This window comes from Salmo salar, chromosome ssa11 (assembly GCF_905237065.1).
Source record: "Salmo salar chromosome ssa11, Ssal_v3.1, whole genome shotgun sequence".
NCBI classification, from domain to species: Eukaryota; Metazoa; Chordata; class Actinopteri; order Salmoniformes; family Salmonidae; genus Salmo; species Salmo salar.
This window is the reverse complement of record NC_059452.1, coordinates 76,228,899-76,358,362: the sequence shown is the minus strand read 5'-3', so window position 1 is coordinate 76,358,362 and position 129,464 is coordinate 76,228,899. Positions and strand designations below refer to the sequence as shown.

The following is a 129,464-nucleotide window of genomic DNA, read 5'->3' as shown; positions in this document are numbered from 1 at the left end:
GGTGGTTCCTTGTACAGACTAAAATAGGGGTGCGGCTATGACTAGTGTGGGCAGAAAATAGGTAATGGGTGTGTGTATGTATACACACTACCATTCAAAAGTTTGGGGTCACTTAGAAATGTCCTTGTTTTTGAAAGAAAATCTAATTTTTGGTCCATTAAAATAACATCAAATTGATCAGAAATACAGTGTAGACATTGTTAATTTTGTAAATGACAATTGTAGCTGGAAACGGCTGATTTTTAATGGAATATCTACATAGGCATACAGAGGCCCATTATCAGCAACCATCACTCCTGTGTTCCAATGGCACGTTGTGTTAGCTAATCCAAGTTTATCATTTTAAAAGGCTAATTGATCATTAGAAAACCCTTTTGCAATTATGTTAGCACCGCTGAAAACTGTCGTTCTGATTAAAGAAGCAATAAAACTGGCCTTCTTTAGACTAGTTGAGTATCTGGAGCATCAGCATTTGTGGGTTTGATTACAGGCTCAAAATGGCCAGAAACAAATAACTTTCTTCTGAAACTCGTCAGCCTATTCTTGTTCTGAGAAATGAAAGCTATTCCATGTGAGAAATTGCCAAGAAACTGAAGATCTCATACAACGCTGTGTACTACTCCCTTCATAGAACAGTGCAAACTGTCTCTAACCAGAATAGAAAGAGGAGTGGGAGGCCCCGGTGCACAACCGAGCAAGAGGACAAGTATATTAGAGTGTCTAGTTCGAGAAACAGACGCCTCACAAGTCCCCAACTGGCAGGTTCATTAAATAGTACCCACAAACACCAGTCTCAACATCAACAGTGAAGAGCTAACATCGGGATGCTGGCCTTCTAGGCAGAGTTCCTCTGTCCAATGTCTGTGTTCTTTTGCCCATCTTAATCTTTTCTTTTTATTGGCCAGTCAGAGATATGGCTTTTTCTTTGCAACTCTGCCTAGAAGGCCAGCATCACGGAGGCGTCTGTTTTCTCATAAAAAATCAGCTGTTTCTAGCTACAATAGTCATTTCCAACATTAACAATGTCTACACTGTATTTCTGATCAATTTGATGTTATTTTAATTGACCAAAAATTTGATTTTCTTTCAAAAACAAGGACATTTCTAAGTGACCCCAAACTTTTGAACGGTAGTGTGTGTGTGTGTGTGTGTGTGTGTGTGTGTGTGTGTGTGTGTGTGTGTGTGTGTGTGTGTGTGTGTGTGTGTGTGTGTGTGTGTGTGTGTGTGTGTGTGTGTGTGTGTGTGTGAAGAAAGAGATGAGAGAAATGTAAAAGAGGAGTCAGAGAGTTACTGTATTGACCTCCACCCACACCTTTCACTAAAAGCATCAATTCATGTGTCTGCCAGAGATATATGTGTCTCCACTAACCCCAAAACCACTCATGTTTGACTGATGAAATAGCTGATCAATATTTGAGTCTGAGTCGGGTAGTTATACCAGCCTATAGTGCATGGCTGAAGTGTCGCTCTTGTTTGGCTCTGCCCCATTGAGTACTATGAAAGGACATCATCCTTCCTCCTTCCTCATTCCACAAGTTGATCTCAGATCTAACATGATCAGCAATTATGGGGAAAATATTCCTCTCAACCATCCATTTTAGTTAGATTTGGGATAGCTGAGATGATCTCACTTCCAGTAAGAAAAACGATGTCACTCTCCGTGGTCCTGAAAAGAAAGGCCCTCGAGTAAAAGCACTGCTTTACTTGATCAGATTATATGAGACTGGAAGGAGAAAGTAAGACAATGCTCCAACAAAATCCAGATGTAACCTACATGGCGAAAAATGTGTGTTGCTCTCCATGGTCCTGAAACATCAGGTCAGCTGTACTACTGGGAGACAATGTGTGTTGCTCTCCATGGTCCTGAAACATCAGGTCAGCTGTACTACTGGGAGACAATGTGTGTTGCTCTCCATGGTCCTGAAACATCAGGTCAGCTGTACTACTGGGAGACAATGTACAGTATTTCATTTTCCACGGTCCTGAAACAATACACACAGGTCTGATAGCTACTCTACTGTCAGTGCATGTTTGCAACACGGTGCTCAGACAGACAGTTGCCTGAGAGTCCCACAGGACCTTGATCTCCTGACAGGTTTAATCGGTTAGGTGCACCGAAGCTCCACCATTCTATTTCACCCAGAGGAGCTGCTCATACACATCAAGGTAACTGTCCCTTGGTTGCCCCCCCCCCAAAAAACGAGCCTTTGAAGAGTACGGTGTCCATGTGAGGACGTTCTCAGCAGGAGTTGTAGAAGAGGGGTATTTTTTAAATGGACGTAATAAAGAGGGTGATACAATTAGAAAAGACTAAGAACTGGGAAGAACAGACTGTGTTAAGAAAGAATATGCCAGAGAGTGTGTCATCAATTCTGAACGTACCAGCGTAAGTTATAGTTCAAATCTCTGAGGTCCTGTGGGAGTGTTGGAGGGAAACAGGATGTCTAGCTTCTTGATGGCGTCTCTGGTTTTGTTTATTATTCAATTCCTTTGTCCTGCTGTTTGTTTCTAATAAGACACTTGATCACAAAGAATGAAATAAAGGATGCAAATGAAGATATTTGCCACATCGTACATGAGGTACAATGTAGGCAGATGTCTGCAGTTAAATGGTTCTCTACCTAGGTAAAGAGAACTATGGCAGTATTTCTCTTAGAAGGCACAGATCAGCTGACAGGAGAAAGCAAGAGGGGGAGGGCTGTCGGAGATAGATGGCAGCAGTAAAATGACAGAAATGGAGGGATAAGATAGAAATTAAGTGTGTCCAAGGAGGGAGAATTTCTCAGACAGATGATGGATAGTGCAATCAGCGGGCAAGGGGTGAGAAAGTGTGCGCGTGTGTGTGTGTGTGTGTGTGTGTGTGTGTGTGTGTGTGTGTGTGTGTGTGTGTGTGTGTGTGTGTGTGTGTGTGTGTGTGTGTGTGTGTGTGTGTGTGTGTGTGTGTGTGTGTGTATGGATCCAGAATGCTGTGCTTCCACTCTGCCTCTTACCTGGAGAAGTATGTTTGATCTACTACCCTGATCAACAGACGAAAGGGAATGGCATGCAGAAACACGCACATTTTCCGTCTCCGTCTGTGTTCTGTAATATGAGAAGGCGTTTGGTGAATGTAGAGGAGGAAGGGCTGGTTGCCTGCTCTCATCTCCCTAGCTATGCCTCTGCTCTCCTCTCCATCTTGCCAGAGCTGCTAGAGAAAACAAACAGCTAAACAAGTTCAGCCAACCACCATTCATCCACTTCCCCCGAACACATGGTCTAGCCACAGCATCAATCTCACTGTAATAAGGCTGCTATGAATGTAATAACAGTGCCCAGGCATGTAGATAATCAATGGCTATGAGCACATACAGAAGCACTGATGAGGCTGTATGCAGCATAAGACATGTCCCTCGGTGTTTTGTCCTTGTCTTGTCTGGACCAGATTTCAACCTCGTGACATTTACTCTACCAACTGAGGCAGACCAGCTGCCAATAACACCAATGAGCAGTTTGATTTGCATAAGGAAATCATCAAGAATGATAATGTTGTCCAAACAAGCTTTTGATTTAATTGAACGTGTCAGTCAGTGGTTTTCTATTTCAATTTCATCACTGGGTTTGGAATGGGATAGCGATGTGTTCTGAAAGGTGGAAAACATTTCACTGTGATGTACTTTACGATGAATACTAATGCTGGGATGACCTACTCATCAAATATAGATAGGACAGCAATAGACATAGGCTGCATCCCAAATGCCATTTTAGGACAGGCATAGCCTCAGATGACCTGACCATGTGGAACTTTGACAGAGCACAGGTGGCTGATCATTTTAATGAGTTTTTCACCACCATTGCCAGCAACCTTGTTGACCAACTCCCAGAATGCACTGTCACCTCTGGTAACCATCATATTCACACCTATTATTAATCCAGGGGCATCTCCGGAGGACAGTTTGCATTTTCCCAAGTTTCAACTTCAGACGTTACAAAGATGCTTGAATATCTCGACAACCAGACACCACAGGACCGCATAACATACCAGCTGTCGGACCTCGTGTAACACACATTATCAACCATTCCAGTCAACATGGAAAGGTATCACAAGAGTTGAAACATGCAAGAGTTGTTCCTTTTTATAATAAAGGAGGCAAAGTTGAACAAGGGAACTACAGACCAGTATTAATCTTCAGTGTGTTGTCAAAGGCTTTAAAAAGAGCACTCCATGAACAGATCCGAAAGTATGATGACCATAACATTTTATATGACCTTCAGTCCAGTTTTAGACAATCCTATTTGGGCTCCCGAGTGGCGCAGCGGTCTAAGGCACTGCATCTCAGTGCAAGAGGGGTCACTACAGTCCCTGGTTTGAATCCAGGCTGAATCCCATCGGGCCGTGATTGGGAGTCCCATAGGGAGGCCACAATTGGCCCAGCGTCGTCCGAGGTAGGACGTCATTGTAAATAAGAACTTGTTCTTAACTGACTTGCCCAGTTAAATAAAGGTTAAATAAAGGTTATATATTCTACCAACACTTGTTTCCTATACTTGACAGATTTTATCAAGCAGGAAATTGACAGGGAGCAACTTCTGTGGTACGGTCATGCTTGACCTGCAAAAAAGCATTTGATTCGGTGAAGCATAATATTTTGTTGCACATACTGAAAACAATTGGTTTTGTCACCAACTCCTTATTATCAAAATCAAATCAAATGTCATTTGTCACATGCGTTGAATTCAACAGGTGTTGACCTTACAGTGAAATGCTTACTTACTAAACCAACATTGCAGTATTAAGAAACGTAATTGTTAAGAAAGTATTTACTATATAAACTGAAGTAAACAATAAATGAAAAAAAGAAAATATAAGAATAACAAATAATTAAAAAGCAACAATAAAATGTACAGTAACGAGGCTATATACAGGTGGTACCGGTACAGAGTCAATGTGCGGGGCACCAGGTTAGTCGAAGTAATTGAAGTAATATTTACAAGTAGGTAGAGTTAAAGTGACTATGCATAGATAATAAACTGAGAGTAGCAGCAGCGTAAAAATGGGGGGCGGGGGGGGGGGGCATTTCATTAGCTGTTCAGGAGTCTTATGACTTGGGGTAGAAGCTGTTAAGAAGCCTTTTGGACCTAGACTTGACGTTCTGGTACCGCTTGCCGTGCGGTAGCAGAGAGAACAGTCTATGACTGGGGTGGCTGGGGTCTTTGACAATTTTTAGGGCCTTCCTCTGACACCGCCTGGTGTAGAGGTCCTGGATGGCAGGCAGCTTAGCCCCAGTGATGTACTGGGCCATACGCACTACCTTCTGTAGTGCCTTGCAGTCAGAGGCCGAGCAATTGCCATACCAGGCAGTGATGCAACCCATCAGGATGCTCTCGATGTTGCAGCTGTAGAACCTTTTGAGGATCTCAGGACCCATGCCAAATCTTTTTAGTTTCCTGAGGGGGAATAGGCTTTGTTGTGCCCTCTTCACGACTGTCTTGGTGTGTTTGGACCGTTCTAGTTTGTTGTTGATGTAGACACCAAGGAACTTGAAGCTCTCAACCTGCTCCACTATAGTCCCGTTGATGAGAATGGGGGCGTGCTCAGTCCTCAATTTCCTGTAGTCCACAATCATCTGCTTAGTCTTGGTTACGTTGAGGGATAGGTTGTTATTCTGGCACCACCCGGCCAGGTCTCTGACCTCCTCCCTATAGGCTGTCTCTTCGTTGTCGGTGATCAGGCCTACCACTGTTGTGTCGTCTGCAAACTTAATGATGGTGTTGGAGTCGTGCCTGGCCATGCAGTCGTGGGTGAAACTGAAGTACAGGAGGGGACTGAGCACACACCCCTGTGGAGCTCCAGTGTTGAGGATCAGCGTGGCAGATGCGTTGCTACCTACCCTCACCACCTGGGGGCGGCCCGTCAGGAAGTCCAGGATCCAGTTGCAGAGGAAGGTGTTTAGTCCCAGGATCCTTAGCTTAGTGATGAGCTTTGAGGGTACTATGGTGTTGAACGCTGAGCTGTAGTCAATGAATAGTATTCTCACATAAGGGTTCCTTTTGTCCAGGTGGGAAAGAGCAGTGTGGAATGCAATAGAGATTGCATCATCTGTGGATCTGTTTGGACGGTATGCAAATTGGAGTGTGTCTAGGGTTTCTGGGATAATGGTATTGATGTGAGCCATTACCAACCTTTCAAAGCACTTCATGGCTACGGATGTGAGTGCTACGGGTCTGTAGTCATTTAGGCAGGTTACCTTTGTGTTCTTGGGCACAGGGACTATAGTGGTCTGCTTGAAACATGTTGGTATTACAGACTCAATCAGGGACATGTTGAAAATGTCAGTGAAGACACCTGCCAGTTGGTCAGCACATGCCCGGAGCACACGTCCTGGTAATCCGTCTGGCCCCACAGCCTTGTGTATGTTGACCTGTTTAAAGGTCTTACTCACGTCAGCTACGGAGAGCGTGATCACACAGTCGTCCGGAACAGCTGATGCTCTCATGCATGCCTCAGTGTTGCTTGTGTCGAAGCGAGCATAGAAGTGATTTAAGTCGTCTGGTAGGCTCGTGTCACTGGGCAGCTCGCGGCTGTGCTTCCCTTTGTAGTGTGTAATAGTTTGCAAGCCCTGCCACATAAGACGAGTGTCGGAGCTGGTGTAGTATGATTCAATCTTATCCCTGTATTGACGCTTTGCCTGTTTGATGGTTCGTCGCAGGGCATAGCAGGATTTCTTGTAAGCTTCCGGGTTAGAGTTCCGCACCTTGAAAGCGGCAGCTCTACCCTTTAGCTCAGTGCGAGTGTTGCCTGAAGTCCATGGCTTATGGTTGGGATATGTACGTACAGTCACTGTGGGGATGACGTCCTCGGTGCACTTATTGATAAAGCCAGTGACTGATGTGGTGTACTCCTCAATGCCATCGGAAGAATCAGGGAACATGTTACAGTCTGTGATAGCAAAACAGTCCTGTAGTTTAGCATCTGCTTCATCTGACCACTTTTTTATAGACCGAGTCACTGGTGCTTCCTGCTTTAATTTTTGCTTGTAAGCAGGAATCAGGAGGATAGAGTTGTGGTCAGATTTACCAAATGGAGGGCGGGGGAGAGCTTTGTACACGTCTCTGTGTGTGGAGTACAGGAGATCTAGAATTTTTTCCCTCTGGTTGCACATTTAACAATTTGGTAGCACTGATTTAAGTTTCCCTGCATTAAAGTCTCCAGCCACTAGGAGCGCCGGCTCTGGGTGAGTGGTTTCCTGTTTGCTTATTTCCTTATACAGCTGACTGAGTGCGGTCTTAGTGCCAGCATCTGTCTGTGGTGGTAAATAAACAGCCATGAAAAGTATAGCTGAAAGCTCTCTAGGCATGTAGTGTGGCCTGCAATTTATCACAATATACTCTACTTCAGGCGAGCAAAATCTAGAGACTTTCTTAGATTTTGTGCACCAGCTGTTGTTTACAAATATGCACAGACTGCCCCCCTTCGTCTTACCGGAGTGTGCTGTTCTATTACGGTTTCCTCCCTATTGATGAGATGGATTTATTTGAGATGTATTTTCTTTTCATATTATATGAAATGTGTATATTTCATATGTATGTTTTCACGAGGACCACAATGGAAATACACGTGTGATTGTATTGTGTTTAAAATGATCAACTTAATTGAAATAAAAAGTTGTTGTCACGTCCTGACCATAGTAAGATATTATTTTCTATGGTAGAGTAGGTCAGGGTGTGACGGCGTGTTTTGTGTTTTTCTATGTTTTCTATTTCTATGTTTAAGTTCTAGGTTTCTATTTCTATGTTTTTTGGGGGGGGATGATCTCCAATTAGAGGCAGCTGGTCCTCGTTGTCTCTAATTGGAGATCATATTTAAGTAGTTTTTTTTTTCCACCTGTGTTTGTGGGCAGTTGTTTTCTGTTTAGTCTCTGTACCTGACAGAACTGTGCGCTGTCGTTTTTTGTCTTTGTTATTTTGATTCAGTATTTTGAGTTATAATAAATTATCATCATGAGCACTCAACACGCTGCGCTTTGGTCCCCTCTCTATAACAGTTGTTACAGAACTGCCCACCACAACTGGATCAAGCAGCGTTCTCGGGAGGAGATGGATACCTGGTCTCTGGAGGAAAGGCTAGAGGGTAAACTGGACTTGGGGCCAAGTACTGGACAGATATAGAAGCCTGCCGGGGATGCACAAGAGGCTACAGAAACCGAAAAATAAATAAATTGGGGGGGCACATGGAGCAGTCGGCGGAGCCGAGGAGTAAACCAGAGCCAATCCGGGAGAAGAGGGAAAATTTGGAGAAGGGAGAAATGGGAGAGTTATTGAGTTGATGGAGGACGCACAAGTTTTTCCCAAAGGAACGTGTCGTCAGTTTGATGCCACCCCTGAGTCAGCTCCCCGTACTCGTCCTGAGAAGTGTGTGGAAGTTCCGGAACAAGTGATACCGGCTATACACACCAGGTCTCCAGTACGTCTCAACAGCCCGGTACATCCTGTGCCTCCTCTCCGCACTCGCCCTGAGGTGCGTGTCATCAGCCCGGTACCACCTGTACCGGTCCCACGCATCAGACCTCCGGTTCACCTCCACAGCCCAGTACGTCCTGTGCCTCCTCCCCGCACTTGACCTGAGGTGCGTGTTACCAGTCTGGCACCACCTATGCCAGTCCCACGCATCAGACCTCCAGTGCGCATCCCCAGTCCGGAGCCTCCAGCGACGCTCCCCAGTCTGGAGCCTCCAGCGACGCTCCCCAGTCCGGAGCATCCAGTGACGCTCCCCAGTACAGAACCTCCTGAGACAGCCTGCAGCCCAGAACCTCCTGAGACGGCCTGCAGCCCAGAACCTCCTGAGACGGCCTGCAGCCCAGAGCCTCCAGCGGCGATCTACAGTCCAGTTCCTTCGACAACGATCCACGGTCCGGTGGTACTAAAGCAGAGGGATCAACGGGTGGAGCGGGGGTTACGCCCCCGAACCGGAGCCGCCTCCTCTGCTGGAGGAAAAGGTTATGTGGACTGCACTAGAGCCACCATAGATAGGAGTTACCCACCCTACCCTCCCTTTTTTTGTGGTGTATGTTTAGTGGCATTCGGAGTCTGCACCTTTGGGGGGGGGGAAATGTCACGTCCTGACCATAGTAAGATATTATTTTCTATGGTTGAGTAGGTCAGGGCGTGACAGGGGGTGTTTTTGTTTTTCTATGTTTTCTATTTCTATGTTTAAGTTCTAGGTTTCTATTTCTATGTTGTTGTTTTTTGGGATGATCTCCAATTAGAGGCAGCTGGTCCTCGTTGTCTCTAATTGGAGATCATATTTAAGTAGTTTTTTTTTTTTCCACCTGTGTTTGTGGGCAGTTGTTTTCTGTTTAATCTCTGTACCTGACAGAACTGTGCGCTGTCGTTTTTTTTCTCTTTGTTATTTTGCTTCAGTATTTTGAGTTATAATAAATTATCATAAACACGCTGCGCTTTGGTCCCCTCTCTACGACAGTCGTTACAGTTGTGGATCAGGCTGGCTCTTAGAGAGGATAGCAGAGTACAAACCTACTGAGCCACAATTAGTACAAGATAGTAGAACTCAAGAGATGGAAAAAAGACATAATGAAAGAAATAGATCAAAAGAGAGGAAAAGTGGAAGTTAAAGAGGGAGAGAGGGAACGACTGAAATAGAGGGAGAGAGGGACCGACTGAAATAGAGGGAGAGAGGGACCGACTGAAATAGAGGAAGAGGGAACAGGTAGGAAGAGAGGAGACAATAACATTGGAAAAGAGGAATAGAGAAATGATTAAAAAAGGGGTAAAAGGTATTTTATAGATAAAGCAGTGTGTGGTGTGTGCCTGCTATGCCCACATGTCCCAGTCAGCCGTATCGTGATGTGGTGCCAGCATGCAGCCACCACAGCAGGACAGACAGACAGGTTGGTTTATTTATGACTCCTGGACAGCCACCTCATTAGCGGGCTAAGCACCTCCACCTACCAGGCCAATCCTACCTCAGCACCATGCCCTTCTCCTGGGTGAGTCATCCCATACGCCCCCTCCACCCAGACATCCACTCCCCCTCTCCATAAACACACGCCATTACGCGGAATGCCAAGGTGGTGGGCAGATAATTGTAATTCCGGTGGGTTACCGGGAATCTCCCTCCCGCCCCCCATCTCCCCACCACTGCCCCCTCTGTGACATTCTCCGGTGTGACAGTGGTGGATGGATGGGCTGGAGGTCCTGGAGATGATGCGGGTTGTGGAGAACACTCGGTCTTTGTCTGTGTCCCAAATGGAACCCTATCCCCTGTATAGTGGACTACTTTCAACCACGGCCCATTCGTAGGGCTCTGGTCAAAAGTAAGGGCAATATAGAGGGAATTGGATGCCATTTGGGATATGACCTATCTTTTTATCACATTGAATGAAGAAGCCTTTAAACAGGGATTTGCTTGCAGGATGGAAATCGAGCATCCCACACCAGCTGTCATTAGCAAGAAGGAAACTCAATGATTCCCTTTCAATCATGTGCATTCTTATGGCTTCCATGCATTTAAGTATGATTCATCATTCCATAGTGGCATATCATCTACAGATCTACAGTGCCTTTAGAAAGTGTTCATACCCCTTGACTCATTCCACCTTTTGTTGTGTTAGTCTGAATTCAAAATGGATTACATTTTTTCTCACCTATCTACACACAATACCCCATAATGACAAAGTAAAACATATTTTCAGAATTTTTTGCAAATGTATTGAAAATGAAATGCAGAAAAAATATCTAATTTACTTAAGTATTCACACCCCTTTGTCAATACATGTTAGAATCCCCTTTGGCAGAGATTACAGCTGTGAGTCTTTCTGGCTAAGTCTTTAAGAACTTTGCATACCTGGATTGTACAATATTTGCACATTGTTATTGAAAATGTTCAAGCTCTGCGAAGTTGGTAGTTGATTATTGCTAAACAGCCATTTTCAAGTCTTGCCATAGATTTTTAAGCTGATTTAAGTGAAAACTGTAACTAAGGCACTCAGGAACATTCAACGTCGTCTTGGTAAGCAGTGTATATTTGGCCTTGTGTTTTAGGTTATTGTCCTGCTGAATTTGTCTCCCAGCGTCTGTTGGAAAATAGACTGAACCAGGTTTGTCTATGTTTAGCTCTATTCCGTTTCTTTTTATCCTAAAAAAAACTCCCTAGTCCTTGCCAATGACAAGCATACCCATAACATGATGTAGCCACCACCATGCTTGAAAATATGAAGAGTTGGTACTCAGTGATTTGTATTTACCCCAAACATAACACTTTGTATTCAGGACATAAAGTTAATTTCTTTGCCATATCTTTTGCAGTTCTACCTTAGTGCCTTATTGCAAACATGATGCATGTTTTATTCCGTATAGGCTTCGTCTTTACAATCTGTCATTTAGGTTAGTATTGTGGAGTAACTACAATCCTCAGTTTTCTCCTATCACAGCCATTAAACACTGTCTGTTTTAAACTCACCATTGGTGCAACTTAAATTACTTAAGCACATTTTTACTCCTGAAGCTTTTTAGGCTTGTCATAAAGGGGTTGAATACTTATTGACTCAAGACATTTCAGCTTTTAATTTGTAAAATGTTCTAAAAATATAATTCCACTTTGACATTATACAGTATTGTGTGTAGGCCAGTGACAGAAGATCTCATTTAATACATTTTAAATTCAGAATGTAACACAAAATGTTGAAAAGGTCAAGGGGTGTAATTACTTTCTGAAGGCACTGTAGGATCTTAATTTGATCACCCTGTTGCAAGAGAATTTCACGAAATCTTAAACTTGTGTATTTGAGGTTTAAAAATACTCTGATGTTTGTACTTAGGGGTTCAGCAGCAAAGCTACTGAAACCCTGTTGTATTTGTTTGCGTTCATTATTATACCAGGTTCTTCCGCCAAGGAAAATAACATGCAAATTCTTGTGAATTGGTAGGCCTAGGATAGCGCAACTTGGTTGAAGATGCAAATTGTGAAAGGTCCCGCCCCTCACCCAATTTGACCTAGATTCCTTTTATTTTGGTACATAGGTTGTCACGGCTGTCGTAGGAATGAGCGGACCAAAGTGCAGCGTGTGTGTCGTTCCACATTTTATTTATACTGTGAAACTATGCAATACATAAATAAACTTGAATGACAAAAATAAAACGCGACGCAGAGGTGAAACAGACACTACTCAAACTATCTCCCACAAACCCAGGTGGAAAAAACCCCTACTTAAATATGATCTCCAATTAGAGACAACGAGGACCAGCTGACTCTAATTGGAGATCATCCCAAACAAAACCAACATAGAAATACAAAACTAGAACATTGAAATACAAAACATAGAAAAAACACCCGTCACACCCTGACCTACTTGACCATAGAAAATAACATCTTACTATGGTCAGGACGTGACAGTACCCCCCCAAAGGTGCGGACTCCGACCGCACTTAAACAAAAACACAACAAACCCCCCCCCACCCCAAAAAAACAAACAAAAGGGAGGGTAGGGTGGGTAACTACTGTCTATGGTGGCTCTGGTGCAGTACACAACCTTCTTATCCCGCGGATCCTCCAACAGAGGAGGCGGCTCTGGTTCGGGGCATAACCCCCGCTCTGCCCGCTGATCCCTCTGCTTCTGTGTCACCGGACCGTGGATCATCGTCAGAGGTTCCGGGCTGCAGGCCGTCTCAGGAGGTTCCGGGCTGGGAACTGTCGCCGGAAGCTCCGGACTGGGAACTGTCGCCGGAAGCTCCGGACTGGGAACGCGCACTGGAGGCCTGATGCGTGGGGCTGGCACAGGTGGCGTCAGACTGGTAACACGCACCTCAGGGCGAGTGCGAGGAGGAGGCACAGGACGTACTGGGCTGTGGAGGCGCACTGGAGGTCTGATGCGTGGGACCGGTACAGGTGGCACCGGGTTGATGACGCGCACCTCAGGGCGAGTGCAGAGAGGTAGCACAGGACGCACCGGACTGATGTCACGCTCCTCAGCACGCCCGCTCCTCAGTGCTCTCCACGCCAGCACCTCTCTTCGGGAATCTTGCGTCGAGCTCCTCACTCTACTCCCTGACTTGCTCTGGTTCACCCCTCGGCTCTCCACGGTAAGCACGGGAAGTTGGCTCAGGTCTCCACCCTGACTCTGCCAATCTCCCCGTGTGCCCCCCCCCCCAAATTTTTTTTTTGGGGCTGCCTCTTGCACTTGCCTCGTGGTTGGTATAGTGCCTCATAATATCGCCGCTCCGCCTTCGCTGCCTCAATCTCCTCCTTAGGACGGCGATAATCCCCAGCCTGACTCCAGGGTCCTTTCCTGTCCAGTATCTCCTCCCAGGTCCATTCCTGTTTCTCCTGGGCACACTGCTTGGTCCATTGGTGGTGGGAGATTCTGTCACGGCTGTCGTAGGAATGAGCGGACCAAAGTGCAGCGTGTGTGTCGTTCCACATTTTATTTATGCTGTGAAACTATGCAATACATAAATAAACTTGAATGACCCAAAAATAATAATAATATAAAAAACAAAACGTGACGCAGAGGTGAACCAGACACTACTCAAAACTAATCTCCCACAAACCCAGGTGGGAAAAAACCCTACTTAAGTATGATCTCCAATTAGAGACAACGAGGACCAGCTGCCTCTAATTGGAGATCATCCCAAACAAAACCAACATAGAAATACAAAACTAGAACATGAACATAGAAATACAAAACATAGAAAAACATCCCCTGTCACGCCCTGACCTACTCTACCATAGAAAATAACATCTTACTATGGTCAGGATGTGACATAGGTCCCTCACAAGGAAAGAATTTGCCTCAAGGACCCATAATGGGTTTTCTTCCATTTTGATATTTGTGAAAAACACTTAAAATGCTACTCCTCAGAACCAAATCACAGTTCTGCACTAAAATGTATATATAGCATCCATGGAACAAGGTCTTGCAATGCGATATTTGGTGCCGATCATTAAAAACAGTCCAAAATACATCAAAAGTATATTGTATGATCAGTTTCATTCTAAGTTCCGATATTTGGCAAGCATGGTAAACATTTCAGAAGCAGTTCATCCTATGGTGATGTGCCCAATTTGTCCGGATGGTGGCACAGTGTGCCCACAGCTGAACCGCAGCATTGCTGCTTGCAGCTATATTTTCCAATATGAAATTGCAGACTTGATTTTCCCTTACAAAAAATATATCAACCCCTACAATGTATTATAATCCACATAATAATTAAAAGTTCCTGTTGCTGCAGGATTACTTTCCTGCTGTAGCAAACTGGTTCAAATTAAGATCCTACACCTGCAGGCTACTAGGAGGATAGTAATCCCTGTTTCAGTGGCATTCTGCATAATATGTCACATCAGCGCTATCTACAAACAGACTTCTGGCCAAACCTTGAAGCAGATTGTTTTATGTATGTGAGCCACAACAAGCCCATAGTGCATCACTGTGGGATGTTGACAGTGATGAGATGGCTCTTTACTCTACAGAGGCAGCACGGCTGACTCTGGCGTCTAGAGCCTGCTCAACAAAGGAGACGGACTATCTCTCAGCAGCACAGCACACCTTGAGGTGAGGTCAAATACTCATATCCCCAATCCGTCGTGTGCGCACCCCAGAATCCAGTGATGCGTACAGCACATTGGTGGAGCACACAAACCTAGACAGGGAAACACACACATACACCCTGAGATTAACAGCCCAACACGTATCAATACCTGTGTGTGTGTGTGTGTGTGTGTGTGTGTGTGGATTAGTGGCTGGGCTTGGAGGGGTTCAATTAAGTGGATGTGACAGGTCCAGAAATGGAGAGGCCCTGCAGGACAATAGCAGCTGTTACTCACTGGGGTTACGTTCCAAATGGCACCTTATTCCCTATATTTCGAGGGTATATCAGAGACTATAGGGCCCTTGCCAAAACTGGTGCACTATTTAGGGAATAGGGTGCAATTTGGGACGTACCCTGAGTATATGGCAAGGCAAGGCAGGGGGGCTGATGAAAGTCTTTACCTGCCGTTGTTACTCATGTTCCATTGACGCACTTGTACCAAAGAAGCCCTTCTGCTACAGCACCAATCAAACGTTTGGACACACCAACTCATTCAAGGGTTTTTCTTTATTTGTACTATTTTCTACATTGTAGAATAACAGTGAAGACATCAAAACTATGAAATAACACACATGGATTCATGTAGTAACCAAAAAAAGTGTTAAACAAATATTTTATATTTGAGATTCTTCAAAGTAACCACCCTTTGCCTTGATGACAGCTTTGCACACTCTTGGCATTCATGAGGTAGTCACCTGGAATGCATTTCCATTAGCAGGTGTGTCTTGTTAAAAGTTAATTTGTGGAATTACTTTCCTTCTCTATGCGTTTGGGCCAATCAGTTGTGTTGTGACATGGAAGGGTTGGTATACAGAAGATAACCCTATTTGGTAAAACACCAAGTCCATATTATTGCAACAACAGCTCAAATAAGCAAAGAGAAACGACAGTCAATTATTACTTTAAGACATGAAGGTGTCATAGAATAAGTCGTACTCATCCTTAAAAATGTCGTACTGGAGAGAAGAGGACCAAAACGCAGCAGGTATGTGCAGGCTCATCTTGACTTTTATTAACTATCAAAAATGAACACCCAAAATAACAAAGAACTCACGAGAATGAACGAACACCCAACAGTCTGGCAAAGCATAGGCTCAACACAGAACAATTCCCCACAACCCCAAAGACAAACACACCTATATAGGACTTCCAATCAAAGGCAACTATACACACCTGCCTTCAATTGGAAGTCCCAATCATCAACCCAACATTTAACAAACACAAACCCCCTGCCACATCCTGACCTAGACTAAGCAATACGCCCTCTGCTGGTCAGGACGTGACAGTACCCCCCCCTCAAGGTGCAGACTCCAGGATGCACCTAAAAAAGAAAAACAAGAAAATCCCCAATACCCCAACAAACAATAACCCCTAAACCATAAGGGAGGGAAGGGAGGGTGGCTGCCGTCACCGACGGCACTGTGCTACACCCTCCCTCCCCAACCCACCTATCCTGGAGGTGGCTCAGGTGCAGGCCGTTCCAGGCAGTCGGGCCACTCTGGCAGCACGGGACAGTCTGGGCAGTCTGGCCACTCCGGCAGTTCAGGGCAGTCTGGCCACGCCGGCAGTTCAGCGCAGTCTGGCCACGCCGGCAGTTCAGCGCAGTCTGGCCACGCCGGCAGTTCAGGGCAGTCTGGCCACGCCGGCAGTTCAGCGCAGTCTGGCCACGCCGGCAGTTCAGCGCAGTCTGGCCACGCCGGCAGTTCAGCGCAGTCTGGCCACTCCGGCAGTTCAGCACTGGCGGGCAGCTCTGACGACGACTGTTGACTGGCGGGCAGCTCTGACGACGACTGTTGACTGGCGGGCAGCTCTGACGACGACTGTTGACTGGCGGGCAGCTCTGACGACGACTGTTGACTGGCGGGCAGCTCTGACGACGACTGTTGACTGGCGGGCAGCTCTGACGACGACTGTTGACTGGCGGGCAGCTCTGACGGCGACTGTTGACTGGCGGGCAGCTCTGACGGCGACTGTTGACTGGCGGGCAGCTCTGATGGCGACTGTTGACTGGCGGGCAGCTCTTGCCCCGTCAAACAGCCCTTGTGCCCCCCCCTAAAAAATTATTGGGGGTGCCTCTCGGTCTCCCTTACCTCGCCAGCCTTCTTCCGCTGCTTGGTCCTTTGTTGGTGGGGAATTCTGTCATAGAATAAGTCATACTCATCCTTAAAAATGTCGTACTGGAGAGAAGAGGTCCAAAACGCAGCAGGTATGTGCAGGCTCATCTTGACTTTTATTAACGATCAAAAATGAACACCCAAAATAACAAAGAACTCACGAGAATGACCGAACACCCAACAGTCTGGCAAAGCATAGGCTCAACACAGAACAATTCCCCACAACCCCAAAGACAAACACACACACCTATATAGGACTTCCAATCAAAGGCAACTATACACACCTGCCTTCAATTGGAAGTCCCAATCATCAACCCAACATTTAACAAACACAAACCCCCTGCCACATCCTGACCTAGACTAAGCAATACGCCCTCTGCTGGTCAGGACGTGACAGAAGGTCAGTCAATCCGGAAAATTTCAAGAACTTTGAAAGTTTCTTCAAGTGCAGTCGCAAAAACCATGAAGTGCTATGATGAAACTGGCTGTCATGAGGACCGCCACAGGAAAGGAAGAGTTACCTCTGCTGCAGAGGATATGTTCATTAAAGTTACCAGCCTCAGAAATTGCAGCCCAAATAAATGCTTCACAGAGTTAAGACACATCTCAACATCAACTGTTTAGAGGAGAATCAGGCCTTCATGGTCAAATTTCTGCAAAGAAACCACTACTAAAGGACACCAATAAGAAGAAGAGACTTGCTTGGGCCAAGAAACACGAGCAATGAACATTAGACCGGTGGAAAGCTGTCCTTTGGTCTGATGAGTTCAAATTTGAGATGTTTAGTTCCAACCGCCGTGTCTTTGAGACAGAGAGTAGGTGAACGGATGAACTCCGCATGTGTGGTTCCCACTGTGAAGCATGGAGGAGGAAATGTGATGATGTGGGGATGCTTTGCTGGTGACACTGTCTGTGATTTATTTAGAATTCAAGGCACACTTAACCAACATGGCTACCACAGCATTCTGCAGCGATACGCCATACGCTCTGGTTTGTGCTTAGTGGGACTATCATTTGTTTTTCAACAGGACAATGACCCAACACACCTCCAAGCTGTGTAAGGGCTATTTGACCAAGAAGGAGAGTCATGGAGTGCTGCATCAGATGACCTGGTCTCCACTATCACCTGACCTCAATGTAATTTAGATGTTTGGGATGAGTTGGACTGCAGAGTGAAGGAAAAGCAGCCAACAAGTGCTCAGAATATGTGGGAACTCCTTCAAGACTGTTGGAAAAGCATTCCAGGTGAAGCTGGTTGAGAGAAAGCCAAGAGTGTGCATAACTGTCATCAAGGCAAAGGGTGGCTACTTTGAAGAATCTAAAATCTAAAATATATTTTGATTTGTTTAACACTTGGTTACTACATGTTTCCATATGTGTTATTTCATAGTTTTGATGTCTTCACTATTATTCTACAATGTAGAAAATAGTTAAAATAAAGAAAAACCCTTGAATGAGTAGGTGTGTCCAAACTTTTGACTGGTGCTGTAGCTACTGTCGATTACAGCACACATCCACATACGCTTAGATTCTGCCTCATATCAAATATGATCTCTCAACAGAACTGATTCCAGTTCAGATAGATGAACCTGTGTTTGTGTTTGTGTCTGTGTGTATTGGTTTTCTAGACATTTGGACACTGTATGTGCATGCACAAGAACAGAGGTCCATAAACACATATAGAGGAACTGTGGATCACATCACTAAGTCACACACCCGTCTACATAGCAAACGTTTTAAATCACCCTTATACCCTGACTACACCGGTTGCGTCGCGTGCGCGAGCATTGCAAAATAAATGTAGGAATCTATGTTATTCAATTATTGCACCCACACTGCTTGCGCGCCAATGAGCGTCTGCGTTGCCAAGGGCTAAAATAGAAGTCAGTTCTATCTGTGACGCAGATCGCGCTGCAAGTCCTGCCTCTCCCATCTCCTCATTGGTTTATAGAAGTAGGTACCCATGTGCCATCTCCTCATTAGTTATACCCACGTGGGTGATTGAAAGACGAACTGTTGCCGGTTGTCGTGGTAATACTATGAAAGTTTAGATGCCTATCACCATATAAGTTAAACGATGAAAAAGCCTGGAAGGAGGAGAGATGACTAGAAACGATTCGGTTGACCGTTTTATGTGTGGATTAATTGTCGGAGTAGAGGACCTTGTGCATTTCAGGTAAAATAACAACTGAATGTTTATATCCCAGAACAAATTAGCTAGCAACAGCAAGCTAGCTAAATAGGACAAATTAGCTAGCAAGTGCAAGCTAAATCGCCAAAAATGTTTAATGCTTTTCGACCTGTCCCCAAATTAATGTGATTGGTTCAGAGTTTGTTTTGATATTTTAACCTGCGTGTCGTGGTCGCGTTTGGTGTGGGGGGACAAAATAAATGTATGCACGATGGCTCACGCACGCAGCCGGTTTGGGTTCCGTGTTAAGCACAACAAGGGATATTCACATGGCTCTAATTCATACATTTCCCTTATGGCCCTGCGTCATTATATTCTGTGACGTGGAATGAGCTATAAGGTATGTGAACGTAGATAAAAATCTCCTCCTCTGAGTGAGCTAAATTTACAGTCTTGTTAGTGACATAACACTATGCCAGTTCACCAATCTCATTACTGCCTCAGTACAGCCGTCGCTTGGAAATAATGACATTCCTGCCGGGGCTTTAGGTTCAGCCTGTGTGTGTGTGTGTGTGTGTGTGTGTGTGTGTGTGTGTGTGTGTGTGTGTGTGTGTGTGTGTGTGTGTGTGTGTGTGTGTGTGTGTGTGTGTGTGTGTGTGTGGGGAGGCCTTCAACGTACGTGATGCCCATGCCTATCCCCACCTTGTCTCACCTTGCCCCTTTTGTTTGTGTGTGAGTAGCTGGCAGCTAAGGCTGAAATGGAGCTCCATGATGTCATCGGATATCGGCTGCCCATTGACTCTGAGAAAGTTTGAGTTTCCCTGTGTTTACACACACGCACAGGCACACACACACACACACACACACACACACACACACACACACACACACACACACACACACACACACACACACACACACACACACACACACACACACACACACACGCACACATCCCTCTTGCCCTGGGCAAGTCAGACTGGGGACTCAGGTCCTGCATGACATGGTCCATTAAGAACAGGATGTTCCTTTGGGGATAATGTTGTTAGGAGCAACAGGCCTACTCTGAGACAGGTCCCAAACCAGAGGAGCACAAAGTAAGTCACGTCTGTGCTGACCCAGATAGGTCCTCCAGGCAAAGGGACAGACAGGGAGGACAGGGAAATGACAAAGGGCACAGTGATCCGATGAAACCTGGCCTCATCTCTGCTCAATGGTAAAGGCCAATTTTTCTCTACCCCCCTCTCTCTTTTTAAGAGTCAAATGGGTTCTAAGCAGAGTAGTAGACAGAAAGAATGGCTCTAAAGGGAGAGGTAGAATGGGAGAGAAAGAGGAGGAGAGAAATGAAAGAGTAAGAAAGAAAGAGGGACATTTTCCAGTCTGCTGAAGAGAGGGATATACAGCATGGAGAGATGAATGATGGAGGGATTGGGATGGCTGGTGACAGCCCATCCAGAGTGGAGATGAATGGAGAAGTGTATTAAATGAGGAATGAGAGAGAGAGGAGAGAGTGATTAATGAGTAGTTGTTGGGCTGCCAGGGGCATACACCATTCACATACATATAGTGTATATTTATACTCTGGATTCTGGTCCGGAAGCTAATTTCCTGGAATTCTATCCATTTTGTCATGTTTTTTTGTACTGTGTATTTAAATACTGTATTCTAGCTCAGTCTAATATTTCTACTACTATACATTGCTTTGTAGTTACACTGTTTATACACACCGCCTGTATTTATATACTGGATTCTTAAATGATAAGAGGCTGTCTGCACTCTTTTAAGGTCCTTACTACTGAATAGCTAATTTAATTGATGTAGTTCTGTCTGTTAAGTTCTAAATAAACAGAGTAAAAAACTCACGGACGCTTAGTAAAGCTCAAACCAAGTTTATTCACTCAAGGGTCGGACAGCTTCACAGACAAAGACATGTTTCCACCACTGGTAGTATATATACCCCGATTTGGGTGGAGTATCCTCCTTCTCTCTAAGCATCACATATTTGATGCTAGGCAGGAAATTAAGTGATGCGGGCAATAAACGGTTCCTTCTCCCTTATTGTGACCTGACCTGACCTCCATTCCTCACTAAACCAAGTCTCTCCACCCTTATCAGTGACTGCAACAAATGTGATGGCCTTTCCTTTACTCAGTACATTCCAAGCTTAATTGCATCCACCATTTACGTTCCTCCTACAGGTAACCATTAACTTCTGGCGTAGAAACCAGACTATGGCACTCATCATTTCCATTGGATACCTGATAATTAACAATATTTCAAGTTTAAGAGCCAGAACCAATCATGTCCTTGAGCTGTTCTTGTCTATTAATGTTCTGTATGTTCTGAGGCTTGAATGCAAAATAAAGATATTAAAACATCATGGTGACCAACAAGGCACATTTAACCAGCATGGCTACCACAGCATTCTGCAGCGATAAGCCATCCCATCTGGTTTGCGCTTTGTGGGACTATTATTTGTTTTTCAACAGGACAATGATCCAATACACCTCCAGGCTGTGTAAGGGCTATTTGACCAAGAAGGAGAGTGATGGAGTGCTGCATCAGATGACCTGGCCTCCACAATCCCCCGAACTCAACCCAATTGAGATGGTTTGGGATGAGCTGGGCCGTAGAGTGAAGGAAAAGCATCTAACAAGTGCTCAGCATATGTGGGAACTCCTTCAAGACTGTTGAAAAAGCATTCCAGGTGAAGCTGGTTGAGAGAATGCCAAGAGTGTGCATAACTGTCATCAAGGCAAAGGGGTGGCTACTTTGAAGAATCTGAAATATAAAATACATTGTGATTTGTTTAACACTTTTTTGGTTACTACATGATTCCATATGTGTTATTTCATAGTTTTGATGTCTTCACTATTATTCTATAATGTAGAAAATAGTTCAAACTTTTGACTGGTACTGTATGTCAGCAAGAAAACACATCAGAAAATGAATGAATCAGTAGACGGCATGATCTAGATTATATACAACATATTCAAAAGCGAACAGAGCAATATCATCAATTATTGCTTTTACATATACCATGTGAACATTTCCTCAGAATAAATAACACAGGACTGTAAGAGTAGGGAGCTTGGAGATACACTATCAAATGCAGGTGGACCACTAGATGGCGGTATGAACACCAATAAGAGGCAATAGAGCCCCACAGTGGACGTGTCACAATACCCATAAAACCTAGAGGTCAAACAGGGAAATGGTTCCAATCATTGTTCCACCAGTTCATTTTTCCCATAGGGGATTTTAAAAACACTTAAAATAAGGGCTGTGTTTTGTGTAGGCTTACCCTGGCGTGATGTTTTGATAACCGTGTAAATCTCTCTCGGACAAGGTGAGGTTTTTAAATAGAACATCCACCTGCATTCTGTCTGGAGGAAAGTAAGTTCAAGATGACCAGCCCTACGTGAACGTTTTATCTGCTGTATAGCCCACGTATTGCTTATTGCATGGAAAATAGATAAGATATATGACGTTAGGAGAGCTGCATGTGAGGAACTGTTTGATAGTGTATTGTTTGCCAGTGGCAGAGCTGCTGAACACGCTCCCCTTTTTACAGGAATCCCTACATGCTGCACAACTACGGCAGCAGGGGTAGAAGCCAGTCAGTCTTCAGTCAGTTCTTTTGGGGGTGACATGAGTGTCAGACTGAACAACGAAGTCCCTGACATTCCTGGCCCTGCAGTATGAAAAGAGAAGAGTCTGAGAAAATCTTTTGCCAAGTAGGATCAGCCATGAGCACATTCCAATGTATCTTAATAGCGGCAAGCTCACTCAAGCACAGATAAAGTATTTTAAATTATTTTGAGTAGTATTTGAACGCAGGTCTATAATACAAAAGGTTATCATATTGACCTGGCATGTCTAACTCATTGGCATATTCATTAACTGTAGTTCATTTGCATTAAACAGCCCATGAAATGTCATTGACATTGCATATTAATACATCCAACTCATTCTTTAATCACTTCAAACTGTTGATATTGTGCTGGGAAGATTGCTTTAGCTATTTACAAGAACCTCCATGAGCTTTGTAAGCAAAAGTCAAATGAGAAAGTAAATATGACTCTGGCTAAGTTTGGCCTTTGCTCACTTGGCTTAAAGTGTGTTGATCTGGGCCTACGCTGTGTTCCTGACAGTGTGCAATGCAACGTGTGTATCCGTCTCTGCGTCCTACATGGCACCCTATTCCCCATATGGCTCTGGTCGAAAGCTGTGCACTATATAGGGAATAGGGTGCCATTTGGGACGCAGTTGGTGTGTGATAGAACGCGATTCTGTATTTAGAAGCTCCTGAACCCCAGTGACGCACATCGACAGGGCTGAGCTTCCACTCACCTTCCACATAGCGCCTCACGCTCCCACTTAGCAACACCAGTGGGTATAAATAACCAACCAGGAACCGCGTTTAGCCTCCCAGCACCACACGCTCTGATTCTGGAACAATCAGAAACTCTGGCTCTCATCACATTAAGTTTTGTTTTTCACTCCCTCCCTCTCACTCGCTTTCTCTCTCCCTTTTCCTCTCTTTCTCTTTCCTCCTTTAATAGGTGATGACACCTTCACTGTCATCACCTATTAAATGGGCGATGAAAGTTGTTCAGCCAGACAAGAAAATGTATAGACCCAACCTACGTCACATAGGGGATCGCTGTGTGATAGCTGGCCCATGGGTCTAACTGCTTAGCAGGACCTCTAGGGCAGAATGTTCGACTGATCTTCATCGAGAGACATCAGACAACTTGTCTTCATCACACCTCCACAGTGGCTCAGGCGTTACATCGCTACACTGATCTGATGAAACCACTTTGACAAGGATGCCTTCAAAATGTCTCTCTTAGAAAATACACTTTTGATAAGACGTAATGATGTGTATACAATCATCCAGAACCCACCGTATTATATTATTTAACCAATCAATGTGTCAATAGAGGCACAGAGAGATGGGGTCACCAATGGTACTGAAACCTTCAAAGGGACATGACATAATGTGTCATCAAGTTTACACTGTTATCTGAAAAAGTATGTTGCTCAAGATATACAGTAGGTCAGTTGAAATATTTGTCGTCCCCATCCAACAAAGAGAATTCTAAACACTAACATGAGGGGACGTAGTGGCATTAAATAGCAGATAACGTGGGATACTGCATGAAGGAGTAAATAAAAAGTAGTAGTACTGTTTCAAAAACAACAGCATAACCCTTCAGAAACTGTGTCTGCATGGACATGAAAAAAAAAACACTCGATCAGGCAGCCATTTGATCAGGCAGCCATTTTGAGCATAGTGCTGAGTCACTTTGTTTATGTGAGGTCAACTCTGCCATTCTCTCCTCTGTTTATTTCTTCCTAGCTTTAAATCTCTCTATCCTTCCTTTTCCCCATTTTATTTTCTCTCTCTTACTCTCTGCCTCTCTCTCTCTCTTACTCTCTGTCTCTCTCTCTCTCTCTCTCTCTCTGTACTGAATTTCTAATCTAATGAATTTCTAATCTACTACCATAAGAGAGAACATTGCATCATTAACTCTCTGAATACTGTTGGTCATTGCCTAGGGTGAAATCAGATGACTGAATTAGAGGATAATTAAATTGAAATGAAATGCGAGTAGTAAATAGTTTTTCCTCACATCAAGCCGTATACCACCTTTTTAAGAGAATTCCTTTCAAGCTAAAGTAAGATATTTCCGGCATCACAGTTGTATACTACTTTGAGGGGGATCACTGTAGAATCCCTGGGTCTACCCTATGATGATGGCTCAGTACCCTGTCACTTCATCTAAAGAGGAGAGAGGAGGGATATATTAGGTGACTGTGCCAGTAATGACCTAGATCAGGGTCCTTCCTTCCTGGGTGCACGTTTTTGTTTTTCCCTAGCACTACAGAGCTGATTCATATAATCGAAGATCGATGATGAGTTGGTCATTTAAATCAGGTGTTTAGTGCTAGGGCAAAAACATTTAGGAAATCCATAACATATTGTATATTAAGCAAATTCATCACATCGTTGTACATTTTGCAAATTGTAACATTTCATATAAATTGTCATTCGTAACATATCATATGAAATGCGTGATGGACATCCACAGATTAATACATACCATACGAAACGTAACATATCACACTAAATGGAGTGTCACGGATTTACGTACAGAATAATACGAAATGCTCTGAGACCAGGTGGCTCTGAATCACTGACTGTTTTAAAGGCTTTGTGATGACAATGGGACTGTGCGCCAGCAGCTACTGCTTACACCGACCTCAGTTGGCCATCCAGAGGGAAAACACTACAGAGGCCTTTTGAGCTGCACGTTGAAGGGATTTTCTGTCTAAGTACTCACACCCCCTTGTGGCTGTGTTTGAGGACACCGACTGGGTGGTCTCAATCGTCTATCTTGCTGTATTCAGCAAACTGAACAATCTGAATCTAACTCTGCAAGGTAAAGGCAAAGTCTGCGGTTTCATGAATACTAGCTTTAAGCACCAGCTGTCAGAGCAGCTCATAGATCACTGCACCTGTACATAGCCCACCTGTAATTAGCCCATCCAACTACCTCATCCCCATACTGTATTTATTTATTTATCTTGCTCCTTTGCACCCCAGTATCTCTACTTGTATACTCATCTTCTGCACATCTACCACTCCAGTGTTTAATTGCTATATTGTAATTATTTCGCCACTATGGCCTATTTATTGCCTTACCTCCGTTATCCTACCTCATTTTCACACACTGTATATATACTTTTTCTACTGTATTATTGACTGTATGCTTGTTTATTCCATGTGTAACTGTGTTGTTTGTGTCGCACTGCTATGCTTTATCTTGGCTAGGTCGCAGTTGTAAATGAGAACTTGTTCTCAACTAGCCTACCTGGTTAAATAAAGGTGAAATAAAAATAAAAAAATGAAGAAGATCAAACTCTGGGAGAGGAAATGTGAAAATGGGGATATAACTGGCTTTCTACAGGTGATGTTGGCAGAGCTCCTCTGAAATAGTAAGCTCACATGTATCCAAACTCAGTGAGTTGAACTCCTCCTTCACATTGAGAAGCAGTCTGCCAAACTTGACTGGGTGTGTAATCATTTCATGCCTGACAGTGCCAACAACAACATTCCCACCAGACCGCAGACAAATCTTCCGTATGTGTTCTCAAACCGTGTCCTGAAGACGAGGTACTCAGAGACAAGACCGTCACAGTTCTGGTGTGATGTGGAGAAGGACTATCCTGATTTGTGGAAACATGCACAGAATGAACTGCTGCCTTTTGGATCTACGTGCTTACGTAAAGTGACGTTTTCATCCGTGGCCCTAATCAAGCTCAAGCACAGGAACAGACTCGACATGGAGAAAAGCCTGATCACTGTTGTTGCCACGCTGCCCCTAAGATTGACAAAGCTTATGAGTGAGGGACAGGGTCAAGTTTCTCATTGTTTGTGTCATACATAAGTCTACTCTGTAAATATGGGTTACATGTATTGGGAGTACGTGTATAAAATGTGATCTTTGTTTTTGTATAATTTGTCTGGACACATGAAGATGTGAAAGAATCCAATAAAAAATATTAAAATGAAGTTAAGAGTACACAAGTATTATTATTAAACTGATGTTAAGAGTACACAAGTATTATTATTAAACTGATGTTAAGAGTACACAAGTATTATTATTAAACTGATGTTAAGAGTACACAAGTATTATTATTAAACTGATGTTAAGAGTACACAAGTATTATTATTAAACTGATGTTAAGAGTACACAAGTATTATTATAGTAACTTATTATCATTATTCGCAGTTATGACAGACATAGACAAATAATATTGATATTAAACCTAATTTAGTCCAATTTAAATGTAATCTAGGAATCATGCCGGTCGGAGGCGCGTGAGGGGGTACTTCAGGCAGGTCAAAGTGTTTTAGTGGTACAGTACCCAAAAAAGGTTGGGAGTATGGGACAATACTTTCTTCTCCTCCAGAAACGCAGCTCATCAGCTCATCCATTTCATAGGGGCTTTTCACTACACCTCTTAAACGATTCCATATGAAGTTATCTAACTATACCGTTTGCCGTATAGGTAATCAGCACTGAAAATACCCCAAACTATTGATACAGGACAATTCTTTGCACATTTGGCCCGCGAGGAAATATAAACCATTTCCAGTGCAGCCCCCAGTACAACATTTGTTTGACACCCCTCCTGTAAAGCCTATTGTATCAATCCAATAATTTATTTCTGTGCTTAATTTTTTTTTAAATCATAAAAAACAACAACACATTCATAACAATGTAACCTACAAAGGTCATCAACCACTGTGTTCTTCTTATCGTTCCAAAAAGTAAAACTATTAAGGTCAAAAACTACGTGGTGGGTAATAAGCCGAGGTGGAATGCAATCCAGAACACAAGCCAGGTACTACATTCACATCTGTTCTCTCCCAGTGTGTCTCCACCCACTGCTGTGCATCTCCCTCTGGGACTCCTCCCCATTGTCTCCTACACTGATGCCTATTGGCCACCTGCCGTGCCAATCACAGTGTGTTGCTCCCATGTCTCGTCCCGGTGCCTACTCTGTCGCCTGAGGGCTGTGCTGTCTGAAGGATGTGTGGCGTCGTCCATATCAGCAGGTGTACCACGGCAACCAGAGTGTAATTACAGCGCCCCGCCGTTGTCAGGGGAGATGGAAGTGAGTGATTACCCACAGAAGAACCACCTCCTGGTCGCCCCAAAAACCAGAGCAGGCCGCCAGGGAACACAGAGAGATAAGGAGAGATGTGTGTGTGTGTGTGTGTGTGTGTGTGTGTGTGTGTGTGTGTGTGTGTGTGTGTGTGTGTGTGTGTGTGAGACAGAGGTAAAGAAGGTTGTTAAATTAAAACCAGGAAGGTATGGGATGCATGTATTTGAGAGAGGAAATGATCGCCTAGCAGTGCACCAGCAACCGGAGGGCTGCCAGTTCAAATCACGGGTCCGGCGGGGAAAATCTGTTGGGAAGTGAGCTGGCAGCCGGATGGTTGCTGGTATCAAATCCTAGATACCATTGCCTGCCGGTGTGCCCTTGAGCAAGGCACTTAAGCCACCACAACAACAGCTCCCTGGGCACCCACCAACAGGACACAGATGTCAATTCAACGTCTATTCCACTTGAAAACAACGTTGATTCAACCAGCGTGTGCCCAGTGGGCAATTTGGCTGCCCCCGCACCTCTCCAAATAAATCTGTGTATGTGTGTCTTTTGGAGGGGTTGGGTTAAAAGCGGAAGTCAAATTTTGGTTGGACCTTGTATGCAATTGACCAATAAAGTGATCTTAAAACTTAATCTTAAAAATACAGAAAACATCCCATTCTTGAACTGTGTATCCTGCCTATTTAAGCCTATAGTAAAAAAATATATATATATTTAAACTAACACATCCGCATTCAGACATGACCCAGATGGAAAACTTTATTCACAAACACAAAGATTAACGTCATTCTGAATTACCTGCAGCACGGTAAAGCACAGAGTAGACAGAGCAGACTGCTGGGCCTCATCATGGACGACAGGAGAGAAAAAAATGGTGGTAACAAATCTTATAGTGATTTGGCCTGTGCAGCAGTGGGCACTGATCATAATGCCAGAAAGAGGTAAGTCAAATACAGGACATGGCCACTGGCCACTAATCTAATCCACATTTTCATCTACTAGAAGTATTGAACACTGCAGACAAATGGGAACCTCAACAACGGCAGAACAAGCTACACCCGTCTACAGAACCAGGCACTATTATGGATGAATGGATTCTGTCTTAAGGCAAACTTACCCATCAATACACCCATTCTCTCAGAACACTGATTCCTCCTGGTGCCTTTCAGGTGAAGGGATATTGGTGTCATGTTATCACTAACACAGACGGACATAGACACTATTAGATATGTCCCAAATAGCACCCTATTCCTTACATCTGGGCCCTGGTCAGAAGTAGTGAACCATATAGGGAATAAGGTGCTATTTGGGATGCAGGTATATACTGGGAGAGAGAGTCTTACTGCACAGAAGTCTGCAGGCTGATTGGCAGATGAACTGTCAGAGCACAATGTTCAGTTCATACAGACGAAATGAAGTGACTCGTCCAGGCCGACCTGAACTATGGGGCTTGGCTCAATTTCACTCGGAGCTCCTTGAGGAGACGAGGCCAGTCTGCATCTGTGGAAATGACACATCTAATCCTCCACTGAGCCAGTATGCCAAAAAAACACGCACGGGCAAGCGCTCACGCATACAGAAAAGTTGAATCAAAACTAATTTTGTTAGGAAATTGATTTTCTTCCATTTAAAGTCCTGTGAATATTTAGTGGGGCAAATAACAGATAAAAACAATTACACAGACAATTGCAGTGATTAAATGAGGAAAGAATGATGTCTCAACTGAAGAGAATGTGGTGCATAGGCGACTATGTGAGTAGAAGGAAGTGTGTGGGAGTTTACCTGCAAGTAAACATAAGGACATACTATATGTACTGTAAGTGAGCGTTTGTGTAATTGAGGAAGTTGAGCGTCCATGTGTTTCTATTTGTATTCATGCGTCAGAATTAGGTATTCAAATACCTGAAGCGTTGAAAGTGACCCACTTACCTGTTTAAGTAATCTGTGTCCCAGATGAACTGGTCAGAGAGAGAGACAGAGAGACAAAGAGGTGTATGACCATGAAGAATGACTTTCCATAAATCAACTTAGTCTCAGTTCAAAAATGACTCCTCAGCCCACATATTCCCATAACAGCCCATCCGTCTGTGTGTTTAAAGTCCTGTCGAAGACATTTAGTACTGGACTTCCTCACATCTGATCACACCCACCTTCCCCCCATCTTCCTCTAGTGTCAAGCCATGAGGTTGAAGGAATTGTCCGTAGAGCTCCGAGACAGGACTGTGTCAAGGCACAGATCTGGTGAAGATCGACACACAGCCATGCACACAGCCATGCAATCAGCCATGCAATCTTCATAGACAAACATTGGCAGTAGAATGGCCTTACTGAAGAGCTCAGTGATTATCAATGTGGCACCGTCATAGGATGCCACCTTTCCAACAAGTCAGTTTGTAAATTTCTGTCCTGCTAGAGCTGCCCTGGTCAACTGTAAGTGCTATTATTGTAAAGTAAAAAAGTCTAGGAGCAACAATGGCTCAGCCGCGAAGTGGTAGGCCACACAAGAACGGGACCGCCGAGTGCTGAAGGGTGTAGTGCATACAAATCGTCTGCAACACTCCCTACCGTGTTACAAACTGCCTCTGGAAGCAACGTCAGCACAATAACTGTTCATCAGGAGCTTCACGAAATGGGTTTCCATGGCCAAGCAGCCGCACACAAGCGTTCTCTGGAGTGATGAATCACACTTCACCATCTGGCAGTCCGATGGATGAATCTGGATTTGGCGGATGCCAGAACACTACCCACACGAATACATAGTGTCAACTGTAAAGTTTGGTGGAGGAGGAATAATGGTCTGGTGCAGTTTGGGCTAGGCCCCCTAGTTCCAGTGAAGGGAAATATTAACGCTACAGCGTACAATGACATTCTAGCAGTTCTGCGCTTCCAACTTGGCAACAGTTTGGGGAAGGCCCTTTCCTCTTTCAGCATGACAATGCCCCCGTGCACAAATCGAGGTCCATACAGAAATGGTTTGTCGAGATCGGTGTGGAAGAACTTGACTGACCTTCACAGAGCCCTGACCTCAACCCCATCAAACCGTTTGGGTGAATTGGAACTCCGACTGCGTGCCAAGCCTAATCGCCCAACAGTGCCCAATCTCACTAATTATCTTATGGTTGAGTGGAAGCAAGTCCCTGCAGAAATGTTCCAACATCTGGTGGAAAGACTTCCCAGAAGAGTGGAGGCTGTTATAGCATCAAAGGGGGGACCAACTCCATATTAATGCCCATGATTTTGGAATGAGATGTTCAATGAGCATGTCCTGTATCTGGGACCAACAGATTCTCAGTCATGTGAAATCCATAGATTAGGGCCTAATGAATGTATTTCAATTGACTGATTTCCTTATGAATTGCAACTTGGTAAAATCTTCGAAATTGTTGCATGTTACGTTTCTATTTTTGTTCAGTGTAGTTCGTGACAAACAAGCAGGTAGAGAATCATTGTACCATCTAAACCGCTATGAAATATCTTTACTATAACCAAAAATATTGTATTTTCAGCTGATTGAAGCTGTTGTACAAAACCTGAAGTAAGACACAAAAACAAAACTTAAGAACGGGAAGGCTAGAAATAGCTCACATAGAACAAATCTACCGCTGTAGATGAGAATCATAGATCTTACACACATTTATATGTGAATTTGTTTGGGTTTCCGAAAAAGTTACATATTGCGGCTTTAAAAGCTAGTTTTCCCCTCCCCACTCAGACCACTCCCAGAGTCCTAGAAAAATGATTGCTTGAAAAATGGATCTTGCTAAAAAGCTCTTTTGTTTCTTTTTGACCATTTGAATTGAAAACAACCGCAGTAAGGCACTTAATTGTTACCCAGAAATGATTTGATAGCGATAAAAAACAGCTGCATTCAGCCTTTAAACAAATCCCCTCCTTATTAGAACAAAGCTGGGGAAATAGACACAAACACCAATGTAAAGAGACTCAGCTAACCAATAGTGTTTATTATTATTAGTGAGTTGTGTTATACAATGGATTATCAAAAACATCAATTATGTGGTACAAATAACATTCACACACAAGCAACGCCTAAATAGTACATAAGTCCTTCATTGTTTTACAGGGTCATTGGCAAACTGTGCTAAACATTCAAGTTTAACTAATCAGCATGTGATTGTCAGTCACCAAAGGCACAATTAAATAGCTTGAAATGTGTTAAAAGGTCAAGTTGGCCAGTATAGTTCAGTAAGGGCTCACAAAAAGCTTTGTTCCAGTCACTGAACATATGCATGCATTTTATAAACAGCTTCCTGTTACTGACATGCTCACACACACACACACACACACACACACACACACACACACACACACAGTGTCTCTTCTGCATTTAGACAGGTTGACTCCCAAGTGGCATCCTATCCCCTATATAACGCATTACCTCTGATCCGAGCCCTATGGGCCCTGGTCTAAAGTAGTACACCGTAGAAGGAATAGGGTGCCATTTAGGACGCAGCCTTACAACCCCAGGGGACTGTACCAAATAGGACTTTCCCCAGATCTACAACACAATGAAAGGCTACTACCGGTGGTTGCAGCGTCAGTATCAGCTGGGTTAAAGGCACTGCACGGATAAACACACGTAAAAAACAAAAATACATCGCATCGATTTGCTTAATGTTGTGTCAGCACATCTATAAAGTTAGCTCAAGAGGTAAGTAAAGGTTAATCATTCATTAGTCAAATCAACTGTGTGTTACAATGGTCTATTGTCCAGCTGTCTTGGATGTGCCTGTACATATATAAATGCTATATAGTATTAACAGTGTAGTTTGCATTTAACCACCCCTTCGTCTAATTGATTGAAGCCAGAAAACAGAGGAGAAGGATAAACTGAGGCTATGTGTCCATTCCCGTCACACTGCCGTCGAACTGCGCCCATACCCGTGACCGGAAAGGTTGTCTCCTTCTTTCTTCTCGTTTTATCGCAATCTAGGACCTCAGACACTGAGGCTGACGTGAGGCGTACAGAAGGTGTGAGCTCCAAACACCAGTAGTGTGTCCCAATAAACTAGAAGGATTTATATTAAGAGGGAAGAACACGGGAGACAAACAGTGAATCAATCTCCACCATCGCCAGGTGACTAGTCAGACAGACAGGAATATGATTATGTTAAAAATAGTTGGTCCTGTATTTGTTGTGGGTCTGTAAGGCACTGTGTTAGCACTAGTGCTGGAGGGACAGACAGCCAGAGAGTCAGTTCCTTGGGCTTCCAGACTGTGGGTTCAGTGACTCTTGGCATGGTCTTCGCTCAGCGGTGGGGTTCCCCTCAGTTTCCTCCAGGGGGTGGGGCTGTAGGCGGGGGGTGGGGGGAGGAGAGGGGGCTCACGTCGCTAGAGCCCGGGGGAGGTGGGCGACGTCTTCTCCCCATGTCCAGCAGCTCTTCATCCTGAGGATGAGGAGGACACAGTGATTAGCTGATATGTCATTAGGCTAATCTCAGGCTTAAAAGTCTCAAAAAGGAGAGAGAAAATGATCAGACGGCCCAAGTCCTAAAATGTCCTCTTAGTTTATACTGTCATGCGATATCGAGTTAAGGAAAAGAATCAACATTCAACAATGTCTAGCTCAGTTGGTAGAGCATGGTGCTAGCAACGCCAGGCTGTGGGTTCGATTCCCACGGGGAACTAGTACAAAAAAAGGACAAAAACGTATGACTGTAAACTATAAGTCACTCTGGATAATAGCGTCTGCTAAATGACTCAAAATGGAAACCCTTCACCGCACCGTGTCCGCAGTCTCCTCCCCCTCAGTGGTGTGTTCGCTGTAGTGATTGGACAGCTCAAAGTCTGAGTAGGCACTCTCCACCGCCTCCTCCTCATAGTCTGTGGGGTAGTCGGACTCTTCTGAGATAGGGAAGGGTAATGGAGAGGGAAGCGTGGCGGGGTGGAGAGAGAGAGAGACGGAAAGGTGGCATAAAGAGAAAGGTAGGGAAGAAAAGAGTGGATAGGGGTGATGAAAGAGGAAGGAGGGGTGTGTACAGGAACTGTCATCGCTGCATATTAATCATCGTTTAACCAAAACAAATGTATCTGCGAAGTGAGTGTGGCTGCATTCACAGAGCCCAAACAATAGTCAACAACAAGCAAGGAGAAAGACAAGATAGGAAATAAGCTTATCTTTCCCAGGACAGCAGGAGGCAGAGTGCCAAACCCATGAAAGAGAGGGGAGGGGGGTGAAAAGCTAGCAGAGCGGCATTAAAAACATAAATATTCAATTACTCCAGCTGTGATGGTAACAGGAAGGTCAACTGCTAGCTAGCTATTGGCTCGCATGCTCTTCCCAGTTTACAATAAAAAAAAGGCCATTTACAGTTAAAATAACACAGTTACAGCTTTTCGCCTCTCTTGTTGCCAAATATCTGGGGTCCCAGAGGTCATGAGTCTTGTTGACCTCCATAGCACTCTGCTGCTCTATGTGCAGATCAGATCATGTGCCAGTCTCACCATCAACCAGAGCTGGTTTGGCCAGCTCGATGCGGGACACGATCTCTGCCAGGTCAGTGAAGGAGGCATTGGGACAGGTCACAGGTCCCTGCAGAACACATAGGACAGACAGCACACAGGTATCATTCACTAGAGGCCTCATACAGAAATCATTCAGAATAATAGCATTAAAATACACAATTGTACATTATCTAGTCATGACCATCCATTCTGGTCTGGATTTTAGCGATTTTAGAACCGTCATGGTTTTGTTTTTTCGACCAACGGTTATTTTATCATCTATTGTCGCCCTGAATGTCTGCCTAGTTGAGGGCCTCTTCGACCTCCTCCTGCTACCTGCTGCACTGCTTCCCGCCTGCCCTGTCTGGTACAGGTGCCCCTGCCACTCTCTCTCTCCCCGGAGCTTTGCTCGTCTATGTCGCAAACTTTTTACTGATCTGCTGTTGGACTATTTGATTTGTGTTTTTTTTTTTTTTTGCAAATGACATTAGTGATCACTGCTATTGCCTGTGTGAGAGATGGTAAAATTCCTAAGCAATCTCCACGTGTTGTTACGAAAAGAAACTGGAAGCAGTTCGATATTCAAGGTTTTTTTACATGATGTATTTAGCATTGAATGGAATAGAATTAATTCCCGATGTTGAATTAGCCTTTTCTTACTTCCACAACACATTCCAGGATGTATGCAATAGGCATGCCCCTTAAAAAAATGCAGGATTAAGGGCAGAGAGAACCCTTGGTTTACTGAAGAACTTACTCAAATCATAAGCGAATGAAATGCTATGTGTGCTAAAGCAAGAGGGTCTGGTTCGGCAGATGATTGGATGGCTTTAAAAGGTCTTTGAAATCTGGCTGTGGCTATGACCCGAAAACTAAAAGCAGACCACTATCTACTTCGGATAATTTAAATAATCCCTCCAAATTTTGGCAAGTAGTGAAAGGTTTGGAGTGCAAAAAAGATACACAGCTTCCCAAACAATTGTTGGTAGACATACAGATTGTAACTGAGAGAACCTCTATTCTGAAAGCCTTAAAATCAGAACTTTCTAGATGCAGGCAGTTTATTTGAAAAGGTTAAAGGTCTACATGAGCCCCCTATGAATTACTGGTCATGCTCTAGATTTGTTTATAAATTACCTATCAAATCGTACACAATGTGTAATGGTGGGTTGTTGTAAATCTGAGTCTACAGAGTTGTGCTCAGGTGTTCCGCAAGGTTCTATTTTGGGCCCACTCTTGTTCATTTTGTATATCAACAACATTGGGGATCATATTGAAACAGCGGGTGTTCATTTTTATGCAGATGATACTGTTTTTTATTCAAGTGGTAGTAGTTTATCTTCAGTTTTTGAAAATGCCCAAAGAGCACTTAACACCAAAGAACAGAATCTGCATGATTTGAAGCTATTTTTATTACCGGCATGAGGCTTGTTTTTCTCTGGAGGCCAGGAAGAAGCTGGTATGATGTACATTACTGGTGGCTTCAGATTTAATTGAACCTTTAGTTAACTAGGAAAGTCAGTTAAGAACAAATTCATATTTACAATGGCGGTCTACCCCGGCCAAATCCTAACCCGGACGACGCTGGGCCAATTGCGCGCCGCCCTCTGGACTCCCAATCATGGCCGTCACAACCTGGAATCGGTCTGTAGTGACGCCTCTAGCACTGAGATGCAGTGCCTTAGACCGCTGCGTCAGTTATAGAGTGCATTCGGGAAGTATTCAGCCCCCTTGACTTTTTCCACATTTTGTTACAGCCTAATTCTAAATGGATTAAATAAATAAAAAATCCTCAATCTTCACACAATACCCCATAATGACAAAGCAAAAATCAGAAATACCTTATTTACATAAGTATTTAGACCCTTTGCTATCAGACTCAAAATGTAGTTCAGGTGCATCCTGTTTCACCTGATCATCCTTGAGATGTTTTTACAACTTGATTGCAGTCCACCTGTGGTAAATTCAATTGATTGGACATGATTTGGAAGGGTACACACCTGTCTATATAAGGTCCCAAGGTTGACAGTGCATGCCAGAGCAAAAACCAAGCCATGAGGTCGAAGGAAATGTCCGTAGAGCGCCGAGACAAGATTATGTCGAGGCACAGATCTGGTGAAGGGCACCAAAACATTTCTGCAGCATTGTAGATCCCCAAGAACACAGTGGCTGCCATCATTCTTAAATGGAAGAACCGCAACCACAACAACTCTTCCTAGAGCTGGAACCGCCCAGCAAAACTGAGCAAGAAGGGGAGAAGGAGTTGGTCAGAGAGGTGACCAAGAACCAGATGGTCACTCTGACAGAGCTCCAGAGTTCCTCTGTGGAGATTGGAGAACCTTCCAAAAGGACAGCCATCTCTGCAGCACTCCACCAGTCAGGCCTTTATTGTAGATTGGCCAGACGGAAGTCACTCCTCTGCTTGGAGTTTGCCAAAAGGCCCCTAAAGACTTTCAGACCATGAGAAACAAGATTGTCTGGTCTGATGAAACCAAGTTTTAACCTTTTGACCTGAATACCAAGCGTCACATCTGGAGAAAACCTGGCACCATCCCTACGGTGAAGCATGGTGGTGGCAGCATCATGCTGTGGTGATGTTTTTCAGCGGTAGGGACTGGGAGACTAGTCAGGATCGAGGGAAAGATGAACGGAGAAAAGTACAGAGAGAGCCTTGATAACCTGCTCCAGAGACGTCAGGACCTAAGACTGGGGCGAAGGTTCACCTTCCAACAGGACAACAACCCAAGACAATGCAGGAGTGGCTTCGGGACAAGTCTCTGAATGTCCTTGAGTGGCCCAGCCAGAGCCCGGACTTGAACCCGATCGAACATCTCTGGAGAGACCTGAAAATAGCTGTGCAGCAACGCTCCCCATCCAACCTGACAGAGCTTGAGAAGATCCGCAGAGAAAAATGGGAGAAACGCCCCAAATACAGGTGTGCCAAGCTTGTAGCTTCATACCCTAGAAGACTCGAGGCTGTAATCGCTGCTAAAGGTGTTTCAACAAGGTACTGAGTAAAGGGTCTGAATACTTGTGATATTTGTTATTTTTTTAATAAATTTGCAAAACATTCTAAAAACCTGTTTTTGCTTTGTCATTATGGGGCATTGTGTGTAGATTGATGATGAAACAAAAACTATTTAATCCATTTTAGAATAAGGCTGTAATGTAACAAAATGTGGAAAAAGTCAATGGGTCTGAAAACTTTCAGAATGCACTGCAGGCCTCAACCACTACCCTGAGAGCACTATCTATCTCTGTTCTTTTTTAAATCAGTTCAGTAAATAAATATCAATTACGGTCCCATTCTCATTTGCTTTTAACAGTACCAATAATTATAACAGGTCATGGTAGAAATCGTTTTAGTTACTCAGCTCCGTGGTCCTGGAATTCTCTCCTGAACATTTAACCATTTGATGATCTAGTCACTCCCTGACCCTCCCTCCCTCCCTGACCCTCCCTCCTTCCCACCCTCCTTGACCCTCACGTTGTTGCTGTGCGTGTTGTGAAACTCTTCCTGGTGGCGGTCCTTCAGCATCTTCTCCACCACTCCACTGCGACTCCACACGTCAAATACCGTCTTGCCGTGCTGGTAGCCCACCTCCTGCAGGACACACAAACACAATATACACATACAAGGCTGTATGTAATGTAGCTAATTGGGGGGGGGGGGGGGGATCTCATGCAATCCTTGAAAACCTTCTCACACTTTTGACTGAAGATGGAGGAGGCAAAAGAGACAAATAGTGAAGTGTGAAGAGGTGAGGTCTAGAGTAAGAGGGGGACATGGGAGAGCGAGAGGAAGCAAGAGAGAGAGAGAGAGAGAATAAGAGAGACTGCCCAGGTCAGAGAGAGAGAGAGAGAGAGAGAGAGAGAGAGAGAGAGAGAGAGAGAGAGAGAGAGAGAGAGACAGACAGACAGACAGACAGACAGACAGACAGACAGACAGACAGACAGACAGACAGACAGACAGACAGACAGAGAGAGACTCACAGCGATCTCGTCGAACTTGCCAAACTCCAGTGTGCGGTAGCGGTCTATGGGAGGCCTGATGTACTCGCAGTAGTCACTGCTCTTCACCGACTCCAGCTGACGCACACAGCACACGTATGCCAGCCGCGTCTGAATCTCTGCCATGTTCAACACCTACAGGGGTCAAGGGTCAAATGCCACAACACTTAGCACAGCAGGGTGACAACTGTGCACATACTTCCAGTGTCTATTGTGTCCAAAATGGCACCCTAATCCTTATATAGTGCACAAGTTTTGACCAGAGCAAAAGTAGAGCACTAAATAAGGAAGAGGGTACCATTTTGGACACACTAAGTAACTCTACACATTTAGAATTCTTGAAAAACGGCAGAAATATTCTCAGTGAACGACAACACATTTTCACTCCGATTTGAACCCAATACCATTTCATAACAATGAATTGCAAAGTAGGACAAAACATGAATGCCATATCATTACACCATATCTTTCGGTTTACACAGTCTCTGAGGCTGTAGTCCTATACAGTGCTGTGAGAGGCTCACCTTGACTTTCTCTGCCAGCGGGTTGAGGCGTTTCCATAGCAGCCACCAGCCGGAAAGCGAGTCGCCGTAGTTGGTGAGGTTGGTCTCGTCCTGGCTGCCCACGTCTATGGCGATCACCACCTTGGCACCCATGGAGCGAGCCACGTCCGCTGGGAAAGGGGCAGAGACGCAGGTTCAGGGCTTAGAGTAACAAGGAACATTGGGGAGTTTCACTTTTTACACACTTGAACATGTACATCGGACACATAGAAGCACCAACCAAATAATTATTATTAGTGGTACAATCTCTGAGCAGGAGAGAAGTACTCTGCGTACTGTGACACCTATGGATATCCCCACCTTGTCTTATCTTGCCACTGCAGTGTGTGTGCGTGCACGCGTGTTGCTGACCTGGTAGGTTGTTGATGTAGCCTCCGTCCATCAGTAGGTGTCCGTCTTTAGGGTCACATAGAGGGGGCAGGTAGCCAGAGAGAGACATGCTGGCACGCACATACCTCCACAGAGAGCCTGAGAGAGGGAACATTAAAAACACGTGGAGGCAGATATAAAAGAGGACCAGGTGCCTTCTTTACAATTCAATCAGTTAAAAGAGAGAAGGAAAGAGGGTTAGAGAGAGAGAGGTAGAGAGACTTGAGGCCTAACCGTCAGTGTGCACTCTCATGGTGGAGGCAGTGATGTCAGTGGTGATGTTGAAATATGGGATCCACAGGTCCTGAACAAACAACACCACCAGTCATTAAATGATTATGGAAATATTGCAATTGTAAAAGAAGGTTCTGGGCGGAGACTTAATTCCCTTCAATTATATTTATTGCTAACGCGTTTCAAAGCAGGCTCCTTGTCTTATTAGTATAATAAGTTAACAAATCTTTCAGACTGTGTACGACAGGCAATTTTTTGATGTATTTAATCTACTCTGTTTACACAGTTGGTCACATTACGATGAAAAATGCCTTTTACAAGAGAGTCGCAAGACCGTCTAACTCCAGCTGCCCTGCGAGAGTTCCTCACCTCTATCTGCTTGCCCTTGAACACCGTGTAAATGCTGGAGTTGAAGGCAGCGCCAGAGAACATAGAAGTGATGGGGTAGGTCAGGTCCAACACCTTCTTGAACACCGACGTCATTCCCTGCAATACACCACCAAGAAGACCGGGAACAAATCCATGAGAACACGTTTATTTCACCTTTATTTGACTAAGTTGTCCCATTGAGGTCAAAATAATGTTTCTTCAAGGTTGACCGGCCTGGACAACATTTAAACACTTGAAGGTTGACCGGCCTGGACAACATTTAAACACCTGAAGGTTGACTGGCCTGGACAACATTTAAACACCTGAAGGTTGACCGGCCTGGACAACATTTAAACACTTGAAGGTTGACCGGCCTGGACAACATTTAAACACTTGAAGGTTGACCGGCCTGGACAACATTTAAACACCTGAAGGTTGACCGGCCTGGACAACATTTAAACACCTGAAGGTTGACCGGCCTGGACAACATTTAAACACCTGAAGGTTGACCGGCCTGGACAACATTTAAACACTTGAAGGTTGACCGGCCTGGACAACATTTAAACACCTGAAGGTTGACCGGCCTGGACAACATTTAAACACCTGAAGGTTGACCGGCCTGGACAACATTTAAACACCTGAAGGTTGACCGGCCTGGACAACATTTAAACACCTGAAGGTTGACCGGCCTGGACAACATTTAAACACTTGAAGGTTGAGTGAACGTCAAGTTAATATTTCTCGATTTTGTCTTTTCTCGATTCCTCGCATCCTCTCTCCTTCTCAAGACATTTTGGACAAAATTATACAATGTCCTTCCCCTTGGACTTGTTCCTCCTAACGCATTTCGAGAAGGCGGTGAGGACAGGTGGGGCGGCAAGTAGCTTAGCGGTTAAGAGCGTTTGGCCAGTGACCAAAAGGTTTCTGGTTCGAATCCCGGAGACTAAACAAAATATCAGTTGATGTGCCCTTTAGCAAAGCACAACCCTAAAAAAGTCGCTCTGGATCAGAGCGTCTACCAAATGACTAAAACGTCAACGTAAAATGACAGAGGATGCGAGGAATCGCGGAAAGATGCATTGCGAAAGAGACTAGCCGTGGTGAATTCCTCTCACCATAGCCCACTCTCGTGCCCTCATCCTCATGCGGCAGTGACTGCGGTCCTCTGCGTACAGCCCCCCCATCAGGGAGCCGATGGAAACACCTCCCACCAGATCCACAGGGATCCCTGCCTCGCTCAGAGCATGCATGATACCCACCTGAGAGCAGCCCCTGAGAGAGGACGGGAGAGAGAGGATGAGAGGAAGAGGAGCGAGAGACATTTGAAACTCCACAGATACAAGCTCCCTCATTAAAACGTATAGGAATGTAGATTGAGGTAATGTCTTGGCTTTCATCATTATGTTTGTGGTTCTGATGACTAACCAGTCTCTGCAGCATTCCCTGTATTTGGCAGGTGTACTAACAGATTGCATTGCAGGCTCTTGGAAATGGTTTCACACACCATACATACATCTCCATGTACTGTTAGTGATTGTAACTGCCAAGTAGCCAACTTGTTTAACACTACCACATACAGTATGTCAACACCAGAACCACAACAATTCACAAGGGGCCCGAAACGTACGCCTTATCCTACGCACGCTTTTCCTACACACTTCTCAGTAGTTGGTATTCAGGCTTACCTTATGCAGGTATGTAAACGGGCTTTGCAGGCGTGGTTCCCTTGCGCGCGCTGAATACATTTAATTCAACCACTGAAAATCCTCCCATTTGCTGGACAACACATTTGCTCGTGGAGTTTGCATTCAATAGGGTTTTCAGTGCATTTAGCTTAAGCCATCCCTTTAAATACGGTGTACTGTACCTTTAATAACGTTTTGTTGACACTCACTAGAAGACATTGAGAGAACGGGTTCAGAATATAGGGATCAATAAAAGACAGCCATCTAAATGTATGTATATTTGTCTCTGTTTCAGCACCAACTGGTAGATTTAAAAATACTCTGATCTTGGAGATTACTTAGGCACATTTTAGGGTTAGGAAAGTATTGATGAATCATAAAAAAACTGAGTTAAGAGGCTTTACGCACAAAATATATTGAGGAATCAAAAATACAGTGGTTTGCTTCAACCTGAAAGTTGCCATATTCAAGGAAGGTAGAACAAATGCTGGAGTTCCTATACATCTACCCTAATCATGGACCTGTATGACAACGGTCCTATACATCTACCCTAATCATGGACCTGTATGACAACGGTCCTATACATCTACCCTAATCATGGACCTGTATGACAACGGTCCTATACATCTACCCTAATCATGGACCTGTATGACAACGGTCCTATACATCTACCCTAATCATGGACCTGTATGACAACGGTCCTATACATCTACCCTAATCATGGACCTGTATGACAACGGTCCTATACATCTACCCTAATCATGGACCTGTATGACAACGGTCCTATACATCTACCCTAATCATGGACCTGTATGACAACGGTCCTATACATCACCCTAATCATGGACCTGTATGACAACGGTCCTATACATCTACCCTAATCATGGACCTGTATGACAACGGTCCTATACATCTACCCTAATCATGGACCTGTATGACAACGGTCCTATACATCTACCCTAATCATGGACCTGTATGACAACGGTCCTATACATCTACCCTAATCATGGACCTGTATGACAACGGTCCTATACATCTACCCTAATCATGGACCTGTATGACAACGGTCCTATACATCTACCCTAATCATGGACCTGTATGACAACGGTCCTATACATCTACCCTAATCATGGACCTGTATGACAACGGTCCTATACATCTACCCTAATCATGGACCTGTATGACAACGGTCCTATACATCTACCCTAATCATGGACCTGTATGACAACGGTCCTATACATCTACCCTAATCATGGACCTGTATGACAACGGTCCTATACATCTACCCTAATCATGGACCTGTATGACAACGGTCCTATAAATCTATCCTAATCATGGACCTGTATGACAACGGTCCTATACATCTACCCTAATCATGGACCTGTATGACAACGGTCCTATACATCTACCCTAATCATGGACCTGTATGACAACGGTCCTATACATCTACCCTAATCATGGACCTGTATGACAACGGTCCTATAAATCTACCCTAATCATGGACCTGTATGACAACGGTCCTATACATCTACCCTAATCATGGACCTGTATGACAACGGTCCTATAAATCTACCCTAATCATGGACCTGTATGACAACGGTCCTATACATCTACCCTAATCATGGACCTGTATGACAACGGTCCTATAAATCTACCCTAATCATGGACCTGTATGACAACGGTCCTATAAATCTACCCTAATCATGGACCTGTATGACAACGGTCCTATACATCTACCCTAATCATGGACCTGTATGACAACGGTCCTATACATCTACCCTAATCATGGACCTGTATGACAACGGTCCTATAAATCTACCCTAATCATGGACCTGTATGACAACGGTCCTATAAATCTACCCTAATCATGGACCTGTATGACAACGGTCCTATACATCTACCCTAATCATGGACCTGTATGACAACGGTCCTATAAATCTACCCTAATCATGGACCTGTATGACAACGGTCCTATACATCTACCCTAATCATGGACCTGTATGACAACGGTCCTATACATCACCCTAATCATGGACCTGTATGACAACGGTCCTATACATCTACCCTAATCATGGACCTGTATGACAACGGTCCTATAAATCTACCCTAATCATGGACCTGTATGACAACGGTCCTATAAATCTACCCTAATCATGGACCTGTATGACAACGGTCCTATACATCACCCTAATCATGGACCTGTATGACAACGGTCCTATACATCTACCCTAATCATGGACCTGTATGACAACGGTCCTATACATCTACCCTAATCATGGACCTGTATGACAACGGTCCTATAAATCTACCCTAATCATGGACCTGTATGACAACGGTCCTATACATCTACCCTAATCATGGACCTGTATGACAACGGTCCTATACATCTACCCTAATCATGGACCTGTATGACAACGGTCCTATACATCTACCCTAATCATGGACCTGTATGACAACGGTCCTATAAATCTACCCTAATCATGGACCTGTATGACAACGGTCCTATACATCTACCCTAATCATGGACCTGTATGACAACGGTCCTATAAATCTACCCTAATCATGGACCTGTATGACAACGGTCCTATAAATCTACCCTAATCATGGACCTGTATGACAACGGTCCTATACATCTACCCTAATCATGGACCTGTATGACAACGGTCCTATACATCTACCCTAATCATGGACCTGTATGACAACGGTCCTATAAATCTACCCTAATCATGGACCTGTATGACAACGGTCCTATACATCTACCCTAATCATGGACCTGTATGACAACGGTCCAGTCATCACGAACAGTGCGCCAGGCTCCAGGTTTAATCTGCTACGTTGGGTCTATAACGATGAGTTCCATAACGATTCAAACAGGCTACATGTCCCAAATTAACCGCACAACGTTAGCCTAACGTGATCCACTAATCCAGGAAAAACTACACTGATGTGACAGGGGAAAGAAAGGTACATTGGAATGGAATGATGCAAGATACAAATTGTAGGAAACACTAAAGTGACAGTTATAAATGTATGTGGGTATTACAAATGGTGGCTTCCGATAGTGGCTAATATTTAACATGCTCGAAATTGTGAAATAAAAACAGATTTTATCCCAGCAAATTATAAGGGCATACAATAAAAATTCAGAATGACGGCACAGCTGTTTATAGCCTATTTCACTGTGGAAAATGGGCCGCAATACATGTCACGTTGATATGATTTTCAGTTTGCTGGTATGGTTTCACCTTCGTCTTCAAGGGAAAATGATCTAAAACAATTGCTACGTGTATTTACAATCTCCAAACAGATTACTAATTTACCTAGCTCTTATAAATGTCTAAATTACAGTGCATTGAGATTCTAAAAATCGGGGAAAAATAAAGCAGATGCTTTTTCCACTTGGAACCGGCAGGGTCGCTGAACCTCATTCATGGTTTCCTCGTGTGAAAAGAGGGTGGGATTATTAGGGGATTAAATCAAGGTCAGAATACAGCTTATCTGTAGACACACCTTCATTTATACTATCTCCCCCCCAAAGGAATAGCAGGTGAATAGCATGCTATTCTCATGCTTAAATTCAAGGTCAGAATACACATAGAGAGAAAGGGGCATGAAAAGGAAATGACCTTCCATTTATGCGTGCTTAACTCAAGTGTGAATTCCCCAAGGGGAAAACGACAAATATTAGTCCAAAGCATTTAACAGGCACGAGTTAAGAGCGAGAGAGAGACAAGAGGAACCAACCTTAAAACATCTCCTGAACACAACACAAAAACAGGACAAACGGAAGGAGAAGAGAGACAGACAGGAGAAGAAGGGAAAATGAAATGAGCAAGATATTACACTTGGCAGAAAAGTGGAAGCAGTCTGCTTTGTGTTTCATGCATTAGGAAAGACAACCCCCCCCCCCATAGAAATGACTATACATGGGGCCTAGTGAAGTCAGTGACCTAGAGGACGGAGGTTAGAGATCAGGGGTCAGTGGGGCGTACCTGGCCCCTCCTCCCCCCAGTATGAGGGCGATGGCGTTCCCGGTCAGGACCCTGGCCAGGCGGGAGAAGTCTGAGTGGCGGTCAGCCGGCTTCTGGAACACACGCTGGTACATCTCAATCTGGAGAGGAGAGCAATACACAGCAGATAATTAAACACTGTTTCCTCAAACGGTGGGACACTGGAAATAACTGTGCGGCTGTGAGGCAATTCCTTCCTTAGTTATGGGTTAGGGTCGTGAACATTTAAAATGTTAAAACAAAATTGGGATGCTTAACGTTAAGAAAAATATTTTTCCGTTGTTTTACGTCGATGCAGAAAGTAAACAGCATTTCCGCAACAACTAAGAGCGTTGAAACGCGATGCTCAACTTCTCCTCTGTTTTGGTGCACGAAGCGAGCCAATACACATGCGCAGATACGGCAACAAATCAGTCTCCAAAAATACTGAATCTTAGGAGTCAATTCTTAGAGGAAACAAATCTTGACACTCAATGGGAGTCGATACCGGGAGTCGACGTGCAAGGAGTCGAGGAATCAATTATTTTGGAGTCGACACTTCACCACTGTGACATCATCGTTAACAGTTGGAAAAATGGCAGAGGAAAGGCAAGCGACGGCAGCGAAGTCCTGTATGGAAATACTGAAATGAGAAGGTTAAATGAGAAGGAAATGGAAACCTCGCCAGGTGGAGTTGAGATACAGTAATGGTAGTACAGGTGCAGTAATGGTAGTACAGGTGCAGTAATGGTAGTACAGGTGCAGTAATGGTAGTACAGGTGCAGTAATGGTAGTACAGGTGCAGTAATGGTAGTACAGGTGCAGTAATGGTAGTACAGGTGCAGTAATGGTAGTACAGGTGCCATAATGGTAGTACAGGTGCAGTAATGGTAGTACAGGTGCAGTAATGGTAGTACAGGTGCAGTAATGGTAGTACAGGTGCAGTAATGGTAGTACAGGTGCAGTAATGGTAGTACAGGTGCAGTAATGGTAGTACAGGTGCAGTAATGGTAGTACAGGTGCAGTAATGGTAGTACAGGTGCAGTAATGGTAGTACAGGTGCAGTAATGGTAGTACAGGTGCAGTAATGGTAGTACAGGTGCAGTAATGGTAGTACAGGTGCAGTAATGGTAGTACAGGTGCCATAATGGTAGTACAGGTGCAGTAATGGTAATACAGGTGCAGTAATGGTAGTACAGGTGCAGTAATGGTAGTACAGGTGCAGTAATGGTAGTACAGGTGCAGTAATGGTAGTACAGGTGCAGTAATGGTAGTACAGGTGCAGTAATGGTAGTACAGGTGCAGTAATGGTAGTACAGGTGCAGTGCTTCACCTTCTGGAAGGGACCCAAACTGTAGCTGGCAGCAGCCTTGTGAATTCACGTGGAATTTTATACATTTCCTTATTGTTTTAACGGAAAACCGATTAAAAATGGCAGTTTAAACATGAAAGAAAAAATGTACCATTTGCCACATCCTTATCATGGGTGGCGTGTGCAGTTGTGGGAAGGTGTGTGTGTGTGTGTGTGTGTGTGTGTGTGTGTGTGTGTGTGTGTGTGTGTGTGTGTGTACCAGTTTGGGAAGATCAGGTGTGTGTGTGTGTGTGTGTGTGTACCAGTTTGGGAAGATCAGGTGTGTGTGTGTGTGTGTGTGTGTGTGTGTGTGTGTGTGTGTGTGTGTGTGTGTGTGTACCAGTTTGGGAAGATCAGGTGTGTGTGTGTGTGTGTGTGTGTGTGTGTGTGTGTGTGTGTGTGTGTGTGTGTGTGTGTGTGTGTGTGTGTGTGTGTGTGTGTGTGTACTGGTTTGGGAAGATCAGGGTGTGTGTGTGTGTGTGTGTGTGTGTGTGTGTGTGTGTGTGTGTGTGTGTGTGTGTGTACCAGTTTGGGAAGATCAGGTGTGTGTGTGTGTGTGTGTGTGTGTGTGTGTGTGTGTGTGTAGTTGGAAGGTGTGTGTGTGTGTGTGTGTGTGTGTGTGTGTGTGTGTGTGTGTACCAGTTTGGGAAGATCAGGTGTGTGTGTGTGTACCAGTTTGGGCAGGCTCCTCTTGGAGAAGACCCTGCGTGGGCAGGAGAGGTGCAGGTGTCTGGAGATCCAGCTCCTCATGTTGAGCCACTCCACAGTGCCCTGGGGCGGGGGGCCGTCCTCCCTGTGTAACAACACCAGCTGCTTCTGGGCCCTCACCGCACTGCCCTCCAGCATCCGCTCCAACTACAGGGTCAAAGGCCAGGGGTCAACTAGAGGTTGGCCAAGGAGAAGTAGGACATAGTTTGTCCAGAATTAAACAGGCATGTACTGCATACTGAGAGGAGAGGAGTGTCTTACACAATAGTATCAAGCCACTTGAGTCTGTGACTGGTTGGTAGTCCTCTCTTTATCTTAGTAAATGGATATGATATCAGGGATAAGAGGTCAGCGAGGTCGACCCTGCCACCAAGCCCCAGACATGACTAAAAAACCCAAGGATCTGCACTGACCCTAATCCCACATCAAACACAGTGGCCTGCTAACACGCTAAGCTAGCTAACCTCTCCCCAAGCACCATGGAATTACGCTAAGCTAGCTAGCCTCTCCCTAAGCATCATGCTAACACGCTAACCTCTCCAAAAGCCTAATGCTAGTTTTGCAACAAAAACGTCAGGTCCCTCGCTGTTTTCTCCGTCCGTCACTCAAAGAGAACGGTGAGCAACCTACCGGAATTTGTCCAATAGAAACGCTTGTTTTGGTTGCAACTGTTTGCCTCAATGTGCACTAAGGATTACACCCCAGGAGAGGGGCCTATTTCCTCTGCTTCTGAAGCTTTTGCTGCCCCTGAAGATATTCAAAGGCTAGGCAGATTTAGTAAGTGTGGTCACGCACACAAACGTATTGCTCCACCCTCTGTGGAAGCACATAAATGATTCTGTAACAGTCCAAATGTGTTACAAGTGACAGACTCATAGGATGGCTCAGTAGAATTCCATTTCCCAAAATCAGTTCCCCTCCCAGACAGAGCCCCCAGTCCCTCCTGGTTCCCCCCGTACCTCCCCCACAGCGGGGTCTTGCTCCCCCAGTCCCACAATGATGATGCAGTCGGCCTGGCGGATACATCGCTGGGTCCAGGGGGTCAGGGTGTAGTCTGTCTGGTAGAGCACAATGCGGTGGATGTCCTCCTGCTGGCCCAGCCAACTGGACAGACGATACTCATGAACACTGACAGACAGACAGACAGATCAGACAGACAGGACACAAGAGGGTGAAGTGAGAGAGAGACAATGATTTACTTCTTTTAAAAAATATAAGGAACCCTTTATAATGCATGTGGGTAGTTCAAGATGCACACAAACCCGTTCAGTCAAGCTCACCTGTCCAGTGCGGCCGCTCCCAGGCGCTGCTTGATGCTGTCGCTGGTCAGTAGAAGTGTGGGGCCTATGAAGAAGGACAATTTAGGTCAGGTCTGTGGAACGGGCATACCTAAATCAAATCACATTGTATTTGTCACGTGCTTGGTAAACAACAGGTGTCGACTAACAGTGAAATGCTTACTTACGGGTCCTTTTCCAACAATGCAGAATTAAAGATAAAGATAATACAAAATACAAAATGAAAAGACAAGGAATAAAGACACAGTCATAGTACAACTGTACTAACTCATATCATTCCCCAGGCCCTAAAGCTTTCTAAGAGATGAACTGGCCAACAGGACACAGAATCAGCTCATTCTACTGAGGAGGGACGACGGCCAATTCAAGGTCCCCATGAATGGAGATCATTAATTCAGCCCCAGCAGAGTATTAAATCATAGGAAAGGGCACCTGGGCATAAACACAATGTCACCCCCCCCCTATCTATATAGATGAGAAATCTATAGAAAGGCAGCGCTGCTGAACTGCACTGTCTAGACAGCCTTGAACTGACGTGATGAAGAGAGAGGTGGAAAGTGTGTGTGGTTACCAATGGCGATGAGTGCGTGCTGCAGCTCCAGGGTGAAGGCTGTGAGAGGAACCTCCTCAGACACAGGCAGCACGGTGACAGTGGACAGGTTGGACGCCGGGTTCCCTGCATCCCACTTACTGCCTGGGGTGTGCAGGGCCAGGCTCCGAGCTGGGAGGAGGACAGACACACAGCCATGGATGGAGAGAGCAACATTATCATAAAGATATATTACACATAGCAGGTAAATGAGGCGTTAGATCCTTCTGGGTACAAAAGATGCCTGTAAACACACGCGCACGCCTACACACCTGTCAGAGGGCCATTGACCTGCTGAAGGATCTTCTGGCCAAGAAGGTGGATCAACCTCGTGACTACCTAAAACACAAGAAAGAGAGAGTTAGCGTGTGTGTGTGTGTGTGTGTGTGTGTGTGTGTGTGTGTGTGTGTGTGTGTGTGTGTGTGTGTGGAGGAGTGTCATGTGTGTGGGTGAGTGAGTGAAAGCCAGTCATAGACCAAGTTAGACTTCTCATCTTTGTAGCTGTCCCATCATGGCATCTGTGAAAGCACGGGCAGCACCATAGAGGCCATCTCTATTTTAAAGTAGTCCATTTCTTCGTCTACTTCTATGAGTTGGTAAACAAACTGAAAGGTGCATACCTGTTATACCCGTTTGAACAAGTATAAAACCCAAGGTTGGTGATTTACTGCCACCTTCAATTATGGAACGTTTGCTCATAAGTAGGTATGTGGCGGTCACCTATTTTCCTCAGCCGGTGATTGTCAAGCAAATAACTGTCGGTCTCGTGGCAACTGACCGTTAATTAACAAACACATTTAGCATCTCCTGCTTCCACATCTAGCCTACAAGCTACTGATGCAGACCTTTGAAACATCTACATTTTAACAGGTTTAATAAATCCATGTAATATAGCCTAAACCTTCACAATAAATCAATGATTTATTTTAGACAGGTCTAAAGAAGCATAATATGAAGAAAATGTAGTCTATTTCAGAAGAACAGAATAGCATACTCTGAGTTGTCCTTATGTTAGGTCCTGATCTGGATATGCCATATGGCTGTGGGCTACACTAGTTCATTAAGCAGACAAGATTTGCTTAGAATTCCGTGGCATTATTTTATAGTATGAAGAATACAATTAAACAAAGCTGAATAAAACAGAAAGCAGAAAACAGAATTTTTTCTCCAAACGATTTGAGGGAGTGTGCACATGCGGCTATTCTGTGTTGAGCGGTTAACAAAGAAACAGGTACTCCAACATGCTTATTTAGAGTTATTAATGTAACTTGTTGTTCTACAAACGTTAGGCTATATGTTTTGATTTTTAATACATTTTAAGTCCGCACAACAATGGTAGGCCTGATCACCGAACGATGAGACGGCCTATAGGGAGGAGGTCAGAGACCTGGCTGTGTGGTGCCAGGACAACAACCTCTCCCTCAATGTGATCAAGACAAAGGAGATGAATGTGGACTACAGGAAAAGGAGGACCGAGCACGTCCCCATTCTCATCGACGGGGCTGTAGTGGAGCAGGTTGAGAGCTTCAAGTTCCTTGGTGTCCACATCACCAACAAACTGTCATAGTCCAAACACACCAAGACAGTCGTGAAGACAAATCTTATTTCCCCACAGGACACTGAAAAGATTTTGCATGGGTCCTCAGATCCTCAAAAGGTTCTACAGCTGCACCATTGAGAGTATCCTGACTGGTTGCATCACTGCCTGGTATGGCAACTGCTCGGCCTCAGACCGCAAGGCACTACAGAGGGTAGTGCGTACGGCCCAGTACATCACGGAGGCCAAGCTTCCTGCCATCCAGGACCTCTATACCAGGCGATGTCAGAGAAAGGCTCTAAAAATTGTCAAAGACTCCAACCACCCTAGCCATAGACTGTTCTCTCTGTTACCGCATGGCAAGCGGTACCGGAGCGCCAAGTCTAAGTCCAAAAGGCTTCTTAACAAAAGGCTACTCCGGTTGTAAAAGATAAACAATGTGCTTAATATTAGGAACGTTGACAAATAAATATAGTAGGCCTAGCCTATAGAAAGCTGATGGGCTCCTCCTCTTTTTAGTAGAGGCCATCACTCTGTTTTCTCATGCAACTGCATAGCCTATAGAAATGTTGAGCAGCATGAGCTCATGAAGTGTTTGATTAGATTTTCAAACTATTTGCATTGATGTCAGAGTGATTAGAGGGACAATAGAGTGCTGAGTACCAGGCAGTTATCAAGTTTGGTAGGCTACTAATGACCATCAGCAGCATCAGAGCATGGAGAAACCTAATTACCATGACTAAACGGTCATGTTGAATTTGAATGCCTTCATGACTCGTGACCGCCGGTGTGGCGGTAATACGGTCACCGCAACAGCCATACTCACAATTCATTGGCTGATCCCTCCGGGTGACAATGGAATATGATCCTTCCCACCCAGTTAACTACACAAATGGTGAAAGTCCTCAATGTCGCTGCCAATGTTAAAACGTGCTTTTGGGTATTAGAGTCGTCTATCTAAGTCTATGAAGCCAGTTGACCTACATACCTGTGGGAACTTCCTCTTAATGTAGCTGAGTGCTCCCTCTGGTAGTTTGGCCAGCTCTGAGTCACGTACTGCATGCACCGTGGTCGCTCTGTTCTGATGGGTCAGGGCCTCCACCTGGGCGGGGACACAACCACAACCAATCATTATACAGGAACTATGCACCAAACTCACCCCTTAACACTCTTGCAATTGATTTAATAATCATTGCACATTCCTTGTTTTCATATGGAGTTGAAGTGATCTTAGCCCTACAAATAGGAACATATTTAGTTAAAAAAAGCACTCACTGGTGCAGAAAATGTGATCAGAGGAACGGATCAAGAAAAGCATGGTGAGCCAGACTTTTTAAGCCCCGGTGATTCTCGTGTCCATTTTCATCAGCGTCAACAAGCCAGCCAGGCAGTGACCTTTCATATCAAAGCGATTGATCTCTCTCTCTGTAATAACACTGTGCTGCTGGTACACACATGGTCTAATTCTGTATCCTAGCATTCCACGCTCTCCTGACTCTGTCCTCATGGACACCGTAACTACGGCTACCGTCTGGAGCCGGTAACCATGGCATCGGACGATTCGCCTCGGGCAGGTATTCTTAGCAGCATAGGCATTGCCACAGCGATGCAAATCCACGTCAGCCAATGGGAGCGTGATGCAGTGAATTAAAGGGAGAGGGGTTACCAAACAGAGCTAAATCCTCTCTGGACAGCAGAGACACACACACACACACACACACTCACAACATCTTCGAGGTGTGTGTATAGCCCCATCATGGTGGGGCTTACTCATGACCCTGCATGAAACCGTGTCGGTGTCTAAATGGGTTTGCGTACATCTACAATCAATAAAACTATGAATTCTTTAAAAGCCTGGGATTGTTTATTCTACGGCCGCTGCGTTTTTAAAATGGTACCACTCATTGTGCCATCAGACATTTGACCCCTTACCACGCCGATGAGGTCACCGCGGCCGTACTCTCCGGTCAGCTCCTTCTTGCCGTCCTCCTTCATGATGACGGAGCGCAGACGGCCACTCAGAACTATGAAGGTGCTGTCTGACTTATCCCCCTGTCTGAGAGAGAGAATTGTTTCAACTGTAGCCAGACAAATTCAAGCTTCCGAATTGGATTGTAGTAATACCATATTTGAGGTTAAAAGGGATATTGCGTGATTTCGGTCTTTTTTCTACTTACCCAGACGAACTCATGGAAACCATTTTTATGTCTCCGGGTGCCATTTGGAGATTATTGAAGTTAGCGCTCAATGGCGCTGCCCGTGCGCTAACAGACGCAATAATGGGACAGATGCGCTGCCATCTCTATAAATCTCTATGCGACAGAGAAGGAAGTGGATAGAATCTTGTTTCTTATTATTATCAGTCAAATTAAAAAGATGATAAAATAACGATTACTCTGTGAGACTATAAATGACCAACCACCCAGCTTTGGAGTAGTTAAGTCTATTTCCCTGCTTTTGAGAGGAGCTGGCTAATGTACCGGGAGACTTCCAGCAATTGCGCTAAAATAAAGATATGCTAACTTTAATCATCTCCTAACCTGCATGCAGATACATAAAAATGGTATCCATGAGTTCGTCTGTCACTGGGGAAGTAGAAAAACGACCTAAAATCTTGAAATCTCACAGTATCCCTTTAAGACTAATCACGCTTGGGGATTCATTGTAGATGTACCATCTCTAGATGAGATGGGATTACTGCAGATCAGTGAAGACAGTAAAAGCTGAACTGAGGGTGATAGACATCGGTGTGGACAGAGGGGTTACCTACCTGTAGACTGCCCGGCCGGCCTCCACAGCCATCCAATCCAGAGCAAAGTCTATCTGCCTGACGAAGGACGACATCCTCCGAACGACCGTGTGAGCTACGTTTAGCACCACTGTGGGTTCTGCACGCATGATCCTGAGGGGGGGGGGACACAGACACACACACGTAAATGTCGGAGTGTGCGTGCATGTATGCGTGTGAAATACATGTGCACGACAGTGTGTAGTCCCTGTGCCTCACTCGTAGAAGTGGGTCTTGGAAATGGAGAGGAAGCTGCAGTCTCGGTGGGCTCGGACAGTGAAGATGAGGGGCTCGCCGGTCAGAACAGCCAGCTGGCCCACCAGCTCCCCGGGGTGGGTCACGAACAGACATGTGTCCTCCTCACGGTCGATCATCCGCTGGTACACATGCAGCAGGCCCAAGATCACAAACTGCACACTCACCTCCTGCAAAACACACTGGGATGAATACTTTCCAGGAAATCGACCAAGTTCCTATCCTGGGAATAATTTATATTTATAACCGAAAAATTGGAAGTGCCAATTTAAAACTAAGAAATGGTCACTATGCCAGGGTTCTTCCCAAAATAAGATTGTCGCTGGGCCACATTGCCAACTTGGCTGCGCCTCGATATCAAGGTTTCACAGCAAGTGAAACTGATATTTGGTCATGAGTGTAACTTTGATCGCCAATGACATTGTCGTGAATTGCGAAACAGGACGTTCATCAATTCGGAGCGTGATGATGTTCCTCAATTAATTCAGCGCATTTTCAGCAGAAGGCCTAGGCTACCTCGACACAGAGCGCGCTCAGAACGCACCACGAGTAGGCTATAGCGTTGTCAAATCATACAAACTTATTAACGCCAGACAAACAAATAACCAAAGTTGCTAAGCTTGTGAGATAACCTCTAACGAATGACAGAATATCTCCGATTTGGCAAAATCGAGTTGAGGGAGATGAAGAGAGGAAATTGAAGAGAGGAAGAGAGGAAATTGTTTAAATATCAAGCTCTTAACGGGGACCAACTCTTAAAAATACATATATCTATATCGACCTTCATACAGTTTGTTGATCACATATTCTCTAAGCTCTCATATGGGCAGCGATATGACACAGTGCAGAGAAGCAGGGGAAATGTCATAGCGGTATTTGGACATGCAACCTATGGATTACAGAATAAAGTTAGGAATTTTCATGCGAGACAGGAGTCAGGATTTAGGGTTTCAGTGGGATTGGGACGTCAGGGAAATAGCCGTGGCTCTATATAAGGCTACTACTTGCGTCAATAATACACTTGATTTAGGCTACGTTATCACATGCTCAATGTTTCTGATCAGTGATAGATGCGCAAACTAATAAATTAGCTACTTCCACTTGTCCAGCCAGAGGTCAATTAACCAAATATACAGACAGATTCAGTGAAACAAAATCACATTGATTATCAGACAAGACAAAGGCTTTTGGTCAGGAATAGGACAAGGCTGAAGAGAAAAAGCTACTTGTATAACATACTAGCAAAATCAGCTAATACAGTTGAAGTCAGAAGTTTACATACACCTTAGCCAAATACATTTAAATTCAGTTTTCACAATTCCTGACATTAATACCAGTAAAAATTCCCTGTCTTAGGTCAGTTAGGATCACCACCTTATTTTAAGAATGTGAAATGTCAGAATAACAGTAGAGAGAAGGATTTATTTCAGCTTTTATTTATTTCATCACATTCGCAGTGGGTCAAAAGTGTACATACACTCAATTAGTATTTGGTAGCATTGCTTTTAAATTGTTTAACTTGGGTCAAACGTTTTGGGTAGCCTTCCACAAGCTTCCCACAATAAGTTGGGTGAATTTTGGCCCATTCCTCCTGACAGAGCTGGTGTAACTGAGTCAGGTTTGTAGGCCTCCTTGCTCGCACACACATTTTCCAGTTCTGCCCACAAATGTTATATGGGATTGAGGTCAGGGCTTCGTGATGGCCACTCCAATACCTTGACTTTGTTGCCCTTAAGCCATTTTGCCACAACTTTGGAAGTATGCTTGGGGTCATTGTCCATTTGGAAGACCCATTTGCGACCAAGCTTTAACTTCCTGACTGATGTCTTGAGATGTTGCTTCAATATATCCACATAATGCCATCTATTTTGTGAAGTGCACCAGTCCCTCCTGCAGCAAAGCACCCCCACAACATGATGCTGCCACCCCCGCGCTTCACGGTTGGGATGGTGTTCTTCGGCTTGCAAGCCTCCCCTTTTTCCTCCAAACATAACGATGGTCATTATGGCAAAATAGTTATATTTTTGTTTCATCAGACCAGAGGACATTTCTCCAAAAAGTACGATCTTTGTCCCCATGTGCAGTTGCAAACTGTAGTCTGGCTTTTTTACTGGCGGTTTTGGAGCTGTGGCTTCTTCCTTGCTGAGCGGCCTTTCAGGTTATGTCGATATAGGACTCCTTTTACTGTGGATATAGATACTTTTGTACCCGTTTCCTCCAGCATCTTCACAAGGTCTTTTACTGTTGTTCTGGGATTGATTTGCACTTTTCGCACCAAAGTACATTCATCTCTAGGAGACAGAACACGTCTCCTTCCTGAGTGGTATGACGGCTGTGTGGTCCCATGGTGTTTATACTTGCGTACTATTGTTTGTACAGATGAACGTGGTACCTTCAGGCATTTGGAAATTGCTCCCAAGGATGAACCAGACTTGTGGAGGTCTACAATTTGTTTTCTGAAGTCTTGGCTGATTTCTTTTGATTTTCCATGATGTCAAGCAAAGAGGCACTGAGTTTGAAGTTAGGCCTTGAAATACTTCCACAGGTACACCTCCAATTGACTCAAATGATGTCAATTGCCTATCAGAAGTTTCTAAAGCCATGACATCATTTTGGGGAATTTTCCAAGCTGTTTAAAAGGCACAGTCAACTTAGTGTATGTAAACTTCTGACCCACTGGAATTGTGATACAGTGAATTATAAGTGAAATAATCTGTCTGTAAACATTTGTTGGAAAAATTACTTGTGTCATGAACAAAGTAGATGTCCTAACCAACTTGCCAAAACTATAGTTTGTTAACAAGTTTGTGGAGTGGTTGAAAAAAACGATGACTTAATGACTCCAACCTAAGTGTATGTAAACTTCCGACTTCAACTGTATATGAGCAAACAAGAGTAAATATGATCATTAGCACTCACCTTAACTTAGCTAACATTTTCCCAGCCCAATTGTTACCAAATATCCAAATGGAGATTCAGTGTTAAAACAAAAATCAATCAATGTCAAATTTATCTAAACGAGTCCCGTGTTTGTCTCAAAGCAGCGCGATCCCAATCAAAACAGTGCTGAAATGATAACCTAGGTGACCACACACAGACGACTATTGCTTTAAATTAGTATGATGGTTGGATATGACTTTGGGAGTTTCAGTAGAAGCCAGAATTTGATAAATTACTAAAAAAGCATTATCCTACTTAATTCCAATATTTTCATCATTCAGTTGATCCTAACTAAAGAGTTTCTGTCTCTGCGCTTTTTCTAGGCACAATGGTTTCCTCGTCTCCTCACTTCGCTGCCGCCTGCATCCGCCGCGTTGGCTCTTTCATTTCTGTGATGTTGGACCAATCCTGGGCTTTAATTTGTGGGTCAGAAGGGGATAGAAGGGTATAGAATTTTCAGTTCTGACGAGAAATCTAAACGGCATTCGGGTTTCGTGTGCTGTCAATTGTCCAATCCAGTGTCAATTACGCGTGTGCTTTGAATTTATGGCGAATGTGTGTGAAGTAAATACATTAGCTTAAAGGCTTTCATGTGACAACCTGTTTGTATAATGTCCCATTTAACTTTTCTCAATCTTCTGCTGCACATGTTGCGTATTTTGTGGAATTGCATCAACGCGTCATTGGGGAGGAAATGTTGTAATTTCCCCAGTGTTCGGATTATTCCATTGGTCCATTAAGCTACCGACGTTCAATCAAGCACAGATAAAGGAATGCTTCCAAGTAGTATATGAACCCAGGTGTGGATAGGTATGACCAAAGAGGAGAACCAGCTCATGGTTGATGAAGTAAAGCAGACAGTATGGTGCTCTGACCTGGTCTCCCTGTCTGGCCACCACAGAACCTGCTTTGACCTGGTGCAGAGTCACCCTGCCCTCCAACAGACCAGGGTCCTGACAGAGAGGGAGAGATTATGGTACAGCAGGATTAAGGCAGGTGTGAGAGACTGCTAGGGATTCAGACCTTGACGGGACACACCCGGTACTGTCTCACAGTAGTGCTCTCCATAGATGTAGAACTGCATATGGCCGCCGAGCCACACACGGACAGAAGAATGACTTGAAAGGTAACGACTGTTCTAGTTATTCTATTTCTATGGAGAGCATTATTGTGAGACATAGAATATATGTGGCCGCCGATCCACCGGTCACACTGGAATGACTTCAATTGGAATGTCTAGTAATTATATTTCAGTGTATTTAACAATATACTATAGCTCTATATGGTACTCCCTGTCCGAAACGTCTCACCTGCAGCTGGATGATGCCCAGCAGGTCTTTCTTGGCAGCCTGGAAGATGGAGCTGACCTTGCTGGGGTGGACGGTGTCAGAGCGCCCCCCGCTGTCCGTGTAGTGGAACACGGCAGAGGGCGTGTGCTGCATGGTCACGCTCTTCTTCAGGATGGACTGGAGGAAGGTGAGGGGAGAGAGGGAGGGGGTTCAGACATGAGTGAGGCAGAGGTCTGTCAGTGATTGCGCCCCATATGGCACCCTATTCCATATTTAGTGCACTACTTTGGACCAGCGCCCATAGGCAGAGGGAGAAAGGAGGCTCACCTTGTAAATGACAGGGCTGGAGGGGCGCTCGTCTATGGTGACTCTGGCTCGCTCGTACGCCATGTTCAGGTCGATCCCTGTCACCCCCGCTGAGCAGAGAGAGGTATTGATGGGCATTGTGTACGTGTGAAGTCACAAGTGAATGTAGTTGCAGCACTGGGCAGGGGACAAGCCTACCTGTGCCGTCAGTGGGCATAGAGATAGAGCGAGTCTTCCTAAAGGTGTTGGAGGGGCTATCTTTCCCGGCGTCTGTGTCCGAGGAGGTTTCTGCGAGTGCAGGTGTGGGGATGGGGGCGAAGACCGGGTCCTCCTGAAAGTGGGGTCTGCGTGGGATCCTGCCCGGACTCCCCTCTATCACCCCAGCAACCGCCACCAAGGGGACCGCCTGGCGCTCCTGTCAATCAAAGAGGCAAAATATTACATGAACTATTCACACCATATCAACCTAATCATGCATTTCACTAATAACACAACAAATGTGTCCTTGGATGTTTGATTGGCTATAAAGAGAATGCAATATGAGGTGGGTGAACAATAGAATACTAGAGAAAATCCAATCTGTATGACAGAATTCCACTGTAGAATAATGTGGATGTTGGAGAAGATTGGGTCAGGGAGGGTCTGAGTGACATAACTTTTAAACCCTCTTGCCGTTGCTCTTCCATCAGTGTTACTGCCCTTTACGTTATTTAAAAGAGGCTTGGGATCCATGTTATTCATTTTTCACTGAGCTTTATGATTCTGCACGGAGGATGTGTGTGTGTGTGTGTGTGTGTGTGTGTGTGTGTGTGTGTGTGTGTGTGTGTGTGTGTGTGTGTTTTATTACCGGGTTGAAGAGCTCTGTGGTTAGGCCCAGGTAGTTATGTAACGCCAGGAAAGTCACTCTCTGGAGTCGCACCATGATTATCTGGAACACACACAAACACCAAGGTGGATCAAACACCAAGGTGGATCAAACACCACAACACAACAATGCCTGTGATACAGCCAACATAAAGACTTCTCTAGAACAATCAGGGTGTGCTTTCAACTCAGGTTAGGCAGAGTATTCACCCTTGGCTGTGTCCCAAACGGGCCAATAGGGAATACGGTGCAGTTTGGGATGCAGCCCTTGCCATTAGGGGGGGGGTCTCATCCAAAGAGTTGTTTGAAGTGTGTTCGGGTTGGGGCCGTACCTGAATGACGCGCACCAGAGTCTCGGGGTACTTCTCAAACACAGACTGGAAGGCTGAGGCGGGCAGACGCAGGATAGTGGAGCGAGACGCAGCCCGCGCTGACACAGTCTTATAGGGGGCGGGGTAACCCTGAGGAACACAGGAACCAACCAATCACACAGGGGGAGAGAGAGAGAGGACAAGAGAGACAGGGGAGGAGGTGAATGGAACACTGAAATCAGAAAAACAGGAAGGAGGAGGGGGAGAGAGAGGGAGGAGTGATGTCTGAAAAGAGAGGGGGAAACATGAACAGATGAATCGAGGTACAGTAGTTAAAAGATAAAAAGGCAGAGAGATGGATGGAGGGAGGACAGGACGAGGAGGAGGGAGAGATGGATGGATGGATGGATGGATGGATGGATGGATGACAGGACGGGGAGGAGGGAGAGATGGATGGATGGAGGACAGGGAGAGGGAGAGATGGATGGATGGAGGACAGGGAGGAGGGAGAGATGGATGGATGGAGGACAGGACGGGGAGGAGGGAGAGATGGATGGATGGAGGACAGGACAGGGAGGAGGGAGAGATGGATGGCAGGACAGGGAGGAGGGAGAGATGGAGGACAGGACGGGGACGTGGGAGAGATGGATGGATGGAGAAGTGGGTGGAGGATAAGCCAGAGGTGAGGAGGACAGAGGTGAGGAGGACAGAGGTGAGGAGGACAGAGGTGGGGAGGACAGAGGTGGGGAGGACAGAGGTGGGGAGGACAGAGGTGGGGAGGACAGAGGTGAGGAGGACAGAGGTGAGGTGTGACACGCATCAGATGGAGGGAAGATATAAGACGCGTCCCAAATGACAGCTAATTCCTTGTATGGTGCACCACTTTTGACCACAGCCCTATGGTCAAAAGTAGTGAACTATAAAAGGGAATAGGGTGCCCTATAAGACCGCAGTAAACTCACGGTGATGATGTCCAGAATACTCAGCAGGCTGTGGACACTGTCCCCCGGGAGCACGTCCTTCACAACCGGCTCTGTGCCATCCTGTACACCACACACACACACACACACACACACACACACACACACACACACACACACACACACACACACACACACACACACACACACACACACACACACACAGATAACTAACCTTGTGGGGACACACAATTCAGTCTCATTCAAAATCCTATTTTCACTGCACCTAACCCTAACCCAAAAACCTAACGTTAACCCTAACACTAAACCCAAGTCTAACCCTAACCTTAATCCTAAACCCTCTATACATAGCATTTGACCTTGTGGGGACTAACAAAATGTCCTCAGTTGGTCAAATGTTTGTCCAGAAAGATAAGTTCCCCTAGGTGGACAGAATAATTGATAAAAATAAGTCTGATATTGACTTAGCTGGCTCTGAGCTCGTCTACAGTCGGTTTCATTGTGTATTCCCAGCAGGTATTCTAGCCCAGTCTTACGTTCTCGTGGATGCAGAGTTCCAGACGTCCATCCTGGACAACGTAGATGCTGTCGTCGTCGTCGCCTGGCCGGAACAGCCCCTCCCCCTCCTGCAGCTCCACAAAGACCATGTGACGACACAGCTCCAGGAACAGAGGCTTTTCAAAGTGGCCCAGCACCCTGAGAGCAGAGGGAGACCGCAAAGAGTGACACAGAACACACACACACACAATGCTACTGGTGTGCGTGTGTGCAACAAGGTTGTGATTACCTGACATTTTTGAGCATGTAGAGGACCTCTGAGGGCAGGTTGGAGTTCTGAACATCAAACTCAGTCAGGTCCGCCTCCAGCAGGGAGGGAGGGGGCTCCTTGGGCTGCAGAGTAGGGGGCTCCTTACGGATACGCAGGATCCTACAACACAAACACATTAAATAGCAGAGACTAGCGCAGCCCTTCCTCGTCGGTCGGTTTTGAGTAGAGATGGTACCTGCGAGCTATACTCAGGACTTTGGGTCTCTTCCGAGGGCGCTGCTTGGACACCGAGGTAGAAGATGGAGGGGAGGAAAGGGTCTGGACCTGTGAGTGACAGAGAGAAAGAGACAACGAAGGAAGGAAGGGGATGAAGGAATGAGTTCCCAAAAAAAGCACAAAATGCTATTTCGGTCTGCCCTCTAGTGGGGAAACATGTAAGTGACATTTCTTATCATCAGAAGACACAGTTGCAGCCAAATATATTGGCACCCCTTGCACTTTGTGGTGCTTATTTGTCCTGGAGCAATTATGGTTAAGAGACTGGACTCTGTAATAAAGAGCAAGGATGCATGATAAACAAATGCCAAGTCACTCACCCACCATTGCACCTTGCACCAAATGGTAGGTTGGACCTCACTTTATATGCACAGAAAGATACAAATGTATGTGTTAATCTAAAAAGACCTTTTGGGTAAACTCCCTCTTTACCTCTGTAGTCTGGTCTCCTTCACTACCAGCAGTTACCATACCTGGTCTGCTAGGTGGTTGCTACTTAATAAATTCCCCAGGACATTCACAGTATTAGGCAACACTGCCTTCTCATCTCGTGCACCAGTAGGCATGGAATAGTCTACAATCCATGCTTCATCTAGATATGTTAGTGCCACTGAATGAATTTAAAATATTGATGGGAGACTGTTACAGAGGAGTGTAAATGCTTTTTTTAAGGCTGGATCATGTAGTTGTATGTTTTAATTCTGTAATGTATTGATTGTTTCTGCCTTCTTGGCCCGGTCTCCCTTGAAAAAGAGACTCTGGTTCTCAATGAGCTTTTCCTGGTTAAATAAAATAAATAAAAAGTGCTTTGCTCAAAAGGCACATCGACTGATTTTTCACCATGTCGACTCGGGATTCGAACCGGTGCCTCTGATGAAGGTTGTGGGTCTTCCAGCAGGACAAGGACCCCAAACACACATCAAAAGCACCCTGGAATGGTTCAAGGAGAAACGCTGGACTGTTCTGGAGTGGCCAGCAAAGAGGCCAGATCTGAATCACATCAATAACCTATGGCGAGAGCTGAAAACAGCAGTTGGTGGTGGGCACACCTCAAACATTAATTAGAGCAGTTTGCTGCTGAAGAATGGGCCAATTTGCCAGTAGAAAGATGCAGCAAGCTCATTGATGGCTACAAGAAGTATTTGTTGACAGTTCTCTTGGCCTAAAGCTGTACAACAAAGTACTAGCTACGGGGTGCCAATCATTTTGCACATGACCTTTGTCTTTATTTTCCTAATTAAAATTGTAAACTTAAGTTTACAAAAATAAATTGGTTCTGCAATAACTGTAACAGTGACCAAAAGTTAAAAAAAAACATTCTCTACCTGATTTTAGAAGAAATGAATAATTATTCAATAAAAGTGTCAATATATACAGTGCATTTGGAAAGTATTCAGACCCCTTGACTTTTTCCACATTCTGTTACGTTACAGCCTATTTAAAAATGTATTAAATGGGTTTTTTTTCTCTGCAGATCCTCTCAAGCTCTGTCAGGTTGGATGGGGAGCATCGCTGCACAGCTATTTTCAGGTCTCTCCAGAGATGTTCGATCGGGTTCAAGTCCGGGTTCTCCCGAAGCCACTCCTGCATTGTCTTGGCTGTGTGCTTAGGGTCATTGTCCTGTTGGAAGGTGAACCCTCGCCCCCAGTCTGAGGTCCTGAGCGCTCTGGAGCAGGTTTTCATCAAGAATCTCTCTGTACTTTGCTCCGTTAATCTTGCCCTCGATCCTGACTAGTCTCCCAGTCCCTGCCGCTAAAAAACATCCCCACAGCATGATGCTGCCACCACCATGCTTCACCGTAATGGTGCCAGGTTTCCTCCAAACGTGACGCTTGGCATTCAGGCCAAAGAGTTCAATCTTGGTTTCATCAGACCAGAGAATCTTGTTTCTCATCGTCTGAGAGCCTTTAGGTGCCTTTTGGCAAACTCCAAGCAGGCTGTCATGTGCCTTTTACTGAGGAGTGACTCCCGTCTGGCCACTTTACCATAAAGGCCTGATTGGTGGAGTGCTGCAGAGATGGTTGTTCTTCTGGAAGGTCCTCCCATCTCCACAGAGGAACTCTGGAGCTCTGTCAGAGTGACCTCCCTGACCAAGGCCCTTCTCCCCTGATTGTTCAATTTGGATTGCTCAGTTTGGCCGGGCGGCCAGCTCTAGGAAGAGTCTTGGTGCTTCCAAACTTCTTCCATTTAAGAATGTGTTCTTGGCAACCTTCAATGCAGCAGACATTTTTTGGTACCCTTCCCAGATCTGTGCCTCGACACAATCCTGTCTCGGAGCTCTACGGACAATTCCTTCGACCTCATTGCTTGGTTTTTGCTCTGACATGAGCTGTGGGACCTTATATAGACAGGTGTGTGCCTTTCCAAATCATGTCACAGGTGGACTCTAATCAAGTTGTAGAAACATCAAGGATGATCGATGTTAACACGAAGCAGCCAAGTGCAATTTAATTTCGAGTCTCATAGCAAAGGGTCTGAATACTTATGGAAATAAGGTATTTCTGCTAGTTATTTTTCATAAATTTGCAAAAATGTCCTGTTTTCGCTTAGTCATTATGGGATGTTGTGTCGATTGAGGATACTTTTTTAAAATCAATTATAGAATAAGGCTGTAAGTAACAAGATTTGGAAAAAGTCAAGGGGTCTGAATGCACTGTATATTGATGCAACTGTATCACAGTATCAATTTCAAGAACCCCATACAAGTGCTAAATGAGTGTGCTAAAGGATTTGAAACTTGATAATCGCAATGAGTACATTAAAATTGATATGTAATATCCTGAAATTTTATTGGATAGTAATGAGTATTGGCTGAGGGCCCTCCAGCATTATATGAGAGTTGAAACTCCTGGGCCTGTATTCATAAAGTGTTTCAGAAAAGTAGTAATTGCTGATTTAGCATCAGTTCCCAGCTGTCCATGCAATTGTAATAATTATAATCTAAAAGGCAAAACTGACACTAGATCAGCACTCCTACTCTTATTCGCTTTATGAATAGGGGCCCTGATATGTAATGCATGGCATAGAGCTGAGTGACTTGGTGAAGAGTCACTTCCATTTTCCCAGGTAAAAGTAGTATTGTCGCGAATTCGGGTGATAGCCCTGGCCGGAATTCCAACCCGAGTCCAGAGACTGTAAACCAAACACCTTAGCCGTTACGCTCAGAGATCCCTATGGTCCCTGGCCAAAAGTAGTGGCACTATAAAGGGACTGGGGTGCCATTTGGAACACAGACAAATAATGACTAACCTTCCTCATAATCTTCCTGCCGTAGAAGAGCACCTTGTCTCTCTTCCTGAAGCGATAGCGGGGAACAGCCTGCTGTCCACCTTCGAATAGACACAACAACATGCTATCAACAAAGATAACAGCACTTACGCAACAGTGGCTACTGAGCATACAACGAATGAACAATGAATGATGTCCCGTAAAACATAGGATTCTCTCTGTTCAGGTCCAATTCATAAGTCCCATTATTAATTCCTATTATTATGCCGATGTGGTTACACTTTGTCATTTGCCACAAAATGTGTTCAGTTACTTTAATGTCAAGTTTAATATCAGTTTCATTGCCCCTCGTGTTTGTCCCATGAAGTGGGGAGGAAGAGGATAGATGACTCACTGGCCAGCTTGTATCTTCTATAGAGGAAGAGCACCACGATGCCAATTAGAGAAACTGCCACCACAGCCCCGATCAGCACGCCAGTCAACTGGACAACAAAACAAAGTTATTACCATAAAGATCCATTCAATTACACTGTTCTATTCTATGGCTAGTTTGGTGTCAGACACAGACACTGGGAACCACAGAACATTCCAACAACAACAAACATGGTCACTGAAGTCTGATCAAGAAGTCATGGAGAGACCAAAGGGGATGTGGGGGGGCTACATCAAAGACCTCCTTCCTCTTTTTGTTTATTCTTGGTGTCTAAGGAGGATTTACTAGACATTGTTGATGTAGGATTTACTTTCAGAAGGCCAGAGACTTTACTTTGGTTATTATGTTAGTTTTTTTGCTTTATTAAAATGTTTTGCACGCATGGAAATAGAAGTTTATCTGGGGTGTATTCATTAGTGCATGCACACCGTAGCAAACAGTACCAAAACGTTTCACAAACTAAAAACGTTTTGCAATGTAAACAAATTTCTATTGGACAAGTTCAGGTATGTCCCTCCCCATTTCGTTCCGTTAGCGTCTTAGTGAATACACCCGGGTGTAGTCACTAGGAAGCATCAGAACCGAACAAAGGTAAACAGAAGCTAACGGAGCGAAACAGGGAGGGACCAACCTGAATTTGTCTAGCAAAATAAATGTATGCTGTTGCGAAAAAGTTTTGCTGCAGTGAAAATGTTTTGCTACGGTGTGCAACAATAAATACACCCTAGCTAAGTACACATTCACTTTCATGAAGCTTAGTGGATCTCTGTACCATGGTAGTCTGCATCCTCTCCTCCACAAACTGCTGGACACGTGCCCTGATATCCTCCCTGCTAGGCACCTTTCCTGCCAAGTACTGTGGAGAAACAGGCAAACAAAGTCATCAAATAAATAATTGATGTAGAGTGCAGACAAATGCAAAGATTTATAGACCCAGTAACCACACACACACACAAATCAATATTGTGATAGGAGTGTTTGAAAATACATGGTGTAATAGAACATGGCATTTTGCAGGACTTAAGATACCGTTTTCAGTCCTGACATGTCATCGTTGAGATTGTTACTCAATGCACTGGTCCAACTGCACTGGTCATCAGGATCCTCTTCACCAGCCATTCCTACACACACACACACCAAAAAAATGGGGTGAAAAAGCAGGGATGGAGAAAGTTGCTAAAGTAGCTCGCACATTCCAGCTACAGATTATCTGTTTTTTAAATGTGATACAGCGCCGCAAACAAGTATTTACCCCTTTCTGAGCCTATATTTTTACATATTTCTGACACTGAATGTCATCAGATCTTCAACCGAAACCTAATATTAGATAAAGGGAACAAACACTGCATTCCACAGAAAGTACTTCATACCAACGGTGGTAGTGTGATGCTTTGGAGATGCTTTGCTGCCTCAGGAGCTGGATGACTTGCCATCATTGAAGGAACCATGAATTCTTCCTTGTATCAGAGAATTCTTATTTTTTAAATAATATTTAAATGTTTAGGGTTAAACTTAGACACACCTACTCATTCCAGGGTTTATCTTTATTTTTACTATTTTCTACATTGTAGAATAATATTGAAGACCTCATATAGTAACGAGAAAAAAATAAAATAAAAAATGTTACCGGGAATGCTTCCCCCCCAAAAGTCTGGAAGGAGTTCCCACATATGCTGAGCACTCGTTGGCTGCCTTTCCTTCACTCTGCGGTCCAACTCATCACAAACCATCTCAATTGAGTTGAGGTTGGGTGATTGTGGAGGCCAGATCATCTGATGCCGCACTCCATCACTCTACTTGGTCAAATAGCTCTTCCACAGGCTGGAGGTGTGGTGGGTCATTGTCCTGTTGAAAAACAAATGATAGTCCCACTAAGCCCAAACCAGATGGGATGGTGTGTCGCTGCAGAATGCTGTGGTAGCCATGCTGGTTAAGGGTGCCTTAAATTCTAAATAAATCACAGACAGGGTCACCAGCAAAGCACCGCCACACCTCCTCCTCCATGCTTCACGGTGGGAACCACACATGTGGAGATCATCCGTTCACCTACTCTGCGTCTCACAAAGACACGGCGGTTGCAACCAAAAATCTCACATTTGGACTCATCAGACCAAAGGACAGATTTCCACTGGTCTAATGTCCATTGCTCATGTTTCTTGGCCCAAACAAGTCTCTTCTTCTTATTGGTGTCCTTTAGTAGTGGTTTCTTTGCAGCAATTCGACCATGAAGGCCTGATTCACGCAGTCTCCTCTGAACAGCTGATGTTGAGATGTGTCCGTTACTTGAACTCTGAAGCATTTATTTGGGCTGCAATCTGAGGTGCAATTAACCCTAATGAATTTATCCTCGGCAGCAGAGGTAACGCTGGGTCTTCCTTTCCTGGGGCGGTCCTCATTAGCCAGTTCTTGGTTTTTACAACTGCAACTGAAGAAACTTTCAAAGTTCTTGAAATGTTCCGGATTGACTGACCTTCATGTCTTAAATTAATGACGGACTATCGTTTCTCTTTGCTTATTTGAGCTGTTTTTGCAATAATATGGACTTGGTATTTAACCAAATAGGGATATCTTCTGTATACCACCCCTACCTTGTCGTCACAACACAACAGATTGGCTCAAACGCATTAAGGAAAGATGGTTGAGGCAATGCCAAGTGTCCAAAGCTGTCATCAAGGCAAAGGGTGGCTACTTTGAAGAATCTCAAATATAAAATATTTTGATTTGTGTTTTTTTGGTTACCACATGGTGTTATTTCATAGCTTTGATGTCTACACTATTATTGTACAATATAGAAAATAGTAAAAATAAAGAAAAACCCTGGAATGAGTAGGTGTCCAAACTTTTGACTGGTACTGTACAAACAACAACTTAGACTCACACAAACGACTACAGTGCCTTCAGAAAGTATTCACACACACCTTGACTTTTCCACATTTTGTTGTGTTACAGCAATTTAAAATGAATTCAATTCTGTTTTTTTTGTCACTGGCCTACATACAATAGCCCATAATGACAAAGTGGAATATTTTTCTTATTACAAATGAATAAAAAATTAAAAGCTGAAATGTCTTGAGTCAATAAGGATTCAACCTCTTTGTTATAGCAAGCCTAAATAAGTTGAGGATTAAAAATGTGCTTAACAAGTCACATAGTAAGTTGCATGGACTCATTCCGTGTGCAATGTGACTTCCTCATCTCTGTACCCCACACACATCTGTAAGGTCTGGCAGTCGAGCACTGAATTTCAAACACAGATTCAACCACAAAGACCATGGATGTTTTCCAATGCATGGCAAAGAAGAGCACCTATTTGTAGATGGGTAGAAAAACAAATACAATTGACACTGAATATCCCTTTGAGCATGGTGAAATTATTCATTACACTTTGGATGGTGTATCAATGCACCCAGTCTCTACAAAAGATACAGGTGTCCTTCCTAACTTAGTTGCCGGAGAGGAAGGAAACTTTCGCAGGGATCTCATCACGAGGCCAATGGTGACTTTAAAACAGTTACAAAGTTTAGTGGCTGTGAAAGGAGAAAACTGTGGATGGATCAACAACATTGTAGTTACTCCACAATACTAATCTAAATGACAGAGTGAAAAGAAGAAAGCCTGTACATAACAAATATATTCCAAAACAGTGCATCCTATTTACAAATGTAATACTGCAAAAAATGGGGCAAAGCAGTTAACTTTTTGTTCTGAATACAAAGTGTTGTGTTGTATTGGATTTTCCCCTAACATATTACTGAGTACCACAACTCCATATTTTCAAGCTTGATGGTGGCTGCATCATGTTATGGGTATGCTTGTAATCGTTAAGGAATGGGGAGTTTTTTTAGGATAAAAAATAAACAGAATGGAGCTAAGCACAGGGAAAATCCTTGAGGAAAACCTGGTTCATTCTGCTTTCCACCAGAAACTGGGAGATGAAATTCACCTTTCAGCAGGACAATAACCTAAAACGAAAGGCCAAACCTTCACTGGAGTTGCTTACCAACAAGACAGAATGTTCCTGAGTGGCCGAGTTACAGTTGACTTAAATCTACTTGAAAATCTATGACCTGACAACAGTTGTCTAGCAATGATCAACAACCAACTAAAGAATTTTGAAAAGAACAAATGGACAAATGTTGCACAATCCAGGTGTGCAAATCTCTTAGAGACGTACCCAGAAAGACTCTGTAAATTACTTCCAAAGGTGTTCTACAAAGTACTGACTCAGGGGTGTGAATACTTATGTCAATTCGATTGTTTTATTTTTAATAAATTAGCCCAAAAAAATTCTAAAAACATATTTTCACCTTATCATTATGGGGTATTGTGTATAGATGGTTGAGATGAAAATATATATTTAATCCATTTTGAATTCAGGCTGTAACAACAAAATGTGGAATAAGCCAAGGGGTATGAATACTTTCTGAAGGCACTGCCCATCTCATCTGCCCTGACCCGCATGCTCACACCCCCATCCTTTGTGATTGCGTTATTGTTTGCCACATGGCCTTAAATTGTTCCAATTTGTTTTTCCTCAGTCGCCCATGCTATTTCAATATTTAAATAATCAATTTGATTTTTCCATTGTGTTAATGATGAGAAGAGAATCATCGAACCCATTGGGTATCTCACCAAACCCCCATATAGTATGTCTTGAAATATGCAGACAAACAGACTCAAAGTAGCTTTACATTGTAATACTTCTGACAGTCAACTTTCTAGGTCCCGTCCATAACTTTTGGACTTTTGGACATTCCAAGAAAGCATGGATTATTGAGACATTATTAGTTTTACACTTAAGACATGACTCTGCCATTGTGCTGTAGAATCTGTGAACTTTGTCTCATAATAAATTCTATACGTTAGTTTATACTGGATTAAGTGTAAATTTTTGTTAACTGTAATTTTGTTAGTTAAGCTCCAACTTTCCCTTAATCTTGTGCCAACATCAGTTCTTTTTAAGTCATGGTTCCAATAGTTTCTATTTTTTTCTAAGTGATTTCAGTTGGAAACGCTCTCTGCAAGGTTTTGTACATATTCCCTGTCATACGAACATACTTTTCTGACTCAAATAAGATTCCCTCAACGTTGCTCTGATCGCCAAAAGATTTCAAATGGGAATTGTGGTATGTAACTTTTAAGTTGAATGTATTTGCATGTGGTCAGTCAAATTACTTTTAAATTGTGTCATGGAAATAGCCATATTTCCTGTTACAAGACATTTACGGTTTCTATTGCTTTAGTTTTCCATGTGGACCAATTTATATGTGTATTCTGACAAGCTATCCAATGATTGTTCCATAAGGTTGTGTTTTTAGGGAGAGATATTACTGTAGAATACGTTACATTTTCTTTCATGTTGTTTTAGTGTTCCTTAACTATGAAGTTGTTAATGTTCTTAGCTTGATCCTTTGAAAATAGACACGTAAAAAGATTCTGCAAATGAGCATCTTCAATATGTACGAATTGTTCCTCTTTAGTGCATTTAACTACATGTCGCAAGTAAAATCCTTTGGTAGCGAGTTGATACAATTCCAAGTCCGGAAGGTTAGGAAGATGCAAAACTTTTTTGTATTTATTTAACTAGGCAAGTCAGTTAAGAACAAATTCTTATTAACAATGATGGCCTATCCCGGCCAAACCCGGACGACGCTGGTCCAATTGTGCACCGCCCTATGGGACTCCCAATCACGGCCGGATGTGATACAGCCTGGAATCGAACCAGGGACTGTAGTGACACCTCTTGCACTGACTTAGACCACCGCGCCACTCGGGAGCCATCTTATTTATCGTATTAATTTTATTTTCCCATATAAAAAGTCTTATGACTGAGTATTCTTTTTTTAAAGAATGACTTTGGTGGGGAAATGTTTGTATTACCAAAATGGTAAAAAAAAAACCTTTGGGATCTATGCCATTCTAATGAGGTTTAAGATTTATGGGAAGATAATTAAATTGAATAACATCTGCTTTCATATTGTTGAGTAATGGAATAAAGATATCCTTATATATTTGTCCTTATATATTTGTTGTCACTTAAGCATCCTAAGTACTAAATATTTATTGTGGTCCACTTAAATGATTGCTGTAGATTGTGAGATATTCTTTTTGCCATTATTTCATTTTTTTCCACGACAATTTTATATCCTGTATCAGAGAATTCTAAAGGAGAATGTCAGGCCATCTGTCCGTGAGCTGAAGCGCAGCTGGATCATGCAGCAAGACAATGATCCAAAACACAAACAAGTGCAGGAATGACTGCAGGAATGTCCACCAGAGCTGTTGTCAGAGAATTGAATGTTAATTTATCTACTATAAGCCACTTCAAACATAGTTTGAGAATTTGGCAGTACTTCCAACCGGCCTCACAACTGCAGACCACGTGTAACCACGCCAGCCGTAGGAGCACTACATCCCACTTCTTCACCTGAAAACTGAGGGTTTGCACAACCAAAGAATTTCTGCACAAACTGTCAGAAATCGTCTCAGGGCAGCTCATCTGCGCGCTAGTCGTTCTCACCAAGGTCTTGACCTGACTGCAGTTCGGCGTCGTAACCGACTTCAGTGGGCAAATGCTCACCTTCAATGGCCACTGGCACACTGGAGAAGTGTCCTCTTCATGGATGAATCCCGGTTTCAACTGTACCGGGCAGGTGGCAGTGTGTATAGAATTGTGTGGGTGAGAGGTTTGTTGATGTCAACGTTTTAAAAACAGAGTGTCCCATGGTAGCGGTGGGGTTAGGGTTAGAGGTCGACCGATTAATCGGAATGGCCGATTAATTAGGGCCGATTTCAAGTTTTCGCAACAATCGGTAATCGTTATTTTTGGCCACCGATTTGCCGATTTCTTTTACATATTGTTTTTATTTTTACATGTAATTTTTTTTATTAGAATATTTTTTAACAAGGCAAGTCAGTTAACACATTCTTATTTTCAATGACGGCCTAGGGACGGTGGGTTAACTGCCTTGTTCAGGGGCAGAACGACAGATTTTTACCTTGTCAGCTTGGGGATTCAATCTTGCAACCTTACGGTTAACTAGTCCAACGCTCTAACCACCTGCTTTACATTGCACTCCACGAGGAGCCTGCCTGTTACGCGAATGCAGTAAGAAGCCAAGTTGCTAGCTAGCATTAAACTTATCTTATAAAAAAACAATCAATCAATCAATCATAATCACTAGTTAACTACACATGGTTGATGATATTACTAGTTTATCTAGCCTGTCCTGCGTTGCATATAATCGATGCGGTGCGCATTCGTGAAAAAGGACTGTCATTGCTCCAACGTGTACCTAACCATAAACATCAATGTCTTTCTTAAAATCAATACACAAGTATATATTTTTAAACCTGCATATTTAGTTAATATTGCCTGCTAACATGAATTTCTTTTAACTAGGGAAAATGTGTCACCTCTGCAACAGAGTCAGGGTATATGCAGCAGTTTGGGCCGCCTGGCTCGTTGCGAACTGTGTGAATATTATTTCTTCCTAACAAAGACAGCCGACTTCGCCAAACAGGGGATGATTTAACAAAAGCGCATTTGCGAAAAAAGCACAATCGTTGCACGACTGTACCTAACCATAAACATCAATGCCTTTCTTAAAATCAATACACAGAAGTATATATTTTTAAACCTGCATATTTAGCTAAAAGAAATCCAGGTTAGCAGGCAATATTAACCAGGTGAAATTGTGTCACTTCTCTTGCGTTCATTGCACGCAGTCAGGGTATATGCAACAATTTGGGCCGCCTGGCTCGTTGCGAACTAATTTGCCAGAATTTTACGTAATTATGACATAACATTGAAGGTTGTGCAATGTAACAGGAATATTTAGACTTATGGATGCCACCCGTTAGATAAAATACGGAACGGTTCCGTATTTCACTGAAAAAATAAGCGTTGTGTTTTCGAGATGATAGTTTCCGGATTCGACCATATTAATGACCTAAGGCTCGTATTTCTGTGTTTATTATATTATAATTAAGTCTATGATTTGATATTTGATAGAGCAGTCTGACTGAGCAGTGGTAGGCACCAGCAGGCTCGTAAGCATTCATTCAAACAGCACTTCCGTGCGTTTGCCAGCAGCCCTTTGCAATTCTTCAAGCATTGCACCGTTTATGACTTCTACTCCCAAGATTAGGCTGGTGTAACCGATGTGAAATGGCTAGCTAGTTAGCCGGGTGCGCGCTAATAGCGTTTCAAACGTCACTCGCTCTGAGACTTGGAGTAGTTGTTCCCCTTGCTCTGGTTGGGTAACGCTGCTTCGAGGGTGGCTGTTGTCGATGTGTTCCTGGTTCGAGCCCAGGTAGGAGCGAGGAGAGGGACGGAAGCTATACTGTTACACTGGCAATACTAAAGTGCCTATAAGAACATCCAATAGTCAAAGGTATATGAAATACAAATCGTATAGAGAGAAATAGTCCTATAATTCCTATAATAACTACAACCTAAAACTTCTTACCTGGGAATATTGAAGACTCATGTTAAAAGGAACCACCAGCTTTCATATGTTCTCATGTTCTGAGCAAGGAACTTAAACGTTAGCTTTTTTACATGGCACATATTGCACTTTTACTTTCTTCTCCAACACTTTGTTTTTGCATTATTTAAACCAAATTGAACGTTTCATTATTTATTTATTTGAGGCTAAATTGATTGTATTTATGTATTATATTAGGTTAAAATAAGTGTTCATTCAGTATTGTTGTAATTGTCATTATTACAAATAAATGTAAAAAAATATATATAATAATAATATTTTTTTATACAAAATATAAAATAAAATAAAAATACAATTAAATAATAATACAAAAATAATAATAATAAAAAAATATATATATATATAAATAAAATAAAAATACAATTTATCGGTACCGGCTTTTTTTGGCCCTCCAATAATCGGTATTGGTATCGGCGTTGAAAAATCATAATCGGTCGACCTCTAGTTAGTGTATGGGCAGGCATAAGCTACGGACAATGAACACTACTGCATTTTATCGATGGCAATTTGAATGCACAGAGATACAGTGACGAGGTCCTGAGGCCCATTGTCATGCCATTCATCCGCCGCCATCACCTCATGTCTCAGCATGATAATGCACGGCCCCATGTCACAAGGATCTACAGAATTCCTGGAAGCTGGAAATATCCCAGTTCTTCCATGGCCTGCATACTCCCAGACGTCACCCATTGAGCTGTTAGGGATGCTCTGGCGTGTACGACAGCATGTTCCAGTTCCGCCAATATCCAGCAACTTCGCACAGCCATTAAAGAGCAGTGGGACAACGATTCCACAATCAACAGCGTGATCAACTCTAAGCGAAGGACATGTGTTGCACTGCATGAGGCAAATGGTGGTCACACCAGATACTGACTGGTTTTCTGATCCACGCCCCTACCTTTTTTTTAAAGTTATCTGTGACCAACATATGCATCTGTATTCCCAGTCATATGAAATCCATAGATTAGGGCCCAATTCATTTTTTGACTGATATCCTTATATGAACTGTAACTCAGTAAAATCTTTGAGATGTTACGTTTATATTTTTGTTCTGTGTATCAACATTTTTATTTGTTCACTCAGGTTCCCTTTATCTAATATTAGGTTTTGGTTGAAGATCTGATAACATTCAGTGTCAGAAAAATGCTAAAATAGAGAAAATCAGAAAGGTGGCAAATACTTTTTCACAGCACCGTATAAGCAAAGATTTTTGGTGTCCATTACTGGGTGTTATAGGAAAGCCCCATACAAACCGGCGCCATCGATTCTTCAACTAACCTGTTACTGGCGACACTTTCTTTGTTCTCGATTCTGTGAAAAAAAAGTATCTTAGAAACGTCCGTTTCCAGTCGCAGGTGGTTCTACAAAAAACAGCCAAAAGTCAAAGATATTAAATCCCTGATTTGTACCACGCGAGGAGGTTCCTCGCAATCTTAACTGCCACACATCTAGCATTTCCCAGCATCTTTGCAGGATCTAGTCGTTTCTATGCAACGCGGCCATGCGTACTAGTAGATGATAGCTCGTCACACAGTACGACAAAAACAAAGATCTACACACATGCAAGAGGCATATCTCACTCGATACAAAATATGGATCTTTCTGAATGTATGTTTTATGTACAGCCACCTGCAACTGGGAAACGGACATTTCCAAGATAAAAGTATCTTCACCGAATCCAGAAAGATTATGCTGTCGCTTCCTGTTGACAAGAGATTTTGATAAATAGCCAAAAATCTACCTGTCCAAATCAGTAACCAATATGCAGAAACAGTTTGTGATATATTGAAAACATAAAATGTACTATTACACAAACATGTGCAACAACAGAAATCATATGACTTGTATTTTTTTTAATCTAGCACTTTATAAAACTGCACACGCAAGAAAAACCCTGTTGTTTTGACAAGTGCCAATAAATCACTCATATGGATGACCAAAAAATGTTTTTATCTGGTTGTATGCACTGTTGAAACTTCCACAACTAAAAAACCATGGAAACGTAGATATTTTTACATCACTGCTTAGAGGACAACCTGCAGAAGACAGTCAGTGACATTTTGGAATGTTGATTTATATATGGTGGTCACCAACAGAAAGAAAAAACGTAATCAGTAATCTCTGGTGTCCCGCTGGACATTGATAATCAATATCTTGGGCTAAAAATTCCAGGAGTAGTTAATGCACGTGGCTTGACCCGTATGGAAAATGGGAAAAAGGAACAAAGTTTATCGGTATTAAATCAAAGTTTATTTGTATCAAATCAAAGTTTATTTGTCACGTGCGCTGAATACAACAGGTGTAGACCTTACAGTGAAATGCTTACTTACAGGTTCTAACCAATAGTGCAAAAAGGTAATAGGTGAACAATGGGTAGGTAAAGAAATAGAAACAGTAAAAAGACAGGCTATATACAGTAGCGCGGCTATAAAAGTAGCGAGGCTACATACAGACACCGGTTAGTCAGGCTGATTGAGGTTGTATGTACATGTAGATATGGTTAAAGTGACTATGCATATATGATGAACAGAGAGTAGCAGTAGCGTAAAAGAGGGGTTGGCAGGTTTGATGAGTATTTACCACCATATTTAAAGTTGGGATATATAAGATACGGCGTAAGAGCATTCGTGCAAAACCCGATGCAATGCAAGAAGTGTAAAAAGTTTGGCCATGTGTCAAGTGTTCGCAGACGGAAGGAATATGTTATTGAAGAGTCTGTGAATGTAAAATGTTACAACTGTGGTGGGGATCATATTTCTGAATTCCCAGAGTGCCCTGTTAGGGTGAAAGAGGTTGAGGTGTCAAGGATCAGGGCTGTACAGCAGACCTCCTATGTGGAGGCGGTGAAGAGCGTTGAAGGGGCAAGAGGCCACAGTTCTGAAGAAGATATGGCGGTGGATGCACCACAACCAGTTGCCAACGTTATGTCAATCAAGTGATCTAGATCCACTTATTGTGAAGGTGGATTTTGTGGCATTTATTAGTTGTACTGCACAAGTGTCCAAGAAGCTGGACATCATTATATCTGCACCCGAGAAGTCTTTGGACCTCTAAGACTTAACGGCAGAAGCACTGCATGGACTACGGTCGCCAGGAAATGTCCCGCTGTCACAATAACCTTCTAAGCCTGTGTAGGGACCTGATTAAAACAGAAAAGCAAGCTGATTTAGTTTAATTAACATTGTTACTGATTTTAAAAAATTACCCCTCATTTCCTTTTTGGATCATTATCGACAGGTGGTGGAATGCACATCATTGTTGCGAACCCCATTATACCAAAGAAGATGTGCACTAGCTAGCGTGCACGCTACAAGTACTTTCAATGGCAGTGAACTCGGTGTGTTGTGTAGTTACTGCAGTCCACAGACGGATATTAATGGAACTTTCTGTGCCATTTGAGCTTAAAATGATAACGGCGACAGACAGGCGCGTATAACAAAATAAACGGCACCAAAACCAAATATATTAAAGCAATCAATTGAATGTATTCGTGACGACTAAACTTTTCTATTAACATCACCAATCTGAAGCAAAAAACTAATGTGTAGCTAATTCCACTAAATGTTTTGGTGAAAATGCAAGCTTGTGTAATGTGACGTTAGTAGCTAACCAGTGCAATGATTAACACGTTTTGTCTGACCATAGGGGAATTAGCATATTATAGCTAACATCATTAAAATATGTCAAAAAATAAATAAATATATATATATATATATCATTAAAATATGTCAAAAAATTAATATATATATATTTATTTATTTGACATATTTTAATGATGTTAGCTATAATACGCTAATATATATATATATATAAAGGTGGCAAATATATATTAGCGTATTATAGCTAACATCATTAAAATATGTCAATAAATAAATATATATTTATTTTATGACATATTTTAATGATGTTAGCTATAATACGCTAATATATATATAAAGGTGGCAAATATATATTAGCGTATTATAGCTAACATAATTAAAATGTCAATAAATAAATAAATATATATATATTTATTTTTTGACATATTTTAATGATGTTAGCTATAATACGCTAATATATATATATATATATATATAAAGGTGGCAAATATATATTAGCGTATTATAGCTAACATCATTAAAATATGTCAATAAATAAATAAATATATATTTATTTTGACATATAATAGCATAAAGGTGGCAAATATATATTAGCGTATTATAGCTAACATCATTAAAATATGTCAAAAAATAAATAAATAAATATTTATTTTTTACATATTTTAATGATGTTAGCTATAATACGCTAATATATATATATATATATATATATATATAAATAATAGTAAAATGTAGCACACACATTTTTACAGGAATGACATCTATTTTTTCCAACTTTAAAAATGGAGAGTTTAAAAATTATCCTAAGCACAATTTAACCAGGTACTCTAGACTAGTGGTAAATTAGACTCCTTCAGTCCATTATTGGGCTAACGTTACCCCTTATAGTCCAAGGACCTTACATGCTCTGTTTAAAGGTGAATTGGCTCTGGAAGCCTAAACTGCCAAATACTCCATCTAAATGTGAATCGATTCTCAATTGCAGTACAGTTCTAGAAACAAATCTCTCTACTTTCATATCAATCAAAATGATTTCACCAATGCAAAATACCGCTTACTGTAACACTGTTTTAACAGTTGCAGCCGACAGTATTTTTCATAGTCAACTTGTTTATGATGTCCGTCTTCCATTTCTTCACAGGTGTTAGTCGCAAATAGTTCATTCAAACAGGTCTTCCGTCTGTTTTCCGTAAACATGTGCTCAGTTGGTAGAGCATGGTGTTTGCAATGCCAGCATGGTGTGTGCAACGCCAGGGTTGTGGGTTCGATTCCCACGGAGGGTTAGTACAACAACAAAAAAAATGCATGAAATTAAATGTATGAAATGTATGCATTCACTACTGTAAGTCGCTCTGGATAAGAGCGTCTGCTAAATGACTGAAATGTAATGTAACATGAAGATATGGCCTTGTGGGAACACTAACCCTAAAAAGGTGTGTATCAATTTAACCTTTTGTTTTCAGGAGGAGAAAAAGATGGCGGAAGCAGAAGCTGTTAAGGATCTTGAATCTAATGGCGGTAGAATTAAAGGAAAATATGACAACAAAAAATGCTAAACTGAGCAAAGTAGCGTACAGTGCTGAGAATGTTCCTTCGTATCTTGTAGGAAGGAATACGGTTTGTTGATGATGAGCAGTTAATTGGATTACCAATCTTGAAGAATTAATTTGAGATATCCAAACTGGTGGAGAGAGTGCTGGGTAAAGTAAAGGCTGTGAGAATCACAAGGCAGGCTTGTTTTATGTACTTCTGAGGATCAGAAGGTACGTGTGTTGCATCTCACCTGATTCGAGAAGTTTGCCGTGTCTCTTCTGAACAGGGCGCACTTCAAGGTGGTAATATCTGGTATCTCGTGGGAAGTCGATGTTGCACAGATTAAACATATTCCTGGAGTGAATGATGCACGTCGGTTGAATCGAGTGGTTAATGGAGCAAAAGTGAAATGTCGGTCTGTTCTTTTTTTAAAGCGGAGCCCCTCCCTACCCAGGTGAAGTTGGGATATGTGAGTTATAATGTATTGTAGAAGTGAGGAGAAAGTGAAGTGTTGCAATTGTAGTGGGAACCATGAAGCGACATCTTTGGAGTGCCCGACGAGGGTGAGGTGGCTAGAGTCAGGATTAATCAGATCATCTCATATGCAGCAGCAGTGAGAAAGGTTTAGGGATTGAGTGGTCCTGAAGAGTCCACAGTGGTCGGTAGGCATTCTCTACGGGCGGGCTCTCACCAGCAGGACCCAGAGATGTTGCATGTGAAGGTGGAATTTGTGTTTTTTTATGGCAATGGTGGTCAATGGCACAGTTAAGGTGGAGAAGAGGTCCAGAAGGATGGATGTTATTGTGGATGTGGCAGTGCGGTTCCTGAGACTAAAGGGTTTTTGGGAAAAGGATTTACATGAGGTACTGGCATGAGCAGAGGTGTAAAGTACTTAAGTAAAAATACCTTAAAGTACTAAAGTGTTTTTGGGGGGGTATCTGTACTTTACTTTTTTTTTTATCTTTGACAACTTTTACTTTACTACATTCCTAAAGAAAATAATGTACTCTTTACTGCATACATTTTCCCTGACACCCAAAAGTACTCGTTACATTTTGAATGCTTAGCAGGACAGGAAAATGGTCCAGTTCACGTACTTAAAGAGAACATCCCTTGTCATCCCTACTGCCTCTGATCTGGCAGACTTATTAAACACAAATGCTTCGTTTTTAAATGTCTGAGTGGGACTGTGCCCCTTGCTAGCCGTACATTTTAAAAACAAGAATGGTTGCGTCTGGTTTGCTTAATATAAGGAATTTGATTTATACTTTTGATACTTGAGTATATTTAAAACAAAATTCTTTTTGACTTTTACTGAAGTAGTATTTTACTGGAAGACTTTTACTCGAGTCATTTTCTATTAAGGTATCTTTACTTTTACACTACAATTGGGTATTACTTTTTCCACCGGTCACGAACAATACCACCCTCTCGGGCCCCGGGGCCTGGGGAGGGAGTTATGGAAATTTGATGGACTGAAAGAGTGGGAGTTATCATGAAACTGAGAGTCATGATCAAGGGCTAGAGCCTCTAGTAACGTTAGAGGTAAGTTAGAACTCCTGGCAGCAGGCTGAACGATAGACGTCCCTGTCACTATCCATGCAACTTCAAGCGAGACTTGCGTTTGACCTAGCTAAGTTAGCTACAATAAACATTACGTGCACGCTGGTTTGTACAAGTAGACATGCATAGACTGTTCATGTACTAGCTTACGTTACCTGGCTAACGTTACTAGTAAGCAGAAAAGCTGGTTAACGTTGGGAACAGTCACAATCAATTGAAACCACAAAGTCTAATCACATATAGATAAAGCCCATGAAATGTAGGAGCTGGAAACTTACTTTAGAACTTTCTTGACTCGCTATTTCTCTCTTTCTTGTCCAACATAGCTAGCCATATGATACAGTTGAATAAAATAAGCTATTCCTCCTGGCTGCCCAACCCCGCCCATTTACATCACTAGTCAATCCCTGCTGTTGCCGTAAGAACTACACACAGTGTCATGCATTCCAATTGGCTATCGTTATATGCACTCATCCTATCAGAGTCGTGCTTATATTCTCAGTTAGCTATGTACTTCCTGTTTACACGAGCACGGTCAGAGAGGCGAAGCGAGAGGTTTTACTCCGCCCAAAATAAGCCTTATTCTTCTTCGATGAGGTTTAACGTCGGTTGGCATCCAATAAATGTTGCATTGCCGCCACCTACTAGACTGGAGTACAATTCCCTTATACTTTGCTTGAAAATACCCTACCATCTAAATCAACACTCACTATTTTTTTTTAAATAACATCTTATAAAAAATAACAACACCCTACTCCACTATTTAAATGTATTTTGTCCTACCTCAGGCCAACAACCTGAAAGGATGGGACACCACCACTTAACACACCCTGTAACTCGTCTGATGTCAAGTCTCGCACACCCAAGTACCTCTCTGCAGCTGCCACCACAACCTCAATTTTCTGCAATGTACGTTCCATCCCTGCAGTTCAGTTGATAACCATTGATATAAATGCTAAAAATCAAATCTTACTGAAACATATATCACTTGTTGGCCTTGACCCATCTTCCTCTACTTTCTTCACTGCCTCAGCATATGTCAGCTTCTGCACTACTCTAACCCTGGAAACCTCAACCTGCCTCTCTCGCATGGGACATTTCTGATCCCCAGCCCCATGGGCACCCCTACAATTAACACATACCACTACTTTCCCCAATGCTACACATTCCTTTCCAAAATAAGCCAACCAAGTGAGGAATTTTTGTATGGATGTCAATGAGAATATGGAGGACCAAACCTGCAGTAATTAGAATTAAATCAATAAATTCACACATAAATCAATAAATGCACATATAAATAAATAAATAAATGTGTAGCGCATATAGATATGTATCAATATGATGGCACTTTTTTGGGGGGGGAAATAGGAGATACAATCTATTATATGCTGCTGTGTTGCAAGCGCAACATAAAAATAACAAATGCAAAATTGTCCTTGCTTGATGTAAAGACAGGTGAACAGTTTTAGGACACTGAGCCATTGACTGCCTGCCTGCACCAGGTGGCTGTGTTACAACTTGGTTGCTTTTGACAATAAGTCACTGGACTACAGCCATATAGTTTTGAACCTAGAAGACAACCAAGAAGGATTCAACCCGGGATGGGCGAGAGGAATGTCCAGTTGGCTGGAAAAGATAACGTTAGTGAGTATCAAGCTAGCTAGCTTGGCTACAACTAATATAGTCAAGGGGGTTAGCTAGCTGCATTTGACAGACAAACTCTCAGTTTTACACTTAGCTAGCTAGCTAGATAAGGAACTAAACTGCAATTATCATAAACCATTATTATCTAGCTAGATACAGTAGCTAAATATCTGTCAGCAGGATCATTTACTAGATCATTTATTAAGCAATATAGTGGATACTTAATTAATAGGGTTGTCATTTAGTTAGCTAGCTAGCTACATTGGCTAATTATTGACCTCATCCATCTTTGAAGCAGTTTGGCTGCAAAATTAGGTCTCAACAATCACAGGTATCTAAGTTAGCAGCTAGCTTAACTACAGTCAAATAAGGAGAAGTATATTGTTATGATGTAATAAGTAATCTATGTGAAGCTAGCCACAATACGTATTAGCCACAATAGTGGAATTTGTTGTTCACCTTAGCAATTGTTAGTGAGATGAAACATGGTGCCATAATATAAATAATATCTTAGCTAGCTATAAATGCACATGTATACCATGTAATTTGTCATAGCCTTTTTCACAGGGGCTGCACCCCTGCCCAGTCATGTGAAATCCATAGATTAAAATAAATGAATTAGGCCCTAATCTAATGATTTCCTTGTGAATTGTAACTCGCTAAAATCTTTGAAATTGTTGCATGTTACGTTTATATTTTTGTTCATAGCTAATTTGCTACATGAGGCTTATTTTATGTAATATATGTTTCGTAATGTTTAGGTTGTTATGAATGCACGGATATCCTGTAGGTGTATGTACCTGGCATTTCGGCAACCTACCAAAACATTATTTTATATCTGGGTTGTGCCTGTTGTTATAGAGGATTGATTTTATTTATTTTATTTTATTATGATCTCTTTTAGTTCTCATTTGGACTAGTCTTCCAATAGTCCTTAAACATTAGAATATAATTTATAATACGATCACATTTTCACACTGTTACAAACAGACATAATACACTGACGTGGGGGAGGGGGGGGGTTCAATGTAAATAGTTTGGGTGGCCATTTGATTAGTTGAGTTGTTCCGCAGTCTTATGGCTTGGGGGTAGAAGCTGTTAAGGAGCCTTTTGGTCCTAGACTTGGCGCTCCGGTTCCGCTTGCCGTGTGGTGGCAGAGAGAACAGTCTATGACTTGGGTGACTGAAGTCTTTGACAATTTTTTGGGGCCTTCCTCTGACACCACCTAGTATATAGGTCCTGGATGTCAGGAAGCTTGGCCCCAGTGACTTTGTGAATGTTGACCTGTTTTAAAGGTCTTTCTCACATCGGCTACGGAGAGCGTGATCACACAGTCATCCAGAACAGCTGGTGCTCTCATGTATGCTACAGTGTTGCTTGCCTCAAAGCGAGCATAAAAGGCATTTAGCTCGTCTGGTAGGCTCGTGTCACTGGGCAGCTCCGGCTGTGTTTCCCTTTGTAGTCCATAATAGTTTTCAAGCCCTGCCACATCTGATGAGCATCAGAGCTTGTGTAGTATGATTCATTCTTAGTCCTGTATTGACACTTTGCCTGTTTGATGGTTCGTCTGAGGGCATAGCGTGATATCTTATAAGCTTCCGGATTAGTGTCCCACTCCTTGAAAGCGGAAGCTCTAGCGGAAGCTCTAGCAACATCCGCACTTTAGCTCGGTGCGGATGTTGCCTGTAATCCATGGCTTCTGGTTAGGAAATGTATGAACGGTCGCTGTGGGGACGACGTCGTCGATGCACTTATTGATGAAGCTGGTGACCGAGGTGGTATACTCCTCAATGCCATTGGATGAATCCCGGAACATATTCCAGTTTGTGCTAGCAAAACAGTTCTGTAGCGTTCCATCCGCATCATCTGACCACTTCTGTATTGAGTGAGTCACGTGTACTTCCTGCTTTAGTTTTTGCTTGTAAGCAGGAATCAGGAGGATAGAATTATGGTCAGATATGCCAAATGGAGGGTGATGGAAAGCTGTGTATGCATCTCTGTGTGTGGAGTAAAGGTGGTCTAGAGTTTCTTTTTAATCTGGTTGCACGTGTGACATGCTGGTAGAAATTAGGTAAAACTGATTTAAGTTTGCCTGCATTAAAGTCCCTGGCCACTAGGAGCGCTGCTTCTGGATGAGCATTTTGTATTTTGCTTATGGCCTTATACAGCTCGTTGAGTGCTGTCTTAGTGCCAGCATCGGTTTGTGGTGGTACATAGATGGCTACGAATAATATAGATGAGAACTCTCTTGGTAGATAGTGTGGTCTTCAGCTTATCATGAGGTATTTTACCTCAGGCGAGCAATACCTTGAGACTTCTTTAATATTACACATCACGCACCAACAGTTATTGACAAATAGACACACACCCCTGCCCCTCGTCTTACCAGACATAGCTGCTCTGTCCTGCCGAAAAACGAAGAAGCCAGCCAGCTCTATATTATCCGTGTCGTTGTTCAGCCAAGTCTCGGCGGAATATAAGATATTACAGTTTTTAATGTCCCATTGGTAGGATAGTCTTAATCGTAGATCTTCCAGTTTGTTTCCCAATGATTGCACATTGGCCAATAATACAGAGGGTAGTGGTGGTTTGCTCACTTGCCAACGAATTCTCACAAAGCACTGAAATGAATTTTATAATATCGGTACATTATAGGAACACCTGTAATTACAAAAGTACAGTGATTATTGTTTTGCTTTAGCTTGCGATTAAGAATCAGTCGTAGAGATTTTGTAAGTGCATAAAGAGGTCAACTGTACAAAAAGTCAGATGTCTATGTGTTGAAACTATACTTTCAGTTTCTGTTGATACTATGTTACAGTCTTACTTCTGCTAGCACATGATAGCAATAGGAGAAAGAAGGATTTGGAAACTAACTGCAAATAACAATAAGCTGAACTCCGCTTAGCAGAGACATCTTTGTATTAGCAACTTAATTATGAGCTTATATGGTATTAAATTTAAGGGACATCACCCTGGGCGGGGTGATCCTCAGTAGGGGATAAAAAAGGAAAACACCACCTTTTGTGCTGAGTGTGTTACTTGCAAATTACTGTAAGTGTATATTCCAGGTTGCAATCCGGCTCGCAATCCTTATTAAACAAATGAACCTATGATCAAAGAAGTTTCCTGTGGTCACTTGTGTGCCATAGGGCAGAATTCCCTTACAATTCTTGGTGACGAGGATGGGATGGATAATGGCAGTCTTCAACTGATTCCAGATTGACGACAGGTCACACCGTGGACAGGGGTCACCAGTGACCCAGGGAATTCTCACTCCACATAGAGGTTGGAACAGATGAAACCCGTCTGAAATCACTGGAGCAGGGGAGACTGTCTACTCTATCCCGAACAAATTTAGATAAGAACTGGATTCTTTGATCATGGGTTAACGAGCTTAGTTTTAAGAAAATAGCTCTTAGTTTTAAGAAATAGCAAGCTCAGTGAATGGGAGATAGGGGCAGAGTCCTCTTGAAAGAAGGGTCCTTTCTCTATTATAGGGGTTGGCTGAATGGGAGATGGGAGTATGAATGGGAGATGGGGCAGAGTCTCTTGAAGAAGGAAATGTATGAATGGGAGATAGGGGCAGAGTCCTCTTGAAAGATGGGAGTATGAATGGGAGATAGGGGCAGAGTCCTCTTGAAGAAGGAAATGTATGAATGGGAGATTAACAAGAAGGAGTAAACAAAGAAAGAAACCAAACTACAGATGGCTCAGCTGGTTTTCTACCAAGGGAAATCCCCACATCCACAACCATATGCTCTACATCCACAACCATATGCAACTGGAGGGCTGCCGAGAGGAAAAGGAGCAGGTCACCCGCAGAGTGGTGGAGGTGGAGAACGAGCTCAGGGAAGAGGCCGTGGCAGAGGAAATTCCAAAACGTTCATCTGCTATACCTGCAATCAACCTGGACACACTTCCCTTTATGTCTACAGAAAGGCTGCTTTGTATGCGGCCAACCCGGTCATTTTAAGAGAGAATGCCCAAACGCTCAGGGCAACCCAGAACCAGCAGATCGTGGACCCTGGCTGAATGCCCCTCCTCCACACACAGCGGCGCACAACCCAGAGTCCTGAGGAGACGAAGGAGAAGAGGACTTTGAGACAGAGACAGAAGATAGTGCAAATCTTGTGCCACAGTTGGTGAAACTGCTCTCCTCTCCTCATCAGTCGCCCATGGTGCAAGTTCAGATAGAATTTAATTTCTATGCGATACGGGGGCAACCATATCGGTTATTAATGTGAAAATCATACCCAGACTCACCTCTGTCTGAAGCTACTGTCATTTCGGTTGGGGCATCGGGAGTGCCCATGACTGACCACTTAACTAAACCAATCATGGTGAAGTTGGGAGACATGACTTGAGCGCACACTCTCCTGGCCTCTCCACATTGTCCTAAAGAGTTCTTGGCCTGAGACCAAATATGCAAATTTGGGATTGAGGTTCACTGTGATACTAGTGGAGTAACATTTCTACTCCTCTGAGTTGTGAACAATTGGTACATGTCCATTTTGACTGGTCTTTAGACTGGTTAAAATGGCGCCGGAAGAAATGGTAGCAGTTTTATGGGCGACCAAACCAATTGTGCTATTATGTGTTTTTTTCACGTTATTTGTAACTTATTTTGTACATCATATTTCTGCAACCGTATCTTACGGCAAAAAAGAGCTTCTGGATATCAGGACAGCGATCACTCACCTCGGATTAGACAAAGATTTTTTTCTTCAACAAGCAAGACACACAGGATACTCTCCAAACACCCGACAGGGCCGACATCCCTGTTATTTGCAAGAGGAAGCGACGCAGGTACAGAGGACAAAGAGGAGGATGCCTGGTCAGGACCCGGAGAAGGTGAGGGGGAAAGCTGACGTTACCGTCAATACTACTCGCCAACGTGTAATCATTGGACAATAAATTAGACGAGGTACGATCACGAATATCCTACCAACGGGACATCAAAAACTGTAATATCCTATGTTTCATGGAATCGTGGCTGAATGACTACATAGATATTCAGCTAGCGGGATATTCGATGCACCAGCAAGATAGAACAGCACACTCCGCTAAGACGAGGGGGGGGCGGTCTGTGCATATTTGTAAACAACAGCTGGTGCACGAAATCTAAGGAAGTCTATAGATTTTGCTCGCCTGAAGTAGAGTATATTGTGATAAATTGCAGGCCACACTACTTGCCTAGAGAGTTTTCAGCTATACTTTTCGTGGCTGTTTATTTACCACCACAGACAGATGCTGGCACTAAGACCGCACTCAGTCAGCTGTATAAGGAAATAAGAAAACAGGAAACCACTCACCCAGAGGCGGCGCTCCTAGTGGCCGGAGACTTTAATGCAGGGAAACTTAAATCAGTTCTACCAAATTTCTATCAAAATGTTAAATGTGCAACCAGAGGGGAAAAAATTCTAGATCACCTGTACTCCACACACAGAGACGCGTACAAAGCTCTCCCTCGCCCTCCATTTGGTAAGTCCGACCACAACTCTATCCTCCTGATTCCGGCTTAAAAGCAAAAATTAAAGCAGAAAGCACCAGTGACTCGGTCTATAAAAAAGTGGTCAGATGAAGCAGATGCTAAACTACAGGACTGTTTTGCTATCACAGACTGGAACATGTTCCAGGATTCTTCCGATGGCATTGAGGAGTACACCACATCAGTCACTGGCTTTACCAATAAGTACTTCGACGACGTTGTCCCCACAGTGACTGTACGTACATACCCCAACCAGAAGCCATGGACTACAGGCAACATTCGCAATGAGCTAAAGGGTAGAGCTGCCGCTTTCAAGGTGCGGGACTCTAACCCGGAAGCTTACAAGAAATCCTGCTATGCCCTGCGATGAACCATCAATACAGGGATAAGATTGAATCATACTACACCGGCTCCGACGCTGGTCTTATGTGCCAGGGCTTGCAAACTATTAGACTACAAAGGGAAGCACAGCCGCGAGCTGCCCAGTGACACGAGCCTAGCAGACGACCTAATTCACTTCTATGCTCGCTTCGAGGCAAGCAACACTGAGGCATGCATGAGAGCATCAGCTGTTCGGGATGACTGTGTGATCACGCTCTCCGTAGCCGACGTGAGTAAGACCTTTAAACAGGTCAACATACACAAGGCTGCGGGGCCAGACGGATTACCAGGACGTGTGCTCCGGGCATGTGCTGACCAATTGGCAGGTGTCTTCACTGACATTTTCAACATGTCCCTGATTGAGTCTGTAATACCAACATGTTTCAAGCAGACCACCATAGTCCCTGTGCCCAAGAACAAGAAGGCAAACTGCATAAATGACTACAGACTGGTAGCACTCACGTCCGTAGCCATGAAGTGCTTTGAAAAGTTGGTAATGGCTCACATCAACACCATTATCCCAGAAACCCTAGACCCACTCCAATTTGCATACCGCCCAAACAGATCCACAGATGATGCAATCTCTTTTGCACTTCACACCACTGCCCTTTCCCACCTGGACAAAAGGAACACTTATGTGAGAATGCTATTCATTGACTACAGCTCAGCGTTCGACACCATAGTACCCTCAAAGCTCTTCACTAAGCTAAGGATCCTGGGACTAAACACCTTCCTCTGCAACTGCATCCTAGACTTCCTGACGGGCCGCCCCCAGGTGGTGAGGGTAGGTAGCAACACATCTGCCACCCTGATCCTCAACACTGGAGCGCCTCAGGGGTGCGTGCTCACTCCCCTCCTGTACTCCCTGTTCACCCACGACTGCATGGCCAGGCACGACTTCAACACCATCATTAAGTTTGCAGACGACACAACAGTGATCACCGACAACGACGAGACAGCCTATAGGGAGGAGGTCAGAGACCTGGCCAGGTGGTGGCAGAATAACAACCTATTCCTCAACGTAACCAAGACTAAGGAGATTATTATGGAGTGCAGGAAAAGGAGGACCGTACTCTGCGAATGTTGTAGAGCATGAACCTACAGGATCGGGTCACCGCCTTGATGTAAGCGGAGAACGACAGGGTGTTGTCCAGGGTCATGCCAAGGCTCTTAGCACTCTGGGAGGAGGACACAATGGAGTTGTCAACCGTGATGGCGAGATCATGGAACGGGCAGTCCTTCCCCGGGAGGAAGAGCAGCTCCGTCTTGCCGAGGTTCAGCTTGAGGTGGTGATCCGTCATCCACACTGATATGTCTGCCAGACATGCAGAGATGCGATTCGCCACCTGGTTATCAGAAGGGGGAAAGGAGAAGATTAATTGTGTGTCGTCTGCGTAGCAATGATAGGAGAGACCATGTGAGGATATGACAGAGCCAAGTGACTTGGTGTATAGCGAGAATAGGAGAGGGCCTAGAACTGAGCCCTGGAGGACACCAGTGGTGAGAGCACGTGGTGCGGAGACGGATTCTCACCACGCCACCTGGTAGGAGCAACCTGTCAGGTAGGACGCAATCCAAGAGTGAGCCGCGCCGGAGATGCCCAACTCGGAGAGGGTGGAGAGGAGGATCTGATGGTTCACAGTATCAAAGGCAGCAGATAGGTCTAGAAGGATGAGAGCAGAGGAGAGAGAGTTAGCTTTAGCAGTATGGAGAGCCTCCGTGACACAGAGAAGAGCAGTCTCAGTTGAATGACCAGTCTTGAAACCTGACTGATTTGGATCAAGAAGGTCATTCTGAGAGAGATAGCAGGAGAGCTGGCCAAGGACGGCACGCTCAAGAGTTTTGGAGAGAAAAGAAAGAAGGGATACTGGTCTGTAGTTGTTGACATCGGAGGGATCGAGTGTAGGTTTTTTGAGAAGGGGTGCAACTCTCGCTCTCTTGAAGACGGAAGGGACGTAGCTAGCGGTCAAGGATGAGTTGATGAGCGAGGTGAGGTAGGGGACTATGTTCATATACATAGTCACTTTAACCATATCTACATACTACCTCAATCAGCCTGACTAACCGGTGTCTGTATGTAGCCTCTACTTTTATAGCCTCGCTACTGTATATAGCCTGTTGTTACGTACGCCTCTAGGAAGAGGGAACGCAACACCCAGCTACAACTCAACTCCCCGTGGAGTGAAAGAGGTATGGGACTGTAGGTGTGAGTAAGGATGACAAAGGCAGAGAGTGGTACCATTTACAAGGAATTTATTCCATCACACGGTAATATGGGGAAAAGGGGCTGGACGGAACCAAAGCAAAGAAAGTAAATGTCAAAGCCCCCTCTCCTACCTTACCTGCCTACTTAGCACCACCTGGTGCGCTAGCCAAAATACAGGGGATGGTCCGCCCAGGTCTTACCTAGTGTGTATAGACAGTAAATACTACGGGTTATATATGCCCGCAGGCCTCTTGCCTAAGCACTCCCTAGGTGCCTTCCCCTTCCCCCCTGGGAACAAATGAAACAGAATATTACAAACAATTTCACAAAAAAAACTGAGAAACACAGGACATCAAATAAGCTCTGACTGAGCAACAAACTAACACATAACATAACCATCAGCTCTCTCAGCAACAACTAACATAGTATATACCAAATCTCTTTCTGGTAAACAACCAACATATGATATAACCCTCAGCTCTCTTCTCTTACAAAGGAACACTGGCTTTTAAAGCTGGAGAAGGAGTCTGTAATTGGATACAGCTGTGTCCTGACGAGAGGGCGGGGTCAGCTCTCCAATCATCGATGTGGCCGACCAATCAGCTGCTTGGGGGGAATTTCAGGAAGCCATCCTGAAACACACACATACAAACAAAACCACAACACAGAAACTGGGGAACGTTACACCTGTCTTTTTTACTGTTGTTTTATTTCTTTACTTACCTATTGTTCACCTAACACCTTTTTTGCACTATTGGTTAGAGCCTGTAAGTAAGCATTTCACTGTAAGGTCTACACCTGTTGTATTTGGCGCACGTGACAAATAAACTTTGATTTATACTCTGAAAACTTAGTTGATGGGGGAGATGACCGAAGATATTGCGAATTTGGGGGGATGTGAAAGAACCCGATGATTTGCATTGTACCGCATATTATTCAAAACACTGCCGAGATGAGGGGTTTGAAATACACTGGGGTATTGAAAAGGTGTCTAAATCAAAATTGCGGTGTGTTAGATAATCAGTAAAGTATTTGGGTAACGATGTCACTCCTGGAGGGAGAAAATTGGGTACTGAGTGACTGGAGGCTATATTGGCAGTGCCTAAACCTCTTACCAAACAACACGTGATGTTATTACTGGGGATGGCTGGCTACTGCAAAGCTCCGGCTGCCTGACTATGCTGAAATAGTCACTCCCCTTCAAGCTTGTATTTATGGTCACCAAATGACCGCACAGGATCCTGATGTTTGGAATGAGGATGCAGAATCAGCTATGGTTGCTCTAAAGCAAAGGTTGACTGTTTAACCATGCCTGGGTTTGCTTTTTAATTTGATTGTGGGTGAGAAAGGGGGTCCTATGTCTGCTGTTCCTACGCAAGAACATGGAGCTCAGCAAAGACCAGTGGGATACTATTCTAAGCATTTGGATCCAGTAGATGGGGAAGGTTTGTTGTCTTAGAGCAGTTGCTGCGGCAACTTAGGTTGTGTTGGCTTGTGCTGATATTGTTGCAATGAAGACTACCATCACATCTATCTGCCCAGGCGGCTGAATTGTTTGCATTAACTAGAGCATGCATGCTGGCTAAGGATAAATCAGTTCATATCTATACTGATAGTCATTCTGCATTCTGTGTCATGTATGATGTTGGCACGCTGTTGAATTATTATTTTTTAAATTAAGCCCATGCCAGGGCTATAAGTACTGCCTGGTAGTTATTAACATGTTCTCCAAATGGGTAGAAGATTTTCCCTGTAGAGAAGCAAATGCAAACACAGTGGCTAAATGCCTACTGAGAAAAATAATTCCAAGATGGGGATTGCCCCCACATGAGGTACTTACAGGTCGACCTATGAGAATGACTAACACTCCTTTTCCGCAGAACAGAATAGCGATGAAGAATGATGGAACTAAATTATTAATAATATACTAACTTGCGCATCCAGATGTTGGCTGGGTAAATAGTAAATACAAGTTTTTTCTGAGTTGTTCCCCTTTATGGATCATTTGATAAGAGATAAGGACTGGCCACCCCTCATCTTCTGGCTGGGCCGGGTGGAGATTATAACAGAACATGGCCAAGATGTTCAAATGTTCACAGGTGACCAGCATGGTCAAATAATAATAATCACAGTGGATGTCGACGCGTTCCTCTCTAGGTTTCTTCCTAGGTTCTGGCCTTTCTAGGGAGTTTTTCCTAGCCATGTGCTTCTACACATGCATTGCTTGCTGTTTGGGGTTTTAGGCTGGGTTTCTGTATAGCACTTTGAGATATCAGCTGATGTAAGAAGGGCTTTATAAATAGATTTGATTTGATTTATAAGCCTTTTTTGTTATTCTCTTTGACATGTTTAAAAATTAACTGAACTAAACTGTGTTTCTGATCTGTCCTCTCTTGAGGTTATCATGAGGGTGACTGCAGTCGTTGTCTTAATGCCTGAAAGGAATAATTTGACCACGAGAACGGTGTGAACCTCAAAACCCCCTCTAACCGGCTGAAGAAGAGCGACAAAGGTGTGCAATCCGGCCCTGTCCGTACCACTTCTACTGAGAAACCTGAGTCCGAGCCAGCAACCGGTGTACAGCATCCAATCAAAGCTATCAACTGCTTTTCTCTCGTGCCTTTTCTTTCAGGAGTGGGACAGGAGTACATGTGAAGTAAGCATGAAGAGAGATCCGTTCCCAAACCTCTCTCATATTGCTGGTATGCTGGTCAACAAGGGTGTGACATTGAAATTGGAACATTATCATGGGCCATCCACTTGAACTATGAAGTTGGCTGAAGAAGACTATGAAGAGATGCCAGAAGATTGAGTACCTGAAGGGGGTGGGGTTTGTCAACTATGCCCAAAATTGGGGTATTAAGTTGATTGTAGAGGTATACACACTGATAAATTTAGTTATTTAGATTAATAATGCATTGGGATACTGATCTATGGTTATAATCGTGATAAGAAAGTGAATACTATAATTATGGATAATTATGCTATATGATAATATAAATATACATTCTGCCAGTGTCGATGTGCTAAATTGAAGGTTTTTAACTTTGAGTAATAGGACCAATCACTGAAGCATTGTCATTCTAATTTTGGGTTGGATAATTAATTGGGTATTGATTATGATTTGGAAACTGAAAGATTTTTGAAAACTGACCAATTGATTTGGGTATGTTCTTAGTTAATAACTATATGAGTGAAGCAATGAATGTATTATGAATTGATTGTTTTGATTGATGCTATGCTAATTGTGACATGGGTAAAGAAGTTGTGTACTAAAGATTTTGACACTATTCTCAGCATGCCCTGGTGAATGGAGAGGGTGCACTCTGACCCGGAGATCCTGAGAGTGAACCTCATCCTAATCCATTACCAAATTACATTTTCTAAATGTCCACCATGCTGACCCTTCTTATTGTGCCAGGTGACAGTGTGACGATTGTCCTGTGTGTTGTAATGAAGCTTGCGTGCAATGTGACAAAGAGATGATTGTCCTATTTGTGCTACATTTCCTTGTGAACCAAAATAATTTATTGTAATGTTTGTGTTGGAGGTTTTACCTCCAAAGCGGGGAGTGAAAGGAATTTTATAATATCTGTACATTATAGGAACACCTGTAATTACAAAAGTATAATGATTAATGTTTTGCTTTAGCTTGAGATTAAGAATCAGTGGTGGAGACTTTGTAGGCTCCCTAAATCTTATCAGCATATCGAATGCGCGAAGGGGCTGGCAAAATTCTGGATCATTGTTACTCTAACTTCCGCGACGCATACAAAGCCCTCCCTCGCCCTCCTTTCGGGAAATCTGACCACGACTCCATTTTGTTGCTCCTAGTGATTCCACGCTTCAAGATTGCTTCGATCACGTGGACTGGGATATTTTGTATTTTTTTATTTCACCTTTATTTAACCAGGTAAGCTAGTTGAGAACAAGTTCCGGATAGCGTCGAACAACAACATTGATGTATATGCTGATTCGGTGAGCGAGTTTATTAGCAAGTGCATTGGTGATGTTGTACCCGAGGCAACTATTAAAACCTTCCCCAACCAGAAACCGGGGATTGATGGCAGCATTCGCGCAAAACTGAAAGCGTGAACCACTGCTTTTAATCAGGGCAAGGCGAACGGAAACATGAATGAATACAAACAGTGTAGCTATTCCCTCCGCAAGGCAATCAAACAAGCTCAGCGTCAGTATAGAGACAAAGTAGAGTCGCAATTCAGCGGCTCAGACACGAGAGGTATGTGGCAGGGTCTACAGTCAATCACGGACTACAAAAACAAAACCAGCCCCGTCGCGGACCCTGACTAAACAACTTCTTTGCTCGCTTTGAGGACAATACAGTGCCACCGACACGGCCCGCTACCAAAACCTGCAGGCTCTCCTTCACCGCAGCCAACGTGAGTAAAACATTTAAACGTGTTAACCCTCGCAGGGCTGCCAGCCCAGACAGCATCCCTAGCCGCGTCCTCAGAGCATGCGCACACCAGCTGGCTGGTGTGTTTACGGACATATTCAATCAATCCCTATCCCAGTCTGCTGTTCCCACATGCTTCAAGAGGGCCACCGTTGTTCCTGTTCCCAAGAAAGCTAAGGTAACTGAGCTAAACGACTATCGCCCTGTAGCACTCACTTCCGTCATCATGAAGTGCTTTGAGAGACTAGTCAAGGATCATATCACCTCCACCCTACCTGACACCGTAGACCCACTCCAATTTGCTTACCGCCCCAATAGGTTCACAGACAACACAATCACACTGCACACTGCCCTAACCCATCTGGACAAGAGGAATACCTATGTAAGAATGCTGTTCATCGACTACAGCTCAACATTTAACACCATAGTACCTTCCAAACTCGTCATTAAGCTCGAGAACCTGGGTCTCGACCCCGCCCTGTGCAACTGGGTCCTGGACATTCTGACGGGATACCCCCAGGTAGTGAGGGTAGGAAACAACATCTCCACCCCGCTGATCCTCAACACTGGGGCCCCACAAGGGTGTGTTCTCAGCCCTCTCCTGTACTCCCTGTTCACCCATGACTGCGTGGCCATGCACGCCTCCAACTCAATCATCAAGTTTGCAGAAGGACACTACAGTGGTAGGCTTGATTACCAACAACGACGAGACGGCCTACAGGGAGGAGGTGAGGGCCTTCGGAATGTGGTGTCAGGAAAATAACCTCACACTCAACGTCAACAAAACAAAAGAGATGATCGTGGACTTCAGGAAACAGCAGAGGGAGCACCCCCCATCCACATCGACGGGACAGTAGTGGAGAAGGTGGAAAGTTTTAAGTTCCTCAGCGTACACATCACGGACAAACTGAAATGGTCCACCCACACAGACAGCGTGGTGAAGAAGGCGCAACAGCGCCTCTTGAACCTCAGGAGGCTGAAGAAATTTGGCTTGTCACCAAAAACACTCACAAACTTTTACAGATGCACAATTGAGAGCATCCTGTCGGGCTGTATCACTGCCTGGTACGGCAACTGCTCCACCCACAACCGTAAGGCTCTCCAGAGGGTAGTGAGGTCTGTACAACGCATCACCGGGGGCAAACTACCTGCCCTCCAGGACACCTACACCATCAGATGTCACAGGAATGCCAAAAGGATCATTAAGGACAACAACCACCCTAGCCACTGCCTGTTCACCCCACTAACATCCAGAAGACGAGGTCAGTACACTTGCATCAAAGCTGGGACCGAGAGACTGAAAAACAGCTTCTATCTCAAGGCCATGATAAGAGAATGATCTAATAAAGGTAAATGAATCAATAAACCATGATGAATTTTTAGTCATACAGCATGGTTAATGAATAATCAATGTAATGATCAATGTAGTGATCGATTGGTCTGATTAGTTCCAGAAAGTCCAGGAACCACTGGAGAGGGAAAGAAATGTGTGTATGTAATTAGTGTAGAGAGCAGGGGACAGATGGAAAAGGGAGTAAAACTTCAAAGGGTTCCTAACCTTGAGGGAAAGGAACAGGCTGAGCTAGGTAGTGATAAACAGTGTGGGAAGTCAATGGGGGATGCAGGTCACCAACAGTTTGTGTGTAAATGCATGTGCGTAAGTAAGCAAGAACTATAAAATGACTGTTTTGTTATCCTGACTTCAGAACGTTCTCTGAATAAAGCTACAGAAACCTTTTGCAGAAAGCTGAGTCCTTGCCTAATTATTTAACCCATTGTCTTACAAACCTTGGGCATTAGTCAAGGTGAATTGGTTATTGATTATTATCATCAAGATATCAAATTATTCTAACAATTGGTCCTTCGAGCGGGATCTCATAAACTGCCGCTGTCGTTCCAAGGAGACACTGAAACCGTGCACGGGCAGATGAAATATCCGTAAATCAAAGACCTGGCCCTTTCTGTGGGTTCTTTACAGGCCGGTGGCAAACTGGTACGCGACAGAGGTGGTGACGAGATTCAACGAACATTGAAAAACTCAGCTGCAAATAACAAGGTTAGTAAGCTTTATTCATACTTTTGGGGAATAGCACCTGTATGATTACATTAAATAAGGAGTGAGTGATACACCTGTGTGTCTGCATTGCATGATGAAATGAGTGAAGCACCTATAAGTCTGCATTACATGATGAAATGAGTGAAGCACCTACAGGTCTGCATTGCATGATGAAATGAGTGAAGCACCTGTAAGTCTGCATTACATGATGAAATGAGGAATACACCTGTATGTCTGCATTGCATGATGGAATAAGGGACACAATTGGGTGTTGGCATTAAATGAGGAAACATTGATGTGAGTGAAAGGCAAAAGCGATTGATGTGAGTGAAAGGCAAAAGCGATTGATGTGAGTGAAAGGCAAAAGCGATTGATGTGAGTGAAAGGCAAAAGCGATTGATGTGAGAGTGAAAGGCAAAAGCGATTGATGTGAGAGTGAAAGGCGGGAGCAAGTAGAGGATTTTAATGTACTCTGGGTGTTAGATGCTGAAATTGGTGAATGTTATAGCTGGTGACCTGGCTTCAGAAGTTCGTGTGGAGAAAACAGTTTTAAAGGGAATCAAGTATTCTGCGCGAATGGAAGGCAGGAATCAGCTGTAAATTCAAAAGGATACGAATTCGAAAGAGATGCAGGGTCCGAAACGACCCTGGGCAACTGTGGCCACTGCATAAAACTAAACTAAGGCTTATGGTGAGACCTGATAACGTAGTAAAAGGGTCAAGAGTCCATAGGGGGAATGTCGGTACCTAAAGATAGAGTTTATTTAGGTCTGATATCTATGGGAGAAGAGAAACCTAATATGGCAGAGTGAGAAACAGAAAGTATTGTCAAGAATTACATGAAGAAACAGATAAATAGGCTGTTAACTAGGGCTTTACGACCCCTGGAAAATAGTTTATAGTTGCATATGTATGCGACCTAATGTCCAATCAAGAGTCCCCTCTATAGATAAAGTTTCGAGAGAGATAGAGTGATTATGCTGGGATGAGTGATTGCATGTGAGGAGAATCCAGTCAACAATCGCGAGAAAAAAAAACAGGCAGTAAAACCTAAAAATAAACGGGTTGCGGTGTTTGTCTATACGTTAGTCAGGATCGGTGTGGGTGATCAATCATTCTAGTAGAATAACTCTATATTGATAATTAAGGAAATGAATGGGTGTTGTTACACATAGAGGATATATTGATAAGGTCGAGAGTCGCGAGAAAGACTGAGTAGTTCTTCTACGCGTGAGATAGAATCAATGTGTCATGATAATTATTCTCCAAATTCTAGGTTAATAACGGAAAAAGACCATTAGTTACGTGTGCGAAAGATATATTGATAAAGTCAAGAGTCGCAAGGAACGACAGGAAAATAAGTATAACTTATAGTCATATACGTGTGAGATATAAATAATATGTCAGGAAGCATGCGAATAATTATTCTAAAATTCTAGATTAATAACGGTAAATAGCATACACATAAAGATCAATAGCAAGTACACACAGATTGTAATTGAATCAGAGTTTTAAAAAAGCACATAGAATAAAAGATAGTTTAAGGTTCTTACGAATAATCCTTCTAAAAGACTAGATTGGGAAAACAAGCGGAATAACTACAATTGTACTATAACAAATATGGGTAGCAAATCCTCTAAGAAAATCCCGGTATTGACGGGAGATGAACGTTTTATGCTGGGAAAAGATAAGAGGAACATTTATTTTGGGCCGAGATGGAGGAAGAAGTATGATTTTGATGGATGTTTAAATGTTGTTAGATTGGAATCACTGGTTAAACAAATACATAGGGTCTGTGGGGATAAGACAGAGAAGCAGCGCACAGAAGGCCTTGACACCGCTCGTGTCTGGCTGGCAGAAGCTAGAAAGAGAGCGGAGGGGGCCAAGAGTAAGGGAGTTACTAAGAATGAAGGTTTGGGTAGCCAGGAGCAGACAGAGAGGACTCCCACGGCTCCCACAGAGATAAACCCAAATTATACACCTCCCTGGCTGACCAGGGGTGGCGGGAGAACCCAGATAACGAGGTGGTGGTAGTGAGACGGAGGCAACCACATCAAGTGCCGCCCGTACCGATACCCTCCCCCATATGCTGGTCCTCAGGGAGCCGAGGGAGGTAGAGAGGAAGAGACACAGGGAGGAGGACAGGATTTAGCCACTTTATTGAAAAAGTGGATAGAAACGGAGGGAGATAGAAAGATGAGAACTAGGGGTAGAGAGCGTGTTGGTGGTGCTGCACAACCCAGAGCCCTCAGTAGACTCGTTTCTCATAACCAAAGTCCGGATAGGCATAGACAAGAGGAAAGTGGGGATGATTCGGAATGGATAGAAGAGAAGGAAAGGACAGCCAGACAGTACCCTCTGATAGCCTTACCTAACCCCCGAGCTGGGGATGACGGACAGGGGCCGACACTGGAGGTATATAGAGCATGGACTCAGAGAGATGTAGCCAGGGCAGTAGAAGGGGTAGGACATCTCAAGACAGGAATGGATGGGTTCAAGAGCGATTTGGAGGCTCTGGCAGCCAGCTTTAAACTTGACACGGGTGAAGTAGAGAGAGCAGTTAGACAGCTGGTGGGAAAAGATTGGGCAGCAGTTAGGGGAAATTGGGTACCAGGAAATGGTGATTTGATAGTAGTGCCCTGGGCGATAGATGGACAATATGTCGAGAAAATCACACAGCTGTGTAATAATCTGAGGGACCACTATCACCGACATGCAGATTTCTCTAAGGTTCACGAGTGTAAACAAGAAGACAGTGAGACTATAAGCCAATACCTAGAGAGATTAAAGGTGGGTTAATCGAACCCCCGATAGTGGATGGATTTGATGCCCCGTATTAACAGCAATTAAAAATTGCTTTCCTCAGTGGAATGCGTCCCGAGATAAGTCGCGCCATCAAACAGAACCTCGTAGGGTGGGGGCTAGCAGATCTGAGGGAAGTAAAGAGATATGCGGTACACTATGAGCAGCATGGCAAAGGGGAGAAAGAGAAGAAGGAAAGGAAAGGAGCAGAGTATTTGATGGCCACTCTAGGAGAGATTGCAGGGAATGGTAGAGGTGACAAAAGAGAACAGAATAGCAGGAAAGGAGAGAAAGGGGAATACAAGTGTTTCAATTGTCACAAGCTAGGACACTTTGCTAGACAGTGTAAAGCCCGTGTAACCGCTGCAGGGAGGGAAACCATTCTGGTAGAGATTGTAACAAAAACAGAGACAAGCAAGACCAGAGAGGGAGTAGAGACAAATACAAAGAGAAGAAGGTCAGGCGCCCCCAGCCAGACTCAGAGGAGGAGGAGGAGGATGAGGCATGACTAACTATGGAGAGCGGGGGAGCAGACACTAGTGAGGGGAAGGACGATTTTCAGAATTTAGTTATAAACAGCGATTGTGAAGTTTTTGAATTGGCTACAATTGATTTGGCATTACAACAAGAACAGAAACCCTATTTGACACTAACAGTAATGGGAGAGAGAATCAAATTTCTGTGTGATACTGGGGCGTGTCGCGCAGCAATCTATGCAGACGAGGCCCCCAAAGGGATAAAAAGCAATGGGGAACAGATAATAGTGCGATCAGCATCAGGACATCAATTCATGGAGCGGTGGTCTGCTCCTATAGCCCTGAAACATGAGTCGTCTGGGGGAGAAGCCACTGTCCCGGTTCTAATATCTAAACTATGTCCAATAAACTTGTTGGGCAGGGATGTGATGACAAAATTAAATGTGGCAGTCACTCCCACTGAGAGGGGAATGAAGGCATACGTTGTCAGAGACAACATGGTCGTCTGTGGGGACGGGGAACCATGTTATTGGTACAGTCAGGATTTGCTGAGGGGGGGATAACAGATATTCCTAAGACCCTGATGGAGCTCTCAGACCAACTGGCACCAGGGCTCATTAAAATGTCACCCGATGATTTGCATTGTACTCTCTGGTATAACAAACACCCAGGTCCAGATCCCGTCTATGAGGAAGCATTACTTAAAACCCCAGAGAGAACTATGGGGTTAAAGTGGCTACACTATGACAGCGCTCATGTTGCTGTGGAAGTGGAGCTACTTCCACTGAACCGGACATTGTTCAGAGAAGGATGGAGCCCCCATGTATCTCTCGCAAGGGAAGCCTCAGAAAGGTGGGAGGACATGGGTCAATGGGTGTCACAGGGGAAAACAATCAAGGATTGGGTAGAGATGAGTAGTGGAGATCAACACAGTCCCTCGACCAAGAGGTATCGCAGGAAATTAATTTGGAGGGCAAATAGTGTTCCTGCTGTACATCTGGACGAGGGGGTCAGAAACTGAGGGGAGGAGTACCTGTTGACAGAAGAACAGGAATTAGATTTAGAAAAAAATCCCTGAATACTTAGGGTCAAAAGGTCCAGCAGATGTAGGATTAATTAAAGGGGTTTTAAGGTTTTAAGCAATCTTGGGTCAAATTAGTCAAATAGTACGTTAAATATGGGGGTTTCATAGATTGGAAGTACAATATTGGATCCAAGGGTAGTGTATGTTCAATTAAAGTACACAGAACCATCGAGGAAGTTTAAAACCAACGATTAATGATTTCAGGAAGTACAGTGGAGTTATTATTAGGTTTTGTTTGTAGTTAACGTTTGGGTTTTTGAATCGGTGTAGTATGATGAAATGCTGACCAAGTGGTTATTTTATGGGAAAAGGAGCGCTTAGCTCTCTTTGGGAAAAATTCCTAGGGACAGGGTATCTTAAAGGGGTATACACACATGGCATTTTGAAGTTTTGTTTTCTGAGTTTTAATAAACACGTGAAATTCTTTTGATAGGGAATGTTCTGGGAACCTGGGATACAAAATGTCGATAAAGTTCTTAGCTTTAATTTGTTTAACATAGTAAGAAACACGGTTCTGAAAGGGTGGTATGACTTTTGACCCCTCTGGTGACTTTTCCTTTTGTGGTCTGATCAGCCGCAATGAAAAGCCATTTGGATGGTGAATTTAAGGTCATGGGTGATATTGATTTTAAGGAAATTGGTAGAACTGATAATTACGATGGAGTTAAAGTTCTTAGACACAATTGATAATTTGAACCAATGAGAAGACAGAATGACGATAAGGGTACAATTATTTTTCTTTGTGGAGTAATTCAGATTAGTCATTTTGATCTGATTATGTGGGTATTTTTTACATGATCTAGATAAGTTTATTTTCCCTTAGGAAGTCAGCTGTGGTTGAAAGCAGTGTAAGAGATTTAACACAACAAGGCTGTGGAATTGATATAATAGTATTACTATATTTTGTTGTGAATAAGTTTAATAATGGTACACTTAGGTCAACAGGACAGGGATATATGACATCTGTAGGTGATCTAGGATCATTGAGGGTATTGAGATAAATTTAAGTAGATATGCAATATCTAGACAGGTTGATTTTTCTAAAACTCAGGAGTGCAACCAAGGAGACAATGAGACATTTAGTCAATATTTGGAAACAACCCATATTTTATACTTTCTGTTATGAGAAAAAGCTGGAGACAGATAGAAAGAAGGGCAGACGGGGAGAAATCCTCCACTGCTGAAACCTTGAGGGTTGGGGAGTAGCAGGAAGAAAGGAGGGGGGCCAGCAGGAGTAGATAGGAAGAGAATTTGGTTCACTTAGCTCTAGGATATTAATTCATGGAGAGACTATCGGCTCCGTTGGCAGGCATGTATTTTAGTTTTGATTTGAAGTTTATGTTTGGTAAATTCGCTAGGAGGAGACATAATCATTTTGTTGAAAGTAATTGTTACCCTAACTAAAAGGGCAAAGAAAGCTTAGTTGGTTTCAGGTGTTAGACACTGAACCATTGCCCAGACACTATTCTGCACAGTAGGCCGAAATAGTAGCATTGACTAGAACCGGTGAAATGAGAAAGGAGAGAAAATTTACTATTTACACAGACAAGCACATAGACATTTAAAACCATACAAAGCAGCACAGATAAATCTTAAAGAAGATAAAACACTTGACCGAGAATTGTTACAGAATAGACAAGGATGAAGGTCCCAGGCAGAATTGTACATGTGGAAAATGAAAGGGGGCAATCCTACAAGAGAAGGTCTGACATAAGGATAATTTACTAATCTTACCAAAGACATTGTTTAGATATGCAGCAATATTGATACATAGGCTAAGCAATGTATCAAGGGGAGGGAAGTATAGTAGAGTAGTTAGGAAAGAGTGATGGCCTAGAGGATAATTACTTAAACAATTGTTTTTGTAAGAAGATCCATTCCAACATTTGGAATTGGACTTATTGAACTATTCTGAATTAAGGGGAAAAAGGGGTGTTTAACAATAATAGATAAGTATAGCAAAAGGGTAGAAGCGTTCCCAACTTACTTGGTGGACATGATTATGGTAGCTAAAATATTAACTTCTCTAGGGCCGGCGGAACGAAATCGTCCCACCTACGTAACAGCCAGTGGAATCCTGTGGCGCGTTATTCAAATACCTTAGAAATGCTATTACTTCAATTTCTCAAACATATGACTATTTTACACCATTTTAAAGACAAGACTCTCGTTAATCTAACCACACTGTCCGATTTCAAAAAGGCTTTACAACGAAAGCAAAACATTAGATTATGTCAGCAGAGTACCCAGCCAGAAATAATCAGACACCCATTTTTCAAGCTAGCATATAATGTCACAAAAACCCAGAAGACAGCTAAATGCAGCACTAACCTTTGATGATCTTCATCAGATGACACACCTAGGACATTATGTTATACAATACATGCATGTTTTGTTCAATCAAGTTCATATTTATATCAAAAACCAGCTTTTTACATTAGCATGTGACGTTCAGAACTAGCATACACCCCGCAAACTTCTGGTGAATTTACTAAATTACTCACGATAAACGTTCACAAAAAGCATAAAAATTATTTTAAGAATTATAGATACAGAACTCCTCTATGCACTCGATATGTCCGATTTTAAAATAGCTTTTCGGTGAAAGCACATTTTGCAATATTCTAAGTAGATAGCCCGGCATCACAGGGCTAGCTATTTAGACACCCAGCAAGTTTAGCACTCACCAAAGTCAGATTTACTATAAGAAAAATGTTATTACCTTTGGTGTTCTTCGTCAGAATGCACTCCCAGGACTTCTACTTCAATAACAAATGTTGGTTTGGTCCCAAATAATCCATCGTTATATCCAAATAGCGGCGTTTTGTTAGTGCGTTCAAGACACTATCCGAAAGGGTAAAGAAGGGTGACGAGCATGGCGCATTTCGTGACAAAAGATTTCTAAATATTCCATTACCGTACTTCGAAGCATGTCAAGCGCTGTTTAAAATCCATTTTTATGCCATTTTTCTCATAAAAAAGCGATAATATTCCGACCGGGAATCTGCATTTAGGTAAACAGACGAAAGAAAATAAAGCATGGGGTCGACTCGGGCACGCGCCTAAGCCCATAGTACTCTGATCGGCCACTTGCCAAAAGCGATAATGTGTTTCAGCCAGAGGCTGCCTCGATATCATTCAGCTTTTTCCCGGGCTCTGAGAGCCTATGGGAGCCGTAGGAAGTGTCACGTTATAGCAAAGATCCTCAGTCTTCAATAAAAAGAGCCAAGATGAACAACAACTTGTCAGACAGGCCACTTCCCATATAGAATCCTCTCAGGTTTTTGCCTGCCATATGAGTTCTGTTATACTCACAGACACCATTCAAACAGTTTTAGAAACTTTAGGGTGTTTTCTATCCAAAGCCAATAATTATATGCATATTCTAGTTACTGGGCAGGAGTAGTAACTAGATTAAATCGGGTATGTTTTTTATCCGGCCGTGTCAATACTGCCCCCTATCCCCAACAGGTTAAGTCAAGATATTATCCCTAGAGTTGGTTTACTAGGAGCCATCTTTTTAAATGATGGATGACATTTTAGCTAATCGGGTTGAATAAATAGAATGCCAGAGTTAGAGATACCAGAACAGGTAGACATAGAAGTGGAAGAAATACTAGCAGAACACATGAGAAGACTGTTTGTTAACCAAACCCGTATGTCCAAGATTTTGTGTCCAACAGGTGAATTACAGGAGAAGGTGATTCACTCGATCCAACCAGGAGACTGGGTGTGGATCCAGTCCCTGAGGAGAAGAAACTGGAAGCAGTCCCGTTGGGAAGGCCCATAACAGGTTCTGTTAAACCACTGCCTTTGCCATTAGAAAAGCTGAAAGAGTCATTTGGGTCCACGTTACCCACTGCAAGAAGGTATGTACACATATGAGCACTGCTGATCACACACAGAGTTAGGAGAAGAACCGAGTACCAACAGGGTCCGGGGGTCACCTCCTTAACAAAGATTTCCTATCCCGACCATTCATCACTGTGTGTGCTCCTAGAGGTGTGAGTATGGGGTGGTACCTAGCAGATCGACTCAGGGCAGGAGAGGGTTGGCGGTTTTTGGGAAGAGTAGAGACTCTGAGCTGCATCATAGTTTTGGTAACCTTTCTGATACATTCAGATCCACCACCTTCCGGTACTAATCATACGATACCGTTGTCATTGAGAAGAAGTAGAAGATAAACTATATAATACACTGATGAGTGACATACAGAATAAGGAATCAAAGAAGATTAAGATGTAGAATTTAAGGTAAACATGAAACAATTTCCTGGGGAAGCAGACAACTGTACAGGAATTGGGGTTGGCCAGATTGAAGTACTCAGCCAACCCACCTCGGTTCACCTAAATTCCTGATGAACACCAGTGTTATAGATACAAGAATGGCACCGAGAACTTAGATGATTTTAATGGCTGGAAAGTAGTCGTTAATGTGACTGACTTAGGTTTGAAAGATGAATAGAAAATTCTTAACCTCACAGCACCTATAACTGATGTAGGTTGGGCTAGTACCAGCAAAGGACGCATACGAAAGAAATTACCACAAAGGGTGGTTAGGAACTTGCGCCCTGGGGTTATAGGTCCAACCAAGTCGAATTAGTCATCAGAGGCCAGTTATAGGAGGCTAAAGTAGGCACAGGAGGAGTTTTGACCAGGATGGGAGTAGCTTTGTCTAGATGGATGCTATTGGCATCCTCAGGGAAGTTCCAGATGAATACAAAGCTACGAATCAAATATGTGAAGGCTCTAACACTACGTTATTTTGGTGGTTGACAATAAATACAAATGTGGATGGGATTAATGACATCTTTTATAATCAACAGAGATTCATGAATGAAAACGGGGATGCGGTAAAGAGGTTCTCTGACCAATTATCCGCCACCTCCCTCATGACCTGGTAAAATAGACTGACTCTCGATATGTTATTGGCAGAAGAGGGCGGTGTAGGTAGAATGATGCGAGTGTAGCATTTCGCTACACTCGCATTAACATCTGCTAACCATGTGTATGTGACCAATAAGATTTGATTTGAATTGATTTGTAAGTGCATGAAGAGGTCAACTGTACAAAAGTCAGATGTCTATGTGTTGAAACTATACTTTCAGTTCCCGTTGATACTATGTTCCAGTCTTACTTCTGCTAGCACATGATAGCAATAGGAGGAAGAAGGTTTGGGAAACTAACTGCAAATAACAATAAGCTGAAATCCGCTTAGCAGAGACATCTTTGTATTAGCAACTATTAATTATATGGTATTATATGGTATTAAATTTAAGTGACATCACCCTGGGCGGGGTGATCCTCAGTAGGGGATAAAAAGGGAAAATACCACCTTTTGTGCTGAGTGTGTTACTTGCAAATTACTGTAAGTGTATACTCCGGGTTGCAATCCGGCTCGCAATCCTTATTAAACAAATTAACCTCTGATCAAAGAACTTTCCTGTGGTCACTTGTGTGCACATAGGGCAGAATTCCCTTACAACACCCAGACCTCCGCCCTTCGTCTTTTCTTCATGCGAATGACGGGCATTTGGGCCTGGTCTCAGGGAAGCAGTATATCCTTCGCGTCGGACTCATTAAAGAAAAAAGTTTCATCCAGTTCCAGGTGAGAAATCGCTGTTCTGATGTCCAGAAGCTCTTTTCGGTCATAAGAGACGGTAGCAGCAACATTATATACTAAATGAGTTACAAACAATGCGAAAAACCAAACAAAATAGCACAGTTGGTTAAGAGCCCAGTAAAACGGCAGCCATCCCATCCGGTGCCATTATTCACTGAGCAGTGAGCATGACTACAACAGAAGAACCACCTTAAAACAATCCTTGCTGCTTTATTCTGTGCGATCTGCAGCCTCCTAACTTGACTTGCTGATGCATGTCCCCAGAACACAGAACAGTAGTTCACCTGACTCAATTAATGCTTGTGTTATTTGCTTAAGAATCTTTCCCGGTAAGTATTGAGCTATCCTTCTGATCATGCATGCAGTTTTAATATTTTTCTTTACATAGATTAGTTATTTGAGACAAACATGATAAGCAGATGTGTAGCTACGCCCGTAGTAGTTTGGTTTCTGCCACTTCCTCAATTTGTAATCCCCGATTAAGGCAGCCCCATGCACTTCTCTGATTCAGAGGGGTTGGGTTAAATGCAGAAGACACATTTCAGTTGAAGGCATTCAGTTGTACAACTGACTAGGTATCTCCCTTTCCCTTTCCTTTCCCCATACATACGTAATTGTATCCCATGCTTTGTTGGTCTTTTCCTGGTGGAACAGACCAATTTAACCTTGGTTTTCTTAGTGTTCACAACAAGTTTGTTCTAGCAAACTCACTCCCTGATATTTCCCAGATCTACTTGTAGAGCTTTCTGTACCTGTTGAACCGATTGTCTTGTTGTATAAATTGTAGTATCATCTGCAAATATAGTAGCTTGAGTTTCAGATAAGGCATAAGGAAGGTTGTTGGTATATATATTAAGTGAAGAAGTGGCCCAAGGCAGCTGTCCTGCAGTATTCCACAGTCTAAAGCATGAGGGGAAGAAAACAACCCATTGATATAGGTGGACTGTTTCCTGTCAATTAGATATGAATCTACCCAATTCAATGCTGCCTTCTTAAACCCATAATGCAATAATTTTGTCAAAGGGATCCACTAAATCAAATGCTGCACTATAATCTAAAAATAGTACACCCACAAACCTGCCATGATCCATAGCATTGAGCCTCTGGCCAGTCATGTCAACCAATGCAGTGGTAGTGGAATGGTTTTTGCGATAAGCATGCTGATTGGCTGTAATCAGATCATTCTTTTCCATGTACTCCCATATTTGTCTACTCACAATACCCTCCAATATCTTACTGAGTGAAGGGATTAGATTAATTGGTCGACTATTGGCAGGAGTAATGGGTTCTTTGCTGTCTTTTGGGATTGGACACAGTTTAGCATGCTTCCATACATTTGCAAATGTCCCCTTTTCCAGTGACCAATTAAATATGTATTTCAGTGGAGCTGCAATCTAGGGAGCAGCATAGTGAAGTAAAACATTGTCCATAAAAACATAACCTGTAGATTTACCATCGGGTAATGACATCAGAGGTTTAAATCCTCCTCTACTGACGCCATTTGCAGACTAAAAGAGCAGGGTTTTTGCTCATAATATGATCATCAATCCATTGGACAATAACTTGTTTGGAGGAATGGGTGTTCACATTATCACTCAGTAAATACATTTTCTTTGTTAAAAAATCGGCAAAATGATTGCCAATATCAGCTGGTTATGTTATTGTTCTCCCGTCAACCTCCACACTAGATGGACATGATGAGATAGATGTACCAAGTAAGCCCTTAACTGTATTCCATACCTTTTAGAATCATTTTTACAATCAGTAAAAGCATTGTTGTAAAATAGCGTTTTTTTTTCTTACATTATAATTTAAATGCATAAATACGTAGTGTTCTATAATTCTGTTCATCAATTTCTAGTTTAGATTTGGCTGCTAAGACATTTTTCCATATTTCTTTGAGAAAATGCCTCACCCAGTTCATCATCAATCCATGGAGATGGACAAGCCCCAACTGTCCTCTTTCTTACTGGGGCATGATGGTCCATTACCTCAGTGAGCAAATCAATAAAACATTCTGTAGCGTGATTTAAATCATCCTCTAGATAAACCAGCTCCCAGGGTACAGCAGCCAAATCATTTAGAAATAGCTCATGATTAAATGTTTTCAAATTTCTCTTGACCACAATCCTTGGGGGTTTCTTTGGAACCTTGGTGTTCATGGTTATGGTCACAATATTATTACATTACATTACATTACATTTAAGTCATTTAGCAGACGTTCTTATCCAGAGCGACTTACAAAATGGTGCATTCACCTTATGATATCCAGTGGAACAACCACTTTACAATAGTGCATCTAAATCTTTTAAGGGGGGGGGTTAGAAGGATTACTTTATCCTATCCTAGGTATTCCTTAAAGAGGTGGGGTTTCAGGTGTCTCCGGAAGGTGGTGATTGACTCCGCTGTCCTGGCGTCGTGAGGGAGCTTGTTCCACCATTGGGGTGCCAGAGCAGCGAACAGTTTTGACTGGGCTGAGCGGGAACTGTGCTTCCTCAGAGGTAGGGGGGCCAGCAGGCCAGTGGTGGATGAACGCAGTGCCCTTGTTTGGGTGTAGGGCCTGATCAGAGCCTGAAGGTATGGAGGTGCCGTTCCCTTCACAGCTCCGTAGGCAATCACCATGGTCTTGTAGCGGATGAGAGCTTCAACTGGAAGCCAGTGGAGAGAGCGGAGGAGCGGGGTGACGTGAGAGAACTTGGGAAGGTTGAACACCAGACGGGCTGCGGAGTTCTGGATGAGTTGTAGGGGTTTAATGGCACAGGCAGGGAGCCCAGCCAACAGCGAGTTGCAGTAATCCAGACGAGAGATGACAAGTGCCTGGATTAGGACCTGCGCCGCTTCCTGTGTGAGGCAGGGTCGTACTCTGCGAATGTTGTAGAGCATGAACCTACAGGATCGGGTCACCGCCTTGATGTTAGTGGAGAACGACAGGGTGTTGTCCAGGATCACGCCAAGGTTCTTAGCACTCTGGGAGGAGGACACAAGGGAGTTGTCAACCGTGATGGCAAGATCATGGAACGGGCAGTCCTTCCCCGGGAGGAAGAGCAGCTCCGTCTTGCCGAGGTTCAGCTTGAGCTGGTGATCCGTCATCCACACTGATATGTCTGACAGACATGCAGAGATGCGATTCGCCGCCTGGTTATCAGAAGGGGGAAAGGAGAAGATTAATTGTGTGTCGTCTGCATAGCAATGATAGGAGAGACCATGTGAGGATATGACAGAGCCAAGTGACTTGGTGTATAGCGAGAATAGGAGAGGGCCTAGAACAGAGCCCTGGGGGACACCAGTGGTGAGAGCGCATGGTGCGGAGACAGATTCTCGCCACGCCACCTGGTAGGAGCGACCTGTCAGGTAGGACGCAATCCAAGCGTGGGCCGCGCCGGAGATGCCCAACTCGGAGAGGGTGGAGAGGAGGATCTGATGGTTCACAGTATCAAAGGCAGCAGATAGGTCTAGAAGGATGAGAGCAGAGGAGAGAGAGTTAGCTTTAGCAGTGCGGAGAGCCTCCGTGACACAGAGAAGAGCAGTCTCAGTTGAATGCCCAGTCTTGAAACCTGACTGATTAGGATCAAGAAGGTCATTCTGAGAGAGATAGCAGGAGAGCTGGCCAAGGACGGCACGTTCAAGAGTTTTGGAGAGAAAAGAAAGAAGGGATACTGGTCTGTAGTTGTTGACATCGGAGGGATCGAGTGTAGGTTTTTTTCAGAAGGGGTGCAACTCTCGCTCTCTTGAAGACGGAAGGGACGTAGCCAGCGGTCAAGGATGAGTTGATGAGCGAGGTGAGGAAGGGGAGAAGGTCTCCGGAAATGGTCTGGAGAAGAGAGGAGGGGATAGGGTCAAGTGGGCAGGTTGTTGGGCGGCCGGCCGTCACAAGACGCGAGATTTCATCTGGAGAGAGAGGGGAGAAAGAGGTCAAAGCACAGGGTAGGGCAGTGTGAGCAGGACCAGCGGTGTCGTTTGACTTAGCAAACGAGGATCGGATATCGTCAACCTTCTTTTCAAAATGGTTGACAAAGTCATCCGCAGAGAGGGAGGAGGGGGGGAGGGGGAGGAGGATTCAGGAGGGAGGAGAAGGTAGCAAAGAGCTTCCCTAGGGTTAGAGGCAGATGCTTGGAATTTAGAGTGGTAGAAAGTGGCTTTAGCAGCAGAGACAGAAGAGGAGAATGTAGAGAGGAGTGAGTGAAAGGATGCCAGGTCCGCAGGGAGGCGAGTTTTCCTCCATTTCCGCTCGGCTGCCCGGAGCCTTGTTCTGTGAGCTCGTAGTGAGTCGTCGAGCCACGGAGCAGGAGGGGAGGACCGAGCCGGCCTGGAGGATAGGGGACATAGAAAATCAAAGGATGCAGAAAGGGAGGAGAGGAGGGTTGAGGAGGCAGAATCAGGAGATAGGTTGGAGAAGGTTTGAGCAGAGGGAAGAGATGATAGGATGGAAGAGGAGAGAGTAGCGGGAGAGAGAGAGCGAAGGTTGGGACGGCGCAATACCATCCGAGTAGGGGCAGAGTGAGAAGTGTTGGATGAGAGCAAGAGGGAAAAGGATACAAGGTAGTGGTCGGAGATTTGGAGGGGAGTTGCAATGAGATTAGTGGAAGAACAGCATCTAGTAAAGATGAGGTCAAGCGTATTGCCTGCCTTGTGAGTAGGGGGGGGAAGGTGAGAGGGTGAGGTCAAAAGAGGAGAGGAGTGGAAAGAAGGAGGCAGAGAGGAATGAGTCAAAGGTAGACATGGGGAGGTTAAAGTCACCCAGAACTGTGAGAGGTGAGCCATCCTCAGGAAAGGAACTTATCAAGGCGTCAAGCTCATTGATGAACTCTCCAAGGGAACCTGGAGGGCGATAAATGATAAGGATGTTAAGCTTGAAAGGGCTGGTAACTGTGACAGCATGGAATTCAAATGAGGAGATAGACAGATGGGTCAGGGGAGAAAGAGAGAATGTCCACTTGGGAGAGATGAGGATTCCAGTGCCACCACCCCGCTGGCTCGATGCTCTAGGGGTATGCGAGAACACGTGGGCAGACGAAGAGAGAGCAGTAGGAGTAGCAGTGTTATCTGTGGTAATCCATGTTTCCGTCAGCGCCAGGAAGTCTAGGGACTGGAGGGTAGCATAGGCTGAGATGAACTCAGCCTTGTTGGCTGCAGACCGGCAGTTCCAGAGGCTGCCGGAGACCTGGAACTCCACGTGGGTCGTGCGCGCTGGGACCACCAGGTTAGAGTGGCAGCGGCCACGCGGTGTGAAGCGTTTGTATGGCCTGTGCAGAGAGGAGAGAACAGGGATAGACAGACACATAGTTGACAAGCTACAGAAGTGTTGTTTCTTGTATTATTGTCTCCTGTGTCTTTAGAGAACTGTTTCACTTTGATATCCTTTTTCTTCTGTCCTGATTTTCTCTTTCTTTTCTTCTGTTAACTAGATATTCTTTGTTATTCTTCGTTAGCTAGCTAGCTTCTTCCAAAAGAGTCCCTAGCAACTGCTTAGCAACTGGTAAACAATTCAGCTTGCTAAGATAACTACAATTTTATGAAAAATAGTTATCTTCTTTGTTTGTTGCTTGTTTTTTCTCCTATTCAGTCTTGCAGTTTTCTTTTGCTTTTTTCCGATGTACTTCACTCTAAAAACCATGTAAATTTCAATATTTGTAGGAGCTCATTTTTCAGCTGCTGCTGCTCAAATTGGAGTTCCGGAACATTGGTCTTATTTTTATGGTCTGTCCAGCCCACTGGCATTGATCTGGCTTTTAAGCATGGGCAAAGGTATATTACAGAAGATCAGATCAATGCACGTGTTCGAACTGTGACCTAACTTAGTTGATGATCTGGTAGTATCATTAACCATTCGTTTCAAACCACAGCTCTCCGCATATCTCATTAACTGAATTATATTGGAATCATGAATTGTAATTATTATGATCCTTCCAATTTATATTAAAATCACCCAAGCTAAATACATCTCTGTTGCTATCTGTGGCCTTGTTAATCCCAGTGCATAAGTCATCCAGATAGGACACCTTAGAGCTAGGAGGTCTATACACACATCCCGCCAATATGGCTGCCTGGTGAGGCAGATGTACCTGAGCCCATAGTGCCTCTACTTGACATATATTAAGGTCATCCCTCCTATTAAAAGGTATATGATTCTGAATGTACAGTGCTCCACCCCCACCATTCCTATTCCTGTCCCTTCTCAGTAGACTATATCCATGGATGTTCATTTGTCCATCATTTACAGACGCATCCAAATGCGTTTCAGGTCAAAGCTAAAATATTAAAATGATTTATGTTGACCAAGATAAAAACCTCATGTATTTTGTTAGGAAGGCTACAGACATTAACCTGAGCTATATGCAGCCCTTTCCTTGTCAAGAGGAGATCAATAGAGCATGTATTCGTTATAGTTGAAGGTGTCATGATACACTACAACACACAAACTCAGATTTGAACATTGGATTAAAATAGCCAGGGAGTTACTCTAGAGTCCGGATACAGTTGCCCGTTGATGTAAAGGAGACTCGTTGATTTTAATTGTACTCTTAAGATGGGCCCTTAACTTGACCCCCCCAATAACCTATTACTGCAGTGGGCTAAATCAGGGGCACACAGAGTGTTTCTTGGTGGTCTTAAACAAATCTACTGTGAAGCAAAAGTATACACCTCACACACATGGTTATGGACTTAAAAAAGAAGACTCCTGTACCATGTCAGATATAGTTTAAATGTATTCATGTTTGAGTTTGCAACCCAATATGCCACTTTAAATACATCACAGAAGACTGAAATGTAACAAAATGCCTATTGAGCTGTACACTCTGATGCTCAGTTGGTCAATATTCCCCTCGAGTGATTCCCCAACATCTTGTCAACATGTGCCCCAAAAATGGAGCAGATATCTTATACCAATCTATCTGTATAGACATTTGTCATTAACAAGGATCTAGGAGGCCCCTATAGTGTCCAAAAATCTCTCCAAAATGTCAAATGTTTTAAGCATCTTTATTTTCAAGCATATAACTTTTGTCAAAAAGTATTTTTATGACCAAATTTACATTCTTTAGTGTAGACATTCATTTTTTTATGATTTCATGACTGTTTGATAGTAGATCCCTGAATGGTCAAAACACCTCTTCAAATAGAAGTATGTTTGTAGCACAAAATATCTTACAGGTCAGCCCTCTTTCACTCTCTCTCATCATGTCACAAGCGAACAGGCTCCCAGAGGCAGGGCCATAAAAGGCCCCAGCTTACTCAACTGCCACTCCCCTCTCCAACAGCCATCAGCCCAGAACAGTATGAAGACAGAACAGCTAAAAGATCATTTGGGAATTCTTTCTTCCTTATGGAGCTTTTTGAAGGTGACTTGAATATTCAATGTGATGTTTGTATATAGATATATATTATTTAAGAATGATGTGTCTTAATTGTTTTCATTGACATGTATGTTTTTTTAAAAAGGAAGGCTATTTATCTATTGAACAGTAGCCATTGTTTATTTTCATACTGTTTGTAAGCAATCTATTTGACCCTCTTATATCAAACCTCTTAGACTACAAACTATGATTAGAAATGATAATTAGAAACTATGAACAACTATGAAGCCTGTGTGTGTGAGTAATGATCTATTATTTAATAGTGTAATATTACTCTCTCTCTCCACTACCTCTCTCAATGTATACCAAAGTAACACATATAATTAACAACTTTTCAACGTTTTGTATTGCAACAGTTCTGAAAGACAATGACATGCAATTTTTAGGGAATTATTAATACATTGCTCAAAAAAATAAAGGGAACACGAAAATAACACATCCTAGATCTGAATGAATGAAATAGTCTTATTAAATACTTTTTTCTTTACATAGTTGAATGTGCTGACAACAAAATCACACAAAAATAATCAATGGAAATCCAATTTATCAACCCATGGAGGTCTGAATTTGGAGTCACACTCAAAATTAAAGTGGAAAACCACACTACAGGCTGATCCAACTTTGATGTAATGTCCTTAAAACAAGTCAAAATGAGGCTCAGTAGTGTGTGTGGCCTCCACGTGCCTGTATGACCTCCCTACAACGCCTGGGCATGCTCCTGATGAGGTGGCGGATGGTCTCCTGAGGGATCTCCTCCCAGACCTGGACTAAAGCATCCGCCAACTCCTGGACAGTCTGTGGTGCAACGTGGCGTTGGTGGATGGAGCGAGACATGATGTCCCAGATGTGCTAAATTGGATTCAGTTCTGGGGAACGGGCGGGCCAGTCCATAGCATCAATGCCTTCCTCTTGCAGGAACTGCTGACACACTCCAGCCACATGAGGTCTAGCATTGTCTTGCATTAGGAGGAACCCAGGGCCAACCGCACCAGCATATGGTCTCATAAGGGGTCTGAGGATCTCATCTCGGTACCTAATGGCAGTCAGGCTACCTCTGGCGAGCACATGGAGGGCTGTGCGGCCCCCCAAAGAAATGCCACCCCACACCATGACTGACCCACCGCCAAACCAGTCATGCTGGAGGATGTTGCAGGCAGCAGAACATTCTCCACGGCGTCTCCAAACTCTGTCACGTCTGTCACATGTGCTCAGTGTGAACCTGCTTTCATCTGTGAAGAGCACAGGGCGCCAGTGGCGAATTTGCCAATCTTGGTGTTCTCTGGCAAATGCCAAACGTCCTGCACGGTGTTGGGCTGTAAGCACAACCCCCACCTGTGGACGTCGGGCCCTCATACGACCCTCATGGAGTCTGTTTCTGACCGTTTGAGCAGACACATGCACCTTTGTGGCCTGCTGGAGGTCATTTTGCAGGGCTCTGGCAGTGCTCCTCCTGCTCCTTCTTGCACAAAGGCAGAGGTAGCTGTCCTGTTGCTGGGTTGTTGTCCTCCTACAGCCTCCTCCACGTCTCCTGATGTACTGGCCTGTCTCCTGGTAGCGCCTCCATGCTCTGGACACTACGCTGACAGACACAGCAAACCTTCTTGCCACAGCTCGCATTGATGTGCCATCCTGGATGAGCTGCACTACCTGAGCCACTTGTGTGGGTTGTAGACTCCGTCTCATGCTACCACTAGAGTGAAAGCACCGCCAGCATTCAAAAGTGACCAAAACATCAGCCAGGAAGCATAGGAACTGAGAAGTGGTCTGTGGTCACCACCTGCAGAACCATTCCTTTATTGGGGGTGTCTTGCTAATTGCCTATAATTTCCACCTGTTGTCTATTCCATTTGCACAACAGCATGTGAAATGTATTGTCAATCAGTGTTGCTTCCTAAGTGGACAGTTTGATTTCACAGAAGTGTGATTGACTTGGAGTTACATTGTGTTGTTTAAGTGTTCCCTTTATTTTTTTGAGCAGTGTATAATGTGTTACATAGTGTGCATCTGTGATAACTTTATGTAATAGATCCTCTCTCACTCTCTCTTTCTCTCTCTCTCTCTCTTTCTCTCTCAGGCTATGGAAAGGACATGACACTGAGTCTCTGTAAAACACTTTGTGACAACTGCTGATGCAAAAAAGGGATTTTAAGAAATACATTTGGTTGATTGACAGATTTGTGTTATTCTACAAATAATTTAACAATATGATTATTATACTAATCATTATTATCATAATCATTATTATTATTATTATTATGTTACAGGTGAGACATACCCAGAAATGTCAACGTGTCACGTCCTGACCATAGTAAGCTGTTATTTTCTATAGTAGAGTAGGTCAGGGCGTGATGGGGGTTTTCTAGTTTAGTTTTTCTATGTTGTTATGTTCTAGTTTTGTATTTCTATGTTGGGTTGTTCTAGTTTTGTATTTTTATGTTGGGCTTTGTTTGAGATGATCTCCAATTAGAGGCAGCTGGTCATCGTTGTCTCTAATTGGAGGTCATATTTAAATTGGTGTTTGTCCCCCCTGGGTTTGTGGGAGATTATCTTTGAGTCAGTGTATGTTTCACTGCTGCGTCACGGTTTGTTGTTTTTGTCATTCAGTTTATTTATGTATTGCATAAATACTTATTTCCATCATTAAAATGCAAATCAATTCGTAACATTTTTGACATGCGTTTTTCTGGATTTTTTTGTTGTTATTCTGTCTCTCACTGTTCAAATAAACCTACCATTAAAATTATAGACTGATCATTTCTTTGTCAGTGGGCAAACGAACAAAATCAGCAGGGGATCAAATACTTTTTTCCCTCACTGTATGCACACACACACACACACACACACACACACACACACACACACGATAACATATGCACTATACATACACATGGATTTAGTACTGTAGATATGTGGTAGGGGCCTGCTGGCACAGAGTGTGTTGTGAAATCTGTGAATGTATTGTAATGTTTTAAAATTTTATAAACTGCCTTAATTTTGCTGGACCCCAGGGGATCCATCATAAATACAAACAGGACAAGTCTAACAGTTACTTATACTCAGGCAGACCTACCCGGAAAATACTTTTTCATTTCACAAGCTCCCTTAACATCAGCTCCGTAAGTTCACTACAAAAATTCCCAATTGTTTCAAATGTTCAAACTCAGGTCTCCCCAATTCACTACATAAATTCCCATCTGTTTAAAACTGTCAAACTCAGGCCTTCACTATTCACTACATAAATTCCCAAATGTCCCATCTTCTTTCAGTTCAACAAGGTCACTACACATCAATCACCAGGATAGATTTGCAAACACATGCTTTACCCAAAACAGCTGCAGAATTAAGTTACATACGTAAGCACTCACTCGATTGCATGAGAACATCCGGACAGGATGTACATAGCGTGAGAACATCTGGACAGGATGTACATAAATGGGCATAACCGCGTGACACATAAAATAGGTGGTCATCAATCACTTTCGGGACACGTGCCGTCTACTGTATTTCTTCTCTTAGGCCACTTAGTTCCAGTGAAGGGAAATCTTAACGCTACAGCATACAATGACATTCTAGACGATTCTGTGCTTCCAACTTTGTGTTTCCTGTTTCAGCATGACAATGCCCATGTATACAAAGTGAAGTCCGTACAGAATTGGTTTGTCGAAATCAGTGTGGAATACCTTGACTGGCCTGCACAGAGCCCTGACCTCAACTCCTTTGGGATGAATTGAAATGCCGACTGCGAGCCAGGCCTAATCGCCCAACATCAGTGCCCGACCTCACTAATGCTCTTGTGGTTGAATGGAAGAAAGTCCCTGCAGAAGTGTTCCAACATCTAGTGGAAAGGCTTTCCAGAAGAGTGGAGGCTGTTATAGCATCAAAGGGGGGACCAACTCCATATTAATGCCCATGATTTTGGAATGAGATGTTCGACGAGCAGGTGTCCATATACTTTTGGTCATGCAGTGTATTTTGAAAGCAGGTGCTTCTATACAGGTGTGGTTCCCGAATTAATTAAGCAATTAACATCCCATCATGTATAAAAATGCTAGGCAGGCCATTATTTTGACTGCCATGGCTATTCCTCCAAAAGGATCATAATGCGCCCATCAACAGGGCACGAGTGGTCTCTGAATGGTTTGATGAGCATGAAAACGATGTAAGCCATATGTCATGGCCTTCTCAGGCTGAATTCCAAATGATTCCCTACCCTTCGCCCCTCCATTTGCATGTTCACGCATGCATCTGCTATATGCACAAGTGCAGTGGTGGAAAAAATGCACAACTGTCATACTTGGGTGAAAGTAAAGATACCTTAATAGAAAATGACTCAAGTGGAAGTGAAAGTCACCCAGTAAAATACTACTTGAGTAAAAGTCTGAAACTTTTTGGTTTTAAATGTACTTAAGTATCAAAAGTAAATGTAATTGTCAAAATGATACTTAAGTATCAAAATTGCTTCATTCAAGTCACGGGTGTGTCCCGAATTAGATGGATTTATGGTGCTTTAGGGAACTCTGGGGGGGAAAAAACAAGGTCTGCAAGTCGGAGTTCTAGAAAAAGTTCCCGACTTAGAATTCCGAGTTGGATGACCGTTCAAAACTATTTTTCCCAGTCGGAGCTCGTTTTTTCCAGAGTTCTCAATTGTCTTGAACGCAATGAAGTCAGAAGTCTGAGATTTCAGAGTTCTCAGTTTCCAGTTGTTTTGAACACTGCATTACTCCACTTACCATGAATGAAATGACACGCGTTGAGGACCAATGAAATCCAATTCCTTACCTCTCGCAAAGATTACGTCTTCATCCCCTTCATTTGAAAGCAACCCCACAGCATTATCAAACTTCCCCATGTGTCATCATAGGGAGGGTGTTCTTTTCTTTGAATGGTTCATTTGGTCATTGGTAAATATGAGAAGACCTAGCTGCTGACGGAGACACAAGAAGACCTGATTGAACGTAGCAAAAAGCCACCTAAACACGCCTTAATCCTGGGAAAATGCTATTTCGGAATGTACAGATCAGCGCTCTGTTTACTAACGATCAAATGAAGCATTCAATGAAAATAACACCCTCCCTACTATCACACATGGGGAGGTTTTATAATGCTGTGGGGTCGCTTTGCTGCCTCTGGTACTGGGGGCCTTAAACGTGTACAAGACGTCATGAAATCAGCAAATTATCAGGTGTTTTGGAATCCAATATTAACCCAGTGTCCAAAAACTTTGTCTCCATTGAAGGCTGTGGGTCTTCCAGTAGGACAATGACCCCAAACACACATCAAAAAGCACCCAGGAATGGATCAAGAAGAAACACTAGACTGTTTTGGAGCGGCCAGCGAAGAGTCCAGATCTGAATCACATCCAAAACCTATGGCAAGATCTGAAAACAGCAGTTGGTCGAGAGCACCCCTCAAACTTTGAAGAATTAGAACAGTTTGCTGCTGAATAATGGGCCAAATTGCCAGTAGAAAGCTTCAGCAAGATCATTGATTGCTACAAGAAGTGTCCATGCCATTTGTCTTTATTTTCTAAATAAAAAATTGTAAATTTAAGTTTACAAGAATAAAATTGGTTCTGCAATGTTGAAAGTCCAATAACAAGGTGTGGAGACCAAACATTTTTTTTCAATAATTTATTTGAGAAGAAATAGGGATTTATTTAAGAAATTTGCAAGGGTGCCAATATATTTGTCCGCTACTGTATTTGTTCTAGCCCAGCACTAACACTCTTTAACATAACCCAGCTGATGAATCGGTGGTTGATGGGCTAGGGCTAGGCTACCAAACCTTTCTTTGTGGTCTCCAATAGAGAAACAAGGACATCTTACAATCATTGAGACATTTCTGCTCAAAATTCTTAGGATTTCATTATTTCTTTGTTTTACGCACCAACCAAGACTATTTTAAGCTTAAGGTAGATGGTACCTGCTTTTTTTCACTGCTGTTGGCTACCATAAATGTGTAACCTATCTTTGGTGTAACTACAGTATCTTCAGCTAGCTAGCTATCTCTGCTTCACTAGACTGCTAGACTGACTGGACGATTATTTGTCACTACCTTGAATGGAATGTTTGACAGGATGAACTTAACAAAAGTTGAATCATTTTATTAATATACTTCAGGAGAAATAAATGTGTAGGCTCTGGAGTGATTCAGAGGCCATCCTTATCTTCTCCTCTTTAAGCTTTTCCTTCTCCCTTTGCCTCTTCTCTCTCTCGCGCTCGGCCCGTGTGCTGACAAGACAATGGGCCACGGATCCAAGACCACCTCCTAAGGTGCCTGGTGGGAAGAAGGGAGAGTTGGTAGACTGTCAATGGTGGACAGAGAAGCAAACCCAGGTCACTGGCATGATAGGCAAACAGCCTACGCATCATGCCAATAGGGCTACCCCACTTGGTGGGAATGGGAATCACTCTTTTCACACCACTTCAATACCGAAGTGACTTTATCATAACAGGTTAGGAGAACTTACGCAGCAGGTTAGGATAATTAAGGTTAGGAAAAGAGTTAGCTCTCCTAACCTTCTATGAAAATGACTTTGTATCGAAGTGGCGTGAAAAGAGTGTGTCCCTGGTTTGAATAGGAACATGACTCATATTAGCGAGGATCGCTACACTGCCCCCTCCGAAAAGGAAGGCACATACCCCCCCTTCAAACACATCAGCCGCCTGACACGTCCAGATGTGCATTCCAATGGCCTCACGGCCGCCATCTCACTTCTGACACCAGTGTAGTGAATGGCGGGGTAGGGAAGCAAACCCGAGTCACTGGCGTGAAGGCAAACACCCAACGCATTGTGCCAATAGGGTTAACCCACTTAGTGGGAATTGTAACGTGCCTCTTATTAGCAAGAATATTTTCAGGCTGCTTTCCCAAAGAGAATTTGAAAAATAAACTGTTACGTGTTTCTTGTTCCCCATTTTCCCCTGTTAGTGTGTTTGTGTCCTGGGCATTACAGGTGTACAGAGTTGCGGCTAACGAAGGTGGGCGTGGCTGTAGCTGATTACAGAGAGGATATCTGTTTGCCGTGTAAGAAGAGAGAGAGAGAGAGAGAGAGAGAGAGAGAGAGAGAGAGAGAGAGAGAGAGAGAGAGAGAGAGAGAGAGAGAGAGAGAGAGAGAGAGAGAGAGAGAGAGAGAGAGAGAGAGAGAGAGAGAGAGAGAGAGAGAGAGAGAGAGAGAGAGAGAGAGAGAGAGAGAGAGAGAGAGAGAGAGAGAGAGAGAGAGAGAGAGAGAGAGAGAGAGAGAGAGAGAGAGAGAGAGAGAGAGAGAGAGAACACTTGTTTTTTTTGTTTGATTATTGGTGTTAATTTCTTTGTTTGTGTTTCAGCCTGTCCTCCTGAGGTGCTCCACCCTACCTAGGTCCTGGAGAAGGGAAAAGGTAGATCTGCCCATGGGTGTACATTCTCACGTAGATAACCCATTGTTTTATACACTAGGTTAGCCGGGCGGGTGTCACCCTTGTATTTTTCTTGGAACCAGGTAGGACAGTGGGTTAGGGTTTAGAATGTGTTAGGAAGGATTAGGTGTGTAGAAGAGGAGGGACCTTTTGTTTATTTTCATTACTTGGACCCCGAACCCAAACAGTTCCCTTCTCTTACCTTCCCTTGTTGTTTTGTTTCTTACTGATTATTTATGGGTGTTTTATATTGTTTATTTAACTAATTCACTAAACATCCCCTGAGGGTTAAAATTGAGTTCTGGTTGTGGTCTGATTTATTTATCGCTCATTGCACCCCACATTTCTTCCCCTTTCATCCGTGTTACCTGGTGTGTTTAGGCCCAGGCATTTACGTCTCCTCCTCAGACGAGCTACACCCGAGGGGAGAACGTAATATAAACTTGTAGAAGAGATAAGAGAACTAGTGAGAGAGCCTAATGTTCAGTTAGGCTTGAGATAAAATATTGGTTGTCTAGCATAGCTTCCTACCTATGCTGTATAAATGACCGCCTTCCTCCTTCTCCCTGTGAAAGGTCCTCTCGATTTGTCGTCGGTATCTCTCTTTGACCTTAGTATTTCCCCAGTTGAAGATTCTCCTACTGATACTTTCATCTTTCTTGTTCTTTTCCTCAATGATGCTTCCACCATCATCTTCCTCCACAGTCGCTTTGGTCCTCATCTCCTCCTTTGTCTGTCTCTCCATTTCTTTACTCTCCTCTTTCATTCTCTGCTGGTCTTTCTCTCTATCCATCTATTTCTTTCCACCTTTCGTTCTTCTCTTGCTCAAATGCTGTATGTTTTTCTACCTTTGCTTGTCTCGCCTTAATGTACTGCTCTTCCCATTTTTGCACCGGCGGTGCTCTGTCTTTCGTTTTGTCTCGCTTTCTCGATCGCTCCTTTGTCTTCATCAACTCGCTGTTTAGCTACCTTCCTCCGTTCATCCTTTTCCTTTCGCCTTGTAGGCCTACTCTCTCTCATCCTTCCCATTGCTTTTTATAGCTCCCTGTCTTTTCAGCCGATCAATCTCCGTTTGTCCTTTTCTTTCTCTCTGTTTTTCCTCATCTCCGTCTCGATCTCTGACTGGTTTGGTTTTGACAATCTATGTTATTCCTTCTTAACCCTCTCCATCTGTTTCTCCTCTCTGGAATCTCCTTCCTTGATAGAATTGATTCTCTTATCAAAGAAAAGAGATACATTCAGTGTTTCTGCCAGTGAACTGACTGACTGTATCATATCTACTATATCTATGGACTGTATTCTGTTTGAACCAAAACCAATATCAACAACAAAAACCAAACAATGTATTTGTGATGTAATGGTGCATTCCACCCATAGACTCAGCATGATCATTCACATGTTATGATTCCACCCACAGCAATTAAAAGGCATCCATTTGATCAATAATTTTCATGACATGAGGCAGTTTCGTGAACTTTATTTGATTTGTACTGTTTCCCTCTGGCAAACCAAACACTTTTAAATAAACCAATTAAAATGATGTCTACTCAGATTAATATTGCTCTGGTCCTACGAGATGTGACAGTAATTTCAACGTAGAACATTTCATTAAATGCGAAACCTATCAACCCACACACAACTGTACCACATTTATCTTTGTTGACATGGCATATGACATAGTGTCGTCTCTTTGTCTCTCACGGGTAGAAAATCCACATCATTACAAATTGCCAGACAAGGGATGCACATTGCTAGGTTTTTAAAGCGAGCATAAAATACACTGAAAGGTTATTAAACATAACATTTGAACTGTTGACCATAACTCAGAGAATGCAAATATCTACATAAACTAAACAGGCAGCACACAATTGTATTGTACACACATGGTCCTCCCTAGCTCAGTTGGTAGAGCATGGTGCTTGCAACGCCAAAGGGAGTCCTGGGACCACCAATATAAAAAGAAATGATGCACGCAAGACTGTGTCGCTTTGGATAAAAGCTTTGGCGAAATGGCATATATTATTGATATATTACACATTGTAATAGTACATGTACAGTATAAGTAGACTTTCACCCTGCACACACAGCGTTATACATCAATATGTTATTGAAAGAAGACAGACAAGCCTTGTTCTGCAGCACGGGCAGCAGGCGTATTGTTCTGGTCCTCATCTCTTCATGGCCTTTTCCCTTTTTTTATATTTCTTTTTTCTAAACATACCTTTTTCAGCTCCTCTTTTACCCTGTCTGCCCCCCACACCCACCCCTCTCTATATTATCTCTCCTTGCACCCCTCTTTCCCCCTCCTCCTCTGCTGATCTACTTGTTGAGGTATTTGGCCACTGAGTGGTAGGCCAGTAGGATCTCGGAGTCCTTGGGACAGGTATATCGGAACTCGTCCTGCTGGTTGGCCTTGGTCAGGTAGCGGGTCAGACCGGTCAGAGCCACAGGGATCTCAAAGTCACGGTACTTCCTACACACCACCTGTAGGGGGCAAGAGGGAACACACACACTGAACCACACTGAGCAACATTTAATCTGTTTACTATTGACACAGTGGTGTCAGTGGTACTTGTAGTATGTAGTCATACAGACCAATAAAAGGCCATGCACTGTATATATTCCCATCGTTTGATCTTCAAGACTACCCATACTGTCCGTATTTGATCACTACAGTGCCATGTTACCATAGCGACACCCCTGAGTTCACCTATAAATACCGTGACTAAACCTTTGCATTTCCTGATAGAGATTGAGATGGTTCCAACAGAGAGGAACAGAATAAATGAAAGGACAATAGATGACATAGGCAAAGGCGATGTGGTCTATGAGTTCCTGGAATGCTTGATCTGATAACCTTGACTATGTTGAGCTTGGGAAGCAGGTTGCAGTCAGCTAGACTGAGGGAGTTCCCATCCAGATAGTTCCGTGAGTACTGGCGGGCATCTGGGTTCTGGTCCAGCTCATGTGGGAGTGGCGTCAGCAGGTACTGATCCAACTTCATCAGGCTCTTCAGAAACTTCTTCTCCAGCACTGAGAAGCAGCAAAGCCTCATTAAAAGCTGGAACAAGGCTCATTTTAATACAGGACATACTGTTTCAATGACTCAGCGATTTCTTAACAACGAGGGGCTCTTACTATCATTGAGGCCAGGGTTAGGGTTCTTGATGTATGCAGAGAACTTGTGGAAGATGTCATCTCCAGCACCGTTGGACTCCTTGTAGCGACAGCAGAGCTTGGGGTACCTGGAAAAGCATTGCCATTAGCTCTCAGCTTTCTGGATCAGTGAAACCAGTGGAGGATACATTTGACTGCAAAGAGGTTAATTCACCCGGAATAAACATTTATTTATACATTACCTGTCTCGTTTGCAGTGTGTGTGTGTGTGTGTGTGTGTGTGTGTGTGTGTGTGTGTGTGTGTGTGTGTGTGTGTGTGTGTGTGTGTGTGTGTGTGTGTGTGTTTCTGTGCATTTATGCCTGTTTATGTTCATCACACACTCACTGTGGAGGAGCCAGGGCCTCCTCTAGAAACTCCTCGATCTTGTTGGTGTCAGTGCGCACCTCCTCCCCGAAGATGAGGAACGGGGGCTGAGAACCTGGGGCCAGGTCCTTCAGCACCTCTGGAGCCCTGACAACCAGAGGACCAGATGAAACACATGAGGGAGAAAGTCACTCAACTGCACACTTCATCTGTTACACACAATCCTCTAGTCGTTCTGTTATCATTAGCAGTTCATAAGTAGTGACAAATGACTTTTGAGGATGCATGGGCATGTTTGGACAAGCACTTGGATTCAGGCGTGGCTTGGATGTAGGGAACGGTTGCTTTAGGTGTATTGTGGAGAGTGTATGTGTGTGAGGGTGAATAGCCACATACGTACCTCTTCATGTCCACTGTGGTGAGAGTGAAGTTGGCCCCCTTCAGCCAGAGGATCATAAAGAGTCGCTGACAGAAGGGACAGTTCCCCACGCTCTCCCCATCATCACTGGCCTGACGGGTGGAGGGGTATTCGAGAAGGACTTTTTCATAATGTAAGTGCAGTGGAACAAAGACGATTTATTGCTGTACTTGTTACACTATACTTTCTTATGTAATATATATGCTGTAGTAAGGACACTAATGTAAAGTGTTACCGTTTTTATTTATATAGCACTTTTTACAACACTTTGCGAATCAAGATAATTGAGTCATTGGACTGTGAGGAAGTGAAGGCATTTTCAGCAGCAGGGGATAAAGACAAGTAGAAAGCCTCCAAACTGGACAATCCTCTTTTTCAGTTTCTGTTCACCTGACCTGGCTTCAAACAGAACACACACCTATACGCTGTAACTGTACAGGATTTATGTAAACAACAAGATTTTATGAAGATTGCTTCAGGGTCATTGCATATTATTTTAATCACTTTCTGACTGCACCCTTTTGATTTGAAAAAAAACCTTCCATACATACAGTACCAGTCAAAGGTTTGGACACGCCTAGTCATTCAAGGGTTTTTCTTTATTTAACTATTCTCTACATTGTAGAATAATAGTGAAGACATCAGAACTATGAAATAACACACATGGAATCATGTGGTAACCAAAACAATCTTAAACAAATCAAAATATATTTCATATTTTAGATTCTTCAAAGTAGCCACCCTTTGCCTTGATGACAGCATTGCACACTCTTGGAATTCTCTCAACCAGCTTCATGAGGAATGCTTTTCCAACAGTCTTGAAGGAGTTCCCACATATCCCATCTCAATTGGGTTGAGTTCGGGGGATTGTGGAGGCCAGGTCATCTGATGCAGCACTCCATCACTCTCCATGGTCAAATAGCCCTTACACAGCCTGGAGGTGTGTTGGGTCACTATCCTGTTGGAAAACAAATGATAATCCCACTAAGCACAAACCAGATATGATGGCGTATCGCTGCAGAGTGCTATGGTAGCCATGCTGGTTAAGTGTGCCTTGAATTCTAAATAAATCACTGACCGTGACACCAGCATTCCACCCATACACCATCACACCTCCTCCTCCATGCTTCACAGTGGGAACCACACATGCAGAGATAATCCGTTCACCTACTCTCCATCTCACAAAGACACGGCGGTTGGAACTAAAAATCTCCAATTTGGAATCATCAGACCAAAGGACACATTTCCACCGGTCTAATGTCCATTGCTTGTGTTTCTTGGCCCAAGCAAGTCTCTTCTTCTTATTGGTGTCCTTTAGTAATGCTTTCTTTGCAGCAATTCGACCATGAAGGCCTGATTCACGCAGTCTCCTCTGAACAGTTAATGTTAATGTGTGTCTGTTACTTGAACTCTGTGAAGCATTTATTTGGGCTGCAATCTGAGGTGGAGTTAACTCTAATGAACTTATCCACTGCAGCAGAGGTAACTCTGGGTCTTCCTTTCCTGTGGCAGCCCTAATAAGAGCCAGTTTCATCATAGTGCTTGATGGTGCGATTGCAATTGAAGAAACTTTCAAAGTTCTTGAAATGTTCCGCATTGACTGACCTTCATGTCTTAAAGTAATGATGAACTGTCGTTTCTCTTTGCTTATTTGAACTGTTCTTGCCCATAATATGGACTTAGTCTTTTACCAAATTGGGCTACCTTCTGCATACCACCCCTACCTTGTCACAACATAACTGATTGGCTCAAACGCATTAAGAAGGAAAGAAATTCCACAAAATAACTTTTAACATGGCTTACCTGTTAATTGAAATGCATTCCATGTGACTACCTCATGAAGCTGGTTGAGAGAATGCCAAGAGTGTGCAAAGCTGTCATCAAGGAAAAGGGTGGCAACTTTGAAGAATCTCAAATATAAAATATATTTTGATTTGTTTAACACTTTTTTGGTTACTATTTTATTCCTTATGTGTTATTTCATAGTTTTGATGTCTTCACTATTATTCTACAATGTAGAAAATAGTAAAAAATAAAGAAAAACCCTTGAATGAGTAGGTGTGTCCAAACTTTTGACTGGTACTGTAAATGAACATGAAAAAAATCTAAGTTTACGCGTTTTTAGATCATTGATGTTAAAGTTTTAAAAAGTATAATTTATTTTTACAAATAAATTATAAAATAGTTTGACAATCCTGTTTTTAAGTTTTCCAATGATATCAAACTAAACCGTTTATCTTCTTCTCATGATAGGGTGGGGCATGCAAAATGGGTCAACGTTCATCTATATCCTGAAAGTATAAGTCCTTGCTGTATGCTCTCTCCCATTCCAAGATGGTGGAACTAAAAGGTACCCCTGTTGTTATAAAACAGGACTAAAGTTCAAAACACAGTAATACAGTCTCCATTGGAGGCAGGTTAGGATTCTAACTCTTACCTTGATGAAAAGTTCAATCTTGGGGACCTCCGCCATCTCTCTCAGTTCCTTCGAGCTTAGCAACTAGTTAATGTTGGTTCTCAGAAAAGCGAGAGCTGTCAGTGTCATCCCAATCCACACACACATGCATACACACACGGCTAAATCACCGTAGGTCACCGAAGGTCAGAGGATCCAAATGGTTCTCTTAGTGATGAAGGTCAGATTTGCTGTTATGATAAAAGATGGTCAGCTCCTCCACAGGAAGCAACAACACTGGTTTGTTAGGACTAATCCTCTATTCCTCCCTCTCTCCCTCTCTTTAGTACCTCTCTGTCGCCTCTATCTGTTTCTGTGTCTCTCACCACACCCGTCATCTGTCTCTGAAGAAAACACCCCCACCAGACCTACCAGTCAGACCAGTAAAGTGAGATCACCCCACCTATTCTCACTCTCCCACAGGCCTCCAAACAATGTAATGTCAGTGTGGCTCTCTTTCTCTCCCACCCCCTCTCCCCCACCTTCCTGCGTACCTTACCCAGCTATACATTTTGCAGTGTTTTTGGTGGACACATTAAGCCCACTTTCTGTCTTCGAGAGAATTTATGACCGGCTGAAGACCTCGTCATTCATCTGAAAACTCTCAAAGATGACAAAGAGAGTTAAGTTAAGGGGAGAGAGACAGAGAGAGAGAGAGAGAGAGAGAGATTACACAGACCCACAAAGAATTTGAGTGGCAGAATACCTGACCACGGTGACTGACCCAAAATTAAGGTAATCTTTGACTATGTACAGATTCAGTGAGCATAGCCCTTTCTAGGGAGTTTTTCCTAGCCACCGTGCTTCTACACCTGCATTGCTTGCTGTTTGGGGTTTTAGGCTGGGTTTCTGTACAGCACTTTGAGATATCAGCTGATGTAAGAAGGGCTATATAAATACATTTGATTTGATTTGATTTGCATAGCCTGGCTCTCAAGAGAAGACAGGCTATGTGCACACTGCCCACAAAATGAGGTGGAAACTAAGCTACACTTCCTAACTTCCTGCCAAATGTATGACCATATTAGAGACACATATTTCCCTCAGATTACACAGACCCACAAAGAATTCAAAAACAAATCCAATTTTGATAAACTCCCACATCTATTAGAAGAATGGTGCCAGACGGGATGACTGCCGTTTAACTTGCTCTTAACCAACTGTGCTATTTTCTTTGTTTTTTCATGTTGTTTGTAACTTATTTTTTAACTTATTTTGTACATAATGTTGCTGCTACCGTCTCTTATGACTGAAAATAACTTCTGGCATCAGAACAGCGATTACTCACCTCGAACTAGACAAAGAATTATACTTTAACGAGTCCGACGCAAAGGTTATACTGCTTTCTCTGGAACAGGCCCAAATCCCCGTCCTTTGCGTGAAGAAAAGATGGAGAAAAAGGGAGCGGCGGTCGGGATGCCTTCTGAGAATTCGTAGGCGAGTGAGTAAACCCCTCAGTCCTATTAGTCGATGTGCAATTATTGGATAACAAAATGGATGAGCTCCTATCAAGGATATCCTACCAAAGGGACATTAAAAACTGTAATATCTTATGTTTCACTGAGTCGTGGCTGAACAACAACTGTCCTCCGGCAAGACTGTCAATTTGTAAATAACAGCTGGTGCACGAAATCTAATATTAAGGAAGTCTCGAGGTTTTGCTTGCCTGAGGTAAAGTATCTCATGATAAGCTGTAGAAAACACTATTTACCAAGAGAGTTTTCATCTATATTTTTCGTAGCTGTCTATTTACCACCACAAACCGATGCTGGCACTAAGACGGCACTCAATGAGCAGTATATAGCCATAAACAAACAGGAAAATGCTTATCCAGAGGCGGCGCTCCTAGTGGCCGGGGACTTCAATGCATAGAATCTTAAATCCTTTTTACCTAATTTC

At 43.4% G+C, this 129,464-nt stretch overlaps 2 protein-coding genes, 1 long non-coding RNA gene and 1 other non-coding gene across 7 annotated transcripts; 2 read left to right on the top strand and 2 right to left on the bottom strand.

Moving 5' to 3' along the window:
- Positions 1-31,446: 31,446 nt before the first annotated feature.
- LOC106563121 (patatin-like phospholipase domain-containing protein 7) lies at positions 31,447-80,689 on the bottom strand. 4 transcript variants are annotated; one of them, XM_014128355.2, is made up of 37 exons: positions 80,562-80,675; positions 75,218-75,290; positions 74,867-74,899; positions 66,108-66,199; positions 65,851-65,934; positions 65,040-65,127; positions 64,667-64,746; positions 61,377-61,465; positions 61,160-61,300; positions 60,909-61,068; positions 60,394-60,474; positions 59,453-59,581; positions 59,104-59,184; positions 58,455-58,671; positions 58,278-58,366; positions 57,972-58,127; positions 57,537-57,614; positions 53,686-53,891; positions 53,449-53,580; positions 52,611-52,734; positions 51,667-51,780; positions 49,414-49,480; positions 49,124-49,273; positions 48,535-48,598; positions 48,214-48,382; positions 47,219-47,401; positions 45,199-45,317; positions 40,637-40,793; positions 39,522-39,638; positions 39,153-39,222; positions 38,901-39,017; positions 38,511-38,659; positions 37,969-38,121; positions 37,463-37,579; positions 33,976-34,063; positions 33,257-33,375; positions 31,447-32,918 (listed from the first exon to the last, which is right to left on the bottom strand). In XM_014128355.2, exons 4-37 carry the CDS (start codon positions 66,195-66,197, stop codon positions 32,799-32,801), a joined length of 4,098 nt encoding a protein of 1,365 aa, XP_013983830.1. In that variant the 5' UTR covers positions 66,198-66,199; positions 74,867-74,899; positions 75,218-75,290; positions 80,562-80,675; the 3' UTR covers positions 31,447-32,798. The 4 variants fall into 4 exon arrangements, with proteins under 4 accessions (XP_013983830.1, XP_013983828.1, XP_013983831.1 ...); XM_014128353.2 differs by lacking the exon at positions 75,218-75,290 and having other exon boundaries at positions 80,562-80,689; XM_014128356.2 differs by lacking the exon at positions 75,218-75,290 and having other exon boundaries at positions 74,867-74,949; positions 80,562-80,674.
- trnaa-agc (transfer RNA alanine (anticodon AGC)) lies at positions 33,091-33,158 on the top strand. Its single transcript has one exon. It is a non-coding gene; the product is annotated as a tRNA-Ala (tRNA).
- On the top strand, positions 70,092-93,502 carry LOC106563123 (uncharacterized). Its single transcript, XR_001319185.2, has 3 exons — positions 70,092-70,204; positions 92,404-92,517; positions 92,638-93,502. It is a non-coding gene; the product is annotated as an uncharacterized lncRNA (long non-coding RNA).
- Positions 93,503-122,673: 29,171 nt separating this feature from the next.
- clic3 (chloride intracellular channel 3) lies at positions 122,674-127,892 on the bottom strand. Its single transcript, XM_014128357.2, has 6 exons — positions 127,548-127,892; positions 125,093-125,202; positions 124,714-124,839; positions 124,350-124,456; positions 124,069-124,244; positions 122,674-123,695 (listed from the first exon to the last, which is right to left on the bottom strand). The coding sequence occupies exons 1-6, from the start codon at positions 127,581-127,583 to the stop codon at positions 123,531-123,533; spliced, it is 720 nt and encodes a 239-aa protein (XP_013983832.1). The 5' UTR covers positions 127,584-127,892; the 3' UTR covers positions 122,674-123,530.
- Positions 127,893-129,464: the final 1,572 nt, after the last annotated feature.

Bases quoted from the DNA above. Each gene is read 5' to 3' on its own strand.
- LOC106563121 (XM_014128353.2), bottom strand. From the start codon at position 66,197: ATGGCTGGTGAAGAGGATCCTGATGACCAGTGCAGTTGGACCAGTGCA. The intron at 58,672-59,103 runs GTAATAAAACAC...TTTGATTGACAG, and splicing joins CCACAGAGCTCTTCAACCCG to GAGCGCCAGGCGGTCCCCTT. The intron at 48,383-48,534 runs GTGAGCTTGACT...TCTGTCTGTCAG, and splicing joins GGAGCGGCCGCACTGGACAG to TGTTCATGAGTATCGTCTGT.
- clic3 (XM_014128357.2), bottom strand. From the start codon at position 127,583: ATGGCGGAGGTCCCCAAGATTGAACTTTTCATCAAG. The intron at 124,840-125,092 runs GTACGTATGTGG...TCTGGTTGTCAG, and splicing joins ACCACAGTGGACATGAAGAG to GGCTCCAGAGGTGCTGAAGG. The intron at 123,696-124,068 runs GTTATCAGATCA...TGCCCCCTACAG, and splicing joins CCAAGCTCAACATAGTCAAG to GTGGTGTGTAGGAAGTACCG.